Raw genomic sequence first — 144,179 nt, 5'->3', positions numbered from 1 at the left:
TTGAATAGTGTTCTTTGCAGCCCAGCCGCCTTATTTAAATCTTGGGCCTGATTTTTAGCACAGACTGCCCTATAGCTGCAAGAGATAAGACTCTTTTCATCTGCTGCCAAGCAAGCCTTCTGGCTCTTACACCTTCCTTTGAGTTAATAGTTGGCTGACCAGGATGTGTTCTTTTCCTTCAAAGATTCCGAGGCAGACATCCAGCCAACTCCATCATCTTTATAATAGCCACTGCCCATACCACTCAAGTGCTGAGCTTCTGAACAACTCAGTGCTTCCCCTTTCACTTGTACCCTCACGCAACCCACCACACTGAGAGCCTTAGCAACTGTGATGCTACCGCAGGCAAAGGATAACATCACCCACTTACCACTGGCCAACCACCAGTAAGACATTTCCAGAGACCATTTTAATAGCTTGTTTTCTAGAGCTAGTTCTGCTCCAAATATCTTAGTTCAGATTCACCCTAAAGCAGAACTTGAGACTAGGACTTGAGTGCAGGTTGTTTATTCGTAAGATGAGCCCAGGAAACAAGAGTGAAGAAGAGGGGAAAGTGAATCAAGGAAGAAAGAAAAGTCAGTATTAGTGTGCATTGTCAAGGTTGGTCCTATCTTGATTCTTCTGGTACCTTCTGAAAAGTAGAATTTTCCATCTGAAGGATGGAAAGCTGTAGCATTTATTCACTGGCTCCCATCCCCCACTGGCTGAGGACTGCTCCTGGGACCATTAACTCCCCTCACTTCCAGGCTGCTCTTGGTGGGGGGCCCTCATCTTTGAATATTAATTAAAGTAATAATCTACAGAAAAGTACACCCTCATAAATTCTGAGCCTTGTAGACATAAATTCTTTCTTTAACCCAAAAGACCCTCATAATCATAGGCTTATAGATAATATTCATAAAGTTTGGGGGTTTTGATTCAATTTACTCATGGCAACATTACCTGTTGACTATATAGATTCAATGAAACTGACCATTTTAAAGCTCCATATCAGTTCTTTACATAAGACTAGAAAGCCATAGAAAAGTAGGCAGTAGAAACTTTAAGTGAATTTTTAGCAAGATTAAATATAGATACCAATTTAACTAAGATTTCAATAGGTCTATTATATCTTAACCTTATTGTCTAAAATGTTAATTATCCTGGCACTAAACTTTAGATTTCATAAAGTTGTTCCTGTACAAATTTCATGGTTATTAAATGATGTGGTAAAAATCCAACATGAGCACACAACAGTCATTATAAATAGTCCCTTCAACATCAAACATATACATACACAATTACATTTAATATTTGTTAAGACCTGACTGTTAGAAAACAATCATAAGAAATATTTAAGACTAATGAGGAATATGAAAAAATATCCAGAGAAATAAGAGCTCAAGAATTTATATACATACATGACTATGGAACTCTCTTGGCCAAAAAACAAAGTCGCCATATGTCTGCCTCTTGGGAGACATGAAAGGTAATAAGTATTGAATGGGTCAGACGGTCATTGAGAAAACATGAAAAAAATGACTGGCTAGTGGGTCTGTTGCAATGGGGTATATAGGCTGGGGTTCTTTCACACACCATCCTAGTTCCCTAGTGGCTGTCACTTTATCCAGCTCTTCCTTGTGGGAGAAGTTGTGGCTTTAGGCTTTAAGCCACATTCTTGGTCATGACTTCTGGGAGGGTCCTGCCTCTTAAATCCTATACCTTCCTCTCAGCAAGACTCCAGAGCTACTTTTTTTCAATCCAAGCATCTCAGTGGACTAATAACAAGAACACCTGAAATGCTGTTGACCCCAGGTTTGAGTATCGTGCTTCTGATTGGTGGAGGCCTGCTATTCGGTCCAGTTTAAGACAGTGGTCCTCCTTGGGGAGCCTAAGAGGCAGCAGAATGTAAAGCGAAGGGTATGAATTTAGGCATTGGGCACACCTGGATTTGAATCCAAGCTCACTGGATGACTTGGAGAAATTATTTATACTCTCTGAATTTCTATTATCTACTACACGAGGAAACTAATGGTGGCCATATTTCAGGGCTGGGTCAAGAATAGTTTGTATAGAGCTCCTGTCCTATTTTCCACTCAGTAAAGAGCAGTGTGTATGGGGTTGAAAAGTGTGGGCTCTAGGGCTCTTGCCACGTAGTCACTGTTTGATCTTGGGCAAATTATTAGCCTCTCCATGCCTCAGTTCCCATGTCTGCAACACTGGAATAATGACAATACCTTCCTCACTGGCTTGATGTGAAGAGAAAAAGTATCCCTGCTCTTTGTACACTGACCTCTTTCTATTCATCCAACATAAGCTTATTAGTATCTCAAAAACTTTGTGCCTTTTTCCCTGACTGTAATGTTCATTCAAAGACTGGTTTGTTTGTTTGTGTGTGTGTGGTGTGTGTGTGTGTGTGTTTATAAAACATTTAGAACAGTGCCTGGCACACAGTTAGTGTTCCATATGAATGAACTATTGATAATAAGGAGGAAAAAAAAAAAGATTGAGCTATTACAATATCACTATTATCCCGTAACCCTATAGAACTGAAAATCCTGAGGTCAGGCTCTTCCAGAACCAGTTCCTCTGTCTTCTAGAAATTTTCCAAAGCTAGCTGAACTGCTGCATGTAAGTCCACTAAGAAATGTATCTCTCCAGGACACCTCCATTCCCCAGTCCCTTTATCATGTACTTAGTATATGTGCAAATAAAATACCACATCCACACTCTTGTCCTTGCCATTAATCTTACTTGGCACTCAGCTGGTGCCCAGAGGACAACACTGGACTTGCAGTTTGAAGAGCCAGGTTTCAGACTCTGCTCAGCCTTTGCTGGGTGACCTCTGGATCCATCACATAACTTTTCAGTATCTTTCTTTCTTTGTCTTAAGCACTAATTTCCTCACTATCTGTTGAAAGGATTAAATAAGTAATATAATTTGTATATATGTAAATAATATTGGGTCACTCACCTGCTCAATGGCTCTCCTTTGTCCTTAGAACAAAATTTAAACTCCTCACCATGGCCTTTGCCTGTCAGACCCACCCCACTACTTCCCTTCCCCTCTCTCCACTATAAATACATCAAACACACCAAGTTTACTCATAGCTCAGCAGCTTTGCCCTCGTGTTTTCCCCTGTCTGTAATGTCCTTCTCCAGATCTGTTCACAACTGTTTGGGGTGTCTGTCTGTTTGTTTGGGGCCTTCTTCAGATTTCTCGCCAAGTGTCCTCCTGTGGGAGGCTTTCCCCACCTGCCGAGTCTACGTGGTACTGTCCCAGTTGCTCCCTATCCCATCATCCTCTTTTATTTTCCTCACTGCACTTATCAACATCTGAAATTATTTTGTTCACTTATTTAACAATTTTCTCTGAAGGCAAGGGCCATGTCTGTTTGATTGACAGCTCTCCCCACAGTGTCTAGACAGCACCTGGCCTATGGCAGATGCTCCTTAAATATTTGTGTATAAATGGATGTGGACATGTTCCACAAAGGGGTACGAATGCTGGTGTCCTAGAGGATGTATTGCACTGGCTGTGGCCACTCACTGCTAGAGCCACAGCCAAGAGAGCAGCTGTTCTCAGGGATCCGGCCCCAGAACCCCCTGGAAGGCTTAAGACACACATCACATCAGGAACCCCCAGCGTTCCCGATCCAATAGGTCTGGGTGGGACCCATGAATGTGCATTACTAATAAGTTCCCAGATAGATGCTGATGCTACTGGCCCACAGACCACACTTTGAAAACCACTGCTCCCAAGGATCTAAGATCCTCCTTTGTGTCTTCAGAAGCAAAGGGGAAACAAGGCCAGACATTTGAAAAGAGACCATACTAAAAGGCTCAGGAGGAAAACAACCCAACACCAAACCAAAAAACCACAAACACCCAGAGCTAGACCCAACCAGATAATATGGTTTATATTTTATGGCTTTGAGTTCCGAGAGCCCTCTGAGTCCCAGCTTCCTGACAGATCCAGCCTCTCTTCCCCAGCCCCTTTCTTCAGGGCATATGCACATGCCACACAGAGATAGTAAGATGTTTCACCCCACAGCCTTAGCAGGAACAAAACCAATGAGAACATAATACAACACAAGAATTGCATAATCTGAGCAAATGTGATACATATAATGCAGCAGGAAGTCTTTATTTCCTTAACAGTGTCTTATGTATTTTGCAGCCCCCTCCAGTTTCTAGGGCAGGGCTTTGTCCCTGGAGTGTGCCTAATAAATATCAGAAGTGAACTGAGTTATGGCTTATAACATCTCTTCACCCACAGAAGCACAATATACTTTACTGATGTTACCCATTTGTTCTTATCCAACTGTATTTATCCATAGTACCTGGGATCGTTTATTATTTTTAAAGTTGCTATAGCTTTCTAGATAGCACACAGGCTCAATAAACTACACCTTTATCCTTCCTTCTCTCTGTACTCTGTCTTTCTGGATCATTATCTTGGAAACCTGTGCTTAATTACTAGTCTTGCATTTCTTTCAGTTGTCATGGTTTGTCATGACTGTGGGCTGTTTTTGAAGAAAAATATGCATAAAAATTTCTCCCTTAAAGCTCAACAATAATTAATTACCCTTTAATGCCATCTATGATCCTCTTGAGAATGAAAATTAAACTTCCCACTATGTTTCCCTTCTTATCCTTTTTTTTTTTGTGGTTGTGTGCCCCTTACATATAGAGGAACAGTAAAACTCCCTGTTTTCTTGCACACAAGTATTTCCAAAAGCCTATTGGTCTTCAAAACATAGACTAAAGCAGGAGTAGGAGGACATGAGGACTGACAAGAGATGACCATAGCATCTAGATCCACAGTAACGTTTCTCTGTGGACATCACTGAGTTCCAAATAAAGAACAAGATAAAGTAATGGACAGATGAGTACTAGAAGGGGTGCAGATCAAGCTCCACCAGTGGTAGTATACCAGTATACTGGGGTATACTGGGGTATACCAATCCTCTTCACTCCCCAGCCCTGACAAGTCTCAGGCAAAACCTTTGCTCTAGACCTTAAAAGGACATGCTAGGAAGAAACTGGAGTCAAAGCAGGTCTAAGACAAGGAGCAAAAGAGAATCTTAGAGTGTGAGAGTAGAGAAAAGGAGTGAGAAGATGGAGAGAGCACAAAAGAGAAAGAGATAGAGATGCAGAGACTCTTCTAGAAGGATGAATCACTCTTCCGACCTAGCTACACACACACACTCCCCAAAAACACCTTGCAAGTCCCTCAACCTGGAAGTCCAAGCTTCCACAGACTGATTCACCACCCAAGCCCTAAATAAACTGCTTGACTTAGTTCTGAAGGGATTACTCTTAGCCTTAGTCACTCTTAGATTAGTATTTCCTTTATACCTGCAGTGGCCGCCTGTTTTGTCCACCCAAGGTGATTAATGGACTAAAGTCATTTTTCTCACATCAACTTCATGCAGCCAGGTTTTTTTTTTTTTTCTTTTAAGACCATTCAAAGCCTAAATAAAATAGAATGTGGCCTCAGGATTCTCATCCAGATTCAAACAATTGAAACCATTCCTAGACCAGGTTAGAGAAACATAAACAAAGAAATCACAAGAAATTAAAATGTGGCAGCTGTTTGCCAACCCTCAGCCAAAAGGTAACCTTTTATGAAAGGATGTCTTGAAGAGCAAGTGTCATGCTTGCAGATCTTTGTGGAATGGAGGGATTTAAGACATTTCTGACTGATGATTTATGGGTGAAGACAACTGGTATATCACATTTGATCCCCATAATGGGCCAGTGAGAAAAATGAATTTCATTTTATACATAAGGCAACTGAAGTTCAGAGAAGGTAAGTGATACACCTATGATCACACAGCAAGGACCAAGAACTAAAACCCAGGCCTCCTAACTCATAGTCTAGTGCTTGTGAAAGTATGTACAGGCAAAACGTTGGCCTTCCCCAAACTTAAGACAAAGAAATGTTTCTCCTTACAGTCAGTACTATTAAAAATCTCCCACAAAAGTACGCTTATACTTACATTCGCCCATAGAAAGCATAATCGTCTTATTAAAAAGTCAGGATTGGGGCTTCCCTGGTGGCGCAGTGGTTGAGAGTCCGCCTGCCGATGCAGGGGACACGGGCTCGTGCCCCAGTCCGGGAGGATCTCACATGCCGCGGAGCGGCTGGGCCCGTGAGCCATGGCCGCTGAGCCTGTGCGTCCGGAGCCTGTGCTCCGCAACGGGAGAGGCCACAACAGTGAGATGCCCGTGTACCGCAAAAAAAAAAAAAAAAAAAAAAAAAAAGTCAAGATTGCTTGCATTTTTTCCTCCCAAGACAATAATGTATGAAGTTGAAAGGACAATAATCAAGGACTAGATGTCTAGTTCAAAAACAATGGCAGCCAAAGCAAATCCTCTTTATCCTTTAATTTCCTCTCAGTCTCTCAAAGAATATATTGTTTGCTATAAATCAAGGATAGTCAGACATTTCCTATTGAAAACTTCAATAGGAAAAATAGAGGCCCAAAGCAAACACAAAAAAGGGAACCCAGAGGAAACAGGTATAGTGTAGGAAGTAGCATAAAATATTTTTTAAAAACCATCATTATTTTCATTGAGACAAGAGGAGGTATTTCATCCATAGAAACTAAACAGTGTGCTATGGAAAAAGAATCAAGAATAAAAAAAGTTCTTTGAAAACTCAGAGTATGACCAAACAACTTACAAATTCAATAGAGGAGTTAGATGATAAAAATTAAGTAAATCTCCCAATATGTCTTACATAAAAGACAAAGAAATGGAAATAAGACAAAAAAAACAAGAAACTTAAAGAGGAAATCAAAGATATCTATCAAGTGACAAATAGCAGTATCAGAAAAAGGAAGTAGATAAAATGGAAGGAATATTATCAAAGAACTAATACCCAAAACAAAAGCACCCAGAATAGAGGAACATAAGCCTCCAGCTGGAAAGAGCTCACCAACTGCCTGTTTTAAACGAACAAAAAAAGACTCACATCTCAGCATATGACAAAAAAATTTTGGAGGAACAAACTAAAGATTCATACCACTTTCAAACAGGAAAAACAAGTCACAAAGGATGGGGAATCAAAAGGATATTTGATTAAATATTAAAGGACTAAAAAAAAATACATATTGCCAAGAGAAAAAAGAAAAAATAACTTCATTAAGTGAAGTGCACCCTTAATTCACAACAAATATGTTTTTGAAAACTAGATATGGCTTGGCTGTCTTAGAAACCTTTCTTGTTATTCATTTGCATCAAACTCAGTCATTATTAAAGGAACTTTTGCAAAAAAAAAAGAAAAGGATATTTGATTCTGAAGAGCAACACCAACATCAAAAGGTGTTAAGACAATTACTTCAAAATGTTTAAGAAACAGTGCCTGCCAAATTCTGTATCAAATTACAAATCAAGTGTGAAGATAAAGACACTTACATACATGCAAGGGCTCCAAAAATTTAGCTCATGTGTCCTTTCTTAAGAAGCCACTGTAGAATGTGCTTCAGCAAGGTAAAGGAGTTTTTTTTTTTTTTTTTTTTTTTTCTTTTTGCGGCGTGCGGGCCTCTCACTGTTGTGGCCTCTCCCGTTGCGGAGCACAGGCTCCGGACGCGCAGGCCCAGCGGCCATGGCTCACGGGCCCAGCCGCTCCGCGGCATATGGGATCCTCCCAGACCGGGGCACGAACCCGTGTCCCCTGCATCGGCAGGCGGACTCTCAACCACTGCGCCACCAGGGAGGCCCCGGTAAAGGAGTTTTAACAACAAAGGAGACAGCATGGAATACAAAAAACAGGGACCCTACAAAAGGAAGTCACAGAATTGAGAGGCAGAGCGGTGACCAGCAATTCAGAATGGACCAAGGGGATCAAGGACAACAATGCTCAACCTAGAATCACATTCTCAGTAAAACTCTTTTCCTTTTTAGAAAAACAAAGACTAAAACTGCTTACCACCAAAAGACTCTCACTAGAGAAATGTTAAAAAACATACCTGAAGATGGAAAATGATCACAGGTGATTGAAGGAAATAGGAAGGAGGGGATAAAGAAATAGGCTAAGATCCTGGTAAATATAAACACATAGAGATTGACTATATAAGTCAGTAATAATGAAGTCTAATTAGGGGGGAAAACAAAAGAAGATAGAATTAAAACCCTGACAAAAATAATGTGTAAGACAAATGCCAAGGTTCTTGAATTCGGGGGGAAACGGATTAACTTAGATTTTGTTAAGAATGCACATTAAGATTGTAAGGGTTAACAGGAAATAATTAAACCTTTATACCATCTTTGAAGTAAGAACTGCAATTAAGAGTAACCCAACAGCCCTAGCCAAAAAGAAAGCTCTTCCTTACCATAGAATTTCAGCTAATACACGTAAAAGAAATAAAAAATTAGGAAGTCACCATTTTGTAGCCCCTAACAAAAAAAACAAAACAAATTTTAAAAATGGGTCTAGCAAGGATTACAAGTGAACAGTAAAACCAACAGGTAAAAATTTGATGGAGAATGAAATATTTGCAAAGCAAATATTTCACAGGTTACTTGTGAGTCACAAGAGGAAAAACCAAACATTATGTTGAAGGCATTAGGCTTACCCCATCTGAACCCAGTAATGGATACTCATCACTATTAAATGGAATGAGACATTATGTGCAACTTGATGTGATGCAATGGGAAGTAAACAACATTGCCTATGATGTATTCTTGCCAAAAATGCTTAGCCTGAATCTAATGAAGCCTTTAGCTCTCATTTGTAGTTTACAGGAAATACAGGGACTAGAAGAACAAGTTAAACAGGACTACAAGGAAGCAGTCAAACAAAACCAGAAGTGAGGACCTTCTACAGTTAACTAGACAATGTCATAAAAAGAAAAGGCGTGTGTGGGAGGGAGGAGAGGCGTATTCTAGATTCAAGGAAGCTTAAGAGACGTAAAACATTATGACCAAAAGATACATACAGACCAAGATTGGATCCTAGTACAGACTAAGTAACTGCAAAAGCTATTTTGGAAATAGTTGGAGAAATCTGAATACTAACTGAGTACTCAGTGATATTAGGGAATTATAGTTGATGTTGTTAAGTTTGATGACGATATTGCAAATATGTAGAAATGTTCTTATTTTTAAGAGACCGTATTAAACTACTTAAAATACAAGTTTTTTCCTTTCTGCAATTTACTTTTAAATATGTAAAGAAAAAATAAATATATGAAGTAATTATGGCAAAATGCTAATATTTGTTAAATATAGGAGATGTTTTTTCATTAAACTAGTGCTTCTCACACTTTAAAGTGCACATGAATCAACTGGGACCTTGTTCAAACGCAGATTCAGACTTAACAGTTCTGTGGGGGCCTCGGATTCTGCATTTCTAGGAGGCATTCAAGTGGTACCGATGTTACTGCTTCATGAACCACATTTTCAGTAGCAAGATATTATAATATTTTCTATGCATTTCGGATTGTTAATTAAGGCTATTCACTAAAGAAAAAGAAATGAGTGCATAAAATCCAAAACAGAAGAAACCAAAGTCAACTTGAAAATAAATAAATTCATAAGAAAGTGTCACCAGCAAAGCCCATTCTGGGTAATAAAATAAAGTCTAACCTTTTTTTTTCCTTTCTCTTTGGGCTTAGTCTTTCACTTGCTCGTAGGACGCCGCACTCCGAAGCACCGCACCCACCACTTCAGTCGGAGCTCCTAGTGAGAAACGGCTGTGCGGACACTTGCACTCGGAGGGTGCGTGCGCAGAAGCGCCGCGCAGGACGCCTCCGTTCAAGATGGCGGCGGCGGGCTGTGTGCGGAGACGCTGGGCCTGGCGCTGGGATCTGGAGCCTAAGCAGCACAGCTGCGTCCAATATGCAAGAACTCTGCTCCCTCCCTCCCCACTGACAAGATCCTTATGAAACAGCCCCGCCCACTGCCGGTCGGGAGAACAAGTACTCTAGAGTGCTAGCTCGCACCTCTCCATTCTTGGATCGAAGAATAGAACTTTCCTTTGCTTCTGAACCAAACTTGGTCTCATTCTCTTGGCTACAACGACACCGGGCAGGAAGACCCTTTTTGGGTACCAACCCGAAAGGGTCAGTAACAAAAGCAGTGGTAGAAAAAAAGAGGGAATATAGGAAACAGCAGGATGAGAAAGCAAAAGATAACTTAAAAATAAATTTGGGCACATCAGGAATCACAAAAAAAAATGAACTCTATTTACCTGTTAAACAACTGAGATTGTCAGACTGGAAAATAAAAACTCTAGTCATATCCTATATACAAGAGAAAGACCTAAAACATAAGAACATAGAAAAACTGATAATAAAAGAACTGAAATATAGATAGTACTAACCAAAATAAAAGCTTTTGTAGCTATAGTACTAATACAAAATAGAATTTAAGGCAAAAAATATTATTAGGTTAAAGAAGTTCCCTAGGTTGATAAAAGTTTCAGGTACTAAATTGTGGTATTCTTATAAAATGGAATACTCTAAGAGCAGTGAAAAGGAATGAACCAGAGTAAAAACAGTAAGTTATAGAAAGATGTGTGCATTATACCATTTCTATACAGTATAAAACCAGGCAGAAAATATATGCACACACATGTGTGTGCTATATATATATATAAAATATGCAAATACATGTGTGTGCACGTGTGTATAGTTTAGGGATACATAGACATATGGGAAAATTATAAAGAAGTACATGGGAATGATAGAACATGAATTCAGAATAGTGGATCCTTCTCAGGGGAGAGAAACACGGGAATAACAAGTGTCCTGGAAACATTTTATGTATTAAATGGCTCTGGTGTTTATTACATTAGTCTTCTATATTTCATAATATTTTTTCAAAGATGATGTAATGAGAACATGTACTTACTCACCATTTGTTCAAATCCCATTGTAATGGCAGAAAAAAATATTTTTAAAAGAATGAATTCCTAATAGCTTCAGAAGCAACAGCAAAAAGGGGACACAAACCATCAGACTAAAACAGTGCAGGTTCTTACATAGAGTAGTAAGAGTAGGGAAATCATATCCCCAAACCCACAGCAGGACAAAGAAAAGAGCAGTCCTCTGGGAGAGACTGGAAGCTCACAGTCATGACTTGAAAGCACATCTCAATTGCTAACACCTCGAAAACTCTCCAAAAGCAATTGTTGACAGGCTGACTTAATTAAGTCCACCTGCAGCAATCATCACGGAATAACTGGGCCCGACTGACCCTTCTCTTTCTCCCCCTCCTCTTTACAGCTGAGGCAAGTGGAGCTCCATGAGATTAAATGATCTGCCGAAGGTCATACAGGCTCTTAAGTGTCAGTCTACACACCAAGCATCTCTTTCCACTTTACCATTTAGTCTTCCAGGAAAATAGCGTTAAACCAAATGATATCTAAGAATGCATCCAATTCAAAAACTCTTTATTAATTTAAAAAAATATTTTTAGTTTTTTCAAACACTTTAAGATTCTTGAAAGTGTTTCACTAGTACCTCTGCCTAGTGCCTGCAAGCTCCAGAACCTTCTACTTCTAACCATAAATAAGTGAATAAATTGGATTATCTCTTTTTGCTTTTTTAAGGCAGGAAATATTAGCAATTCAGTTAAATCTATTTCAAGGTAATGAAAAGTAAAGCAACAGTAGCACATATAAAAACGGAGCCCTGGTGAGAGGAGACACTGATAGGTAAAAGTTCATGATGAAGTATTCTTGTCCACAGTTTAATGACACTCAGTGGTTTAGGTATCCATTTCCCCTAGTGGCCTGAGGGAAATTGTTTCCTGCCACAGACCCTGGGATTACCACAGTAATCTCTCTAAAGATGTTTTAGGTTAAAACATGAATTGTGTGCCGTATTTTCCTCATAATTCTGGCCATTTAATTTCCAAAAGGATTGCAGTATGTCTTTGAGCTTATCCATTCTTTTCCGTTTATATCTATTGAGGGTCCACCATATACAGACTTGGGGCCCACCATATACAGACTTAGGCTCCCACATGAAGCCTAGGGTCTAGTGGGAGAGGTTGGTCAATGAGAACGTCAGTAACTAAAAAAATTACAGATTTTGAAAAATGCTAGGAAAAGAAAAAAACCAGGATGATGAAATGTACAGTTTCTGGGAAGGATACTTTGGATAAGGAGGTCAGGGAAAACCTCTCTGAAGAAGGGATATTTGACCTGAAACCTGAAGAATAAGAGGGGGCTGGGTAGAAGAGAGCTGGGGAACAGCACTCTGACACAGGAGCAGTTAATACAAAGTTCCTAAAGTGGGAATGAGCTTAGTGTTCTTGGGAGACAGCAAAAGCTGGTGTGACTGAAACACGAGAAAAGAGAAGAACCCTATCAGATGAGGTTCAGGGTGGGCAGGCCACAGATCACGCAGGTCTGAATGCCTTGGAAATGAATCTGGATCCTATTCTAAGAATAATGAAAGCCCAAGTAAGTGGGTTAAGCAGACAGGTCTTCCTTGTCAGGTGTCCCCTGTCAAACAGACAGGTGTCCCTTGTCAAACATCAATCCCCATTTTTTCAAGTACCCACCTACCAGGAGGGCCAGGCTAGGACCTATAAAAACGAGGCGTCAGGGCCTTTAACGAGCATCACAGGTGATCCTGATGCATCCCCAGTTACAACCCATCACTCTAGATCACACGCTCAGGGAGACATTCCAGTAATTGGTTCACCTAGGGCCAGTGTTTCTTAACTCAAAATATAAACAATCCAATAAATTGTTACATTACTTACAATATGGATAAGCAGTGAGTGTTATTAGCACACCAAATTCTAGAAAAGTCAAACAAAAAAATGGATACAACTTTCAGGGTTTGGTTCCGAAAGCTGCTTTTCAGTCCTTCCTGGTTAAGAGGGCAGCTATAGAACACTTGGCTGAATCATCCCCCTGGCTTAATGGGATTTACGGAAAAAAAAAAGAGAGAGAGAGAGAGACACTGTACAAAAGAATAGAAAGTCCCAACAGGACTTCAAAATAAAAATATCCATCATCAGGAAGGCAGATCCTAATGTTCAGTAAATATAATGTGATTGAGAAACCATCACCGACTGGTTCAAATTATGACCCCTGAAACTAAACTTTGTAAACTTCGTAGCCAAAAGAAAGAAAGGAGAACAAAGCCTCCACTGGGGATGGAGGGTGGAGGGTGGAGGGTGGATAGTGAAAATACTTAACAACAGGTAGCACATGGTCATGGATCAGTCAGAGGCCACAGCTGTGAGCCCCTGAAGCTACATGTACAGTGTTTGAGCAGGAAGGAGGTGAACGTCAGACCCACTTCCTCTATTCTCACTCTCCTATCCACCACGGACAAATCAAGAGGTCACCCCAAAACTGCAGGACCTCTTCTGAGGCAGTTAGAGCCACTGCCACACCCCTAAACTGATTATTACTTTCTCTCTATCCATTCTGAGTCTTCAAACCCTAGAAATGCAGCATGAGCAGTGATGCCGATGCTGGCCGTGAGCTCAGGAGGGCTCTGAAAGCAAGTGTTGCTCTCTAGGCATTGTGGTTTTTCAGGTACCACTTCTGATCAAAACAAAACAAGAAATTGCAAGCTAGTTTAAATTACCCAGGAATAAATTCTCTGTAAGGTTAAGTGATGAAGTAGCAGGTCCAGAAGAAGAGCCAGCCTTAAGGAGTCTGAACTCTATGACCACCTGAGAACTACTTCTGGCTACAACTGAAAGCAGCCCCCACTGATGATCAGAGAGGAGTCCAAGAGCTCCCAAGTGTGGAGGAGGCAGGGCAGGCCTCCTTTCTGCTGGCAAATTTCAGGGCTGGGAAGATCTCTCTCTCTTTTTTTTTTTTTTTTTTGCGGTACGCGGGCCTCTCACTGTGGTGGCGTCTCCCGTTGCGGAGCACGGGCTCTGGAGGCGCAGGCTTAGCGGCCATGGCTCACGGGCCCAGCCGCTCCGCGGCATGTGGTATCTTCCTGGACCCGTGTCCCCTGCATCGGCAGGCAGACTCTCACCCACTGCGCCACCAGGGAAGCCCTAATTTTTTTTTTTTTTTTTGACTGCGTTGGGTCTTCATTGCTGCGTGCGGGCTTTATCTAGTTGCGGTGAGTGGGGGAGCTACTCTTCATGGCGGTGTGCAGGCTTCTCATTGTGGTGGCTTCTCTTGTTATGGAGCATGGGCTCTAGAGCACCGGGGCTTCAGTAGATGTGGCACGTGGGTTCAGTAGTTGTGGCTCACGGGCTTTGTTGCTCTGTGGCATGTGGGATCTTCCCGGCCCAGGGCTCGAACCCGTATCCCCTGAATTGGCAGGCGGATTCTTAACCACTGCTCCACCAGGGAAGTCCAGAAAGACCTCATTTTTCAAGGAACAGTACACAGAAGACAACACCGCAATACCTATGGAATATTCTGCAACAAAAGAGAAAGGACATTGTGTCAAGCTGCAAGAGAATGACTTACTTATTGAGAAAAATATACTTCATAATACTAAAAACATAAAATAAAAATAAAAAGCATTTGCGTTATGTTCAAAGGCAATAACATATAAGAAAACGGTGACTTTGAAGTTAGATTCATAGTGGAAAATCTTTACAAATAATATCACAGAAAAAGAGCCACTCTCCCTAATTCTTAAAGAGCTCCTAGAAATCAAGAAGAGAAAAACCAAAAAACCAGTAGAAAAATGGGCAAAGACCATTCACAGAAAAGGAAGTACAAATGATTATAGATTTATGAAGAGTTGCTTAACCTCACTCATAATGAAAGAATGCAAATTAAAACTATCCTGAGATACCATTTTCCTCCTCTGCTAGATTGGCTAAAATTCAAAAAAGTAAAAGCACATTCTTTTAGCAAGGAAGACCGACACTTCACTCTGATTGCTAGTAGGAATTTAAATGGACAACCCCAGTCACTTGTTAAAGTTATTAAAGATACTACTGCAGATTCTTTTAATCCAGCAATTCCATTTCTGGGAATTTATCCTGTATCCATAAGTTCATACCTTTAAAATGACATATATATATATATATATATATATATATATATATATATATATATATATATATATATATATAAAGTTATTCATTGTACAATATTATTATGACAGCAAAAGATTGGACCATCAATGATAGGGAACTGGTTAGATAAATGATGATTGGGGGAGGAGAGAATCATGTTGCAGAACAGTGTATATTATAACCTTGTGTATATAAAAGAGAAAAGTTTGTTTAATCATTCCTCTATAAAGGGGCATTTTGATTGTTTTCAGTTTGAGGCTATTACAAGTAAAATTTCTATGAACATTCATGTACAGATTTTTGTGTGGACATGAATTTTCATTTCTATGGGATAAATGCCCAGGAGTGTGATTATAAGTCATGTGCTAAGTGTGTGTTTAGTACTTTAAGAAACTGGCAGGGCCTCCCTGGTGGCGCAGTGGTTGAGAGTCCGCCTGCCGATGCAGGGGATACGGGTTCGTGCCCCGGTCTGGGAGGATCCCATATGCCGCGGAGCGGCTGGGCCCGTGAGCCATGGCCGCTGGGCCTGCGCATCCGGAGCCTGTGCTCCGCAACGGGGGAGGCCACAACAGTGAGAGGCCCGCATACCACAAAAAAAAAAAAAAAAAAAAAAGAAACTGGCAAAGTATTTTCCAGAGTGGCTGTATCATTTGACCTTCCCACCAGCAATGTATGAGAGATCCTTATCCTTGCCAGCATTTGGTATTGCCACTATTTTTAATTTTAGCTGTTATAATAGGTGTGTAGTGATAGCTCATTGTGGTTTTCATTTGCATCCCCCTAATGGCTAATGATGTTGAATGTCTTTTCATGTCTTTATTTGCCATCCATATATCCTCTTCAGTGAAATGTCTCTTCATGCCCTTTGCTCATTTTCTAATTATATTGTTTGAACACACACTTGTAAAAAGTTTATGGATTTACTTTATAAATGCAAGTTTATTTTGTAAGCACGAAGGAAATATAACAAGGCTATATGATGATATGGATAATTAAATTAGTTTCAGGAGACAGAATGATGATGACACTAAGACAAATATTGGGGAGATAGATATGAACATAAAAAGGAAAAATAAAGAGAAAAAAGGAGGGGAAGGGCTTCCCTGGTGGCACAGTGGTTGAGAGTCCACCTGCCGGTGCAGGGGATACAGGTTCGTGCCCCGGTCCGGGAGGGTCCCACATGCCACGGAGCAGCTGGGCCCGTGAGCCATGGCCGCTGGGCCTGCGCGTCCGGACCCCGTGCTCCGCAACGGGAGAGGCCGCAGCAGTGAGAGGTCCGCGTACGCAAAAAAAAAAAAAGGAGGGGGAGTGAGGGAAAGTGGATAGAGACAGAAGAGAGGGAATAGAGAGTACAGGGGCAAAGACAGCGAGGGTTAGAACAGAAAGAATAAAGAAGGGAGAATAGCAAGAGAATAACGGCTCCAAGGAGAAAGATGAAATAAATCAAGGCTAAGTACACCCTAGGACCAAGGGCTTTTACTGGGGGCTAGAAGGCACCTCCAAGACAGGGGAGACTGAGGTTTTCCATAAAGAAGTTTTTGGTATTTTAAAATCGAATTGAAACCTGCAAAGTGGTGAGACTTTGACTTTTTTCAACTAAATCTAAGCTGATTTTTCATGGTGAAGTTGAAAGAGAATTAGAGTCAAAGGATATGATTTTTAATCCCAGCTCTGTCAAAGACTGAGACCCTGGACAAGCTTTTATTTGTAGACTAGGAAATCTGCCCTTTCTCTCTCTTGGGGGTGTCGTATGCTATAAGGCACTTCCTAGAAAACACTTTTGCACCTGTAAGGTATTCTACCAATAAAAATTGTGATTGCTGATATTACAATGATGTTGTGCTCTTCACATTATAGTTAATTTCAAATGTAAATTATACAATAATCTACATAAGTATATAGGACCACAGAGAACAAGGTCGGGTGCAGGAGACGTGAAAGAGGTTAGAGTTAATGGGATGGGAGGCTGTAACCCTGTACAGCCTTTGGTGAGAGGAACCTCTCAACCTCTGTCTTCCTGTCATGGCAGTAAGAGGAAAGCCTGGGGTCATCTAGCAGATAGAGAGGTGGGAAATTCCAGGGGTGGTTTCCCATACTGAACCCTCTCTTCCCAATCCAATTAGACACCAATTCAAAGACACTGTCCTCTTCTCAAAGCCACCACCGGATCAAAATCCTTATCACTTCATACCAGAATTTCAGCATCAGCCTCCAACTCAGCAGAGCATCAGTATTTCCCATAAACCAGCTTGCTTTCCCTGATTTTCCCATCTCAGGCCATGACACATTTAGCCTTTCTGTTTAACATTTTCAGTTTCTAAACTTTAAAGTCATTCCTTGTAAATTAGTGCAGCCACTATGGAAAACAGTATGGAGGTTCCTCAAAAAAACAAAAATAGAGTTGCCATATGATCCAGCAATCTCACTCCTGGGCATATACCCAGAAAAAACTATAATTCAAAAAGATACATGCATCCCTATGTCCATTGCAGCACTATTTACAATAGCCAAGACACGGAAACAACCTAAATGTCCATCAATAGACGAATGGATAAAGAAGATGTGGTATATATATGTACACATACAGTGGAATATTAGAGCCATTAAAAAGAATGAAAAAATGCCATTTGTAGCAGTATGGATGGACCTAGAGATTATCATACTAAGTGAAGTAAGTCACAAAGAAAAAGACAAATACCATATGAAATCACTTATATGTGGAATCTAAAATACTACACAAATGGGGCTTCCCTGGTGGCGCAGTGATTGAGAGTCCGCCTGCCGATGCAGGGGACGCGGGTTCGTGCCCCGGTCCGGGAGGATCCCACATGCCGCGGAGCGGCTGGGCCCGTGAGCCATGGCCGCTGAGCCTGCGCGTCCGGAGCCTGTGCTCCGCAACGGGAGAGGCCACAACGGTGAGAGGCCCACGTACCGCAAAAAAAAAAAATACTACACAAATGAACATATCTATAAGCCAGAAACAGACTCACAGACATAGAGAACAGACTTGTGGTTGCCAAGGGAGTGGAGAGGGGAGTATTGGGAGTTTGGGGTTAGCAGATGCAAACTATTATATATAGGATGGATAAACAACAAGGTCCTACTCTATAGCACAGGGAAATATATTCAATATCCTGTGATAAATCATAATGGAAAAGAATATGAAAAAGAATATATATACAATGTATAGCTGAATCACTTTGCTGTACAGCAGAAATTAACACAACATTGTAAATCAACTATACTTCAATAAAATTTTTTTAAAAAGACATTCCTGAATCATCATCCTACATATATATGTATATATATAATAAAATTTTATAACTGTATGGTTATAAAGATGGATACAATCCAGACTGGATTCATTTTATATATTCTTTTTTTTCTCACTTTGAGATAAATTAAAATTCAAACACTGTTGTGGGTTCCGGAAAATATCATGAGTCCTAGGCACTGTGCCTACTGCTTAAGGGGTAAGTGAATCCTGTTGTTCACTAAGATCCACAGGCTGTGGGACAAAGTCCCAACTTTCTATACAGAAGTTCAGAGCCTTCAAAAATATGACTATTGCTCACCATTATAAGTGTTCCTGCCTTTGCTCTCCCCAAAGGATACTTTTCCTCTGTCAAACTAGCCTGCCCACTGTTTCAAACACAGTTGTTCCTGCTGCCATTGCTAGAGCTGCTTCTAACCTTTTGGAATCTATTTCCCCAAATCTTTACTTTCACTTATATCTGTTATAGGAGGCCCATTTCAATTTCTGGCATGAGAAAGAAAGACAGTATGGTATAGGCAGAAGAATATGAAGTAGATTTAGATGGATTTAGGTTACTTTTCCTCTCTGAGGTAGTTTCCTTATTTCTACAATCAATATATTACCCTCTCTGTGGATTGTCCTGAAGATTACATGAGATGAAGTACAAACCAAAACCCAAAAACCCTAGTAAGGTACTGAGCACACAAGCATCCTTTCTTCCTTTCCCTTCTCTCATCTTCCTAACTGTGTGGGATTTCCGTGATCTATTTCTCTGTTGAAACTCCTATACTACATATTTAATTAAACCCAGGCAATTTCTTCCTGGATTGGGTTATAAAGAAATATAAAGAAACAGCTTTACTGAGGTATAATAGACATACTATAACTTGCATTTTAAAAAATGTACAGTTTCTTGGGTTTAAATATACATCTCTAAACCCATGAAGCCATCACCACAATTGAGATAATAGACATACTTGTCATCACCAAAAGGTGGTCCCTCCTGTCAACCCTCCCAATTCCCCTCCTGCCCCAGGCAATCACTGATCTACTTTCTGTCACTATAGATTAGGTGGCCTCTTCTAAAACTGTATATAAATGAAATCATACAGCAACTATGCTTTTTTTATATCACTTCTTCCATTTAGCATAATTATTTGAGATTCATCTTTATCGTTGCACATATCAATAATTTGTTCCTTTTTTGGCTGAGTAGTATTCTATTGAAATATCGCAATTTATTTATCCATTCACCAATTGATGAACATTTAGATTTTTTCCCCCAGCTTTGGGCTCTAAAGTTGCCACGAACAATCTCCTACTGGGGATTGCCAGAGGTTTCATAAGACATTCTGTCGGTCACAGATATTTGGGGTATGATTGGGTCTACTGGGTCATAAGGTTCAAGTGGCAGGGCAACTTGCACCTCAGCCTGCACCTGTTTCAGAATGCTTTCTTGCTCTGGACCCCACTCAAAACTGTCAGCTTCACAGCTTACTAGGTAAGTGGGTTGGAACATTATGCTCAAATGTGGCATATGCTGCCTCCAAAATCCAAAGAAACCCAACATACCTTGTGCTTCTTTGTGGTAGTCAATGCAAGGTGCAGCAACTTGCCTCCCACTTTAGAGGGACATGCCTCAGCCTGTGGCACACATCAAAACATCACACATGTGGAAGACCCTTGAACTTTCATAGACTTTTGTCCCACCTTCTAGGATGAATGTGACTAACTAAGGCATCGAGGATACATGCTACTTCCTGTTCCCCAGTTCCTATTAGCATTGTGTCATTACTGTAGTGGATTACACTGATGCTATGTAGACTATCAAGATGATCAAATTCCCTTTGGACTGTTTTATAACAGAGCAAGAGGGTTCACACGGCCTAGAGACAAATCAGGAAAGGTATACATTGCCCTGCCTTGAAAAGGCAAACTACTTCAAGATGCTTCTGATTTTTATTAATGATGAGAATGGAGAAAAGCATTTGTCAGGTCAACAGTTATATAGGTAAATTGTCAGGTAAACAGATATGTAGGACTATATTGATTTGTTCTAGTAATAGTACTCCAGTCAGGCCATGGTTATGATTGTCATTACCATCTGTTTAACTTTTCAGTAACATCTCCATAAACCATCTGACTTTTATACTAGCCAAACAAGCAACTCGAAAGGGGATAGGATAGAATCACCCCACTGCATCTTTCAAGTGTTTGATGGTGGCACCAACCTCTGCAATTTCTCTAGAAACAGAGCATCGCTTTTGGCTTACTATCTTGATGGGGAGAGTTGTGTAGTTCCAGCGTTTTCACTTTACCTGTTCTATAATAGTAACCACAATGACATCTGCTCCATAACTACAGGAGATGCTCTCATCTTTCAAAATCTGACAACCTTCAGAAGCTTCAAAAGGCTTTCGGATTATCCACTTACTGTTGGAAACTCACTGTTTCATTTCTCCTTTATCTTTCATACACTCTCTAAGGCTGTCAAAAGAAGCCAGGTGGCTCCATGATCTATATATTCATTTATTATCAGCATAATGACTGAATGCCACAGCTACTTGATTTCCCAATGCCTTGTCCTCTTCCTGTACTTCATCTCATGCCCACACAGTGATAATCTGAATAATCACAATGCTGCCTTATACCAGGGATCATATTTCCTCTGCCAATAGTTAGTTTCTCTCACATCTCTCGCATAGCACAAGATTTAATCTGTCCTGCTATATTTCCCTATGGCTCCTAAATCTCACCCACATTTTCCCCTTACAATAGAATTTTTCCAAATATGGCCAGCTTGTCCCCATCAGTTATGGCCCACACCTGAGGTTTAGACAGCCCTGTGCCTGAGGGTCTGTAGTACCAGGCTGTCCAGCAGGGTGAGTCCAGCCTTCTAGCTGTGCTAAACATACTGTAATGACACAGTGCACTGACAACTTGGACCTTGGCCTGCTGAGCCATTTCAGCCTTCTCTACTGGCTCCCCAAACTAGCTGGTATCAACTTTGCAGAAGAGCTTTGCCTAAGGGGCTGGAGGATCAGTAGTTTAAATGCACATCACAGGTGATTCTGATGTACACCCAGGTCTGGGGACCACTGCCCAATATGATATCTCAGTTGCTGGGGGTTTTTTGAGGGGGTTAATGGCACTATACAGTGATCTTAGTGTCCACACTTTTGGGCAGTGGAGAAAATATTTTCAGTTTCAAACAGGAACAAATTCGTTCCACCAAATGGAAAGAGAGAAAAGAAACTGCATCAGGCAGAGACTGCAAGTGAGGGGCTTTTGTTTTTTTTAATTTGGCCATGCCGCGCAGCATGCAGGATCTTAGTTCCCTGACCAGGGATCAAAGCCAAGCCACATGCAGTGGAAGCTCGGAGTCTTAACCACCGACTACCAGGGAAGTCCCACAGGGCATTTTTATATAAGATATTTTAAAATGTTTTCTATAGAAAACTGATGCAGACTCATTTTTTTTAAATTTATTTATTTTTGGCTGCATTGAGTCTTTGTTGCTGTGCACGGACTTTCTCTAGTTGCGGCAAGTGGGGGCTACTCTTCCTTGCAGTGCACGGGCTTCTCACGGAGGTGGCTTCTCTTGTTGCAGAGCGCGGGCTCTAGGTACACGGGCTTCAGTAGTTGTGGCTCACGGGCTCTAGAGCGCAGGCTCAGCAGTTGTGGCCCACGGGCATAGTTGCTCCGCAGCATGTGGGATCTTCCCGGACCAGGGCTCAAACCCGTGTCCCCTGCATTGGCAGGTGGATTCTTAACCACTGCGCCACCAGGGAAGCCCCAGATTCATATTTGAATGAGAACATAAGCAAAGACTTAATGACTCTCTGATGTGGAGCAAAAAGCTGCCAGTCCAGTGGTGGACAAGAGCAACCTTGAAAATAAAACTACAAAATAAGAAAGAGGCTCTAGATGGACCAAAATGATTCCTGATACTACAATGGTTATACACCATTTTCTTAGGAAGAACCAGAGGCTAATATGAGAATCTACATTTGGCTTTTATGGTTTGCTGTATACACAGTTTTCATTATTGAAGGTAGATCCAGTTATTCTTTTGTGCCCTTCCTGCAGTACCTGGTTGAACCACCTCCTCCAACCATGTTTGTTTATTTACACACACAGACATACACACACACACATACCTTTATACACATACTGAAATACAGAAATACTATTTTGACTTAAAGATAACGAAGCCATTTCTTCACATTCTCAAGAGATGCCACTCCCCCCCGCCCCCACTCCCTAGTCATACTGGACATGCCCACAGCATACCCACCACAGAAGAGAACAAAAATTCCTAACAGGAAATTTCATACTAACTTACTGGGGCAATGTGCTGAACTACATGTTCTCTACCTGTCTTCCAGTTCTAGAAGTCTACCCAAACAAACAAGACTGCATGCGCAATGGTTACTCTAAAATTTTCATAAATGATGTAGCATGTAGCTGGGAGGGGCAACGGACAGTTAGTCAGGCTTTAGGACTGCAAACATCCATAGCTACCAGAGGGGTTATTATGTCTCTACACTGGTAATTTCTTAATGTGAAGGGTACTATTTTTAAATTGAGTTACATTTATATATCTGCCACAGACTGGCAGAAAAATATTTCCAAGTTATATCAGATAAAGGATTTGTATATAGAATGTATATAAAGAAATCTTACAATTCAATAGTAAGAAAACAACCCAATTTCAAAAATAGGCAAAATAGGGCTTCCCTGGTGGCGCAGTGGTTGAGAGTCCGCCTGCCGATGCAGGGGACACAGGTTCGTGCTCCGGACCAGGAGGATCCCACATGCCGCGGAATGGCTGGGCCCGTGAGCCATGGCCGCTGAGCCTGTGTGTCCAGAGCCTGTGCTCCGCAATGGGAGAGGCCACAACAGTGAGAGGTCCGCGTACCACAAAATAAATAAATTAATTAATTAATAAATAAAAGGCAAAATATCTGAATAGACATATTACCTAAGAAGATATACCATTGGCTGATAAGCACATGAAAAGATGCTAAGTCAACATCATTATTCATTAGGAATATACAAATTAAAACCATAATAAACTTCACACCCACTAGAATGGTGATAATCAAAATGGATCAACAATTACAAGTATTGGTGAGGATGTGGAACCTCCTCAATGAGAACCCCTCAACACCGATGGCAGGATTATAAATGGTGCAGCCACCCTGAAAAACAGAAAAAATTTGGTAGCTTCTTAAAAATTAAATGTAAATTTACCATAGGATCCATCAATCTCACTCCTAGGTATACATACACTCAAGAAAAATGAAAACATATGTCCACACAAACACAATGCAGATGTTCACAACAGCATTACTCATAATAGCCATAAAGTGGAACCAATAAAGATTGGAATGGGTAAACAGAATTAGTATGGCCATACAATGGGATGTTATTTAGTAAAAAAGAAAAAGAGAATGATGAACTACTGATACATGTTACATGAATCTATCTCAAAAATGTTATGTTCGATGAAAAAACCCAGACTTACCGACTACATATTTTGTGATTTCATTTATCTGAAAGGTTCATAAAAAGTAATTTTATAGACACAGAAAGGAGATTAGTTGCCTGGGGCTGGGAATAGGAATGGGGAGTGACTAAACACTGGGCATGACGGATCCTTCTGAGAAGATGGGAATGGACTAAAACTAGATTGTGGTGATAATTGTACAACACTGTAAACTTACCAAATCATAAAATTAAACACTTAAGTAAATTTTATGGCATATAAATTATACCTCAATAAAGCATTTAAATAGTATAGAGATGGAATTATCACTATGTTGTATGAAAAGCTTTTATAGAATTTTACAGAATTTATAGCACAGTGAAGACTGATACTTTTAGCAGTGATTCTCAACCATTTCCAGGACTAGAATCCTTTTTTAACAGCAAAAATAGTGACAGTCCTGCATATTTATATATATGAATTGAACATTTGGTATAAACTGAGGAAACATAATTTCAAGAATACTGTGAACTCAGTAATAATTTTAATTGAATTTGCATTTAACTAATCACATCTACACATAAAAATAGTAGATACATATGTAAGACGTATTATTTATTCAGTCTACTGTCAATGCTGAGAGCACATGTGGATTCATAGGCTCCTTGAATACTGGTGGGGTCAGTAGCCCCTGAGTTGAAACTTATTCGAAATTTTTTCATCTCCTAATGCAGCACTGAACGCCCCCCACCCCCCCAAAAAAACAGCAAATTTACTACTTTAAGTTCAGTTCCATGGTGTTTTAGTCATCTCTGTAGTCAGTTTACAGCTGGGAAGAACATGACTGACTTTTGGACTATAGGTATGTCCTACATGGGGGCAAAATGTACTTAAGTGGATCATGGAAAAAGAGAAGTCGTATGACTGGAAAAATACAGAAAGCTTGTCTGGTTGGATGCTTGTTCAAACATACAATGGAACTGTTTTGTGGATTCCTGTTTTGTCTCCAATCCATCCTCAGGGCCCATTTCAGTTGTAACTGGTCGTGTCACCACAGTTCTCCAGCACAAACCTCGTATTAGGTGATCGTGACCATGCAGAGACAGCATACTCCCACATGTCTTCCTTCCTCTGGGATTTTCATTTTCTGTAGGATATCCTCTCAACTTTACAGACAGTGGCATAGCGTCATTAAATATTTCCAGAACTACCAGTTGAGGGCTTCCCACATATAAATCAATCACTTAATAGGATCTGAAATGTACTATTTTCATTGCCAAGAAATGGATTCCAAAATTGTTTCCAAATTATTTATAAGAAACACTTGTTTGTTTCAGTAAGTCTTGTTTTTGTCACTGTCCACTAGCAGCCGCTCTCGCTGCACCTGCCTTGTTCAGCTGGTAGTAACAAATGTTGCAAAGGTGAGAAACATCGGAGAAACTTATTTTTTAAAACAGTGTGTAACTATTCAGTTGTACTTCCAAATAGTATGTTCAGTATGCTCTTGGATGAAGTATAATAAATACACTATTCTCCTTGTGTTTCCAGATGTTCTGGACACTCTAGTGTATCGATTACATATTTTTCTAGAATAACAATTGGACCTATTGCTTTAAATTTAGAGCACTTCATCAGGAAACCTACTGAGTATACTATTTGAAAGTGTAAATAACATAATTTAAGTCAGTTTATGTTTCCGAACTTCGTGGACATGCTGTAATATCCTCTTCTAAGGGACGTCAGTTTTGTCCCGTAGATCATCTTTCCTAACCTCAGCTGGTCCTGGCAATTTCCCCAGGGCCAATTCATTTCCTTTATCAGCCATTTAGGTCATTGTTCTCCATGTTACTGTGATTTTTCTTCATAACACTCAGAGAAAAAAATAACTTTTACAGATTAAAGAAAATATACCCCACAAATAAATTGTGACTAGATTAAATAAGTGAAAATAAAAAGTAGAATAAATAATTACAAACAACTACACAAATAATGTTGTTTGTAATTTAAATATGCACGCTTATAATTTAAATAAAAGTTCAGTGTAACGGAATATGCTTTTCTAATTTATTTTGTATTTTTAATTCATTAGGTAATTTTAAAAATATAAATTTTTTGATCATTTGATTTACTAAAGTTTCTCAGTTCCTGTGTCTGTGTGATATTAATTACGGTTGGCAATATGGTATTACTTAGTTTTAACAAAGAAATGAAGGGAAGTTTATAAAGTTGTTACTGTCAGAAATATTTTTTCTAAAGCTCACTATTGTACTCACAAATTTGTGGATGTTGTATGTATGTATGTATGTATGTATTTACTTACTTACTTACTTACTTATTTATTTATTTATTTATTTATTTATTTATTTATTTATTTATTTATGGCTGCGTTGGGCCTTTGTAGCTGCGCATGGGCTTTGTCTAGTTGCAGCGAGCAGGGGCTACGTTTCGTTGCAGTGCACGGGCTTCTCATTGCGGTGGCTTCTCTAGTTGCGGAGCTCAGGCTCCAGGCACGCGGGCTCAGTAGTTGTGGTTCGCAGGCTTAGGTGCTCCAAGGCATGTGGGATCTTCCTGGCAGGGCTCGAACCTGTGTCCTCTGCATTGGCAGGTGGCCTCTTAACCACTGTGCCACCAGAGAAGTCCCTGGATGTTGTTATTGAAGGGCCTATCCCTCACAAATACCAAAAATAGCCGATAGCAAGCCTGACATGTCTTATTACAAATGGAAGGGTTTGCCTCTTACTTGCAGTGTATATGAATTCTGTATCAAGGTTTCTTTTCTCTCCCCCACCCAAGAATTTTCAGTTTACCTATGTCTCACCCACACAAAGCATCTTGGGATAATTTGAAAGAAAATGTCTAAGCCAAAATTTATAAAGTAATATTTATAAGCTCTATGAATAGAGCACCTATGGGCCAGGAGCTTTATAGATAGTGTATTTAAACTAATAGCAATCTTTTTCTTTTTTTTTTTAATTTTTTTTTTTTTTGCGGTACGTGGGCCTCTCACTGTTGTGGCCTCTCCCGTTGCGGAGCACAGGCTCTGGACGCGCAGGCTCAGGGGCCATGGCTCACGGGCCCAGCCACTCCGCAGCATGTGGGATCTTCCCGGACCGGGGCACGAACCCGTGTCCCCTGCATCAGCAGGCAGACTCTCAACCACTGCGCCACCAGGGAAGCCCAATAGCAATCTTATACTGTAGAAATCAGTCTTCATTTTACAACTAGGTAAAGCGCACAGAAGGTAACTTCACAAGGAAATTGGCCCAGGGTCACAAAGCCAGTGAAGGAGCAGGGTTAGGGTTCAAACAGATCTTTCTGCCTCCAAGTCTCTCTGCCTGCTACTCTTCCTGACGCCGAAATCCACATTGCTTTATTTCAAGGAATGGATTTGCTAATGGTATCTATTAATTTTTTAAAATTAAGTACTCTAATTACTTTTGAATTCAGGTAAAATTTAGATACAATAAAGTGAACAAATCCTGTTAAATTTTATATTTTTAGATACTTCTGTAACTACCCTTAGATCAGGATAAGGGCAATTCCAGCACCCCAGAAGTTTCCATTGCGTCCCTTCCTAGTCAATACCACACTCTCAAGGGTAACCACTATTCTGGTGTCTATCATCATTAGTTTTGACTATTTTTGTTCTGTTTGGTTTTGTTTGTTTGTTATTTTGGGGGTTTTTTTTGGCCACGCTGGACGGCTTGTGTGATCTTAATTCACCAACCAGGGATTGAATCCGCACACTGGCAGTGAAAGCTCTGAGTCCTAACCGCTGGACCACCAGGGAATTCCCAGTTTTGATTATTTCTGAATTTCATACAAATGGAATCATAAAATGTATAATCTCGTGTTTGGATTCTTTTGTTCATCATTATCTGTGAGGTCCATCCATGGACAATGTATAATTTTAAAATGTTAATTACAAATTAATGTTTATGTTCAATTCAAAGACATTTGATTTGCCTTAGAAAATAGAAAAGTTATTTTTAAATATTATTTAAATAATATACATTTAAATATTGAATATTTTTATTTAATTTATATACTACAAATTAATATTTCTGGAGGTTACAGAAACTTCTAAACCAAATTTTGATGGAATATTGTATCACTTAGTCAACTTTTGAACACTTAGGTACTGTTTGTAATTTTATATCCAATATATTTTTTAAAACCCTCCATATTAGCATCAAGTACCAACTATACATTTTATAATGCAAACTATTTGATTTGAAAGGAAACATTTTTAAGATTATAAAAATTTTTTTACTTTTAAGATTATATAGAAGTAACTGATGTAACCTTATATGTAGTTTTATGTAATGCTATCTTTTGAAAGCCTGGTACTTTAATTCCTTAAAAATTAGTCTTATTTAAGAGATTTGGGGATGCATAATTTTTTCCATAGTTGTTGATGAAATTGTGCAGCTCATTAGCATAGAGCTAAGTAATCCCAGCGTACTCCCGACTCTGTAAGTTTGCCAGTAAAAATTGTGCAAAACAATCTTGCAACATTTAACATTACTGACAAATTTGAACATAATGAGTGACAAAAATTCTATGCCACAAGTTATATGGAGGATATCTATAATCTTTTTATTTTTTAAAAAATGTAGCTTTTAAACAGGGCAATCATTCAGTACAGGACTAATGTTACGAGAGAGGGAAAAGACCTAGAAAGAGGGACATAAGGAAAGGATAGAGGTGTGTTCAGGTTAATGTTGTTACATATTTCACTTAAGAAAAAAAGCATTTAGGAACATGGAATATTTGTAATTTTGCACAAATGTGGTTGAAATAATATAGGCTTTGGAGCCACATAGACTTGGTTTGAACCTCAGGTTTATTACTTATTATCTTTTTGACTTTGGCAAGTTACTTAACCTCAAGCCTTAGGTAAGTCACCTGAAAAATGGAGAACACTAAGAACATTGCTGTTTATCTTTTATGATGAAAAAATATATATAAGCACCAAGTACATATAACAACGTTTTACCCTCCTAATAATTATTACCATATTAGGAGATAATCACTACAACTTACCTTCCCAATACAGCTACTAGATATATCCAGAATTGCTTGCAAACACCTATATTCCTTCCATTATGCAGTAGGTCTCACAATAACATGACATCACTAATTAGGAAGACCACAGGTATTATGATTCATATATGGAAATCAACAATCATGGAGGAGAGTACAAAAAAAGTGACTTGAACTCAGGTATATCAGCAGTGGCTAAAAACTTAAGCTCTCTCCAGTGATGCCTGGGATAGTACTTCAGAAAAAAAGAGAAAAAAGCTCTAAATTCTCTCAAATAACGGAATATGAAAGTGTGGCAGTGGAAATGACTGTCAACAGAGCCCTGGAATAGTAGTATGAAAAATAGTGGAGTTATCCAGTCAGCAACTCACATATTTTTCTTAAGCATACTAACCCTAATAGGCAGAATAGGGTTTGGGATCAGATGATTGTGTAGGTTCAAAACCTGGACCTAAACACTCTGTGGCTGTATGTCAATTTACTTAATCTCAGTTTCCCATCTGTAAATGTGGATAACGATAGTTATCACTACGCAGGGCCTTGATATATATTCAAGGAGTTTATCACTTAGTTTAAACTAAGCCCTAAGAAAGGGCTTAGTTTAGAGCACTGTCAGAATACAGTAAGCACTCAATATGTGTGCCTGTTGCCTTTCAGGACACCCTTTCTTGGTTCTCCTTCTACTTCTCTGGTCACTCCTTAGTCTCCTAAACTGCACACATGCAGGGCACAACTCCAGGAGTCCTAGCAGAGAATAGCTGCTGTGAGGCTGAGAGGTAGGCAGAGACTTCAGAGGTCACCCAGTGTTGCAGTTTGGGCTCACCCAGAGGGGAGGTTCCTTGGTGAACACCAGTGGCATTGAGACCTCAGAAAATACATGCTTAGGAATAAAAACAATACTCAAGGAGTAAGAGCCAGGAATAAGTGTGAAACTGAAATAGACCACCCCAAGCCTAAACCCAAGTTTTGACAGGGTCAAGGTGATCTGCGGTAATTTATTTTTCAGAGGAAGTCTCTATAATGTATCATTCACAATTTCTAGCATACAATAAAAGTTATTAGATATGCAAAGCTGGGGGTAGTGACCAACAGTCAAGAGATAAAATAATTAGTAAAAGCAAACAAAAGTGAACAAGAACTTCAAAATAACTGTAATTAATACATTAAAAAAGAGAAAAAATGTACAAGATAGGTAGCACAGAATATTTCAACAGAGATAAATCTATTTTTTTAAAAAAAGAATCAAATGAACATTTTAGAACTGCAAAATTCAGTTACTGAAATTAAGAATGTATTAGATGGGTTTAAAAGCATACTAGTAGGAATTGCCTGGCTGGCGGTCCAGTGGTTGAGACTCCGTGCTTCCACAGCAGGGGGCATGGGTTTGATCACTGGTTGGGGAACTGGGATCCCGCGAGCCTCATGGCTAAAATAAACAAATAAATATAAATACATAAATAAATACATGCCCTTTTCACAGGGAATTATACTCAATATCCTGTAGTAAACTATAATGGAAAAGAATATGAAAAAGAATATATATATGTATAACTGAGTCACTTTGCTGTATAGCATAAATTAACAGGGTAAATCAACTACACTTCAATAAAATTTAAAAAATAAAAGCATACTGAACACATTACTCCTGTTTATATAGAAGACAGAATTATGAATGCAAAGAAAGGCCAATAGAAAACATACAAACAAACAAACACAAAAAGGAAAAAACAAATAGAAAAAAGAAAGCAGAGCATGAGAAAGACGTGGGACACACTCCTATGTATATAGAATGGGAGTGCTAGAAGGAGAGGAAAGAATAGGAAAAAGCATATTTGAAGAAATAATAGCTAACGACTTTCCAAGTCTGTTCAAGGACATTGACCAACAGATATGAGAGACTCAGAAAACCTTAAGTAGCATAAATAAGAAATTCACACCTTAGAAATCAGTCAAATGGCTGAAAACCAAAGATAAACAAAAAACATCTTAAAAGCAGGTTTCACATCATCTGGCCTTCCATTACCTTCCTGATCTTATCTCTTTCAACTCTCCAACTTAATCACTCCCTTCCTTGCTGTCCCTTGAACACACCTGGCACAATCTTGCTTTAGAGGCCTTGTAGTGGCTGCTTCCTCTGCCTGGAACATTCTTCCCCAACATGTCTCCAAGCACCTTATTTAAAAAGACCACTTCCCATCCCCTTGTGCACCCTCATTCCCACCCCATCCATACCCTTAGACTCCCAATCACCCTACCATGCCTTATTTTTTTTCCCATAGAACTTTTCACCTTCTAACATTCTGCATTCCATATATAAACACATACATATGTTCTTCTGAAGAACATAGGCAAACAACCAAATTGACATCTTCATTACTAATAATTACTTCATTTCCAGTTAATAATTACTAACTCATTACTAATATATATATATATATATATATATACACACAAAATCACAGTAGCAATAATAATATCAGTTGTTTAGTGCACTCATAGTTGGCACAGAAAGATTAATTAATTTGTACCAAGTCACACAGCTAGTAACTGGCAGAGCCAGGACTTAGATCCATGCTGAGTTCCAATAAAAATAATTTTTAGATTAGAAAGGATAAGACCTAAAGACATGTAAATGAGCTAAATGTAACAATTAAATTTCAGTCTGTTGAAAAAACAAAACAAAATCTCTCTTAGCACTGAAGAATGAAATGCAGATATTAGTACATGTCACTAGGTGATGCTCTTCATTAAATTTCTCTCCTAGTAAGGTAATCTGAGGAATTATAACTCACTCAGATGGGGAAGAATTTATGCTAGGTCTAATAATAATTAAGTTGGCTCATTACCACAAAAGTTACATAGTTCAGAAAACAAATTTACAAACAAAAAGGTAAGCCACACGAATTTATGGCAGAAAAACTTTCTGTAGACTGTAAACTTAGAGGTTTCTATATCATAAACATGATATCTCTCTCCATTTATTTATTTATTTATTTATTTATTTATTTATATTTTATTTATTTATTTTTTTGCGGTACGCGGGCCTCTCACTGTTGTGGCCTCTCCCGTTGCGGAGCACAGGCTCTGGATGCGCAGGCTCAGCAGCCATGGCTCACGGTCCTAGCCGCTCCGTGGCATGTGGGATCTTCCCGGACCAGGGCATGAACCCGGGTCCCCTGCATCGGCAGGCAGACTCTCAACCACTGCGCCACCAGGGAAGCCCCTCTCCATTTATTTTTATCTTTTTCCATTTGTCTCCATTTAATTTTAATGTCTTGATAAGATTTTATATTTTTGTCAACAGAGTTCTTGAGTGTTTTTAAAATTTACTCCTAGGTAAATAACATATTTTTGATGCCACTGAAATGTTATCTGTATCTCTACTTTTTTATGCTTAAAATATTTTAAAGTAAATTGACTATACACCCTTTAATATTTCAATATGTATCTCTCAAATAACATTATTACACCTTAACAAAATGATTCCTTAATATCATCTATTACCCAAAAACCAGTGGTCAATAAACATTAAAGGGGGCTCAAGCTCATTAGTAATTAGAGAAATACAAATTAATAAGACAAAGACATATGTTGCACACATATCTAACTGACAGAAATTTAAAAGTATGATACCAAGTGTTGGAAAGGATGCAGAGCACAAGAACTCTAATACATTGCTATGGGGAAGGGAGATAACAATCCTTCTGGAAAGACAGCATTACATAGTACATAGTAATACTGAAGATGCATATATACCTGATGCCCTCTACCACTGCTAGACACACCTAACAGAAACTGTAGCAAGAAACAAGACAAGTACACCAGGAAACATTTCAATCTTCTTCTATTACATACCTAACAGAAAATGTACCGAGAAATAAGACACTTATACCAAGAAACACTTAGTATTGTTTGTTATAGGAAGATTCTGAAATAACTCAAATGTCCCTCAATATTAGAGAGGAAAAATAAATTGTGGTATGTAAATACAATAGAATAAAACAATAAAATATAGAATAAAAAATGTAATATTAACAAATTAGAGCTCTTGCAACAACACGGATCAACTTCACAAGTTTCATAATAATGAAATAAGAAGAGATACAAATTAACATGCATAGTATGTCTGTTCATATAAAGTTCGAAACCAATGCCTGCCACTTATTTTCAAATGGTTCAGCAAATAAAAAATATATCCATATATCTATTCAAATATAAAGAAAATGTGGCAAAATGTTAACAACTGTGAATCTAAGTGAAGAGCATACAAAGGTTCATTGTATTACACTGCTACTTTTCTTTAGGTTTGAGATTTTTCAAAACAAAAAGAAAAAATGTTCAAAAATCAGACAAAGCTAACTTATATTGTTTAGGAGTATTTTATTCACGCAGGTGATAAATGTATGATTTTTCTTTATAATTATGTGTTAAGCTATACATATAGATTTTATGCATTTTTTCTGTATGTAAGTTTCATAAGCAGAAAAAGTTAAAAATAATGTGATAAGATACACAAAAACACTTTCAAAGAAAAACTGCTACATACTTGTTAAACATTATTATTAAAAAACAATAAACTTTTTGCTTTACAACAAGCAAGCGTAAGCAAGAGGGCTTTTGTTATGTGGGACATTAACCTGAGATCAATCTATCAAAAGGACCTCCTGAGGCTAGCAACATAATAATGTCATCTGACTTTTCCGTGAGATAGTTTCTATACAACCATCAATTCTGAATCTTGCTTAATTTGATACTAGATAGTATATTCTTCTAAATAATTCCCATGAACTGCAATACGATACTCCAATACTCATTTTGGCAGATATACTAGCATATGCTACTTTAAAATGTATTATAAGAAAACTCTGGATGAAAGCTTTATCACTATTCAAATATCATATACAATTCACATTGTCCATGTATTTTCGATAGGTTTTTCCAATGTCCTTACTAGGATTCCACAGTATTTTTTTTTTAAACCCTCAAAATCAAAGTTGTTCAGAATTTCATGCTTTCAAACTGTCTTTTAATATAGTTATATCAATCCATCTGATTGTCTTCTTCTGTGTCATCTAAATCAATATCAAAATCTAAATCATCATCACTTTCTTCATTTCTTCTGCAGCTTCTTCTGTGGCTGGAATGTAGATTATTTTCAACATTTTCTGTCTTTTCTGGTTCTATATTAAACCTAAAGGTGGAAGAAAAAAACTTTATTTCTCAGGACTTCATTGTTTAACTGTGTAGATTGAAAAGACTTTTACACTACATTTCTTGATTAACAGGAGCCTAATGAAATAAATAAAGAGGAAAAGATCCTTGAAGATTAACTTAACTCAAGAGCCAACCAATTATAATACAGTTGTCAATAAAGTATGATCAAAGAAATTAACACATGATGTCCATTAAAGAAAAGAAGTTATATAATGAGTAATTCTTTTGTAATGTGTAATAAATGTGAACCTCATAAATATTTTAACTTTCTAAAAATGATGTTTCACTTTTATTATAATGATAGAAACATTTAACAATTAATTAAGATGTTCTTCCTGTTGGGTAGAACAACGTCTACATTAGTGTGATATTCTGCATCTTAAGATTCTCAGAGCAACTGAATGTTTCCTTAAAAGAAAATTCACATATTAATTAAAAGAGTAAATCCCAAACATAAAAAGAAATACTCACGGAATAACAACATCTTCTCTCTTTCCACATTTGGCACAAACTTCAAGATCACAGGCACATGGTCTACACATTATGTGATAAGAATCCTTCACTGTCTTTTGTAAACATTTAACACTAAATGTAGAAAAGAAAAGAAAACCTTAATTTTTTACACATTATCTAAGGTTTATTTAATGAAATAAGGGGGTGTGTGGCTAAGTGTATAGCTGATAAGACTCAATCTCAGATATTACTCTCACATGTTACTTTAGATTAATTACATAGCATTTCTAGAGAACAGTGTACAGCTCAGAATAATAGTAGACATTTATCTACTTTCTTAAAGCTTTTAAAAAATGTCATCTGCAAATATTAACAGTATTACTTCTTCCTTTTCAATTTGGATTCCTTTTATTTCTTTTCCTTATCTGATTGCTCTGGCTAGGACTTCCAACACTATGTTGAATAAAAGTGGCAACAGTGGGCATCCTTGTATTGTTCCTGATCTTAGAGGGAAAGCTTTCAGTTTTCACCACTGAGTATAATGTTAGCTGTGGATTTATCATATATGGCCTTGATTATGTTGAGACACTTTCTCTCTATACCCACTTTGTTGAGAGTTTTTATCATATCATTGTGTGAAATGCTTTTTCTGCATCTATTGAGATGGTCATATGATTTTTATCCTTCATTTTATTAATGTGCCGTATCATATTGATTGATTTGAGGAAACTGAACCATTCTTGCATGCCTGAGTAAACCCCACCTGATCATGGTGAATGGTCCTTTTGATGTATTATTGAATTCAGTTTACTAATATTTTGTTGAGGATTTTTGCATCTATGTTCATCAGGGATAATGGCCTGTAATTTTCTTTTCTTGTGGTATCCCTGTCTGGTTTGGTAGCAGAGTAATGCTGGCCTCATAAAATGAGTTTGGAAGCATTCCCTCCTCTTGAAGAGTCTGAGAAGGATTGGTATTAGTTTTTTTTTTTTTCTTTTGGAAGAGTTTGAGAGGGACTGGTATTAGTTCTTCTTTGAATGTTTGGTAGAATTTACCAGTGAAGCTGTCTGGTCCTGGACTTTTGTTTGTTGGGAGATTTTTGATTGCTAATTCAATCTTCTTACTAGAAATTGAACTTTCAGGTTTTTACTTCTTCATGATTCAGTCTTTGTAGGGTGTATGTTTCTAGGAATTTACCCATTTCTTATAGGTTGGCAAATGTGTTGGCATATAATTGTCCATCATAGTCTCTTAAAATCCTTTGTATTTCTGTGGTATCTGTTGCAATGTCTCCTCTTTCATTTCTGATTTGATTTATTTGAGTTCTTTTTTTTCTTGGTGATTCTAGCTAAAGGACTGACAATTTTGTTTATCTTTACAAATAACCAGTTCTGAGATTCATTGATCTTGCCTGTTGTCTTTTCAGTTCCTATTTCAATTATTTCCAATCTGATCTTTGTTATTTCCTTCCTTCTACTAACTTTGGAGTTCATCTATTTTTCTAGTTCCTTTAGGAGCAAAGTTAGGTTGTTTAAGATTTTTTTTGTTTCTTGACGTAAGTATTTACTGCTAGGAACTTCCCTCTCAGAACTGTTTTGTGGGTTAACATAAAATATATCCTGGAGAATGCTCCATGGACACTTGAGAAGAGTGGGTATTTTGTTGCTTTTGGTTGGAATATTCCATACGTACCCATATAATATTGTTTAAAAGGCCATACTACCAAAAGCAATCTATAGATTCAATTCAGTCCTTATCAAAATTTCAGTGGCATTTTTCACAGAAATAAAACAAACAATCCTAAATTTGTATGGAACCACAAAAGGCCCCAAATAGCAAAGCAGTCTTGAGAAAGAAGAACAAAGGTAGCGGCATCACACTTCCTGATTTCAAACTATATTACAAAGCCACAGTAATCAAAACAGTGTGGTACTGGCATAAAAATAGACACATAGATTGATGGAACAGAATAGAGAGCCCAGAAATAAACCCATTCATATATGGTCAATTAATTTATAAAAAGGAGCCAAGAATATACAATAAGGAAAGAACAGTCTCTTCTATAAATGGTATTGGAAAAACTGGACAGCCACATGCAAAAGAATAGAACTAGACCACTATCTTATACCATACAAAAAAACTAGACCACTATCTTCTATCATACAAAAAATTAACTCAAAATGGGTTACAGACTTGAATATAAGACTTAAAACCATAAAACTCCTAGAAGAAAACTGGCAGTAAGCTCTTGACATCAGTCTTGGCAATTTTTTTGGAAATCACTTTGGAAATAAAGTCAAAAAATAAAAAACAAGTGGGACTATAACATACTAAAAAGCTTCTTCACAGCAAAGGAAAATGCCAACAAAAGGAAAAGGCAACCTACAGAATGAGAGAAAATATTTGCAAATCATGTATCTGTTAAGGGGTTAATAACTCAAATATACAAAGGACTCATATACCCCAAAGGCAAAAAAAAAAAAAAAAAATCTGATTAAAAAATGGGCAAAGAATCTGAATAGACATTTTTCCAAAGAAGACATACAGATGGCCAACAGGTACATAAAAAGATGCTCAGGCTTCCCTGGTGGCGCAGTGGTTGAGAGTCCGCCTGCTGATGCAGGGGACATGGGTTCATGCCCCAGTCCGGGAAGATCCCACATGCCGCAGAGCGGCTAGGCCCGTGAGCCATGGCTGCTGAGCCTGCACGTCCGGAGCCTGTGCTCTGCAATGGGAGAGGCCACAACAGTGAGAGACCCGCGTACCACAAAAAAAAAAAAAAAAAGCTCAACGTCACTAATAATCAGGGAAATTCAAATCTAAACCACAATGAGGTATCACTTCACACCTGTCAGAATGGCTATTATCAAAAAGACAAGAAATAACAAGTGTTGGCAAGAATGTGGGAAAAAAGGAAAGTTTATGCACTGTTAATGGGAATGTAAATCAGTGCAGCCACTATGGGAAACATCATAGAGGTTAATCAAAAAATTAAAAACGGAACTACCATTTGATCCAGCAATTCTACTTCTGGGTATTATTCCAAAGAAAACAAAAACACTAACTTGAAAAGATATATGCATCCCCATGTTCACTGCAGCATTATTTGCAACGGAAAAGAAATGGAAACAACCCAAGAGTCCACTGATGGATGAATAAAGAAAATGTAATATATACATACACACACACACACACACACACACACAATGGAATATTATTCAGTCTTTAAAAAAGAAGGGAATCTTGCCATTTGTGACAACATGGATGGACCCTGAGGGCATTATGCCAAGGGAAATAAGTCAGACAGAAAAAGGCAAATTCCATATAATCTCACTTATATGTAAAATCTTGAATGAATGAATGAATAAATAAATAAATAAATAAAATACCTAGCTCATGGATACAGAGAACAGATTGGTGGTTGTCAAAGGCAAGGGGTAGGGGGTGGGCAAAATGGGTGAAGGGGGTCAAAAGGTACAAACTTTGAGTAATAAAATAAATAAGTCATCAGGATGTAATGTATATCATGGTAACTATGGTTAATAATTCTGTATTGCATATTTGAAAGTTGCTAAGAAAGTAAATCTTAAAAGCTCTCATCACAAGAAAAAAATTTTGTGACTATGTATGGTGACACATGTTAACTAGACTTATTGTGGTGATCATTTTGCAATGTATACAAATATCAAATTATTATGTTGTATACTTGAAACTAACATAACGTTATATGTCAATTATATCTCAATTTTCAAAAAATTAAAAATTTTTGTGCATCAAAGGACATTATCAAGAAAATGAAAACAAAACCCTGCTGAATGGGAGAAAATACTTGGAAATCATATCTGATAAGGAACTGGCATCTAGAATATACTAAAAACTCCTATAACTCAATAATAAAAAGACAAATAACACAATTACAAATAAAAAAAGAATCTGAATCGACATTTTCCCAAAAAAGATATACAAATGGCCAATAAGCACATGAAAAGATTCTCAACATCTTTAGTCATCAGGGAAATGCAAATCAAAACCACAATAAGGAACCACCGTATACTGACTAGAATGACTAGTATCAAAAAGAAGGGCAATAACAAGTGTTGGTAAGGATGTGGAGAAACTGGAATCCTCATATTGCTGGTGGGAAGTAAAAAGGTACGGTCACTTTTGAAAACAATTTGGCAGTTCCTCAAAAGGTTATAAATATAGAAGTATCACCTAACCCAGAAACTCTACTTCTAGATACATACCCAACAGAATTGAAAACACAAATACACACAAAAACTTGTACATCAATGTTCACAGCAGCATTATTTGAAACAGCCAAAAAAGTAGGAATAATCCAAATGTCCATCAATTGATGAATGGGTAAATAAGAATATATATCCATACAATGGAGTATTACTTATTAATAAAAAAGAATTAAGCACTGATAAATGTTACAACGTGCATGAAAAAAATATGTTAAGTGAAAGAAGGCAGTCATAGAAGACTATATATTATATGATTCTGTTTATATGAAATGTCCAAAATAGGTAAATCTATAGAAACAGAAAGCAAGGGATGGGGAATGTTTGGGGGAGAAATGGAGATTGACTCCTAATGGGTATGAGGTTTCTTTCTGAGATGATGAAAATGTTCAAAATTTGATATGTTTGCAAAACTCTGTGATATATAACACAAAAAGCTGCTAAACTGTACACTTCAAATGGATGAACAGTATAGTATGTGAATCTTAATAAAGATATTTTTAAAAAGCCAAACAGAAATATATTAGAAATAAGAAAAACATGGAGTGAAAGATACAAGAAATCCACTTTAAACATAAACAGGCATACCTCATTTTATTGTACTTTACAGATATTGCTTTTTTTTTTCTTTTTTAAACAAGTTGAAGGTTTGTGGCAACCCTGTGTTGAGCAAGTCTATTGTTGTCATTTTTTCCAACAACATTTGCTCATTTTGTGCCTCTGTGTCACATTTTGGATATTCTTGCAATATTTCAATTTTTTAAATTATTATTATATTTGTTGCAGTTATATGTGATGAGTAATCTTTGATGTTACTAGAGCAAAAAGATTACGACTTGCTGAAGGCTCAGATGATGGTTCACATTTTCTAGCAATATTTTTAAAATAAGGTATATACATTGATTTTTTAAAAACATAATGCTATTGCATACTTAGACTACAATATAGTGTAAGCATAGGTTCTACATGCACTGGGAAACCAAAAAATTCATGTGACTCACTTTACTGCAGTGTTTGCTTTACTGAGGTGCCCTGAAATCAAACCCACAGTATCTCTGAGATATGCCTGTAGAGAGTTAAAAGGAGAAGGGCAGGAAAAAAAAAACAAATGCAAACACTAATCAGAAGAAAGCTACATTATTATTGAAATAGACTTCAAAGCAAAGAAAACTGTCAGGTTTAAGAAAGGATATTATATGACAATGAAGGAATCAATTTTCCAAAAGCATGAAGTAATCCTAAATATTTATGCACCAAAAAACAGTGTGTTGAAATAAATGATGCAAAAGCATTGAACTAAAAAGAGAAATAGACCAATCCACAATTACAACTGGGGACTTCAACACTTCTCTCTCTGTAAGTGAAGCAACAAGCAGACAAAAATCAGTAAAGATATAGAAGACCTGATTGACAGAAACCTATCAATCAAACTGACATTTACAGAACACTCCACCCAACAAGAGCAATATATTCTCTTCAAGCACACATGGAACAGAATCTAATATAAACCATATTCTGAGCTATAAAACCAACCTTAACAAATTAAAAACAAAAGCCTAAAATTTATATAAAGTATGTTCTCTTGGGCCTCCCTGGTGGCGCAGTGGTTGAGAGTCCGCTTGCCGATGCAGGGGATACAGGTTCGTGCCCCGGTCTGGGAGGATCCCATATGCCGCGGAGCGGCTGGGCCCGTGAAACATGGCCGCTGGGCCTGTGCGTCCGGAGCCTGTGCTCCGCAACGGGAGAGGCCACGACAGTGAGAGGCCCGCGTACAGCAAAAAAAAAAAAAAAAAAAAAAAAAAAAAAAAAAGTATGTTCTCTTACCACAATGAAATTAACCAAAAATCAGAAACAGAAAAACATCTGGAGAATGCCCAAATATACAAAAATTAAACAAAACAATTCTAAATAAACTACAGGTTAAAGAGGAAGTCACAAAGGCCATTAGAATACTTCGATTGAATGATAATGAAAACACAGCACCAAAATTTATGGAATGGAGCTAAAGATGTTCTTGGGAAATTTATATAATTAAATGCTTATATTAAGCAAAAAGAACTATCTAAACATCCATCTTAAGAAAGAAGAAAAAGAAGAGTAAATTAAACTCAAAGTAAACAAAAGGGAGGAAGCAATATCAATGTGAACAGAAATCGATGAAATTGAAAAACAGAAAAAGAGAAAACCAATAAAATCCAAAGCAGGCTCTTTGCAAAGATTAATATAATTCATAAACATACAGCCAGACTGATCAAGATAAAAAAAGAGAGACCACAAATTATCAATTTCAGGAAGGAAAGAGGGAACAATACTAGAGATGCAACAGATATTAAAGAATAATAAGAAAAATACACTAAAAACTCTATGCCTATAAATCCAACCACTTCATTGAAATGGACAAATTTCTGGAAAGACACAGTATAAAAACATGCTTAAGATGAAATAGATAATTTAAAAACTCCTCTACCCATTAAAGAAAAATTTAGTTATGGTTAAAAACTCTCCAAACAAGTAAAACTCCAGGCCCAAATGGCTTTAGAATTGGTGAATTCTACCAAACATTTAAGAGATAATACTAATTTTACACAAATCTTTCCAGAAAATAAAATAGAAAGAAACAGTTCCCAACTCATTTGATGAGGCCCTAACATCAAGATAAAAAAAAAGACAAAATTACAAACGAGTATTGGTAATGAACACATGCAAGAAAATGTAACAAAATGTTAGCAAATCAAATCTAGCAATATGTAAAAGGTTACACATCATGATCAAGTGGGGTTTATCTAGGGACATGAAAGGCTGATTCAATATTAAAATCAATAAATGTAACTATCAAATCAATGTTCTAAGGAAGAAAAACCATATGATCATCTAGATGCAGAAATAGTTATTTGACAAAATTTAACATCTATTCATGAAATAAGCTCTCAGCAAACTATGAATTGAAAGAAACTTCCTCAACCCAGTAAAATGTATCTAAAAAGAATCTACAGCTAACACCATACTTAATGATAAAAGACTGTGTATGTCCCCCATAAGATCAGGAACAGGGTAAGAATATCTGACCCCATCACTCCTTTTCAAAAACATACTGGAGGCCCTAGGCATTACAATAAAGGCAAACTAGAAATAAAAGTCATACAGACTGGAAAGCAAGAAATAAAACTGTCTTCATTTTTTATCTTTTTATTTTTTCCCCCCACCCCACGGCTTGCAGGATCTTAGTTCTGTGACCATGGCAATGAAAGCGCCAAGTCCTAACCACTGGACCGCCAGGGAATTCCCATGTCTTCATTTTTTAAAAAATTCATTGTTGGGCTTCCCTGGTGGCGCACTGGTTGAGAGTCCGCCTGCCGATGCAGGGAACACGGGTTCATGCCCCGGTCCAGGAGGATCCCACATACCGTGGAGCGGCTGGGCCCGTGAGCCATGGCCACTGAGCCTGCGTGTCCGGAGCCTGTGCTCCACAACGGGAGAGGCCACAACAGTAAGACGCCAGCATACCGCCAAAAAAAAAAAAAAGAAATTCATTGTCTATGTAGAAAATATCACAGAATATACAAAAAAACTGGTAGAAATAAAACTGGGGCTCGGATGCATGTTCGTGCACTGTGCACCCTCCAGCCACTACACGCTGCTCTTCTCCATGGCAACGCTGTGGACCTGGGCCAGATGTGCAGCTTCTACATCGGCCTCGGCTCGCGCATCAACTGCAACATCTTCTCCTACGACTACTCGGGCTATCGCAACAGCTCGGGCAAGCCCTCCGAGAAGAACCTCTACACCGACATCGACACCATGTGGCACACACTGTGCACCGGAAGTGAGAAGAACTACAATCCTGCAGCCTGTGGAACAAAAACCACGTTCACAGAAAGATAGACAAGATGAAAAGGCAGAGGGCTATGTACCAGATGAAGAAACAAGATAAAACCCCAGAAAAACAACTAAATGAAGTGGAGATAGGCAACCTTCCAGAAAAGGAATTCAGAATAATGAGAGCGAAGATGATCAAGGACCTAGGAAAAAGAATGGAGGCAAAGATCGAGAAGATGTAAGAAATGTTTAACAAACACCTAGAAGGATTAAAGAACAAACAGAGATGAACAATACAATAACTGAAATGAAAAATACACTAGAAGGAATCAATAGGCAGAACAGATAAGTGACCTGGAAGACAGAATGGTGGAATTCACTGTTGCAGAACAGAATAAAGAAAAAAGAATGAAAAGAAATGAAGACAGACTAAGAGACCTCTGGGACAACATTAAACGCAAAAACATTCGCATAATAGGGGTCCCAGAAGGAGAAGAGAGAGAAAGGACCCGAGAAAATATTTGAAGAGATTATACTCGAAAACTTCCCTAACATGGGAAATGAAATAGCCACCCAAGTCCAGGAAGCACAGAGAGTCCCAGGCAGGATAAACCCAAGAAGAAACACACCAAGACACATAGTAATCAAATTGGCAAAAATTAAAGACAAAGAAAAATTATTGAAAGCAGCAAGGGAAAAATGACAAATAACATATAAGGGAACTCCCATAAGGTTAATAGCTGATTTTTCAGCAGAAATGCTACAAGCCAGAAGGGAGTGGTATGACATATTTAAAGTGATGAAAGGGAAGAAACTAAAACCAAGATTACTCTACCCAGCAAGGATCTCATTCAGATTCCACAGAGAAATCAAAAGCTTTACAGACAAGCAAATGCTAAAAGAATTCAGCACCACCAAACCAGCTCTACAACAAATGTTAAAGGAACTTCTCTAAGTGGGAAACACAAGAGAAGAAAAGGACCTACAAAAACAAACCTAAAACAATTAAGAAAATGGTAATAGGAACATACATATCAGTAATTACCTTAAACGTGAATGGATTAAATGCTCCAACCAAAAGACACAGGCTCACTGAATGGATACAAAAACTAGACCCATATATATGCTGTCTACAAGAAACCCACTTCTGAACTAGGGACACATACAGACTGAAAGTGAGGGGATGGAAAAAGATATTCATGCAAATGGAAATCAAAAGAAAGCTGGAGCAGCAATACTCATATCAGATGAAATAGACTTTAAAATAAAGAATGTTACAAGAGACAAGGAAGGACACTGCATAATGACCAAGGGATCAATCTAAGAAGAAACATAACAAGTATAAATATACATGCACCCAATATAGGAGCTCCTCAATACATAAGGCAACTGCTAACCGCTATAAAAGAGGAAATTGACAGTGACACAATAATGGTGGGGGACTTTAACACCTCACTTACACCAATGGACAGATCATCCAAACAGAAAATTAATAAGGAAACACAAGCTTTAAATGACACAGTAGACAAGATAGATTTAATTGATATTTATAGGACATTCCATACAAAAACAGCAGATTACACTTTCTTCTCAAGTGCGCACAGAACATTCTCCAGGATAGATCACATCTTGGGTCACAAATCAAGCCTCTGTAAATTTAAGAAAATTGAAATCATATCAAGCATCTTTTCTGACCACAATGCTATGAGATAAGAAATCAGTTACAGGGGAAAAACGTAAAAAGAACAAACACATAGAGGCTAAACAATACGTTACTAAATAACCAAGAGATCACTGAAGAAATCAAAGAAGGCATCAAAAAATACTTAGAGACAAATGACAATGAAAACACAACGATCCAAAACCTATGGGATGCAACAAAAGCAGTACTAAGAGGGAAGTTTAGAGCAATTCAATCCTTCCTCAAGAAACAACAAACATCTCAAATAAACAATCTAACCTTACACCTAAAGGAACTAGAGAAAGAAGAACAAACAAAACCCAAAGTTAGTAGAGGAAGGAAATCATAAAGATCAGAGCAGAAATACATGAAACAGAAACAAAGAAAACAATAGCAAAGATCAATAAAACTAAAAGCTGGTTCTTTGAGAAGATAAACAAAACTGATAAACCATTAGCCAGACTCATCAAGAAAAAGAGGGAGAGGACTCAAATCAATAAAATTAGAAATGAAAAAGGAGAAGTTACAACAGACACTGCAGAAATACAAAGCACCCTAAGAGACTACTAAAAGCAACTCTATGCCAATAAAATGGACAACCTGGAAGAAATGGACAAATTCTTAGAAAGGTATAACATTCCAAGACTGAACCAGGAAGAAACAGAAAATATGAACAGTCCAATCACAAGTAATGAAATTGAAACTGTGATTAAAAATCTTCCAACAAACAAAAGCCCAGGACCAGATGGCTTCACAGGTGAATTCTATCAACCATTTAGAGAAGAGCTAACGCCCACCCTTCTCAAACTCTTCCAAAATATTGCAGAGGAAGGAACACTCCAAAACTCATTGTATGAGGCCAACATCACCCTCATACCAAAACCAGAAAAAGATACTACAAAAAAAGAAAATTACAGACCAATATCACTCACGAATATAGATGCAAAGATCCTCAACAAAATACTAGTAAACAGAATTCAACCACACATTAAAAAGATCATACACCATGATCAAGTGGGATTTATCCCAGGGATGCAAGGATTCTTCAGTATACGCAAGTCAATCAATGTGATACACCATATTAACAAATTGCAGAAGAAAAACCATAGGATCATCTGAATAGATGCAGACAAAGCTTTTGACAAAATTTAACACCAATTTATGATAACAACTCTTCAGAAAGTAGGCATAGAGGGAACTTACCTCAACATAATATAGGCCATATATGACAAACCCACAGCCAACATCGTCCTCAATGGTGAAAAACTGAAACCATTTCCTTTAACATCAGGAACAAGACAAGGTTACCCACTCTCACCACTGTTATTCAACATAGTTTTGGAACTTTTAGCCACAGCAATCAGGGAAGAAAAAGAAATAAAAGGAATCCAAACTGGAAAAGAAGAAGTAAATCTGTCACTGTTTGCAGGTGACATGATACTGTACATAGAGAATCCTAAAGATGCTACCAGAAAACTACTAGAGCTAATCAATGAATTTGGTAAAGTCACAGGACACAAAATTAATGCACAGAAATCTCTCGCAGTCCTATACACTACTGATGAAAAATCTGAAAGAGAAATTAAGGAAACACTCCCATTTACCACTGCAACAAAAACAATAAAATACCTAGGAATAAGTCTACCTAACGAGACAAAAGACCTGTATGCAGAAAACTATAAGACACTGGTGAAAGAAATTAAAGATGATACAAACAGATGGAGAGATATACCATGTTGTTGGATTGCAAGAATCAATATTGTGAAAATGACTATACTACCCAAAGCCATCTACAGATTCAGTGCAATCCCTATCAAATCACCAATGGCATTTTTTACAGAACTAGAACAAAAAATCTTAAAATTTGTATGGAGACACAAAAGACCCCAAACAGCCAAAGCAGTCTTGAGGGAAAAAAATGGAGCAGGAGGAATCAGACTCCCTGACTTCAGACTATACTAGAAAGCTACAGTAATCAAGACAATATGGTACTGGCACAAAAACAGAAATAGATCAATGGAACAGGATAGAAAGCCCAGAGATAAACCCATGCACCTATGGTCAACTAATCTATGACAAAGGAGGCAAGGATATACAATGGAGAAAAGACAGTCTCTTCAATAAGTGGTGCTGGGAAAACTGGACAGCTATATGTAAAAGAATGAAATTAGAACACTCCCTAACACCATACACAAAAATAGACTCAAAATGAATTAGAGACCTAAATGTAAGACCAGACACTATAAAACTCTTACAGGAAAACATAGAAAGAACACTCTTTGACATAAATCACAGCAAGATCTTTTTTCATCCACCTCCTAGAGTAATGGAAATAAAGAACAAAAAATAAACAAATGGGGCCTAATGAAACTTAAAAGTTTTTGCAAAGCAAAGGAAACTACAAACAAGACGAAAAGACAACCCTCAGAATGGGAGACAATATTTGCAAATGAATCAATGGACAAAGGATTAATCTCCAAAATATATAAACAGCTCATACAGATCAATATTAAAAAAACAAACAACTTGGGCCTCCCTGGTGGCGCAGTGGTTGAGAGTCCGCCTGCCGATGCAGGGGATACGGGTTCGTGCCCCGGTCTGGGAGGATCCCATATGCCGCGGAGCGGCTGGGCCCGTGAGCCATGGCCGATGGGCCTGCGCATCCGGAGCCTGTGCTCCGCAACGGGAGAGGCCACAACAGTGAGAGGCCCGCATACCGCAAAAAGAAAAAAAAACAAACAAACAAACAACCCAATCCAAAAATGGGTAGAAGACTTAAATAGACATTTCTCCAAAGAAGATATACAGAATGCCAACAAACACATGAAAGAATGCTCAACATCATTAATCATTAGAGAAATGCAAATCAAAAGTACAATGAGGTATCACCTCACACCAGTCAGAATGGGCATCATCAGAAAATCTACAAACAACAAATGCTGGAGACGGTGTGGAGAAAAGGGAACCCTCTTGCACTGTTGGTGGGAATGTAAGTTAATATAGCCACTATGGAGAACAGTATGGAGGTTCCTTAAAAAAATAAAAATAGAATTACCATATGACCCAGCAATCCCACTACTGGGCATATACCCAGAGAAAACCGTAATTTAAAAAGACACATGCACCCCAATGTTCATCGAAGCACTCTTTACAATAGCCAGGACATGGAAGCAACCTAAATGCCCATCAACAGATGAATGGATAAAGAAGATGTGTTACATATATACAATGGAATATTACTCAGCCATAAAAAGAAACGAAATTGGGTCATTTGTAGAGACGTGGATGGATCTAGAGACTGTCATACAGAGTGAAGTAAGTCAGAAAGAGAAAAACAAATATCATATATTAACGCATATATGTGGAACCTAGAAACATGCTACAGATGAACTGGTTTGCAGGGCAGAAATTGAGACACAGATGTAGAGAACAAACGTATGGACACCAAGCGGGGATAGTGGCAGGGGGGTGGTGGTGGGATGAATTGGGAGATTGGGATTGACATATATACACTAATATGTATAAAATGGATAACGAATAAGAACCTGCTGTATAAAAAAATTAATTAATTTAAAAAAATAAAAATAAAATTGACAAGCTGATTCTAAAAGTTATAAGAAAAAGCAAAGTAAATATATTAGCCAAAACAATTTTGAAAAAGAAAAACAAGGTTGGAAGACTTTCTTAAGACTGGATTTCAAGACTTATCTTAAAGCTGTAGTAATCAAGGAAGGCAGTGTGGTATTGGTGAAAGATACATACATACATCAACGGGACAGAATAGACTCTTACACATAAATCAACTGATTTTCAACACAGTACACAAAGGGAATTCAATGGAGAAAGTACAGACTTTTCAACAAATAACCATGGAACAGTTGGATATCCATAAAATTAACAGGAAATGGATCATAAACCCAATATAAAACCAAGAATTACATAACTTCTAGAGGAAAACAAAGGAAAAAATATTTGTAACCCTAGGCAAAGATTTCTTAACTACAACAAAACCATCATCAATAAATCCTGATAAATTAAACAGATCTTCACCATACATTCACACAAAACTCTGTACATGAAATGTTTATGGCAGCATAGTTCACAATCACCAAAAACTAGCAAACCTAAATGTGTATCAACCGGTGAATGGATGAACAGTCAGTGATACATCCTGATTGAATACTACTCAGCAATAAAACAGCCTAACCACTGATGCACACAACAGTGCAGATGAATCTCAAATCCACTATGTTAAGTTAAAGAAGTCAGCCTCAAAAGACCATATACTGTGTGACTCCATAAATATGACATTCTGCAATAAGGTAAAAGTATAGGGAAAGAAAACAGATCAGTGTTTGCCTGGGACTGGGAGTGAGGTAGGAGGAAGTACCAAGTGGCATAAAGGAATGTCTGTGGGTAATAGAACTGTCCTATATCTTAATTGTGGTGTTTGTCTCACAACTGTATTCATTTGTCAAAACTTATAAAACTGTTGTTAAAAACAAAACAACAGGGCTTCCCTGGTGGCGCAGTGGTTGAAAGTCCGCCTGCCCGATGCAGCGGATGTGGGTTCGTGCCCCGATCCGGGACGATCCCACATGCCGCAGAGTGGCTGGGCCCATGAGCCATGGCCGCTGAGCCTGCGCGTCCGGAGCCTGTGCTCTGCAACGGGAGAGGCCACAGCAGTGAGGGGTCCGAGTAACGCAAAAAAAAAAAAAAAAAAAAAAAAAAACAGCCCCCAAAACAGAGTCACTTAAGCTAAGCCCTAAATCACCAAATTGAGACAATTTCAGTTTTGGCTTTCCCAGAAATGGAATTTTAAACCAATCAGGACTCATCTAATCAGCACAAGCTAAGTACTCTGCCTGATAGGCCCTTGCCACCCCCTAAAGGAAAGTGACCTTGCAGTAACCAACCTGCTTTTTTGTATAGTGTGACTTTCTTGTTCCCACACCCTTCTGCCTACAAAAGTCTTTCATTTTCTACAGTTCCTCAGAGCTCCTTTCCATCTGCTAAGTTGGATAAAGTCAATAAGATCTCTAAAATTCACTCAGTTGAATTTTGTTTTTTTAACACTGTACACTACAAAGGGTACATTCTACTGCATGTAAGAGAATTGACTAGGAAAAATGAATCAGAATTTTTTTTAAAACTTCACAATCGAAATGAAAATACTTATGAAAATTTTTTGTTAAATAATTTGGTATGTTTTGTGTTTTGACTTTCCAAAAAGCTTTACTTAATTACTTTGCAATAAAAATTACATTAACATTTTATGCCATTAGAATACACACAAAATTCTAATAATACAAATGGACTAAGAAAAATTTCAGTGTTTTTTGGCCTCAATTTCTTTTTTTAAATAATTTTAAAGAAAGTCTGTTTTGGTTAGGTTCCTCTGAGGCTTCAAAGAAATTCATTGCTATGTATGTTGTTTTATAACAGGGACTCCTGGGGTAAACTAATCCTTAAGTATTCAAATTGCTAATTCGGGGATAAAACTGTATTTGTAGAACTGTTAATGTTAAAATTTACATGTAAAAATAGGCTCAAAAATGGGATATCCTGTTTTGGAACGTATAGTTAAAAGATACCAGATTCGACATTTTCTAGCACATCTATTCCTCAAAACAGTGACTTTTATCACTGGCTCAAACACCTGCATAGCTTATTAAAATGCAGATCTCTGGCCTCCACCCATTATTTACATAATCAGAATCTTGGGGATGGGTTCCAATAATCTGTCTGTTAACAAACTCTTCAAGAAATTCTTAAGCATATTACCACTTGAGAACTCTTGACCAGATAAAAGTACTACTGCCTAGATAGGGGGGTCTTCCAATATCCTTCAATGTGGTTGAGAAGAGAAGGAATTTTTTTGCTGAAAGCAATTATGCTCTTTTCCAATTTAAATCCACTCAGAAAAACAGGTTGCATTAGGCTAGTAGCTCTGAGTATAAATATACCTATCTTATAAGGAGATACACACACATACACATTTTTCAAATGACACGTTTCCTTTTTATAAACGTGAAATGTTTGTGAAAAGGTAAATTATATACATTTTTAGACGTTTACAACCTTCCAGTTTCTCTGTCACAGAAGTGAGATCTTTGTGCGCCTTCAATTTCAAATCTCTTAACCTAGGCTTTATGTCTTCATGGGGAGTACAGTGAGAGAAGACCTGAAAGTAATTGAGTTTCAGCCTCTTTTTTTCACCTAAATACATCACATTCGTCTAGCCAAAGAATCTTGATCTTAAGCATGAAATGGTTTAGACATTATTTTAATGATAAGAGATATACATTCCAAGTTGTAATAAAACTTGTGCAGTATCTTGAAACATCTTTAAAAACAGCTGTAAATTATTTAATCACCCCTGAGTATTTTTTTCTTGCAAAATGTGTAGTAAGGAAAAACTTGAAATTCACCTAAATATAAATTTTACCTAATTTCCCCTGAAAATAGCTACATTTTGAATATTTTGTGAGTTCATTACCAAGCGAACTCCAGAGATGTTACAATAATGGTGATTTTGCCTTCTTTTCATTGCTCCATGAAATACAATTCCCAGAAATAATCAATCTTGACCATGCATATACCACAACTAATCATTTTAGTGGAAACTGTGCTCAAAAAAAAGCACAGGTTACTCCTATGAACTATGTTTACTAACAAAGGAGACAGTAATACACTTTTTAAAAATGTTATTTACTTTTTTATAATGAAAAACACAAAAGGAAAAAAAAGTAATTAAAAGCTAAAAAATGTTCACTACCTATTTAAGGATAAAAATCAGAGACAAAATTTGATTTTGAGGACCACTGTAAATACTAGAAAATATTATGTATTTTGAAAATAGCACTGATTTGGGAAGCAAGAGACCTAGATCTAGCCCAACTTTGACATATCCTTGCCACATAATCATTGAAAGTCACTTTAACTTCTTTGAGTCTCATTCTTTACAATGGGTACTAAAAGTGCTGGCAACTTAGCATGAACAAAGACAGCAGCACCAAATTGTACTAGTAATCACTGTATTTGTCACCTCCACAAATTCATAGCTAAATAACAAAAATGAAAAACCCACAGAGTTTCTAATGACATTCTTGTAGTAGTAACACATTTTCTATTGTATAATAAAACATAGCAACATTTGGAAGATCTGTATAATTCAATGAACTAATATTTTCCAAATGAGCAAAATGCATGATGTTACAAAGCATGCATGAGTGAAAGATCCATTCAATTGCAAGACAGACCAATGGATTTTAGTATAACAAAGTGTTCTCCGATGTGGTTTCAGATTCTATACCATAACAAACCTTTAGGAAATTACCCTTCTGAGATCTGGTATGGTACCAAAGATGAATTTCTGCAATTATCTGGAAAAGGTTATTAAGATTCACTCATGGGCTTCCCTGGTGGCGCAGTGGTTGAGAGTCCTCCTGCCAATGCAGGGGACACGGGTTCGTGCCCCAGTCCGGGAAGATCCCACATGCCGCGGAGCGGCTGGGCCCGTGAGCCATGGCCGCTGAGCCTGCACGTCCGGAGCCTGTGCTCCGCAACGGGAGAGGCCACAACAGTGAGAGGCCCGCGTACGATAAAAAAAAAAAAAAAAATTTTACTCATACTCTTTTTGAAATGTACTGTTTCCTTTTCCTTCTACTAGTCAGACACTAATGAAATTCATAGAAACATAAAACAATGCCACTTGTCTCACTAATATTTTTGTTTCAAAAGTTATTTTTTCATAAAAAGTTATTAACACTTAATGGGCATGTTGCTTACATTCATATTATTTATTAAATAATTATTTTTAAAATGTCTCAGTTTTCATATCTAATACAATAAATATCATTATATCTAATAAATATCATTAGATATAACCCATAAAAGCCAATATAAACCAAGCTATCGGGGCTTCCCTTGTGGCGTAGTGGTTAAGAATCCACCTGCCAATGCAGGGGAGACGGGTTCGATCCCTGGTCTGGGAAGATCCCACATGTTGCGGAGCAACTAAGCCCACGCACTACAACTACTGAGCCTGCACTCTACAGCCCGCGAGCCACAACTACTGAAGCCCGCCCACCTAGAGCCCGTGCTCTGCAACAAGAGAAGCCACCGCAATGAGAAGCCTGCGCACCGCAACGAAGACTAGCCTCTGCTCACCACAACTAGAGAAAGCCCGCGCGCAGCAACGAAGACCCTACACAGCCAAAAATAAACAAATAATTAATTTTTAAAAAACAACAAAAAAGCTATCTAAGGTCCTCAGTAATTTTTTTTTTTTTTTTTTTCGGTACGCGGGCCTCTCACTGTTGTGGCCTCTCCCGTTGCAAAGCACAGGCTCCGGACGTGCAGGCTCAGCGGCCATGGCTCACGGGCCTAGCCGCTCCGCGGCATGTGGGATCTTCCCAGACCGGGGCACGAACCCATGTCCCCTGCATCGGCAGGCGGACTCTCAACCACTGCGCCACCAGGCAAGCCTCTCAGTAATTTTTAACAGTATAAAGAGGTCCTGAGAACAAAAGCTCTGAGAAGTACTGATCTGGACAATAAATTCCAATGGGAAAAGAACTGATCTGATATTTTTAGTAACTTCTAGAAGTAAAAGACTCATTTTACTCTGCCACAACTTTTCTGGTACTGCCTTCATTTCCTGGTTATATTATTACACTTTAACCTTTATCATAGTTCAGCTCCACTTGTAATATTCTCACAGGTGACAGCTAGGTGCTTTTGTAAACAGTGAGCTGTGATACTCCACCCTTGGTGTACAAATAACAGAAACTCACATTGACAGAGTTCTATAAAGTGACATTTCCTACAGTGGCTCCAAGTAACCTGTGCTAACACAGAAAGATCCAGAAACCATACTAAGGGATTATATCATATGCTACTTAGGAAATGTTTTTAAGGAAACAATGTCCCCAAATTCCAAGAACTTTGAGTAGAAGTTCAATTCACTTCCCTGTGTCCCTAAATGATGTATCTGAAAATAAGTGGAGAGATTTTACCTCTTCTTATTGCAGTAGATTTGATTAGAATACTTCTTAAAAGATTACAAAATATTCACCTTTGACCAAGAGTAGTTTAGAAAAAAAAAGAGAAAATGGAAACTACTGCTTAAAACTATTACTTGGAGCAGGTAATTTAAAATCAAAGCTTGCTTTATCAATCAATATTAACGTCAAAAAGTAGGCTTTATGCACAGGTGCACAAGTGATGATAGTAATGAAAACTCTCCACTTTTACCTTTAAGTATTAAAGACCAAAGTTCTGGGCAAGAATAAAGTCAGGGTTTACAGTCACTGATACTATAATGTGATGCAGAGTGGCCTGTGACTAAAACTCCACTCTAGGACATTTTAATACTCCTGGAATGTGCTGACGTGACTCTCATATCACTGATTAACCATCAGAGCCTCAAACTATTCTAAGAAATGCTGGAGTTGAAGAGCTAAAACAAAGAGGCCAAACTGACACTCACTGTCTTTCTCTCATATATAGTTTATTGTCACACACTGGTATACATGGAAGGACTGATCATACTGTAGTATATAACAATGTTTACTTTTGTTTGATAAAAGATCAAAAAAAATTAGTGATCAATACACTTTTTTTAAGGCTAGAAATCTAACCGCTAAACCAAAATTCTGTCTTGTTTTCTCTTTGTTAAATGTATATTCAAAGCAGATCTTTTTGACAAGGAACATTGATTAATGTTTATGAATCACCAAGATTATGTAACAAGAGGAAAGAAAAAATAAGAGCAAATGAATGAACAAATGACAACTTACGTAGAACCCAAAGACAAGACATATAGAGACAGTTTGAGAGTACCTGCATTGTCCATCAAAGAGAACAGGGGATTCTTGTTCATTTTCCCTCCATTCCCTGGTGCCTTCCTCATAGGGTTTCCTGTAAACATTGTTTACAGCACTCTACTACGTTTTCTAGATCTGTCTTTCCTATTTTCATCTTATTATTCCTCTGCAGTCTTAACTTGTGCCCTTTGGGTCTCTGTCTCCTTTTACTTACAACTAGCACTTATTGCGACCTGTCAACAGAGTTACCTGTGGGCCCACCTCGCCTAACAGATTGTAAATTCCTTGGTGTCACAGAGTCACTTTGGTATCTTCTATAATACATAGCACAGTGTCTTATACATTGAAGATGCTATTTAAAATAATTGCAGGGCTTCCCTGGTGGCACAGTGGTTAAGAATCCACCTGCCAAGGCAGGGGACATGGGTTCAAACCCTGGTCCGGAAAGATCCCACGTGCCATGCAGCAACTAAGCCCGTGTGCCACAACTACTGAACCTGCACTCTAGAGAGCCCACAAACCACAACTAATGAGCCCACACGCTGCAACTACTGAAGCTTGCACGCCTGGAGCCCATGCTCCACAAGAGAAGCCACCGCAATGAGAAGCCCACGCACCCCAACGAAGAGTAGCTCCTGCTCCCGCAACTAGAGAAAGCCCACGTGCAGCAACAAAGACCCCAACACAGCCAAAAATAAAAATAAATAAATAAATTTATTAAAAAAAATAATTGCAAACTGAACCAAATTTTTTTTATCTGTTATCCCTAGCAATCCCATTTCTTTGTCAGAAAATAGCTATGTTTGGGATAATATCCTCCATCACTACCCCGGACTCTTCCTAGAGACAATTTTGTTCCTAACAAAACATGTAGATTACACTAAATTATCTTTCAAATACAGGGCAGGTTTATTGGTTCTTGTAGGTCAAGTAAGGAAAATCTGGTTATACAAAATAAAGTTTTTTAACAGATACGTTTTCATTCTACAAGGGAAAATTTCATGTTCGTTAATTTAAGGTATAGAAATGGTTCAAGTCATAGTGGATAACTTTGAGTCAAACCTTAGGGATCTGACATTAAAATGAAAGGCAGGAATCAGAGATTACGAAAAAACAAACAAAAAAACCTCCGCATTCTAATTTTGAATCTGCTGTTTACTAGCTGTGCCTAGGGTAAGTCGCCTAATTTTTCTAAGGCCACTTTTTCATCTGCTGCTCCTACCTCCATAGGGTTCTTACTAGAAGCCAATATATATGACAAAGCTTTGAAGACATGCAAAGTTCAGTACAAATATCTTAATTATCTACTTGCTTAAGACGCTATCAGAAAAATGGAAAAACGTATAGTACTAAGGTTAAAGTGAAATCTAGCTTTATGTGATCTTAGGCCAGCTCTAAGTATTTGAGATCTTTTCCTTTCCTTTTACCATGATTCCTCAAACAGTATCAAGTTCCTGATAATTCTCTGAAGAATTCCAGCAATAAATTCTCCCAAGTCTCACCAAAAGAATATAATTTCTACTTTTAAGGGACTTCTTAGCTTTCTGGCTTCTACCTTTTACAATTAAGATCCAAATCAGAAGGAATACAACATTTCAGTGCCCAAACGGTAAAAGTAAAATTGGATTTCTAAAATACCAGTAAAGGAGAAGGTTCTATAATAACAAAGCTATTTCTGCATCCCAGAGTACTAAAAGTACTTTACTGATCTAAGACATAGCCTCTGCAATGCCACTCCCAGTTCCTATTCAAAGAAGTCATGCTGTCTGAAAGGAAAAAGGCACTCAACTGCAGGGGTTTCCCCAGCTATTTACAGTACCCATTTCCCAGGTTGATGGGGGATGAAGGCAGGAAGGGGAAGGAAAAGAAAGAGTCAAACTATAGTTGAGTCTTTACTATCTTTTAATTCTGCTTGGATTCTGGCAGATAGCATACACTGTTAAACTATCTTCATCCCAATCACCTCTGCCATCACAAACTTACTTGAATTTCCAAATAAACTGCATATAGGTACACACACATCTAGAGAGAGGACCTGACTGACAATGAAGGTTTAATCATTAAATATCCTTTTCTCCTATTTTATTTTAGAACAATTTTTCTTCCTAATTTATTACATTCTTTGCAACAGTAAGTAATCAATTTTTCACTGGTCTGGAAACGTGATATTTAATAATGTATTTATTTCAATGAAATTGATTGAGATGTTGCCTAGACCTGGTGTAAAATATAATTCACCACTTAAAAATTCTAACCCTTTTTGCCAAGCCAATAAAATTTGTAAAATGTAATGAACACAACTGGTATAAACTTCACCTGCTATTTCCACCCAGTCTAATACCCTAAGTTAATAATAAAAATGATGGGGTTTGGGGGGTAAGATTAGAAACAGCCTAATAATCTATAAACCAGGTAAACAACCCAACTGCTATGATTATTTTAAATGGTAAAAATAAAAGAATGTATAGAAAGCCAGTCTTTATTTACCACAATAATATATATATGCTATATATAGGTATATACTAAATATAATACATGGTGCCAGCGAAAGAAAGAAAAAAAGAAAAAAAGAAAAACAGGAAGGAAGGGAATAAAAGCCAGTTGTCAGGCAATAAACCCATAAATTAAGCAACCAATTTTTACCAGTTTTTAAAATTTATTTATTTATTTATTTATTTATTTATTTTGCGTTATGCGGGCCTCTCACTGTTGTGGCCTCTCCCATTGCGGAGCACAGGCTCCGGACGCGCAGGCTCAGCGGCCATGGCTCACTGGCCCAGCCGCTCCGCAGCATGTGGGATCTTCCCAGACCGGGGCATGAACCCGTGTCCCCTGCATCGGCAGGCGGACTCTCAACCACTGCGCCACCAGGGAAGCCCTACCAGTTTTTTTTAAAGATTTTTTTTTGATGTGGACCATTTTTTTTAACACCAAAGAGGCTATTAATTGTGTAGTATTATCTATAAATACAAAGACTTTCCCAATCACGTCACTTAGAGATCATTTTATCCACTGCTCTGTTTGGCTGCCAGTCTCTTGTCTCTCTCCTCAGCAATGGTAAGGCAGATACCCTTTCCATGAGGAAGAGAGATCCATGGTTTGTTGCCTTTGCCAATAACGAAAATGTTGGAGAGCCGGGTGGCAAAGCTATTGCCGTTGGCGTCTTTCACATGAACTACATCAAAAGAACCAGGATGTCTCTCCCAGTTAGTGATCACACCAATTCTTCCCAGGTTAGCACCTCCAGCCACAATGCACAGGTTACCAGTGTCAAATTTGAAGAAATCAGTAATTTTGTCAGTCTCCAAATCAATTTGAATGGTGTCATTCACCTTGATGAGGGGATCAGGGTAGCGGATGGTGCGAGCATCATGGGTTGATGTGGACCATTTTTAAAGTCTTTATTGAATTTGTTACAATATTGCTTTTGTTTTATGTTTTGGTTTTTTGGCCGAGAGGCATGTGAGATCTTAGCTCCCGGACCAGGGATCCAACCCGCACCCCCTGCATTGGAAGGCCAAGTCTTAACCACTGGATGGCCAGGGAAGTCCCCAATTTTTACCAGTTTTTCAGGAATTCAACTTTGTTTGTTAATCTGTAGCCATTTCACTATATAAAATATCACCAAGTTAAGAGCTTTCTCTGGCTATGAAATATAATATTTATAAAATATAAAGCTTTTGCATTTCCATCCCAATTAATTTTGTTAAGCACCAATGTTTATTAGCACTGAGACAATTTTTCTATTAGAAGATTCTACAATAAACAAAGCACTTAATTTTCAGATGTCCTGACATAAATATTTTCTTCAAATTTAAAGAAGGAAAAATTCTTTCTCTAATAATTTATTTAAAAATCCATTTATTTTTCCTTTTAATTTGAATCTGTTTATCTTTCCCATGCATGCAATATAGCTTTAGGCCCATAATGGCTCAGGGACTCGTCAAAGGTGTATTTTAATAACAGAAGCTGTGCTTCTAGAATGCAAAGTGCTGATAAATGTGCTCAGTTTTACAATACATCAAAAGGGAGGCAAGTCAAAATGTTCAAAACATGTGGATTGTAGAATTAGCCACCTAAACAATAGATCTTCACTCAGATACTATAAACTCAGATTATATGGAGGAATAAGGGCTCAATTTGGACTGGTCACGGCATATTGCAAACATTATTTTTCAGGTATCTCATAGTGAAGTAAGTAGTATGTTCAGTTCCTAAGCACTGAAAGCAAGTACACCTTGGATACTTACGAATAGAATCTATCTATCTAAAATGTGATTATAACCCGTTCAAGGAGATTCATGTTACAGTGTTTGAGCAATGAACAAATACAAGTAATGAATGCCAACTCTTGGATAAATACAATAATTCAGCACCAAGGAATGAGTGCAAGGTACTATCATGATTTAACCATTAGCTGGTGGATATACCTGGTGCTTTCTGTGCATTAATTTGTTTTCTTTGAAAAGTGAGGGCAGTGGTACTCTTTATTAGGCAGAATTTTAAGAGTACAATACTTCTTCCCTTTAAAAAAAAGGGAGTTAACATATTTTGGCAAGTATGTAGAGAAATTTGAACCCTTGTGCACCACTGATAGGATTATAAAATAGTGTGATCACTATAGAAAAAAGTATGGAGAAGCCTCATGAAAACAGGACTACCATATGATCCACCAATCCCTCTTCTGGGTACACATGCAAAGAACTGAAAACAGAGTCTCGAGGAGATATCTGCCCAACAATGTTCATAGCAGTATTCAAAATAGCCAAGAGGTGGGAGCCACCTAAAGGTCCATCAATGGATGAGTGGATAAACAAAATGTGATACATACATACACACACACACACACACACACACAATTATTATTCAGGTTTAAAATGGAAGGAAATTCTGTCACATGCTGCAACACAAATGATCCTTGAAGACATCATGCTAAGTGAAATGAAAATCAAAAAGAAGACATACGATTGCATTTATATGCATATGATTGCATTTATATGAGGTATTTAAAGTAGTCAAATTCAAAACAACAGAAAGTAGAATGGTGTTTACCAAGAACTGAGGAAAGGAGAAAAGGGGAGTTGTTGTTAAATGGGTTATAGAGCTTCAAACTTGCAAGATGAAAAAGCTCTGGAGATCTACTGCACATGTGATTATACATAACACTACCGAACTGTACACTTTTAAATGGCTGAGATGGCAAATTTTATGTTATGTGTTTTTCACCACCACTACAAAAATAGATAGATAGATAGATAGACAACTTAAAAAAAGAACACAGTTGGTCTATAAAAGATTATCTTTAAGGATTTAGTTTGGTTAATTAAAAAAAAAAAAGCTTTTAGTAAAGATGGAGCAAACATCTGGTTAGAGGCAAGCAATAGGGTGGCGTGACCTGTTGAGCAACACCTCACTTTGTCCCCAATAGTACTACGTTTTGTTTTCTCCAAACAGTTTAGAGGACCACCCCCATCCGTTCCCCCAGCACACTACAGTAAACATACAAAAGCAAAACTTCTGGGGGGACAAAGTTCCACTTAGCTTCCTGCTGCTGGAGACCCAACTCTTCCCCACAAGAGCACTTGAAACATTTATGTGAAATAAGCCTTTTTAAAAACACTGTTTTATTCATCTGAGCCAAGGGAGTAGAGATGAGATAGAGGAGAATTTATTTATTTAATGCAATGACGTGTGAAGAGATAAGGGTTGCACCAGGGCAGTCAGTGGAGATAAAAATTAAGAGGCAATACGTTTTAAAATTGTCAAGTAAGAAGTGCAATACCTGGGGACTTCCCTGGTGGCGCAGTGGTTAAGAATCCACCTGTCAATGCAGGAGACATGGGTTCGATCCCTGGTCCAGGAAGATCCCATGTGCTGCAGAGCAACTAAGCCCGTGCTCCACAACTACTGAGCCTGCGCTCTAGAGCCCACAGGCCACAACTACTGAGCACGCAGGCCACAACTACTGAAGACCACGTGCCTAGAGTCCATGCTCTGCAACAAGAAAAGTCACTGCAATGAGAAGCCCACGCGCTGCAACTAGATAAAGCCTGTGCGCAGCAACGAAGACCCAACGCAGCCAAAAATAAATAAATAAATTTAAAAAGAAGTGAATAACTGGATGTGAGGACCAGGGGAAGTGACTTTGTTTAATGAAAAGCAAACATTGTTTTAGGCATAAAGCACCCACAAGTCATGAAACTGGCCAGACATCCCTAGAGCAATGTGGTTCCAAGGCATGGTACACCAGTTCTTCTCCTCTTCACTTGAAATATGTTTCGGATGAAATCTACTTTCAATCAGCATTCTTCCTTTGGCATTTAAGGTCTTCTCTCCATTCAGGGCAGCTCCATTTTGGTCTGTAGCATTCAGTGGCCTCCTGGGTAACCTTTTGTTTTATTCAAAAATTCTACAGTTGCAAAGTTTGAAAACCACTGAACGAAATACGTATGACATTTCAGTGGCTTGACCCTGTGGGTATCCATCTATTTTGTATGCAACAGGGTTCCTCAACCAGGACACTACTGCCAGGTCAGGCAGCTATAGCTTTGTTGTAAGGGCTATCCTGGGCACTGTGGGATGTTTAGCCTACACCTGGGCCTCTACCTCCTAGGTGCCAGTAGCATCCCTCCCAAATTCTCTAGTCATGACAGTCAAAAAGTCTCCAGACACTGCCAAATATCCCCTGGGAGGCAAAATCCTCCCCTCCCAGACTCTAATCTGTTTGTGGCCTGTTGCTATTTTATACTAGCTTCTCCTTTCTCTTCTAATGGTAATGTTAAACTTGAGCTAACACTATATTATTGGTGATTTCTTTTAATTTATTTTATTATTTATTTTTGCTGTGTTGGGTCTTCGTTTCTGTGCAAGGGCTTTCTCTAGTTGTGGCAAGCAGGGGCCACTCTTCATCATGGTGCGCGGGCCTCTCACTATCGCGGCCTCTCCCGTTGCGGAGCACAGGCTCCCAACGCAGGCTCAGCGGCCATGGCTCACGGGCCTAGTTGCTCCGCAGCATGTGGGATCCTCCCAGACCAGGGTTCGAACCCGTGTCCCCTGCATTAGCAGGCAGATTCTCAACCACTGCGCCACCAGGGAAGCCCCTGGTGATTTCTTTTTAATGGGTAGGAAGAGAAAACAAACAGGCTAGAGACTCTAACAGATATGTGGGTATTTGCCTACCACATTTCAAAACTGACAGGAGAAAAAGGTTGCTTGGTTACCTGAAACACAAGGCTTATGAAGTTTCTATGCCTTAGGCATTTCAGGACCTAAAAGTAAAATCTATTTGTCTAGATACATGCATTTCAAAAAAAAAAAAAAAAAAAAAAAAGCAGGACTATATATACTACTCAGCAGTAGGAAACTTAGAAATAAACAAGATAAGTGACTTATAAAAATTAATATAGTATTAGGCTCAGGAGAAGAGGGGAAAAAGGACTTTTTGAATGAATAATAAAACACAGAAATCACTGTGGGAAAGTGGAAAAACAGAGCTTTGCAATAAGACAATTTGCATCTGAATCTTAACTCCATCTGCTTTACTTTCTTATCTTGGTAAGACATTTAATCCCTCTGAGCCCAGAATAAAAAAAAAGAAAGAAAGAAAAGAGCCCATTTCATTTCCTTACATTGCTTGAGGAAGGGGACAGTCTTTTAACCATCTGTATTTCTAGTACCCAGAAAATAATATAAATGTCTATAAATGAGTTTTAAGTGAAAAATATCAAGATTCCTTTCTTCTTTTAAGAGTTATTTATCACTTTATATTTTTAAGATTTCTTGCTTTTCCAATAATTTTCAGCTCCACACCTAAAATTATTTAGTGTTCATGAATGGCTTGTGACTGGTAACGAATGGTAACGAATGCTTTTAATTTATCTTTGGGTTTTTTTTTTCCCCAAAAGTCAAAAACAAGACACTTGACAGAAACTAACACACCATTGTAAAGCAATTATACTCCAATAAAGATGTTAAAAACAAAAAACAAAAAACAAGGCACTTGAAAAATGAGGGGTTTTGTGTTTTTTTTTTTTTTTTTTTTTGGCCTCGCTGTGTGACTTGCAGGGATCTTAGTTCCCCAACAAGGGACCGAACCCCACCCTCCACAGTGAAAGGGCTGAAAGTGCAGAGTCCTAACCACTGGACCACCAGGTAATTTCCCTTGAAAAATGAGGTTTTTTTTTTGTTTGTTTGTTTGTTTGTTTTTTTCTTTTTGCGGTATGCGGGCCTCTCACTGTTGTGGCCTCTCCCGTTGCGGAGCACAGGCTCCGGACGCGCAGGCCCATCGGCCATGGCTCACGGGCCCAGCCGCTCCGCGGCATGTGGGATCTTCCCAGACCGGGGCACGAACCCGTATCCCCTGCATCGGCAGGCGGACTCTCAACCACTGCGCCACCAGGGAGGCCCCGAAAAATGAGGTTTTATACAAAAAAGATTTAGACTCGTCCTGAACCACAATTCTTACATCTAGCAGTAATCTTAATAATGATTATACTATTCAGGGGTCAAGGGAGATGTCTGTCATAGCACCACAACAGCCCTCCACCAGGGAGTAGCGATTTCTCACCTTCAAATAAAAAAACATGAGCCAAAATGATGGGGAAATCCTGGTACAACTACACTAACCTCTGATTAAGTGACAGTGGGAAATAAGGATGGCAGCTCATCTTAGCACTTTTACAGAGATGAGAAGCTGTAAAAAACTAAGCATTATGTTTATGAGCCTTTCACTTTATTTCTATAAAGACCTAAAGCTTTGCGTACTCAATGACATTTAAAATTATCTTATCATATCAAAGGGTAGTATCATATCAGTATCGCATTGTTCACACATCACTAATATATGACATGTATTTTATCCCCTTCCCCTCACAGCCATCATCCCATCTCTCTCTAGCAAAAACAGTTTTCAACTCTTCCCTCTTTCAGCTCAAGTTAGGACATCTATTCTTTTCTTAAAAGTCTTTGGGAATGGTCCAGGGTTGTTTTCAGTTATTGGGAGAAATTGTCATAAAGAACATGCTTATTAAAATCCTGTAGCATGTCACCTTACTGAAGGAAAAAGAGAAACATGAAAATATTTTCTGCCACTTACAAACACCGTACAATTTTTGCTTCCCATGGTTGAAATGAAGAAGTTTGAAGAGTTTAGATGTCAAACTCTGTTTCTTGGATCTAACTGTTTGGTATCAGATCCCATGGACAATGGAAATTTGCTAGATGTGCGTGGTTTTTGGTGATTCACACACCAAACAAATGGGAGAAAAGGCATTAATTTGCCCAATATTCAGAATATTATCTCATTCCAAAAGAAATGTCACTTATAAACAGTACCTCCTCCTCCATTTTATGTTCTGCTGAACTTTTCTTTACGTACATCATTTGGTTACATAATTTGTGGCATGAGACAGACAAATGAAACAATGCTCAGCATTTTAACCAAAAGTAATATTCAGGGTGCTGGAAAATGAATCTTTACACAAAAGACACATCTAGTGTCAAAGTAAACTTCTTATACAAATCCTAGCAAAGGACAAATTTAACTTATAAGTGATTAGCTTGAACAAAACATTTAAAATTTCAAAACAAGTTAACGCTACCTTAAGCACTGTTCATCAATGGATTTAAAAACCTTATAGTATTGGTCAAGTTTTGATATGCAGAGACAGCAAAGTGTACATAGGTGATTTATGCTTTCTATAACACTCAATCTTGGTTTGGAGTCTGAAAGCTAGGCTTTCTAAAATGCCTAATGTAATCTAAAATTCTAATGTAACCTGAAATTCATGAGATTCTAGGCCAGGCAAGTTGACCTCCTAAATAACGTGTTCAGACTTGTTTTAACTAGTAGTTTCTTAGTCTCTCATAAGCTACCATTTTTATATTAGCTTGGGCTTCTTTATTACTAGAGATCTTCCTTTAGGCTTTAACGTCTTGTTACCTGTACTTCGGTATTTGTATAATATATTTCCTTCATTTTGCATTCAGTGGGAGCTATTCTATGGCTAACCTCATCTGCTTCAGGGTGATATAGAACAGCAGCTCCTGAGGTCCTCTTCTAGCTCTCATTTCGAAGACCTCTGAGTCACATACTACCGGCTATTGGCAACATCACCATGAGCTTCCCTGACTCCAAGGACTTCAATGACTCCAAGACAGGACAGAGTTGCTGACCTTTGGGTCCATGTGTCCACATTCAACCATTCTTAGGTTGTTGTGTTATAAGTTTTATGGAACTAAACATAAGATTTGTTACTGTTTCCTTTTGTTTTTAATGGAGTCTTTCTATCTGAATAAAATATCTGTTCTTCTAGGAATTATAGTATACAAGTTCTTCTGGAGCCATAAAAATATTAAGGCCATAAGTAATACACAAAAAGAATAAAAATTCAAGAGCTGTCTAAAATAACTTAAGTTCAGAAATTCTATAGCATGGGACTTCCCTGGCGGTCCAGTGGTTAAGAGTTTGCCTTCCAATGTGGGGGGTGTGGGTTTGATCCCTGGTTGGGGAGCTAAGATCCCGCATGCTTTGGGGCCAAAAAACTAAAACATAAAGCAGAAGCAATATTGTAACAAATTCAATAAAACTTAAAAAAAAAAGAAATTCTATAGCAAATCACAGCATCTGGAAAATGTATAATAATTGATATGATCTTTTATATACTGGCACATTCAATGAAGATAAACATAAAGGATGCAGCACAAATTAAAGATAAGAGATTAAAATGCAGATAATGGATAAGGCACAAATGTTTTTAAATTATTTCCTTTGTTATATCATGAATCTACTAAAACTCTACAGCTACATAAATACTTACTACCTATAAAAATTCTTTTAGGAACTAGCACTACCAAGAGAAAAATGGAGATTGGTGATGAAATCTCAAAATACCTTTATAGAAAGAAAGACCTGTTGAAAATATTCAAAAAACTACAAATCTTATATTAGGCCTATTAACTAAAACTACACAGCTTATAGTGAATCAGCATCTAATTTCTGTGGTAGGGAACAGAGTTAATCCACTCATGGAAATCCAGCATTGAACAGTACAAACAGTTGCCAAATTTCCCTACTGCTAATTTGGGCCAATGAGCATAAAACTTTTAAATTTTCTTTAAAAGTGCTTTCTTTGGGGGCTTCCCTGGTGGCGCAGTGGTTGAGAGTCTGCCTGCCGATGCAGGGGACACGGGTTCGTGCCCCGGTCCAGGAAGATCCCACATGCCACGGAGCGGCTGGGCCTGTGAGCCATAGGCCGCTGGGCCTGTGCGTCCGGAGCCTGTGCTCCGCAACGGGAGAGGCCACGGCAGTGAGAGGCCCACCAAAAAAAAAAAAAAAAAAAAAAAGTGCTTTCTTTGGGGAGGAAATGCTAGAGAATACAAAGAAAAGACTGGAAGACAGGAGACAGAAACTTGTATAGCTATTTAAAAGGGGGTCAGCTATACCTATAATAAATACTAAAAATTTGCTCTGAAAGAGCAATACAGAAATAAAAATTCTAAAAAGTTGAAGTTAGTCTATCTTTACTTGAAGTTTTTTTTTTTTTTTTTTTTTTTTTTCTGTACGCGGGCCTCTCACTGTTGTGGCCTCTCCCGTTGCGGAGCACAGGCTCCGGACACACAGGCTTAGCGGCCATGGCTCACGGGCCCAGCCGCTCCGCGGCATATGGGATCCTACCAGACCGGGGCACGAACCCGCATCCCCTGCATCGGCAGGCGGACTCTCAACCACTGCGCCACCAGGGAGGCCCTACTTGAAGTTTTTAACCTTTCAGTATTAAAAAGAAGAATCTTTTTTTTTTTTTTTTTTTTTTTTTGCGGTATGCGGGCCTCTCACTGTTGTGGCCTCCCCCGCTGCGGAGCACAGGCTCCGGACGCGCAGGCCCAGCGGCCATGGCTCACGGGCCCAGCCGCTCCGCGGCACATGGGATCCTCCCAGACCGGGGCACGAACCCGCATCCCCTGCATCGGCAGGCGGACTCCCAACCACTGCGCCACCAGGGAGGCCCAAAAAGAAGAATCTTAAGCAAACTAAAATGCCCAAACATTCAAAGCTGTTAAAATTCTCAAATAAACAAATTACCCCATAGCTTGAGTTAAAGATCCACAGAAAAGCTGACATAATTTTTCAATAGAAATAAACAGCAAAGGTTATATCATATTTATTATTTAGACTGACTTCCAAACTTTAATTAAAATTTCCTCCCAAAAAGGAAGAGGGAATACATTTAAGGAAGTTGCTACTACTGAATAGCTGAAAGTAAAATAAAGCAACAATGAACAAATGTATTCTAAATAGCTACTATATAGACTACCAAATTAAAACTCATAATTGTAAAAATAATATTGTATATATTAATGCTAATTTTTATATGTAAAATAATCAGTTTTCTCTTTTAGGCAGCAATTACCCTCCAATATGGCCCTTACTCAGCTGAGCCAAAGGATGTAAGGGAGCAGCACCAGGATGTACATAAAGCTGATAAAACAGAATGCCAACATTACAGAGGAAGGGTAAAGGACAGAGAGGTGAGAAACAAAGTCCAGTGTCTTTTCATGTAGACCCAAAACTTCAAAGGAGTGAAATTATAAATTATCAATCTAGTGATTTATTTATGATACTCAATCTAAGCCATTTCAGTAATCTTCATGGGTCAAATTAAAAGGTCAGACCCTTTTTAAGACCCCCTTTAAGACCCCCTTTGGTAAAAAATATTATTTAATTTAGTGAATTAAATAGTAAATATTATTATCTCATCACTGGGAGATAGAATTTTGCAAAACAAACTTTCCCTTCTCTGCCTTAAGCCTAGTCTCATTTTATGAACGAGATGCTATAAAAATGGTGCGTTATTTATTTAGGGGAGAATGGGGAGGGGAATGGTGAATCCACCCTTTTAATCTATTTGCCTTCACCAGCTAGGATTCAGCATGTAAGATGAAATTCTATTCTACAGGGAATGGAAATTTTTTCTCTATTCACCTTAATATTTATCTGGACACGATTTTGAAAATCAGGGAATGAAGTCATATACTATGATACTGATAGTACTGGTGAGGTAATTAAGAAACTTAACTTACCATTTTTTAGGCTTTGATAAGGGTTTGTACTTGCTGTATTTTACACGCCATTCAAGAACTTCTTTACAACGCTGACATACTCCATCATGAAGTTTTGCATTAATTTTCTTAAAAAGAAACAGAAAAACAAATTGAGAAGTTCACCTGTGAACCAGCATTACAAACCCCAAAAGGTACATGAGAAATTTAAGGGTTTTTTAAATTTTAATTTTATTTATTTAATTTTATAAATTTATTTACTTTTGGTTGCGTTGGATCATTGTTGCTATGCGGGCTTTCTCTAGTTGCAGTGAGTGGGGGCTACTCCTTGTTGTGGTGCGCAGGCTTCTCATTGTGATGGCTACTCTTGTTGCAGAGCATGGGCTCTAGGTGTGTGGGCTTCAGCAGTTGTGGCACGCGGGCTCAGTAGTTGCAGCTCACGGGCTCTAGAGCACAGCCTCAGTAGTTGTGGTGCACGGGCTTTGTTGCTTCATGGCATGTGGGATCTTCCCGGACTAAGGCTCAAACCCATGTCCCCTGCATTGGCAGGCGGATTCTTAACCACTGCGCCACTAGGGAAGGCCTAAGTTCTTTTTTTAAATAGCAACCTAACTTCAACCTGGGTTAACATTTTATGGTATACTATGTATTTTTATGTACATTATCAGTTTGGCTCTTTACAAAGGCAAAGATCCTTAACTGGCTGTAACTCAGAATCATCTAGGGAGCTTTTTAATTTCCTGGAAGGAGTATTTTAAGCACATCCCCATTGATTCTGATGCATATTTATTTTACAACTCAAACTGTATAGTTAAGATATATGCATTTTTACCGTATGTACGTTATATCTCAAAAAAAGGTAGTAATAAAAAAGAAAATCTAATTCATATTTTAAGACTACTGTTTTGACAGCAGAGACTAAGAAACTTGAGAAAGGAGAGCCAGGGAGAAGCAGCTGGAAGCAAGAAGGTATTTAATTATTCAATTTAAACCTTTTGTATTCTTATGTAAAGATGTCTTACAAAAGTTACCTTGCTAACCTGGTTTCTTCAAAACAGCATGTGACTGTGGTAGAAAAGGGGCTTTATGAAGAAAATGAACATTTTTATTATAATATTCGTCTCAAAATGTGTTGGGAAATGAAGAAGGGAAATTTTTTTTTTTTTTTTTTTTTTCTTTTTGCGGTATGCGGGCCTCTCACTGTTGTGGCCTCTCCCGTTGCGGAGCACAGGCTCTGGACGCGCAGGCCCAGCGGCCATGGCTCACGGGCCCAGCCGCTCCGCGGCATGTGGGATCCTCCCAGACCGGGGCACGAACCCGTATCCCCTGCATCGGCAGGCGGACTCTCAACCACTGCGCCACCAGGGAGGCCCAAGAAGGGAAATTTTTAAATGTGTCACATGTTGTCACAACAGCTTTATATTTTATAACACATTTATTTGACTCAGGACCTAGACTATATATTTTCACTAAGTACTCTGGGAATTCTCTAACTTACTTTGGTTGTGGAAGCCTGGTCTTTGCCTATTGTTGGAATAATGAAGAAAAGACATTTTAAGTTCGTTTCCTTTTTTAATTTCTCAAAAGGAGAAAAAAAAAGCATCCCCAAAGATGCAGATTCTTTGGAAGGTTATTTGATACTGAGTTAAAAGCACAATATTTAGAAACCATCTGAAAGAAAACAAAACTTCTGAACAGCACTTGATATTCTTTAAAGTTCTAAACAAGAAGGTAAAATAATGACAAAATGTTTATTCAAAGAGATATTTCAAGGGTATTTTCAAAAAACATAAATTAAGCTGTGAATACACTATGTGTGAATTTAACACTGTGGTGAAAAACATATTCTATTACTTATGAATTGTGTGTGGGGATTCTTTTCTTCCTGACCTAGAAGGAGAGTCCCTGGGAAGATAAATTCTGCATGCCACTATATTCCCTCTTTTCTGTGGTCCACTGACTGTTGCCAGAAAGAAGGAAATCTGTGCCTAACACCAAACTCCTCTTCTTATCAACCTTGGCACTTAGTTATTGCATACAGGGCTTGCTAAGAAATATCCAGAACTAAGGTTCACATTTCATCTTTGATTCTCACTGCCCTCTGTTGCGTAGAATATCTTACCGAAAGCATTGCTTATATCTTCCTAACTCTAACAATAATAGAAACAAACTAATGACTTGATCTATGATTATAATATGAATGTGATATAAACTTTCTAATTAGAATGTTCTTAGAATGCACACCATTTCATTACCTGCAATTTTATTATATACAACACACTCTACTTGTTAACTAGGAAGGATTATTTGGTTTCTTGCTTGTTTCTGTTCCAATTTCCGACCATTTCATCTTGATTTACAAAGCTGTGCATAGTTTGGAAACTGGTTTCTTTAGGGTGGATAGAGAGTAGAACAAAACAGGTCTTTGTGGGAACTTGTCCTGTATGCGATGTGTGAAGCAGTATAAATGGAGACGTTGTACAGCATCCACATGACCAGCAGGCACTACTACAAAATTAAACTTGATTTTCATGTGTTAAGAAATGAATGAGAAAAGAAATGAATGAATAAGAATGAACAGTACTTTCACTTAAAAATAATTGCAGGGCTTCCCTGGTGGTGCAGTGGTTGAGAGTCTGTCTGCCGATGCAGGGGACACGGGTTCGAGCCCTGGTCTGGGAAGGTCCCGCATGCCAGGGAGCGGCTAGGCCCGTGAGCCACAACTGCTGAGCCTGCGCGGCTGGAGCCTGTGCTCTGCAACGGGAGAGGCCACGATAGTGAGAGGCCCGCGCACCGCGATGAAGAGTGGCCCCCACTTGCCGCAACTAGAGAAAGCCCTTGCACAGAAACGAAGACCCAACACAACCAAAAATAAATAAATAAATAAATAATTTTAAAAATAATAATAATAATTGCAGAAAGAAAACTGTGTACCTTGCTTTTACCATTTTTTGGCAAACTAGAGAAAGTGAATTCCAGACACGTGAGCAAAGAAAGCCAAATCCTAGTTCTAGGAATCACTCCGACTGGAGCAAAGGAGATGGCAATCTTACCTTACACCTATGTTTACAATTAACCCTGTTTTGGCAGTTAATTTTAGCATGTCCCTCATGGTAGAAGATAATAGATTATTTAAGGTTAAGATTTAAGCATGTTCAAATATAAAATCAAAACTTAGTTTTATAAGTACAAAAGCCTTTAAAGATCATTTACTTTAACAAGCTACTATCCAGATCTCTAACGGAAAAAAATCATCAGTGGAAGATTCCACTGGACTTAAGAATCTTAGCTAAAAAAAGAAAACCTTCTTCATCAATGAATATTTCTTTTAAAAATTAGAACAGGGATTCCCTGGTGGCGCAGTGGTTGAGAGTCCGCCTGCCGATGCAGGGGACACGGGTTCGTGCCCTGGTCCGGGAAGATCCCACATGCTGCGGAGCGGCTGGGCCAGTGGGCCGTGGCCGCTGAGCCTGCGCGTCCGGAGCCTGCGCTCCGCAACGGCAGAGGCCACGACAGTGAGAGGCCCGCGTACCGCAAAAAAAAAAAAAAAATAGTATAGACTTAAGATGTATCAGAAGACACTCCTACTTCACATACACATAGTCTTAAAAACTGTCTAAGCCATTATTAATTCATACAACACATTTTGTAGTAAGTGCTGTTATCCCTGTTAAACGTTGTTATCCCACAATGCATCAGCGGTAAAATAATACAGCAATCCCCAAAAGAAAACTGGGTGAGGACTACAACCCCAAGAAGGTAGCAAGAGCAAATTGTAAATATAACATCTGTATCAATATGCTGATGCTGAAAAATATTTTATAAAATATAAAGTATCATTTAACAGAAGGAAGGCACTACTGTGTTGGGGGGCAAGAATCTGAATAACATTCAAGAGCAACTAATATAATCTTTCATTAGGATTTTCTGTCATCATAATTCTTTCAGAAATGCTAAAGGTAAAACAATGGCATATTTTACTTCCCTTCATTAATTGAAAAAAAAAAGAAAGAAAAAAATCAAATTCTCAAGAAAAATGCCAATTCTAACTTCAGCTTAATTTCCATGGAATGGAATGGAATGGCCTTGTTCTCTCCCCTGCCTTACACCAAAATAAGGTATTTGCTGCCAATATAGCTACAACAGTGTTATTCCAGAAAATAAGAATTTTATATTTTAACTATATTTAAAAGTATATATTTTAAAATTTTCTAGTAACACTCCTTTATTCTAAATTTGGTTAGAGGATAAAGGATCTCTGAATTTAGGAGTAAGATATTGTATGATTAATAATAATAATGTGAAAATCTGTATTTTAGGTTGTGACTTTCAAATCATAAACTGTATTATTTTAAATCCTTTTAATATGGCTAGAACATTGTTGGGCATAAAGTATCTTATAAAATAAATACAACCAAAAATAGATGAGGGAGTCAGATTGAGGGAAAAATGAGAGTTGGTAGCGAAAATTAGAAAGCAGTCAGGAGTACAGCTGGGAAGTGCACTTGCTAGAGATCGGCCACAAGTGAGATGTGAGTTTTCTAGCAGTCAAAAAAACATGAGCTCTGCTCACCTACCTGATTCAATGTCTGTAACATGCCAAAAATCCAGTTTCTCAGAAGCAGCACAACTATTCTTGTCATTGACACCCAAAGTTTCATTTTCCCAAAAAGGACACCATATAATACAGTAAGCAATGCTCTCAAAAACATCCTTACAATTCCAAGTATTTCACAGAGCTGTTTTCTACCCTAGTTCTCAAAGTAGGCCGGTGTTACAGCATGCCAAACACAGTGTAGTAAAAAAGTTATTTTCAGGCGTGCAAAGTAGATACAGAGGCCTGATATTCATAGGATCTATAGAAATGCACTGCAAATCATAAGGCCATCTTCAATAAATACTTTCTCCCAAATGAGTTCTAAAAACATTCACCTCCATTACGAAAAATTCAAACATGCAGAAAAAAGTTAAAACAATAATACTAATGCATAGCCATATACACTATCTAGAGACAACTGTTAATATTTTATGTGTGTGTACACTTAAAATAAGTTGCAAACATCGAGACACTTCACCTGTCAATCATACATATCCTGGAAATAGACTTTCTCCTACTTAACCACAATACCATTACCACACCTCAGAAAAATGAAAAATAATTCTCTAATATCATTGAATGTAGCCCGTCTACACTGAAATGTCCTCAACTGCTCCCTTGCCCCCCAAATTAGTATTCAAGTTCAGTTTGTTATCTCTCTTTTGATCTAGAAGGGCTTTCCTCTTTTACCCTCTATTACACTGATTTTTTTTCAATTATTATTATTATTATTATTATTTTTTGCGGTATGCCGGCCTCTCACTGTTGTGGCCTCTCCCATTGCGGAGCACAGGCTCCGGACGCGCAGGCTCAGCGGCCATGGCTCACGGGCCCAGCCGCTCCGCAGCATGTGGGATCTTCCCGGACCGGGGCACAAACCCATGTCCCCTGCATCGGCAGGCGGACTCTCAACCACTGCGCCACCAGGGAAGCCCCTCAATTATTTTTTTAAACATTTTTATTGGAGTATTGTTTTTTTGGGTTTTTTTGCGGTACTCGGGCCTCTCACTGTTGTGGCCTCTCCCGTTGCAGAGCACAGGCTCCGGACACACAGGCTCAGCGGCCATGGCTCACGGGCCCAGCCACTCCGCGGCACGTGGGATCCTCCCGGACCGGGGCACGAACCCGCGTCCCCCACATCGGCAAGCAGACTCTCAACCACTGCACCACCAGGGAAGCCCCTGGAGTATTGTTGATTTACAATGTTGTGTTAATTTCAGGTATACAGCAAAGTGAATCAGTTATACATATACACTGATGTTTTTGAAAATACCAGGCAAGTTGTCTTTGAGAATATTCCACATTCTGTATTTGTAAGATTGTTTTCTCTTGGTATAATTTAACTCATTGCTTTATGTCCTATAGTTCTGCAAGGTGGAAGTTAGGTTTAAAGGCTTGATTAGATCCAGGTTTAAGATTTTTTTTGACAAGAATAGTTCATTTGTGCTGCTGCTATGTATTCCATATTACTCCAAGTCAGGAGGAACAAGATGTCCAGTTCTCACCTAGTCAGTGATGAGAAATTTGACTGGTCACTTGGTTAAGGTAGTGACTGTCCAGATCTCTTCAAATTACAAAGATTAGCAATAATGTATAGGGGCCATGTCAATATGCTGTTCCACAATAACATTTCGCTTCATGGTTTTAGCATCCATTCAAGGTTCTTTGTCTGAATCAATCATTTTAAATGCTAACTCTATCATTCTTTCTACATTAATTATTTTTTTTTAAAAAAAGGTTGACAGCTTAAGTCAGTTTTGAGGTATAATACATATAGAGTAAAATTCACCCAATTTAGGTGTATACTTCCGTCAATCTGACAATCAAAATATAGAACATTTCCATCCTTCTAAAGTTCCCTCATGCCCCTTTGTTGTCAACCCCCAGGCAACACTAATTTTCAATCTGCTCCTATGGTGTTGCCTTTTCCACAATGTCATATAAATGAAATGATCAAGTATATAACTATTTGAGGAGCTCATTCCTTTTTATGGGTGAATGGTATTCCATTGCATAGATATGCTATAATGTTTATTCATTCACCATTTGAAGGACATTCTGAGTTGCTTCTAGTTTGGGGTGCTAATAAATACTTACATACAAATTTCTGTGTGGAAACGTTTTTATTTCTCTTGATTTACTATCTAAGAATGGTATTGTTGGGTTGTATGATAATTTTATGCTTAACTTTGTAAGAAACTAACAATTTTTCAAAGTGGCTATACCATTTTGCATTTCCACTAGCCATGTATGAAGATCCAGTTTTTCCACATCCTTTCCAGTGCTTGAAATTGTAAATATTTTTTTTTATTTTAGCCATTTGAATAGGTGGATAGAGTTATCTATTTATGCTTTTAATTTGCATCTCCTTAATAACTGATAATGTTGAATGTCTTTTCATGCACTTACACGCTGTGTATTTTCTTTAGTGAAGTGTCTGTTCAAATCTTTTGCCGGTTTTTTTTTTCTTTTAATTGTATTGTTTTGTTTGTTTTCTCATTATTTTGATGTGAGGTTCTGTATATATTCTAGATACCTGGCCTTTACTGATACATATTTTGCAAATATATTCTCCCAAACTGTGGTTTTTTTTTTTTTTTTTTGCGGTATGCGGGCCTTTCACTGTTGTGGCCTCTCCCGTTGCGGAGCACAGGCTCCGGACGCACAGGCCCAGCGGCCACGGCTCACGGGCCCAGCCGCTCCGCGGCATGTGGGATCCTCCTGGACCGAGCCACGAACGCGTGTCCCCTGCATCGGCAGGTGGACTCTCAACCACTGCGCCACCAGGGAAGCCCCCAATCTGTGTTTTATTTTCATTATCTTAACAGCGTTTTTCTAAGATAAAATCTTTTAAATTTCAAAGAACAATGTTTCGATTTTTTCTTTTATGGACCATGCTTTTAGTGTCAAATCTAAGAAGTCTTTGAAGAATCATGATTTTTACCTACGTTTTCTTCTGGAAGTTCAGTAATTTTAGGCCTTACATTTAGTCTATGATCTATTTTGAGTTCATTTTTGTACATGGTGCAAAATACTGGTAGGAGGTTCTTTTAAAATTATCTATAGGCGGGACTTCCTGGTGGCGCAGTGGTTAAGAATACGCCTGCCAATGCAGGGACCACAGGCTCGATCCTTGGTCCAGGAAAATCCCACATGCCGCAGAGCAACTAAGCCCACAACTACTAAGCCTGTGCTCTAGAGCCCGCGAGCCACAACTACTGAAGCCCGTGCACCTAAATGCCGCGCTCCGCAACAAGAGAAGCCACCGCAATGAGAAGCCCGCGCACCGCAAAGAAGAGTAGCCCCCGCTCACCGCAACTAGAGAAAGCCCGTGCACAGCAACGAAGACCCAACGCAGCCAAAAATAAGTAAATAAATAAATAAATTTATAAATTATCTATGGGCATCCAAGTTCTAGCATCGCTGAATTGTGTTTGTATCTTTGTCAAAAGTTAAGTATGTGTGAGTCTATTTTGGACTCAATATTCCATCACATTAATCTGTGTCTACTCTTTCTTCAGTACCACCCTGTCTTGATTACTGGAGCTTTAAGGTCTTGAAATCAGTACTGTGTCTCCTCCAAATCTGTTCTTTTTCAAAATTGTTTTGGCTATTCTAGTTCCTCTGCTTTTCTGTATATATTTTGTATACAGAAATGTATACAATGTATAAATGTATACATCTGTATACATTTAGGATCAATTTCTTATTGTAACAAAAAAAGCCTGTTATGGACCTACTAGAGAATGGATTTGAAGATACGGGGAGGGCGAAGGGTAAAGCTGGGACAAAGTGAGAGAGTGGCATGGACATATATACACTATGAAACGTAAAATAGATAGCTAGTGGGAAGCAGCCACATAGCACAGGGAGATCAGCTCGGTGCTTTGTGACCACTTAGAAGGGTGGGATAGGGAGGGTGGGAGGGAAGGAGATGCAAGAGGGAAGAGATATGGGGACATATGTTATATGTATAACTGATTCACTTTGTTATAAAGCAGAAACTGACACACCATTGTAAAGCAATTATACTATAATAAAGATGTGATAAAATTCTTAAAAAAAGCCTGCTATGATTGCAATTAGGATTATATTGAAACTATAAATAAATTTGAGGGAGAATTGACATCTTAACAATACTGACTATTCCAATCCATCACCATTGCATTTCTGGGATAATCCTCATTTGTCTGAGGTATATTATCCTTCTTATTGGTGAATAAATATGCTAATATTTCACTGAAGATTTTTGTGTATATGTTCAATGAGGGATATCGGTCCATAGTTGTTTGTTCATTTGTTTTAATAACATCTCTGGTTTTGGTATTTAGTTCAGCTGCTAGAGGATTCATATAAAAGGGTTAAAAGGACTTAAAATAGAAGTAAAGATTTTATATATCTTAGAAGAACACTAGAATATTAAAAGTCATGTAGAATAAGCTCGTCCTTATTTTTAAATGTTTAAAAGTACATTTATATGTTTAAAAGTGTTTTTTTGGTTACAAACCAAGAAAAAGTTTATCCTAACTAGATGGAGTTCAATTCCTTATAGCTAGCCTTTGGTTTATCATATTATATAACACTTTAGGAAATCAAATTTATCACTCAATAAATATGTACGGGGCAGGGGAAAAAACAGAGTTCAAGCTTCACATAGAAATCTCTTTTGTATTCTGTCCAGTAGTCTGTAAATTTTGTTCATCTCCTACCACCTCATTTGGTTTTGCAACTAATTCTTTCCTTTTAATGCTTTTCTTTTCCACTGTGTATTAACAATGGTATACTATATTGTATAATTTTCTTATGACAAGAATTTATTACTTTTGTAAATGAAAAATAACTTTACCGATCAATTTTATAGATTTAAAACAATATGAGCACTTATATATAAATATTCACATTATAGAAATTTTTATAAAAATACAGATAAAGAGAAAAAGACAAGTCTTATCACTCAGAGATTCTATACTTTCCAGCATTTCAAGCATATATATTTATAGAAATTTGCACTTTTTAATGTACGCATTGTTTTATAACTTATCAATTTTTTTCATAAGAGTATATATACTTTTAAAACATGTTTTCATTGGCTGTATTATATTCTCTCAGAGTCATACTTTCATTTACTTAACCTATTCTCTGAGAGTTTGCTTGTTTCCAACTTCTGACTGAATACATATATTTTTAAATGTACTATGTTATAAATATCAGAAAACTTCTAATGAACATGCAAATTCTCATTTACACATAACAAGTTCTTATCTCATTTCAACAAAAGAGTAAAAATAACAGGAATTTTATCAGAGGTAAAAACTCATAGTAAAGAATAACTGTCCCTTTCTTAAATCAAGTACATAATTATTTGGACATTAAAGGAAATGTTTCCTAATATTGTCTATAAAAATTTGCTTTGTTTTTTTATCCTGGCAGTTAAAAAGTTAAAAAGAATAGAAGATATTGCCACTTTCCTTTTCAAAAAGGGAATTAAAAGTCATTCTTGCTGGGAATTCCCTGGCAGTCCAGTGGTTAGGACTCGGCTCTTTCACTGCCAAGGTCCTAGGTTCAATCCCTGGTCAAGGAACTAAGATCCCGCAAGCCTCTCAGGACAGCACCCCGCCCCCCCCAAAAGCATTCTTGCTATAATCAACAATACCACAATTACTATAGATAGAACACCACTATTACAAGATCCAGGATATTAATACTGAGTTCTAGTCTCTTAAAACTTTCAAACGTACAAACTCTTTTTTAATGTAATAAGAAGTAATAGTCTGAATGTCTATTACTCTCAGAAATACCTTATTTGGATAAGTTACTGAGTCTTACTATTTTTATGTATTTTATTATTTCACAAAATGAGCTAGTTATATAAATAGACCAGAAATACTTTTGAAGTGAGTTCTCGTAATAAAATTGGTTTTATTGTCATTTAAGGATAAATAGAAGACCAAAGTTACTATACGCTTACTTCTTTTTAGGAAACTACATTGGTTTAATGTAGCTAATTAGAGATTAGTTCTCAACATTTATAAGCAAAATATTACCTTAGTGTTCTAAAATACTTGATATATATATATATATATATATATATACATCAAATACATAAACATTTCAGTTACCAATATTTGATTTTTCACTATATAAAATTCTAATTAAAAGATACCTAAAGCATAAAATGAGGTATATTTCTACTGTAGGTTAAAATAATTAATTTTCCTCCCTGAAGTCTAGTCCATCTTCCTCTCATTCGCTCTGTATTCATCTTAAGTCCTTAAAACACCAATACCAAAAGCAGAGCAAAGTGAAAATATATACTAAAATACTCAAAATTCTCCTGTTATTCAACATATTTACAATACTAGCTTTTCTAGTCATGAAATAATATTGGATTCCCTCTCCCACTTTTTTTTTTTTACTGCTGAAATGTTTAACAAACGACATCTGCAAAAATAAACAATTGCATTTTCATCCAAAGACTGAATATAAAATGAGTTCTGATCATCCTAAACAGAGGACTATTCTCTCAAAAAGCGGGTAGAGCTATTGTCAGTTGCAATTATACAGAGAGGGTCTATGTACAAACTACCTACTGATTTATTTCAGCAGCCATGCAAGCTACTCAGATTTTCACTGACAAGCTGAATGCAGACAGACACTTAAAAGAAGCCACACCTGCTTACAGGAAGAAACATGCTGTTGCAATATCTTCTGGCAGTAGCAAAACCTATTAAGAAAGCAATTTTTTTCCAAAGTATATTTCACTCATTTACTTTTAAGGAAAAATTAAAATAAATTGGCGCTGTAAATTTTAACAAGCAAATACTTCTGAAGGATTCTAACAACCAAATCACTGCACTGATAAACCAATCACATCTTTAAAAGGTGTGGTCAGTTGGAACAAAGAGCACTCTGGTATGAAGATTTTTAATTCTCTCCATCTTGTGCTAAAAGGAACAGTTCAGGAGGACATGTTATGAATGTTAAAATATATTTTTATAGAAGGACCCAAAATGCAACGCTAAGAACAAATTATAAGCAGAACATAGGATAATCTCCTGAGGACAAGAGAAATTTTGCCTTACAACAATTAAAACATTGGGAACTTAGTATTTTAAGATAATGTGCTTTCAATTATCTTTGAGCCATCTTCATTATTAACTATGGGGCGTTTTTAGTAAATAAATAACCCAAGAATAACTTCTCTAAGAGGAAAGAGCATTATTGTCAGAGCAGTTTTACGGGAAGTAAGTTTTTTCTCCCTCAAAATTTTGCTGTAAATGGTCAAAATGTCAATGATTTTATCTAGGGATAATCTGTGTCGTTCCTGAAAAAAGACCCGCCTTACAAAGTAGGATTGTACCCCAAACTCCATTTGCTCCTTCTCAAGATCCTTTGCTAATACTTCTTCCTCTGATTACCCCTTAAAATTATCCATTCCTCAATATTTAGTCATCAACTCACTCACTCACCTGCCCACTCTCTCTCTGTCTTTGTCTCTCCTTCAACTTAGATGTCTACCAAGGAGGTGATATACTTTTCCTTAGAAAGAAAGTTTATTACTATAGTTGAAACACCACTGGTTAGTGTGAAAAGAAATAATAACAATAATGGTAATAATAATAATAATGACATTTATATAGTATCATCTTAAAAATCAATATTCACAGTTAATCATATAATTTCCTCATGACTATCTTAGGGATAAATAGTATTATTCCTATTTTACAGATGAAGGAACAAATCCAGACAGGTTTAACAATCTGCCTACAATCACACAACTACAAAGTCATACAACCAGGGCTCAAGACCATGCTGACTCCAAATTCCATATTTTGCCCCACCATTCCATACTGTCTCTCTTTTAGAAACTAAATCTCAGGGCTTCCCTGGTGGCACAGTGGTTAAGAATCCGCCTGCCAATGCAGGGGACACGGGTTCAAGCCCTGGTCCGGGAAGATCCCACATGCCGCGGAGCAAATAAGCCCGTGTGCCACAACTACTGAGCCTGTGCTCTAGGGCCCACGAGCCACAACTACTGAGCCCACATGCCACATCTACTGAAGCCCCCGCACTCTAGAGCCCATGCTCCACAACAAGAGAAGCCACCATAATGAGAGGCCCACGCACCGCAATGAAGAGTAGCCCCTGCTCGCCGCAACTAGAGAAAGCCCGCGTGCAGCAACGAAGACCCAACACAGCCAAAAATAATAAGTAAATAAAAATAAATAAATTTAAAAGAAAAAGAAACTAAATCTCAGTCTGATTTCTAGTTTCCCCATTGAAAGCATCATTACTTGGGAAGATGCACTTTGATTTCCAATCGAGAAACTTAGAGAAATCTTTGAAACATACAGTGTTTGTTGAAATGTACAGTGTTGTCCAGAATAACCTCAGAACTGACAGGAAAACCTATGTTAGAGACATAGGTCAAGAGTCCAGAAGAGCTGTTACTTAAGAAGCTTTTCCGAAGTTTAATATCAAAATATATCACCCCTAAATGTAATTAATCCTAGATTCTCAGTCTGTATGTCTAAAGTCCTTTAATTCAGACACGGTTCACAGTGGTATTGTACTGTATAGAAACCATCTGTTTTCCATGCTGACTTTCTCATGGTCAGGAAAAATAGAATTTATAGAAATAGTTTATGGCCTTTATTCCTATTCCTGGAATTTAGGCCAAATCTAAACACTCTGAAAGCTGGGAAATTACTTCTTCTTCACTCTTCCCTATGTTTTAACCCTGCCTTAGTTAAAAGGTCAAACGTCAGACCAAATCTCAATCAGCTATGGAATCTAAGATTAGGAACATGCTAGGAAATCTGGGTAATTTCCAGATCAGTGATTCTCAACCTTTGTTTCTCCCTCTACTGTTCACAACCCCATGTTACTCTCATCATCAAATACAGAAAATAGTACAACTTAATTAACAGGAGAGTTAATGAGTATTTGGGGGAAGCACAGGGAAGAGAGGTCCTGATACATTCTTTTCCAACAGAGGATGTCTATCAAAACTAGAGGAGATAGAGCTAAATACATGTATTTCTAGCTTCTCGAGAAATCTTCTACTATACTTATCAGTTAACTCCCTGCTTGGTTGTTTACAGTTCTGGTCAATGTTCTTTTGCTTATGCAAGTCCTTGAGTGATTTCATATCTATGGGACATGTCTGTACTTTGATCGGGTGTCTAGACAAAAGCATGCTTAGGGAAAGGTTATTTATTTACCTGGTTTATTATAAAACAGGTCTTTTTGGTTTTCACTATAAAAATAATAGCAAACTAAATAATTTTTACATAAAAGACTGCTATCATAAATCTATAAACCACATGCCTAATCCTTTATAAAAATTCTGCTGCTATTCTTAGCCACATTCCTGTGGCTAGGGGCAGGCATAATTATCTTCATTTTGCAGATGAGAAACCTGAGGCTCAGAGAATTAAGAGATTTGCCTGAGGTCACACAATTAATCAGGACAGCAGAGGCAGAACCCATAAAAAGATGCCTTTTAGTTTAGGGCATTCTATTAAAGTTACAAGTAGAAAGTGTTCCCCTACAGCTTTCAAGGTTTTCTAAATAGTAAAGGAAAAAAGAAAAAAAGAAAAGCACAAAATTTTGCAGAGTAAAATTCTGTCTATGTTTTTGTCCTATGTTTTGGCTCAAATTCTAACACTGGTATATTAATTGTTTGGCAAATAGGGCCAAACCTGCTGGCTTGTTCCTAAGGTAACCTTGCAGTATTATATGTTATTTGCTTAAAAGGCACAAAACAAAATTCGAAAGTTAGAAAAATTCATTTAAGAAAGAAAATATTACCTTTGCTAAGCAATGTTCTAAAAGAGGAGGATTTACTTTTCTACCATGTTCTTCACAGATTTTCAACACACTGAGACCTAAAAAATAAAGTGTAAACTAAAGTAGTGAGCTACATAGGCCAACAATCCAATTGGAATGCAAAAAGCCCTACTCAAGCAGCAATTGTGTAGTGTCATGAGGCAACACATGCGTTTTTATAAGCACTCATTAAAAGTTAGTCACAATTTGAGATCTTGTCCAACCGGTATGGTATGCACTAAGTTAGTGATCTTAAGAGACAAACTACTGACCAACCATTGTTTAGCATGTATTAAAAAAAAAAAGAACAATGATATTCATTTCCTTCTAATAGCATATTTTAGGAATTTATGGATTTAACTCTTCCAAGCATAATTGGTAATGTCCACAAACCAAATGATTTTATCTTTTAAAATAAATCAGCATTGTATGTCATTTACTTGGGTACAGGTATACAAGGACAACTGCCATACTGAAGCTAGTTAATTTCTTCAAAGATAGTTGCCTTGTTCTGGTCACATTAATATATCATAAGAATAGCCTGTATATGCTGACAATTGATTGAGGAGTCAAGTCACAAAAAATTAGGTTTGTGCCATGATTTGTTTAGTCTAGAGCGCAGTATTCACGTGTGACTTACCTAACTTCAGTTGAGAGCATTTTCTCATTCTTAAAAAGGAAAGATGTTTTTGATGACAAGAATATAAAAAAACTAAGGGATGAAATTAAGGTGTGTTCTGAAGTGAAGGATGCAAATCACCTATAACAAAACTACTACATTTTATTTCCATAGTTTTTTTAAAATCTGAAGTTGTCCTATAGTTCTTATTTTATTCTCACATCAGCCCTGTGTGGAAGGAAGAAAGTAGTATTGTTATTCTAATTTGTAGAGAGTTGATATAACTTACCCATGGTTACAGAGAGTGACTCAGTAGCCATACAGGAAGGAATCTGAAGAGTCTACTCCTGCTTCGCCCTGACTCCAAGTTTAGGACTCCTTCCAACAGTCAAATTATAAAATGTATCACAGGTTAGAAGTAAGTACAGCATGTACCATGACCATCTCTCTGCTGTCTACAGGAACAATTCGAAAAAAGTACAAGCTAGTGTGTACTCAGTACTATGCTAGGCCTCGCAAGGATTCAGAAGATTTACAATACACAGTTCTTTCCTCACACTGCTGCACATCTAGTTGAGACAAAAGTAATGGGCATGAGGGAAATCTGAATAGTAAGCAATAGTATTGTTAAGAGTTAAAATAGTGTTCAAAACAATAGATTAACTGTTAGCTTCTTCAAACTGGGCTTTTGGAAGGATTTGGATTGCGGGGTGGGGGAGTCACTGGAGATTCAAGGCTGACTGGTAGCCTTGCAGATTTAAAAACTCTATTGTTTCATTCAGTCCCAACCCAATGGGACAAAGAGAGGGAGTTATCTATCTCTACTACTCAATGACAAATTTGCAAAGGTGTCACAGAATGGGGAAGACATCTTATGTTTTCAAAGACCATTGTTAATCTTGTAAAATAAGTCCTCAAAAGGTTGCAGATCAAAGCCTAACGTGACACACGGGTTTAATTTGAAACAGCAGCAATTCATCTTCTTTCATACCTTCTTTGTACTTCTACCAGTCAAGTGTTAAAACCAGAAGTGGGATTTATCCACAAGTAGAGCAGCAGAGACTGTACAGATGGTCACACAGGCCATATTTTTCAGCCTTTCCTGAAGGTGTCAATAAAATTTCTAGTTTGCTCACTATTTCTTCTTGTACACTGGTCTTAACTCCTCAGCTATACTACAGCACCATGAAGGCCAGAACAAGGTCTTATTTTCATCTCCTTATTGCTTAGCACAGACACCAAATAATGGGCACTCAGACTTTAAAACTTTAATGATGGGGACTTCCTGGTGGCGCAGTGGTTAAGAATCCACCTGCCAATGCAGGAGACGTGGGTTCGAGTCCTGGTCTGGGAAGATCCCGCATGCCGTGGAGCAACTAAGCCTGTGCGCCACAACTACTGAGCCTGCGCTCTAGGGACCACCAGCCACAGCTACTGAGCTGGCATGCCGCAACTACTGAAGCCTGCACGCCTAGAGCCTGTGCTCCGCAACAATAGAAGCCAACGCAATGAGATGCCCACGCACTGCAACGAAGATTAGCCCCTGGTTGCTGCAACCAGAGAAAGCTTGAGCGCAGCAATGAAGACCCAACACAGCCATAAATAAATAAATTTATATTAAATAATAACAATAATTGTAGGAAATGATTTTTAAAAAAGAAGAAGACTTAGTAAAATTTGACTGATTTTTTCTTACTGGGTAGCAAAAAGTAGGCATTAATAAAGGTGTCTCTAGAGAATCCCTAAGAAGAGAGTTAACTACCAAGATAAACCAGGTTTTTTATTTAAATATACTAGGGAACAGCCGACGAAATCATCATATGAGGGTCAAAGAACCATCCACAGTTCAATAATAAGGAGTTTAAATTGGAACAACAGCATCACATATGTAAAAGTAACCATAATATTCTTTCATATGGATGATAAATGACAACTTATCCCATATGACTATTCTAACTTTATTAAAAATTAGATCTAGCATTATGCCCTACAAGCATTCACGTTTACAGGAAACATGATATCATATTACTATAATGTCTTGTGATAAAGGCTAATGATGGTATACAGAACATTCACAAATACAAGTATATACTATGATGTCAAGTATATTACTCAATTTGATGACTTCAGAGACATGAGTAATTTCAAAACAAACAAGTCAGCCACCTGGTAAGACAGGGCTGAGCATTTAATAATATATAAATCTTTACAGAACAATAAAGCATTTAAAATAATCCCTAGTTTAGCTTGGTATTTCATATTCGTGTTGTAAATGGCCTTCAAAACCAGGTGCAATTAATATAAAGCTACAACAGAATTCTAATGCTGATGGGCCATCACTGAAAATTATTATACATGTATAGTTCTATCACCTACAAGAAGAAATACTTCTTTGTTAATAACATATAACTCTGCCAAAGCAAAAACAAAGAGAAAAGAAAATGTGTCATACAACTGCGTTCCGTAAGGACAATTTGAATAATTACATTAACTTTAGAATATAAATCTAACTATTCCAATTAGAAATGAACTTGATAAAATATCTAAGAAAATATGCACCATAAAGTTCTAAAAATGTAATTCAACCTCATAAGTAGATAAATTGGAAGACATTTAGGACTGAGGTTGAAATAATCAACTCCAAAGCTAAAGGAAAGTTCAAATTTACTCTTGATAGTTTTAGAAGTCAAAAATCCACTAAGATGATCCATCAGGATGCTTGCCTACATCCACTAATACTATTTCTGTAAAGAAAGGCTGGTCATCCAGGCACCTATAACTCTCTCTCCTTTGACTCCAAAAGCCGTGACTTTAAGGTTATTTAAAAATACTTCATGTACTTCCCTGGTGGCGCAGTGGTTGAGAGTCTGCCTGCCGATGCAGGAGACACGGGTTCGTGCCCGGGTCCGAGAAGATCCCACATGCTGTGGAACGGCTGAGCCCGTGAGCCATGGCCGCTGAGCCTGCGCGTCCAGAGCCTGTGCTCCGCAACGGGGGAGGCCACAACAGTGAGGGGCCCACGTACCGCAAAAAAAAAAATACTTCATATTCATCAAGATAATGGTTATTAGAGGAGAGAGTGGTGGTGAATAGGAGAGGTCAGTGACATTCTCTCGATCTGAGTTGACTGGGTTCAGTTTGTGAAACTTCATTGAACTCTATTATGATTTTTGCACTTTCTATATGTCGTTATGTTATACTTCAACAAAAGTTTAATAAATGAAAATGCTCCATATTTACCTTTTTTCACTTTTTAGAGTAGTTACTAGTCTGAGATTCCTGAATGAAGGATTCATACTACACTCATCTTTTGCAAATGCTTGCTACATAACAATAAGACAGATGTTATGTCAATAAAGACAGATGAATTAACAAAGACCAACAATCAATTGTACAGTGTCAATAAGAACTACTTGATTTGCATTCCTTCATTCCAAAGCACTGAACTGCTGCTACATATTACGTAGTACACCATGAGTAGTTAAGAAAAAAATGCTTGAGCCCCTCTCGCCAGAGGTAGATGGCATTTGTGTATGTATGTGTAAGAGAAAGAAGCCAAGACATATATACTAATAACTAATAAGACATGCACTATATGTGTGGTGAGGGCAATAAATGCCACAGGGAAGGAGTGAGACATTCCAGTGGGATTAACCAGGAAGGGCATTACTGAGGGCGTAGCATGAGCATGATGAACACCTTAGTAAGATGAAGGAATGGACTAGCATTTACAGAATACTTAACACTGCATGCCAGGTACCATGTGAGCATTTTCATAGACCTTACTTAACTTTCACTAAGCTAAATATAGCTAATATAATATAGCTAAACCCACTAAGATCTTGACTAGTTAAGAAATTTATCCAAGATTACAGAGCCAGTACATACTAGACAATTTGACCTAAATCTTTTGACTCCAAGATCAATGTCTTTCTACCACACCATGCTGCCACTGTCTTGAATAAGAGCTTAATATCTGTGGCCAAAAATCCAAATCTGAAATCTGACAAAAACTGACAAAAAAAATTTTTCCTACCCAATGCATGCACTTCAAAATATTTTTATTCTTCAAAGTAACCGGATCAAAACCAAAACAAAACAGACCACATCTATGTATAGGAATGACGGCCTAAATTGACAGTGTTGGAATTCTAATTCACAGCTTGAGATCAATCTATTTGACTATGCTTTTTGGTAAAAAGGTCTCAGTCAACCATAGTCTTCTAACAAAAAGCCGATTACCAAAATAATGAGAAGGTTATTAAAATTAAGATAATTTAACAGTTGACAGTCTTGCTGACAAACTGAAACACAGAATGTGAGAAAAGGCCAAGAATCATGGGTAATTCTTACATTTTGGTTTGAGGAACTGGGTAAATAGTGGAGTTGTTTACAGAGTTGGGAAGCACAGGAGGAGGAAAAGGTTTGAAAGAGAAAACTTAAGAGTTCTTTCTTTGCCATGTTAAGCTTAAGAAACCTTTTTGATATTTAAGAATAGAGGTCAAGTAGGTAGTTAAATATACAACTTTGCAGCTTAGGAGAGAGGTTGGCCTGGAGTTCCAGATTTGGAAGGTATCAGCATAAAGATGGTATTTAAAGTCATGGACTGAACTGAATGAAAAAAATTATTTCAAGACAGTGCTGGAGAGGCAAATGCCGCTGATCAATTGAGTGAGATGAGTACTGAGCATTAACAGAGATTTGGCAACACAGAGATCGATGACCTTGACAAGGGTGGTTTTAGTGGAATGGTATGTACAAAAATTATTTAAATAGGGATAGAACAAAATGGGAGGTAAAGAAATGGAGATCCAGGAGCTTTTCTATAAAGAAGAAGAAAGAAATAGGGTGGGGCCAGAAAAGAACATGGGTTCTATCTAAGGAGGATTTTTTTTTTAATTGAAATAACCCATTACAGATGGAAAGATTGATAACGCAACAGAACATGGACAATTGAGAAGTCTTAAGCCTTTAAGTCCTAAGGTAGGCAAGAAGAAATGAGCTCTAGGGTGCAAGGAAAGGGACCAGTCTTAGGCAGAGACAGGTACTTCATCCATTTTAACAGGAAGGAGAGTGTATGGGTACAGATGCAGGTAGTTTGGTAGATATGATGGTGGATAGAAAGCTGGATCTAAGCAAGGTTAGGCTTCTGTCAGGTAAGTACCACAGAAGGAAAGAAGGATAAGGGATTTGAAGTACATGCATGCAAAAGAGCAGTTGTACTGACAGAACATGGTCTCCAAGCTAGATGAGGGAAAAAAGGACATGAATGAGGTGCCGTGAAAAGTGGAAAAGTTAATGCACATGAGCACCCAGTGGAGTTAAAAAAAAATTGAGGAATAAGGAAACCAGGTAAGTAGACAGTGGGTTTTTTTGTTGTTCTTTTTGTTTGTTCGCTTGTTTTAAGTTTATAAGAGGAGCAGTTACCAGCAATGAGGTTTAACATTTGACCATGGGCGTAGATTTCTGAGGTGGGGGGATCTAAAAGCTGTGAGATCAGATGTTTGATTATCCATGTGCCTGTAGCAATCACTAAGTCTAATGACAGGAAAACTGTGGAAAAGCAGTGAGCCAGGTACTAACAAGGAGGTAAGGATGGATGTGGAGGAGAAAATAGTCTGATGGCATGCATTTCAGAAGAGCTGGGGTTCTCAGCAAGGAAAAAAATTGACTGAAACAACACATGGGAGAAAGGGTTCTAAATGAGGGGTTGAGGATGTGGGGTGAAAAAACATCATTACTTAAAGACTATAGGGAAACAGAGTTCCCAGGAATAGTCAGTTAGGGCAAGAAAGTGAACGAAATTTTATTTTCAACACTATGTCTCTGTTTGATGATAGTAAACTATCAGTTCTAGGAGGCAAACTGGAAGGGTTAGAGGAGGGGACATTGAAAAGTTCAAGGACTGTATCAAGTTAGGATCTACACAAAGCCAAATGAGTATAAAATTTCCCAGCAAAAATGGCCAACTTGGGAATCTTGGACACTAAAAAAGCAACCAAAACAAATTAACAAACACCTTTTCTAAGCTTCATGAGAGCAGTTCAGTATCTTTCCAATAAATTCCCTTTTTGCTTAAGTTAGCAACTAAAGAATGCTAATGATAATTACCTTCACATAGAGGGCCTTGCATACATAGACAAGTTCAGAAGAGGAATGTTTATTTAATTCATTCAGTATATTTAAGTGCTATTTGGCCTGGAGTGATAAGGAAAATCTCAGAAAGGAATCTTAGGCATGTTAGCTTCCGTTTATCCCCTTTCTCATTTCATTTCTTCCTTTCACAAAAGTCAATGGTGAGAAAAAGATCAATAACAATTAGGCTGGAGTGAGCTGGCAGCAGGGTTGCTCTGAGGACAAACACGATTCTCTGTACACCTGCCTGTGACCTCACAATAACACTTGTGCAGGTGTGGAGAGTCCTATAGCTTAAAATAACAAATGCCGCAGCAGCCTGTAACTGTCATCCCTGAGGTTCTTTGACCAACTGCGCCACTCCGTACTACACAGTGTTTCTCCAAACGGAAAATGACCCATTTGGGGAAGAGTTAATATACATTACGACTTTCTCTCTCTCAGGTGAACTAATTTACCTAGATGAAGAATTCTGAGAATACTTTATTTCTAACAGGGTAGTATTTAACTTTATGTAGAAACAAGTGTTGACAATGTAATTATAAAATTTTATAATCCAACAGTGAGTATGGTAGTATTCCTTAACACATAGACCAAATCAAGACAAATTAATTTCAGTTGTCATTCATTGTACATAAAATGAAATGTCTACAACATATGGTTGATGTAGAAAAAAACAATTGTAGCAGGCATCAAAAATAAGAAACATGCAAAATCAATTTATTGGCTTCAAGTGGAAGCACCTTGGGAATGTAGGTATATGAAATATCCCAAAACATGGATGAGATTATTTTGTGTAAAAGATAGGGAATACTACACTTCAAAACATTCAAAATAGTGAATATTCACTAGCACTATGACTTTTATTTAGTACAATACTCTTATGTATCATAATGCCCAGCACACCATAGATTAAATCACCTTGTCAATTGAAAAAGTATGTTGAATTTAATAAGAAGTCAATTGGGGGGAGGATACATTTAATTTCAATCCATGTAATAGACAGCCTTGATGAAATATATCAAAGAGCACTTCCCGGGCTTCCCTGGTGGCGCAGTGGTTGAGAGTCCGCCTGCCGATACAGGGGACACGGGTTCGTGCCCCGGTTCGGGAAGATCCCACATGCCGCGGAGCGGCTGGGCCCGTGAGCCATGGCCGCTGAGCCTGCGCGTCCGGAGCCTGTGCTCCGCAACGGGAGAGGACACAACAGTGAGAGGCCCGTGTACCGCAAAAAAAAAAAAAAAGCACCTCCCAATCTGGAAAAAAAGATCAAAGGGAGTCCCAGGTGATCTCCAGAGTGCCAAAGATGGTTACCTTGAAACTACAGTGGAATCTGTTTCTGCCCAGCTGCAGATTTGTTTAATGGCTACTCACTCATTTAAACCTTAATTGTTGAAACTCATTGATTAAGAAATAACACTGGGGCTTCCCTGGTGGCACAGTGGTTGAGAGTCCGCCTGCCGATGCAGGGGACACGGGTTCGTGTCCCGGTCCGGGAAGATCCCACATGCCGCGGAGCGGCTGGGCCTGTGGGCCATGGCCTCTGAGCCTGTGCGTCCGGAGCCTGTGCTCCGTAACGGGAGAGGGGCCACAGCAGTGAGAGGCCCGCGTACTGCAAAAAAAAAAAAAAAGAAATAACACTTATTCCCATGACTGGCACTTCATAACTCATACCAAAATTACTCACATCAGAGATAACCTAAACCAATCTGAGACCATTTCCTAAATTACAACATTTTTGGACTAGAGGAGATAGGACAAAGATCCCATATGACTTGATTCCAAGCTACCTGAAAAAATGAGCCTTACCAATAGTATCTTTTCCATAGCAAGGTTTTATTCATTCATCTTACAGTGTCAGGCATCATGGCCAACTAAATTATTGTGACTCTATCCTGGAGTCAGTCTAGGAAGCATAAGATCCAGGCTCAGTAATCTTATGAACAAGATCCACTTTGTTTTTGTTTTTTGTTTGTTTTTTATTTTTTGCCACACCACATGGCTTGTGGGATCTTAGTTCCCTAACCACGGATCGAACCCACGCCTTCAGCAGTGAAAGCGCAGAGTCCTAACCACTGGACCACCAAGGAGTTCCCAGGATCCACTTTGTAACGATCATCTGTATTCTTCTTACAGAGAGACAATATTTAACTTAAGGGTCATGACTGGAGTTTGCAGATAAAAGCTTAAAAAATGGGAAAATATTAGAAGACAACTATTAGAATTAATTTGACTTATGGTTAGCTAACATATTCAATATGACAGAATGTCAACCTGTCATTTGTTTTCTTTCTGGAGAAGTTAAAAAAATAGTTTTCTTTTTAAAACATACTGATAATAGGTAGTATTTCTACAATTTCCCCAAACAAAAAGCAAACAACAAAAACAGAACTTCATGACATCTGAGTAATTAATCAGTCATTCTGCTGTCATATGTGTTTATAATTGAGGTAAAATTTATATCAGTGTCATGCACAGACCTTAAATTGCTCAATTCAATGAGTTTCAATAAATGCTTGTAATCTTCATGTTTCCGTCACTCCAGAAAGTTGTCCTGAACCCCTTCCAGTCAATTCCCCCACCACCCAAGGCAACTACTGTTCAGATTTCTATAGATATGAGAAACACCTGACTTCTTTCCTTCCACACAATATTTTTGAGATTTACCTACATGCTTGCATGTATCAGTAGCTTTTTTTTTTTAAATAGCAGAGTAGTATTTCATTATATGATTGACACAATCTGTTTATCTATTCTCTTGTTGAAGGATATTTGTGGGGTTCTTTGTTTGTTTTTTGTTTTGGCTATTGTGAATAAAGGTGCCTGTAAACACAGAATCCTGTTCTGCTGTATAAATGTAATCATATCACCTTAACATTAAGACAGCTTTCTGCCTAAACCAGGAGCTGAGGGTCTTGAAGGAATTAGCATCTGCTTTCACACAAAATGAGTGAGGAGCCCCACCCCTGCTCCAGAGCCCTGGCTGATCAGATGGGACCTGCTCCAACCAGCCCATATCTGTGATGTGTGACACTCGAGGGGGCCACACTTTATGAGAAGAGACTCTTTCCCCGGAACATTTCAAACAGGTAGTGTTTAGGGGTAGTGTCAATAAAGCTCATCTCTGTTCCAACCCTAATCTGGTGTCACATTGCTTCTATTATAGACAAAAACACAATATTCAAAAACAACAACCAACACACAGACACAAAAAGGGACTTTTGATTTACCCATTCTTTAAGGTCTCCCAGCACAGACTACACCTAATCAATGGATAGCCAGCCACATGCTATTAATGTAACTTTGGGCACATCATTCACCTCTGGTCCTAATTTCCCAAGATGCAAAATGGGATAACTGTAGCACCTGTCTTAGGGTTATTTTTGAAGATCAAATTAGATAATACATATCAAGTATTCACACATGCTAACACACTTAAGTACATAGCATTAGCTATTATTAACAAAACTTTATTTCCAAAACTATTTAAAGAGTATAACCTCAGACTTTGCTTTTCCTTTTTCATTTCAAGGTAGTAACAAGAGTTTCCCAAAAACAGTGTGTTCCCCCCAAAATTAATTCACATTCAACTGGTATTATGTAAACCAAAGTCCACAGCCAGGGAAGTTTTGGCTAAATAATTTTTCTTTAAACTGCAAAACATCTAAGTGTTTTATGCTAATGTACACTATGACCCCCTAAAAGTGAGATCTAGTATTGACCATGAAATTGACTTCTGCCCTAACAAAATCATGCGATCCTGGGTCTCTAACACTTTCAGACATGCTAGTAAAAACAATGCTGACTACACATATGAAACAAACAGCATCCTTAAGAAGATAATATACGCTCTTCCCATTTCATTTAGTTAAATGCTATCCATCCTTCAGACCTCAGGGAAGCCTTCTTAAACCCTCCAAACTTTTTTTTTTTTTTTTTTTTTCTTTTTGCGGTATGCGGGCCTCTCACTGTTGTGGCCTCTCCCGTTGTGGAGCACAGGCTCCGGATGCGCAGGCTCAGCGGCCATGGCTCACGGGCCCAGCCGCTCCGCGGCATATGGGATCCTCCCAGACCGGGGCACGAACCCGTATCCCCTGCATCGGCAGGCGGACTCTCAACCACTGCGCCACCAGGGAGGCCCAACCCTCCAAACTTAATCAAGACTTCCTGCTAGATACTCTCAAGGTTCCCTTAGACTTTTCCTTCCTAGCTCGTACTGCCATTTGTATTAACATACTCAAAAAGATTATTTGATTAATGCCTGTCACCTTGCCCACCAAACTATAAGCTTCAATTAAAGGCATGGCTGTATATTATGCTCAACCTTATACCCCTAGTATCTACCACAATGTTTGGTACCAAATAACTGACATGGAACAAATATGTGAATACAAGAATTCACTGCAACTTTATTTGTCATAGTGAAAAACTGAAAACGACTCAAATGTTTATTAATAGGAAAGTAATTAGATAAGCTACTCTACATATATATTATAGAATATTATACACCCATTAAAAAGAATGAGCTTAAGGCTTCCCTGGTGGCGCAGTGGTTGAGAGTCCGCCTGCCGATGCGGGGGACGCGGGTTCGTGCCCCGGTCCGGGAAGATCCCACATGCCTCGGAGCGGCTGGGCCTGCCATGGCCGCTGAGCCTGCGCATCCGGAGCCTGTGCTCCGCAACAGGAGAGGCCACAACAGTGGGAGGCCCGTGTACAACCAAAAAAAAAGAATGAGCTTAATCTCTATGTTCTGACATACTCACTTTTCTAAATGAGAAAGGAGAAATGCATTTTATTTCATATGTACTATATTGTGCTTAGATGTCTAAAAACATACACATCTAACTGTTAACAGTGACTACATCTGAAGAGGAACAGGCCTGGAAAAAGGTACTTTCACTTTTACACTTTATACATTTCTCTGTTGTTTCAATATTCTTCAACAAACATGTATTTCTTTTCTAATTAATTTTTTTAAGCTTTGAGCAACTGCAAGTCCACATAAATTATCATATGCTTTATGCTTAGTTCTATTTCTATCACTATTTCTTAAAAATATTTTTGTAATGATCTCCATAGCAATTGTGAGAGGAAGGTAAGACAAGATAGTATTAACCCTGTAGTATAGATTAAAAGCTATATGTAAACTAACATCACAAAGCAAAATAAACAACAGAACTGGGGCTAAAATGTGGCTCTTTTTTCTTGGTCCAGTATTCCTTCCACTACACATTATTGCCTTTCCAATAAGGGACACAAGCTTGATATTGATACAATCAGTATTTTAGTACCAAATGACTAGAAGAGATTTAAACCTACTCCCATCTCCACCTCACCTCTGCCAAGTCATGAGAGGGCACTGCAGGCCAATGGCCATAGAGGCTTCTTTTAATAACCCCAGTGACGGGGAGGTTACAAAATTCTAGTGCATGTTCCTCACTATTAAGACAATTCCCTTATATTGAGCTGAAACCTATCTCTTTTACTTTGACCCGCTGGGTTCAAGTTTGGCCATTTGGAATGCGAAGCTTCTCTCCTCTTCTGGAATATACTCAAGTATATGAAGACAGTTATCACCTGTGTCTTTTTGGGAGCGGGTGCTTTACTTAGATAAACTTTCCAAAAAAACAGCTGTCATTATCCAACTTCTAATTTCAGTCCTGACAAATTGCTTGGCAGATGAGGAGACGGAGAACCATCATGCGAGACTATGACAAAATAATGAGGTACAAGTAGTCAATTGTTACTACAATCCTTCAAGGAGAGTTACAGAGAATCATGCACATCTTACCACTCCTTTATTAGATGTTGCTGAATCAAACATCTTTCTGGTATAAAGCACAGGAATGAAGACAGGGTCAGATGCTTCTGACAAAATCTTGGCTTTAGACAGCTACACATAGCTGGTTCAAGAATTTGCCATGAATGCAGCCAATTATTAGTCCTCCATTAGATAGATGAACAATCAACCTAATGATCTTCCTCAGTAAAATAATTCTTGCTGTTTTTGTTAGAACCTCCAATAACAAAGCACCTGGTGGTTCCACCAATGGATGAATGAGACTTCCTCGCTATTTAAAAGAGACAAAGGAATTAATGATAAAAGTGATAAACAAAATGAAACTTAGGGACTGAACTGGAGACTCATGAAAACATTTCAGACCATAATGACATGGTTGTTAGATAACACCAGAAAATACACGATGAAAAGTACAAGAAGTCTAGGAGGAAGTACTAGAACAAGAAGTACAAGTTCAAGAAGTCCTGTACTTAAAAGGACAACAAGCACAGGAAGCGACACTGTAGCTAAATACTTATTAAAACTGCTTTTTATCACCTGATGAAAAACAATCAGCAGTAAATGCTTGTGAAAAAACTTAGAGTAAGAATACAGGGCAAGATAGACATCTATTTGGAATAGCACAGCTCTTTTACTCTGGTTTACCTATTGATGACAGGCACAAACTTGGGAAAGTCTTCCCAAATGTTGCTCCAGGTTTTCCTTCTGAATCTGAACCTAATTACGGGAAAGGAGAGGTCCCCTGAGCATCCAATTGAAAATATCCCTCCTTATTCTTCTTTACTCAACTGTGCTTCCCTTCATCATAATTTATAGTTATATATCTCTGTGCTTATTGTCCCATGACCCAGAAAACCATAAGTTCCTTGAAGGCAGAGTCAACTCTTTTGAACACTGTATACACATGCACATAGGACCTTGTACATGAAAGATGCTCATTATATATCTGTATAGTGAAGACAGAAAGAGGAAAGAAAAAGATCACTGGTTACCATGAACTGTCACTTTGGGACTTCCCTGGTGATGCAGTGGTTAAGAATCCGCCTGCCAATGCAGGGGACACGGGTTTGATCTTCAGTCCTGGAAGATCCCACATGCCGCGGAGCAACTAAGCCCCTGCGCCACAACTACTGAGCCTGCGCTCTAGAGCCCGCAAGCCACAACTACTGAGCCCACGCGCCTACAGCCAGTGCTCCGCAATGAGAAGCCCACGCACCGCAACGAAGCCTAGCCCCGCTCTGCAACTAGAGAAAGCCCGCACTTAGCAACAAAGACCCAACGCAGCCAAAAAAAGTTACTTTTCTTGCGTAGCCAATGTTGGGAAATTTATCACTTGTTGGACACTAATGATCCAGATCATTTTTATATATATATCATTTAACCTCTCAACAATACAGGCGGGTTTCTCATTTGAGACCAAAGTAAGACTCAGAGAAATTAAATATTTAATAACTTGCTTAAGCCACACAACTAGCAAATTTGAGCTCCAGTTTATGTTAACGTCAGGTTTATCTGATGGGATGGCGGCTGCCCCCAAGCTGCTCTTGTCTTCAATTATCTCCCCTCCATACAGCTAAGTGAGGAGGGGGAAATACCTAACAGCAAATTAGTAGCTGTATACAACCCAAGACCTCTGGCTATCTATACAGTCTGAATTTCCTTCCAGCTTAAAGAAATCTGCTAAAGAAATATAAACAGCAAAACAAGCTGTTTTACATTCATCAAATAATTTGATTCTCAAAACAATCTTACAAACGAGAGAGAAATTCCCATTATGTTGGTGTGGACGCTGGGGATAAGAGGGCTTAAGAGCTTTCACATTCTCCCTACAAACCTATGGGCCTGGGATTTTCCAAAAAGAAACAGTGACTGCATAAACCTGGTGCAACATTTGAAAAAGACACTAGCGTTATAATCCTCGTTTTCCTACTGCAAATATGTAATCCAGATGGGAGCGTTCAACGACTCAATTTTCCCTTTGCATTTTAGGTTTGATGAGGGTTCCGTTCATTCAGTACAATTAGTCAAATGTTGACCGCCAAATATATTTACGAGGAGACAACACATCCAGGTCAAAGAAAGGGCTACACTGCAGCCAAAACTAACTCTGGGCTGCGGTCCACATTTGCCCTGGCCAACTCGTCTCACTTCCTTCTTTCCCCTCCACTGAACCATTCCTCCCTGGAGTTAGATTTAGGGCAATAGGCAGGTTCCTACCTTGGTCTGAACACTCTTATCAAACTTGTCATTTTTGAAGCTAAACGTATTCTGGTGCCTCTGAGGCCTGGAACGAGCCACGTTCCCTTTCTGGGAGCTCATCGCCGAAACCACAACCACCTCGCGCTGGGACAAGGAAGATGCACACAAGACTAGGATACCAGGAACTATCTCCACGGAGCTCACGCTTCTCTCTGACCCGGAAGGAACTTCACAAGCATTTCTGCCTCCGCCCCCGGCATCCCACGTGACTCCTCGCGGAGGTCAAAGGACACCTTTCGGCCCTTCAGCTCCAACAAGGGTCTTTTACTCAGCCCAGTCTCTACCCTTCCCCATCCGCGAAGCCTCTTTCTCAAACTCGGCGAAAAATCCCACTTTCTTCGAAGCGAGAATTCCCCCATTGGTCCGAACGTGGCAGTCCGCCCCAGTGAAGGGGAGGGAAAGCTTTGCTCCTATTGGCTCTTCTTTTCCGCAATCCCCGCCTCCTGCCGACGCAGCTCGGCCTCTCCTGGCGCCCTCCTCCTCTGGACGGCTTGTGATTGGTGGAAGTCGGGCTAAACTGGACTGCGTCCAACCCCCGGCCCGCTCGCAGGCTGGAGTCCGGGTCAGCCTTGGCACTTTCCTTCAGTCAGTGACCAACTCTTATCTTAGTGAGCTCTCTGCTAGTCCCTGGGTTCCTTTCCAGCCTCCTTCCCGCCACGAGAGCGAACCCTGCTGCCGGCAGGCCGAAAGGGAGCAAATAAAGGAGGATTAAAAAGAAGAAAGACCTGGCTGGGTCTGGGTGGTGTTTGCAGTGCCAGAAAGGGAGGTGGCGGCGGCTGCGGCAGCTGCGACCACGGCCGCGCGGGACGTGAGGCCCAACAGCAGCCGACGGCGGCGGCGGAGGCGGCCGCTCCAGCGCCTCGCGCCGGGGCAGTTAGTCAGCAGAACGCGAACCCGTGTGGAGGAGCAGGGCCGGCGCGAGGCGAGACTCGGGAGCGCGAGCCGGCCCCCTCGGGCGCCGCCGTCCTTCCTCGTCCCGGCGCCGGGGGCTGCCGCCCTCGTCCCCCCTCTTTGGCCGGGCCCGCCCGCAGGCCGGGAGAGTCGGGCGGCGGCAGCAGCGTGGATCGCGCCTTGTAGAGGACAGCGCGGCGGCAGAGGTTCTCTCCCGGCCCTTTCTGCCTGACGCCTTGGCTGCGGCCCTCAAGTGCAGGTGCGTGGGGCCGCGGGGGGCCGGGGCGCTGCGGCTGGGCTCGGGGAGGGGGTGCTAGGCCCGGGGCAGCAGCGCGGGAGGGACGAGCCCGGGCCGGGCGGGGGGAGGGGAGCGGGAGGCGTCTTTGTTGTTGGCGACTGGGATGCCTCTCGGCGCCGGCAAAGGCGGAGAAGCCACTCCCGATCGCGTCTGGGTTTTTGAGAAGATTCTCTGTTGGTTCGGTGAAGGGGAGAGGTAGGAAAGTCTTCGCAGTCGGTGAGGCTGCGGGAATCTGGGGGCGGGAGAGGGACGGACAGACGGACTGGGAAAGGTCTTGGGTCCTCCTTGCAGAGAAGGGCCTCATTTCATTCCTTTGCTATTCTCCCTGTGGACGGAGAGATGGGTCCAGGTTCACATTTCGCTCCCTGGCTCATTGTGAGAGTCGCGACGCCTGAAGGCTGTCTCCTGGATGTCCTCGAGTGTGCCGGACTAGACTTTAGCTGGAATCTGCACCGTGCTTGGTGATTTGTGTATTCTGGTCCGCCGCCGTAGGGTGGTTTTCTCTCGATGGTTGAACTCTTTACTTGTTTTCGAACTCTGGGGTAGGCTCATCAGGAATTGTTTTTGAATTGAAAAATTAGAGTTTTTCTTTGGATTTTTTTTTAACCCTGAAACGAAAAGTTAGATTGTCAAGTTAGATTGTACTGTCAAGTTAGATTGTACTGTTGTGAAGGACTTTTGTAAAGAAGCGAGTTTAACCCTGGCTTCTTGTTTAAAAAAAAAAAAAGAAAGATATGTTCAGAGCTTTGATCCATGGAGATTTCTGCCAACGCCAGGATATAACTTTTTAAGATGACGCATAGATTTAAGTCAGCGTGAAATGGATTTGTTAAGCAGAAGGATGAGTAACGGAATACAGGGAGGGTGACCTTTAAATTTTGGCTGTTAGCTTACAAAAAGGTATTCATGTTTAAAACTTTTTTGTAATATGCAGTACTTGATCCGTAAGATAATTCATTGATTTTTTTTAAGCCTCCAATAAATAAAAAGTTTGGAAATCTTGCGTCATTTAAAACTACTAGTCATTAGGTAATGAGTCTGAGTAAAAAGTTAGGTACATGTTGTAAGAGCATTCATCTGTTTACATTAAGAAGAAGACTTAGAATAAAATGAACTTTTCTCTATAAAGAGTTTGTCTCATATGTTTATAGCATAAACTCATTTGGGTGATTTATCTAATCTAATCAGAGCCAATATTCTGATAACTATCATAATTGCCAGTGTTCTGATTTGGGTGCCCAACTCTTTGGTTGGGAGTAGGGGTGGAGGCTTACTTAAAGAAGAGCAGTGGAGATAGACATGTTTCACCTTATAGAAGAAATAAGGTCCCTGTTGTGCAATAATTGCTATATTACTTGAGATCCAGGAGGAAATGAATAGCACCCTCACCTATATTTTGACCTCTCTTTCTCCTGCTGTAGAATTAATAAGGTTAATTGTCAAGGATAGGATTAGATGTTTAGCAGGCCTAGGCAGTTTTAATCTTGTCACTTGCTGTGCAGTACTGTAGTTGATAAGTGGCTTGTTTCCTTGAGTATCTTTGCCCATTTTGAAATGTGCATGACATCTGACAAAGAATTTTCTATTTCCTGTGACATACAGAATTGCCATAAAGCATTATGGCAAAGTAATGTTTTTGGTAGTTTAATGAACACAGAAGAACTAGGCAGTTAGTGTCTGTTCGAAGTTTTGTCACTGAATTGGTCTACACCTCCAGGCAAGCTATCCCACATCTGAGTCAGTTTCTCCATCTGTAATATAGGACTAATAAAATGTGCATCTGCTCACTATGTAGAAAGGGCAGTGAGAACCAACAGTTCCTCTGGTTATGTGACATTGATTGTTTTAGTTAATAAGAGTACTTTTTAATGCAATTTTGTTTTGGTATCATGAATTTCAGTTCCTTGGTGAAGAATTACGATAAAGAAACAGTTATAATAGGGAGACTGTCTCTCCATATGCCATCACTTAGGAAGTGATAAACTCAAAATTTCTCCAGTGTTAAGAAGAAAATATAATTTGGTGTCATATCTTTAGAATCAATGGTGACAAGAAAATAGAGTGAGAGATTGACTTGGTTGGTTTGTTTACTGATAGATTTTATTTCTAATATATCCAAGGTTTTGCTCTTAATTCTCAAAAATTACTCCTACCTTTCCTACCCTATTAAAGATTTCTCACATAGCAATATGGCTCTCAAACCCAGCCTTGAGAGTTGGAGAGGAAAAGTGATGCTTTATGACTTTATTACAGATGAAATAAAGCCTAGAGAAGTTAGTTATTTGAATTGCCTGAAGCTACACAACTTGTAAGAACCAGAAGTGAGACTTGGATCTGGGTCTTCTGACTTCTAGTTCTGAATCTTTGCTTTGGAGCAGTATTTTCCAAACATCTGTCTAGGCCCAACAGTTTTCGCCAACTGAGGTGAAATGAGAAATAATATAGCAATATAAGTATTGGTAATATACAATATAATGAATATTCATGCACTCATTACCCAGTTGGAAAGTTAAAACTACAAAACAAAGCTTCCTCTGTACTTGGTACCCCTCTTAAATCCTATTCCCTCTTTTCCCCACTCCCAACCGCTAACATGCATCCTTCCGTTTATACTTTACTGCATTCCTTTATATCCATGAACACTATATGGTTTTTCTTTGATTGGTTTAAGACTATTTAAATATGAATTTTGTATCTGTAGCTTGCTTTCTTCACTGATCATACCAAGATTTATCTATGTTTATTCAGGTAGCTCTAGTTTATTTTTACTGTCATACGGTGTGTGTTTCATATTGTGACTGTATCAGGTTTCTGTTGGTCATTTTAGTTGTTTCCAATTGTTTGCTTATTAAACAGTGCGTAGGGAATATTCCGGTATATATTTACTTAGGTGCATGTGCAAGGCTTCCTCTAGGGTAGTGGTTCTTGAACCTATATCCCATTTTTAAAGAAATATTTTACAACTTCCCCAATACTGTCCTAAAATGAAATTCATAATAATAAACTTACATTCATATTTTAAATAAAGTAATGCGCTGACTAAAATAAAGAAGTAATTTATAACAAAGTAATGTATTGCACTGTGTCAATGCTCAGGCTCAACCACACTGTAATCTTGCTACCAAGTGTGATAGTAGACCAGTAACATTAGAATTCTGGGAGCTTGTTAGAAATCAGAACCTCAGGCCCTACCCTAGTGATTCAGGTGCTGAATATTAACAAGATTCCCAGGTGAGTTGAGTGCACCTTAAAGTCTAAGAAGCACTGCTAGAAGAAATAGTAGTAGTCAGATACTTTGCACGGATAGGATCACCATGAATAGGACAGCTGCTAAAGCAGATTAAACAGGTGTGTTGAATTGGCCATTCAAATACCAACAGAGGCACTGATATTGATAAGGGAGTTTCTGAAATAACTAATTTCAGTAAAGTTGGAACAAAAATAAAAGTGCAGTCTTCTCTCTTTACACAAGGGTTGCATTCTTTAAAATCTTCACCTATATTAAAACAATACAAATATACTTTGTGTTAAATCCTATTTATTAATATCTGACTTTATTTTTTCCTTCTGTTCCCTTAAATGAGTGTCCAGCAGAATGTTCAAAAGTCATGGGACGTGGCACAGCATTATCTTTACACACCAAGTGTGCCTCGTGTCCCTGGCATCTATACAGTAGTACCCCCCATTCGTTACAACAACTAAAAAGCCATTATTGAGAAAGATTGCCCTGGGATATAAATCTAGTAGTAAATTGCTAGAACACAGGGTAGGAGCTGCTTCTTCAACTTCATTTGATAACTACCAGTTTTCTCTCCAGAGTGTTTGTATCATTAATGGATTAAAGGGTCTGTTTTCTCACCTTCCAGATACTTTAGACTTGTTAAGATTTGACATTATGAGGAGTATGAAATGTTACTTCATTGTAAGTTTCTTTTGTATCTTCCCCAGTTAGTCATGCTGTTGAGAACACTTTCATTTATTTTTTGGCTATTCATGTTCCTTCTTCTATGAATTGCCTATTCTGTTTTTCTATGGGTTTAGTTTATTGATTTGTAAATGCTTTTTATGTATTCTGGATAGCAATGCTTGGTAGGCTTTACAGATATTTTCTAGTCATTTGCATGCCTTTTCACTTTAAGTATGGTATCTTGTGGTGACTAGACGTTCTTAATTTTAATGTCAAATTCTTTTATGATTATGCTTTTTCTCTTTAAAGGAAATCTTCTCTATCTTGAGATTATAAAGATTCTGTTATAGTTTGTTTTAAAAGTTTTACTTTTTCACATGTAAATCTTAAATACACATGGGGCTATTTTTATAAATGACGTGTTTGTGAATCTAAATTTACTCAGTAAAAATGACTACCCTTTATACTGAAATTATTTTATGTTAATATGTGCTTATGAAATTATAGTGATAGTATATTATATTTAGTTTGTAATATCCCTTTGTGGCAAAATTAAAACTTGGTAACTCTTGTCATTCCAATTTTTTTTTTTTTTAATTTGGATTGAGCACACACGCCCTGCATTGAAAGGTGAAGTCTTAATCACTGGCCCGCCAGGGAAGTCCCCAATTTGACTTTTTTAATAAAAGGTTTGGGAACCACTGCTTTTAGAGTACTCTGATTCCTTTTTTCATCTGTGTCTTACATTCAGCCTCTAAAACATCACAGAAAGTGAGCAGGTACTCTCAGGTACTAATCTTTCATCATTTGCATCTCCGCATTTTACAGTTTGTTTTATACGTCTTGTCATCATTTTTTATTCTGGCTAGAATTTTTTAAATGATACTTATCCTAATTTTTTAACAGAATTTCAGACTAAATTCAAATATTTTAATGTTAGTTTGGCTCAGATATAGGTCCTGTTTTGTTTTCCCAGGAATTAAAGGTGAAAATGGTTAAACAAGTCCTTGTACAGTTAAAGATGAAAAGTGGGAAAGGAAGAATGGGCCGGTGTCTACTATCAGTCACTCTTCTAGGTTTGAGGGGTGCATCTGTAAACAAAACAAGCAAAGATCCCTACCTTTCTAGAGCTTACCACCTAGCAGAGGACCATACACAATATGCACAATAAATATCTAATATGTTAGAAAGCGATAAATAACTTCTAAAGAAAAGGTAGAGAATGGTGAGGAGGAAATCAAACGAGGAAGTTTTGACCTATTAAATAGGTCTCCCCTTTGAGAAGGGGAGAATGAGCACAGTGTGCAGTGAGGGCATTAACCATGTGGACAATCTTGGAAGAGTGGACAGAATATAGTCAAGTTAAAACTGTGTTCCTGGCTCTCCCACTTAATAAGTTGTGTGAACTTGGACAAGTTGATTGACTTAACCTGAAGCCTTGATTTCTTCATATGTAAAGGGATGATAACCTGAGAAAAGTATTATTAAGATTAAAGGAGGGCCTCCCTGGTGGCGCAGTGGTTGAGAGTCCGCCTGCCGATGCAGGGGATACGGGTTCGTGCCCCGGTCTGGGAGGATCCCATATGCCGCGGAGCGGCTGGGCCCGTGAGCCATGGCCGCTGAGCCTGCGCGTCCGGAGCCTGTGCTCCGCAACGGGAGAGGCCACAGCAGTGAGAGGCCCACATACCGCAAAAAGAAAAAAAAAAAAAAAAAAAAAAGGATTAAAGGAGATAACAAGTAAAAGCACCTACCTCCTTCCCTCCCTGCCCCAGCCCTCTGCCATGTAGCTTCATGTAGCACTCTGTACTTTATTTTTATAGCAATAGAGATAGGGGTCTTTACCCTTAAAAATACATACTGCTAGAGAAATTCTTTTCATTATGTCTGTCTTGGCATATTTAACTAAGATTTATTTTTAGAATGTAGCCACAGTGAAAGAATAGGATTAAGAGAATAAGTATATGCTTGATGTAGGTCAGGATGAGGAAGAAAGAGGCGTTGAACTCATTAACTTGGTGTAGGCCAGTCTCCATTCCAATCCCAACAACCTAGAATAAAAGAAAATGCCTCCAGGAACAAAAGTAGAAGACATAATCAGTTTATCTAGTGCAACAAATTTGTTTGGCTTCTGAATTTACATTATTCTTAAATGTGTTTTGAAAATTAGAAGCAGTTGAAATAATTCCTGTAATAAACTTCCCCCCAAAATTCCATCAGCAAACTGTAGCCTAGATTTTTTGTTTCTGATTAGTATCCTGCTTGGTGTACTGATAATTTTTCACTCTTTAGCTTTGCCATCTCCACCCCTAAAAAGTAAAAATTATTCTCCACACATCAGCTATTAGCGAGAAAATAATGCCATTCGGTAACTTGGTTTGGCAAGCTTACATTCCATTCACAGCTTTTTAACAGACCTCACTGTCACTTTTATTAATGAAGATTTCGGGCGGTTAAGTTAATGGGAGTGAGGAAGATCTTTAAAAATTATGCATGGAAGACATTCTGATAGAATTCCCTAGGATAGTTGCTTTCAATTTTTCATTTGTTAAAATCCATAAGAAGTTTTGCTTTCATGACCTAATACATGCATATGCACACACACAGAAATGTTGCACCTAAGATTATCTAAATGCTCAGTAGAATGAATGCAAAGGGAAGTACTCAGAAATAAGGATACCAGGAAGGGAAGAGGGTGGGGGAATCATGTATGACATGTTAAAGAGTTTAGATTTATCCAAGAGGGATATAAGACTTATTGAAAGATTTTAAACAAAAAAAATGAAATCACTTGGCAACAGTGTAGAATGTGCATTAGAGGGGTATGAGACAGATACTACTGAGTGACTTTTTAATATTAAGTTGAAAAGTGGTTGAGCTAAGATGTGCCTGAGGGGATGGAGAGGTACCTAGGAGTTAGGGCTTGATTGAATGAGAGGACTGAAGAGAGAGAGAGGGAGGAGGAGGGAAGGAAATACAGATTTAGATATTCAGGGTCTATAGCTTAAGCGAGAGGTCTGTGCTAGAGATTTAGGTTTAGTTTTTTAGGTTTAGACACCATCAGTGTATAAATGGTAGTTAAAGCCAGGGGTATGGCTGAGAACAAAAGACAGGAAGAAAAAGACCAAAGTTGTAGTTAGAGCATAGGTTTGGGCGAATTAAACAAAAGATAAGAGGACGATAAAAGGCAATTTGTAAATAATAGTAATAATAATAATAGTATAACCTTTGAAAAGATCACCAGAAAAACCTAGATTGGAAGTTAGTTTCAAGAAGGAGAGGAGAGGACAATGGTGTTTAATTCCACAAGTGATTGTGTAAAAGGAAGACCAAGAAATACCCAATGCACTTGAAATTATGAGGTTACCGGTCATCCTAAATGGATCAACAACTTCATGATAGATGTTAGATCACAATTCATTTTGGCCCTCATGGTGAACAGTGGAAAATGAGAAGTAAAGAAGTTTGATTTTGAAAGATACTCAGAGAAGGTAGTAGAATCTAGATATATACACTTTTTTTTTTAAGAGGAGACTCTTGAATATGTTTATAAACAGCAGAGATGAATCAGAAGAGCAGGAGAGGCTGAAGATACAGGAAACATCAGAGAGGATAACTGATTAGGCAGGGTCTCTGAAGATGCTAGAGGCATATGTGTGGAGGAGTCGGTCCTGAGGGAGTGACACTTCGCACAGTCAGGATTTGATTGATTTCGAGGGTCCAGAAAGGGATTATAAAATACATGCCTGCATTTTCCAAGTAAAAAGAAGAACATCTTTTCTGCATCTAGTATGGCAGGAATTTAGATGTCTCATTTTATGTTCCCAGTAACTGCACAGTTTACAAATAAGATTGAGGCTCAGAGAAGTACTGTGATTTGTCTAAAGCTCACACAACTTAGAAGGTAACTGAGCTGTGATTTGATTGCATTTATATCTAGTTTCAAAGCCCAGTAGTTCTAAAATTTTTTATTTTTGAGGGGAACAATCAAATTTCCAAAAAAGGGGAAGGATAATGAGAGACTACCAGTTGAAGTTTTGCTCAGTACAGTCACTTCAAAAATAAAAACTTAGTACCTATTACCATTTCTTAGTTTCTTACGTTTCATTTTTACACAAAAAGATATATTTTAATGTTAGAAAACTGTTGAAAGGATATAACCTCCAAATAGAGGGCAAACCTTTAAATTTATTAACTCACTACTTTTGTCCTTAACTTTTCTCATTTTGCTGAAGAATGGTAAAAACTTGATTATAGGCTAGTACCAGCCCTCAAACCACCCATGCCAACAAGGATTCATGAAATGAAACTTACATATACAAAAATATAGTACATTGTTACCATTGTATAACAAACTTCAGTTGTTAGAGCTGAATATTTTATTGTGTTCAAAAAAACTAAATATTGTATTTCCCCCATATTAGAAACTTCTTTCATATTTTGTTTGGCTGCAAATTGATTTCTAAGGGTTCTCATTACCAAACTTGTAAGAAATTAATAAAATGATAAACAAAAGCAACTCCTAGAAATTCAAAGCATTAATTCACAAACTGTTTCCTTTTGTAAATTTGTTAGATACTTCTGGGTTTTGTGTATTATGGCTTATTTTTTAAATTGCTGAAAGCCACTGTAAATCTAAATACTTTCAGAAATAGAAAATCAAATTGCTTTAACAGATATTTTGTACCATTGCTTACTACCCTACCTTGTCCCACTTTGGGAATATTATCCTGGATGCATAAACTTATTTGCTTATAGAAGTGTAAGTATTGCCTAACCAACTATAACAGTACATCTTTAATCAACACATGTGTATCTTATTTTTTTAGTGTTCCTATCAAAGTGAAGAACTGACTTAGTTCCATCTTCCTCTCTTTAAGTTTGAAGTTCTGCTTCTGCCTGTGATGGCACTGGAAAGTAGTACTAGTAATACAGGGGGGAAAAAATCACTGTTCAGGGGCTTACAGTGGGGCACCGACTGATACCTTATCACTTAGGGACAATATGCTCCACCTGAGGGCTGCAGGAGCGAATCACTCAGTTATTTTAAGTGCCCAAATCATTTAAAAGTGAATGCTTTAAGAATATAAATTCTTCCCACTAGCACACATTTCATCCCAAAAGAAACTGTCAGTAGCCGAGAATGTTCAGTTTTTGCCAATACAAAATTTAAATTAACTCTTCAAAGTAACTAATGAATTCTAGGCTCGCTAAAATGGCTCCCAAATTAATCAACTTGGAAGCATTTCAACTTTTTTTTTTTGTCACCATTCAAATAACTTTTAAAAAAGGATTTTCTAGCCTTGTCAGAAGATACTCATGATATAACTTAATATAGAAAAATATAGTATTATAGCTTTATAATCAGGAAAATGGATTTGCTATTGCAGTTAATGGGTATTAGCCAGATAAAACATCCCCAATTAGCACATTAATAAAATGTACATGTGGTAATTATCCTTAACTTACTGGTCTGCTTATTTAACTACCTTTCTTAAGGATTTTAAGTATATCAGAAGGTGTTTTTTTTAATGCATAGAGTGCAATGTAAATAGAAGCATAATTTGTTAATTATTATGGTTTCCAGGAAGATTCAAGCCATAAATTACATACATTAGTGTTGTGAATCCTGGTTCAAAATAACAAAACAAAACCTATTTTAATTATATTTAGCATTATCTATCTCAGTTTATGTTCTGTCAGGTCTTTAGGTATAACTGCAAGTTCTTATTTTCTTTACTCTTTATCTCTTTCATTTCATTAGTAAATTATTGATCAGGTGCTGCCTGTATACTGCTGAAGAAAACACATGGTCACTAACCTCATAGTAAAGACAGTAGGCATTAATCAGTTAAGCACACATGGCAGAGATCACAATATTCAACTGTAAAGGAAAAGAACTGGGTGCTATGAGGAAGAATAACAATTTAGATTTGAGGCTTATAAGATGTCTGGAAAAAGTGGCATTTGAGACTGGAATATTGAGAGGTCAGAGGGAGCAAATCAGGCAAGTGTGCAAATCCTGACTTGGAAACAGCTTTCAAGGAACTGAAAGAGGGTGAGTGAGGGAGTCTGCAATCATAGAGGTGAAAGTATCAAGATAAGTTTGGAGAGGTAAGTAAAGGCCAGATCACACAAGGCCTTTAATGACCTGTGGAGAAGTTAGATTTTTTTTTTTTTTTTTTTTTTTTTTGCGGTACGCGGGCTTCTCACTGTTGTGGCCTCTCCCGTTGCGGCGCACAGGCTCCGGACTTGCAGGCTCAGCGGCCATGGCTCACGGGCGCAGCCGCTCCGCGGCATGTGGGATCCTCCCAGACTGGGGCACGAACCCGTGTCCCCTGCATCGGCAGGCGGACTCTCAACCACTTGCGCCACCAGGGAAGCCCGAAGTTAGATTTTATTACAGGTACATCGGGAAGCTATCAAGGAGTTCTTGAGCAGATTACCTTGTAGGCTATGTAGAAAAGAAATTGTAGGTTAGGAGAACATATGAATGGAAGAAATTCACATTTACTCTCAAATATTTTCCATTTGTTTGTTTACTCACACATTCTAAGTTGTTCCTTCTGCTGTGTTATTCTACATAACCCTGGTCAGTCCTTTCATTTGTAAAAGCCAGGAATTACTATAAAAGAGTAGAAAAGGTAACCTCAGTAAATCAAAGGAATTGCATGTGTTCTCATCTGCAATAAAGGATGAAAGAAATTGTTTTTCCAGATTGAACTCTCTGTTTAGTATTTATTTAGACTTTACAATATTGAGGTCGAGGTCATTGAAAACTACCTGTTGTTTGATACTGTTTTGACTTAATTTCAATAATGTTCCCACAGGTTTCACAATTTTTGTTCTCTTTAAAAATGTTATATTTTAGAGGCTATTTTTATATTCTTGGTATTTTTAATAGAATAAACAATCAAATTTCTCTTTCCATAGGGTCAAGGAGAGGAAGGGAATTATATCCAGTTGTATAAAGAGCAACATTGTGAACATAGGATACAATGCCCCCCAAATCCAGGCAGATTACAGAGGAGAATTAGGATTTAGCATAATAAAATATTCTTGCTGGAAAAGCTCTAGATGTTATTGTTGAATCTTCTCACATTAAAACTGAGGTAGTTGGGGGCATAAGAGCTCATTTAAATAGAGTTGTAACTAGAGCCTGAGTTCCCTAACTCCTCAGCTGGTGCTGTTTCTACCATTCCTTTGATTTATAAAAATGAGGTACATATAATGTGAAACAAGACTTCTTCAAAAGGTAAAAATTGTATGCAATACCAAAAATCATTAGATGAGTTTAATATTCCATGCCTAAGATGATATTTAGTAACCCAGTTGATGACATTTGAAAGGATGAGTGGACTACCCATCTTTAATGCTTGCTTTCTTCCTCCTTCCAAACAAGTATTTACACCAGAGATACACAAGACATGTATCTAAAACTAGCTCTCAGATTCTTCTCAAATCAAGTATCAAGGATTTGCCTCAACTGTTTTTGCAATCTTCTGTTCCCTTTCCCACCATCCCACTTTTCTCCAGTTGCATTACTGGGCATACAGCATCAAAAACATCATTGTTCTGTATCAGCTTTTACTAAAATACTTTTCAGACCTATTCTAGAAATTGTCTCTAAAAGAAAACAAACAAACAAAGAAATGTCTGCAGTATTTACTTTGTTTGCTACTTGCCTCATTGAAAGGAAAATTTAAGACAAAATTTTTATTAACTAAAATATCCAGTAAATCAAGATTACCTTTAGTTTATTTTGTGTGGGAGAAAGTTTTATGTGTTACTAATTTGAAGAAACAGTTACCTTTAAATGTAGTCATGTATTGATATTTAATTAAAGGATGTGGTTTATACATTTTGCACCATATAGCCATTTGTTAAATCTTCTGCTTTCTAAATCATGTGTGTTTGATGTACCTCCATGTAGCAGGTTGAAGAGTATGCCTGTTTGAGGTTTGTTTTTGAAAGCTTAAGATTTAAATAAATAAAATTCTTCAGTAGTACACAAGTTACCAAGTTACTGTGCTCTAAAATCATCAGTACTATCAGATTCTAATGTAATTCCAAGTCAGTGCAGGCTTATATGCAGTTGCCTAAATTACTGCATCATTCTTTATTCCATGTGTAAAGAACTACAATGGTTTTCTATACATTGTTAAACAGATTTATTTTTAAATTTCTAATTTATCTAATCCTCCCCTTTCCCTGTTTTTTTTTCTTCCTTTCTACCATGTACCTTTGCCTTAGTTCTTTCTCAACTGTCATACTTTTACATGTATTATTCTCCTAGCCTGGAGGGTTTTCCCTCTGCTTTTGGAAGTTGTATTTACTCTCTTTAGTTCTAACTCCTTCATAAGGTCTTTCCTAAATGTTATCTACTTTCGTCTGATTTCTGAAACTTAAAGTCTACCCTATATTACATAGCATTTAATTTTTTATAAGATGAAAAGAGCCTGTAGAGCATTAATTTATTAATAATATATATATTCATTCATTATAATACATGTAAAATACTGACAGCCAATTTACAAAAGAACACATGAATTTAAGAATTAAAAGAGACTTGAATGAATGTTAGGCCAATTACCTTATTTTTTCAAATGAAGAAACATAAGAGTTAAATTACTTGCCTGAGGTTTTAAAGAATTAAAACTGACTTTTAGTCTGTTAAATATGTTGTTCTTATTTTCTTTAATTGGGCATTTAAACCTTTCTTCTTTGAAATAGTTATTCTAGTTCTTATCAGGCATTCCTGAAGAAAATTTGCACAAAACTTCCATGTTTGAAGAAATGATGGCAAAATGTTGATTTGTTGAGGCCAGGAAAGGTATTAAGCACAAGTTACAGTCATGAGTATTTATTACACACTTTCTAGGAGTGGTAGTATTTCTTCAGACCTTTACTTAACAGGTGAGTATAGCTAAGGAAAAGCAGCTGGCAACCAAGAGAAAAAGGAAGTGGTGGAGATGGCAGTTTATGTTGTGTTGATAGACAAACTGAAGGCCATATTAGTAAGAATTGACTGGCTTGTTACACAATCTGTATAAAAGAGGTAATGATACTTGTTAAGGAATGTTGTACTTATATTAAGGCCTCATAAGTGCCAGCATTCCTCCCATATCCCTACTAAAAATATGGAGAAGGGATTGATATGAGGAATATACTTCTATGCTGCTTATGCAGTTCTGTGGTTCTTTTGTCCCAATGCTTAATGAAAATACCTCTGTCAAAATCATATCTATAGGAACACTTGAAATTGTACTCTGATCCACCCTGAAGCCATGTGGTTTTGTGTTTTTTTTGTTGCCTGCTTAAACAGATCTATATGTTTCACTTCTCTCTACTGCTTTATTAAATAATGGTAGGATAAAACTGACTTAATTTAAATAACCTAAATTTCACTCCTTCACCAAATAAACTTTTTTTTTTTTTTTTTCTGTGGTACGCGGGCCTCTCACTGTTGTGGCTTCTCCCGTTGCGGAGCACAGGCTCTGGATGCGCAGGCTCAGCAGCCATGGCTCACGGGCCCAGCCACTCCGCAGCATGTGGGATCTTCCCGGACCGGGGCACAAACCCATGTCCCCTGCATCGGCAGGTGGACTCTCAACCACTGCGCCACCAGGGAAGCCCAAATAAACATTTTTAAAAGGTTAAATCTCAGAGCTGGTCTAGTGGAAGAGCCTGTTATTTTGAGAATTCATGTTTAATTACATATATGCAAGTTTGGACTACTTCCATTTTCAATGGGAAGAATGTGCCAAGCTCTCGGCTTCTGTAATGCCACCTTGTCAGTGTTCTAATGCTTAGAATTGTTTCTTATTAACATCTTCTACCCCAAAATGGCAGTGTATCAGGATAACATAATAATGTATTTTTCTCAAGAATTGACATTGGACAAACACTTAGCAGGATGGTTCAGAGCTAGGTACTATTTAATCAATTCCATGCAAAAGCAGTTACTGTGCTATCTGCTTGGGTCAAACCTGAAAATTACCTTAGATACCAACAGCACTATTAAGGATATGTGTGGTTCTTTGAACCCTGAAACTGTGTGCAAAATTTTTAGTAAAAAGGATCCAAAACATTTAATAACAGAGTGACCTGAAAACTCTCTTCTAAAAAATCTGTTGGTTCTTGAGTTAGAATTTGTTACATAGTCATTTTATGCTTCTTAAGTCTTATTAACTAACCTACCTATACTTTGATTCTGTAAATGCTCATTTTGTCCCAAACTTCACTTCTGTATGGTTAATATTCTCAGCTCTATATTCTCCTGACTTCAATTTCCTTTTTCCCTTTTGGCAGTGCACACAATCCAGATTACAATTTTGGTAGCGACTTCCTGACCTCGGGATATGCCTTCAACCTGGGCATTAAGGAATATTCCTAGCTTGTTGTTGTATACTGTCAGTACAGAAAAACATATTGCATTTCTATACATTAACAAAGAATTAGAACATGGTATTTTTAAAAAGGTTAAATAGAGAATACAGGAATACAAACACTCAGAGATTGCAGTTCTTCCCAAATTGATTTCTAGATTCAGTGCCACTCATCAACATCCCAGAGAATATCAAGTATCAAAGTTAATCCAAATGACAAATCCCCATCGGGTAGTTATATAGTTGTTACTGGAAACTGATGCCACCTTTGAGAGCAGTTTGGCAGTCCATTTTGGATACATTTTAAGAAATAGAAATTTGACAATATTAAAGCATATATCCAAAGACTTCCTAAAATCCTTGCATACTTGAAGGCCACTGAAATATATCACTTTCTTCCATGTAATAAGTAAAATTTGCCTGTTTTAAACAGTGACTTCATAATCTTCAGAAAAGAACATCAAAGCTGTGAATTTATAAATGCCAGTCCAGGTTTTACTTACTTTTTTGCCACCTGGTGGCCAAGACCACTTCCTTCCTGTTGCCCCAGGTACATAGTCTCACATTCTGAACCCCCAAACAAACTTTTTTTTTTCATGTAGTCTTAGATTTTAAATTTTATTTGGTTTGGCTTTGGTTTGTTCTTGTGTATGAAATGGGAAAGTCTTTCATCCTTGTTCTTCTTTCTCCACTGGACTCGTTATACTCTCTCCACATCCACACCATAGCGAAACATTTCATTCCCAATACTAATCTTAACTCAGTGATTAAAAGCATGGACTCTGGGTCAAACTGCTAAGTATCAATCCTGGCTTCACTACAGCGATCTGGGGGAAACTAAACTTCTCGGTTTTCTCATCTGTAAATTGGGCTGGTGGGGAGGATAATGGCATCTCTTCCATAGGGTTGTTAAAAGTTTAATTTATGAAGTTTTTTTTTTTTTACAAGATCTAGCTATATAAGTATTTTGATAAATAAACACTAGCTTGGCTTTTGTAACCTAGCAAAATATCATACCTGCAGGTTTAGATTTCTGAATGTCACAAGTGATACTAATGTTTGATTTATTTTGTTTTACAAACTAGCTCAGCTATCATTGGCTTTTGAGTGACTTCTGTGTGGCAGCCATTGCTAGAAGTAGGTATACTTGAATATTGAGTATATGCAATGAAGGGTATGTGTGAGATACGGTTCAAAACAATAAGGACAGAAATGTCCTTGTGGTTAGTAAATAGTTGGTAATTTACAAAGTGGTTCAGCTGATTAATTGTACAATAAAGAAAAAACATTTTTAAGCCCAAAAAGTCTGGCTCCTTTTGGAACAGGACTCCATGGGCCCCTCATATACATTTCCATGCTTTTAGAAGATACCTTTTAATAATCTATACAGACTGGAATTTAACTTTTTAGTGATAATTCACTGAGTAGTGCAGATATAAAACGTCTAAAAATTTTGAAGTTTAGGAGTTTGCAGAGTATATACTTAAATTTAAATTTCTTGAAAAATTGAAATGTTTTATTTTAAGAATATAAAATATTTTAAATACTTGACAGTATAATTTTCATATTCAACATATTAAAATTTAAAGTGTATTTAACCCATATTTTAAAAATTAACTTTGAATTGTTAACCTAGTTTTGTTTTATTTTATTTAAATATACAGCTTGCTAGATACAGCATTTCTTTATTTTGTTTCTGATAGATGGGAAGTGAGAAATAATTCAAAATAAATCTACATTAGAATGAAACTAAAAATATTTTTATACTTTTTGAAACATTGTTTCTCCCCCAAAAGAAATGAAAGCAAGGATTTGAACAGATGTTTGTTCACCCATGTTCATAGCAGCATTATTCACAGTAGCCAGAAGTGTCCAGCAGATTGATTAATGGATAAACTAAATGTGATATGTACATAAAATGGACTATTATTCAGCCTTTAAAAGGAAGGAAAGTCTGACACATACTGCAACATGATGAACCTTGAAGATGTGCTAAGTGAAATAAGCCAGTCACAAAAGGACAAATACTATATGATTCCACTAGAGTAGTCAAATTCATAGTGACAAAAAGTAGGATGGTGATTGGGAGGGGCTGGGGGAAGGAGGGAATAAGGGAATCATTGCTTAGTAGTACAAAGTTCCAGTTGGGGAAGATGAAAAAGTTCTGAAGAAGATTGGTAGTGGTGATTGCCTAACAGTATAAATGTACCTAATGCCACAGAATTGTACACTTAAAAATGCTTAAAATGGGCTTCCCTGGTGGCGCAGTGGTTGAGAGTCTGCCTGCCGATGCAGGGGACACGGGTTCGTGCCCTGGTCTGGGAGGATCCCACGTGCCGCAGAGCGGCTGGGCCTGTGAGCCATGGCCGCTGAGCCTGCGCGTCCGGAGCATGTGCTCCGCAATGGGAGAGGTCACAACAGTGAGAGGCCTGCGTACTGCAAACAAACAAACAAACAAACAAACAAACAAAAAAATGCTTAAAATGATCAATTTTATGTTATGTATATTTTACCACAATTTTAAAAAACACATTGTTTCCCCCAGAGTGGCCAGGAGACACAGAAATCACTCATTTTGAAAAGCAACTGTGTGAAATAGGAATCTCTCACCCCCCTCAGGAATACCTGCACTCCCCCTCCCCACATTGTCACTAGCCTATCCCCCCCCCAAAATTACAGCTCATTAACTATAATTTGCAAAATATAAATTAACATGCTTGTTTAGGTACTTTTTTAGTGGTGGGGGAAACTTTGAAAATCTCTGAAGTTTTTCAAATTAAATGTTTCTTCACTCTTTTACATGCTGTGGGGCTTCCCTGGTGGCGCAGTGGTTGAGAGTCCGCCTGCCGATACAGGGGACACGGGTTCGTGCCCCGGTCCGGGAAGATCCCACATGCCGCGGAGCGGCTGGGCCCGTGAGCCATGGCCGCTGAGCCTGCGTGTCCGGAGCCTGTGCTCCGCAACGGGAGAGGCCACAACAGTGAGAGGCCAGTGTACCAAAAATAATAATAATAATACATGCTGTGGAAGATTGAGTGAATTGAAGCTTTTGACTGTAAATGAAGCTTAATTGTAAAGTTTTAGAACTAGAAGAAATCTTAATATCTAGTTCAAACTTCTCATTTTATTTAAAAGGAGAATTATATTTAAAGGGATTGACTTCCCTAAAGTCACCAACTTTATAGTTTCTGTACTATACTGTACTCATTTGAATAATTTACTGGGTAGAATCCCTAATTGCATTACTGGACCAGATAGTTAAAGCTGTACCATGTTCTTGAATATTTGTAAGGTATCTTCTGTTCCCATTGAAAACGGTAAATAGAACACACTTTTTTCTTCCGTAGGCAGAGGTGGATGGATGTATATGGGAGAGATTGATAGACTTGAGACTGACTCAAGTAAAGTACCCTATCCCCAGAAATCCTCTTAATTTTCATAGTTATAGGAGTTCTATATAAGACTGCAGCTAGTCAGTCCTATTCAGACTAGAAGTCTGCTGGGTCAGCATGCTTACACAAATATAAAGGATACTCAATTTAATTCTTTGCTCATAAATATGAATAGTCAGTGAAGAAGCAATCTAACAGCATGAAAATCAAAGATGAGCAAACAGAAGGAACAAACATCTGAAAAACACAGATGGACAGAACAACAAAAATTTGGCTCACTTAGTATTCTAAGAGAGATTTCAGAGGATATTGCACCCATAAACCAAAAAGTTGGGGGTTTTTGGTTTTTTTGTTTTTGTTTTTTTGGCTGTGTTGGGTCTTCGTTGCTGTGCGCGGGCTTTCTCTAGTTGCAGCGAGCAGCAGCTACTCTTCGCTGTGGTGCGCGGGCTTCCCATTGCGGTGGCTTCTCTTGTTGCGGAGCACAGGCTCTAGGCAGGTGGGCTTCAGTAGATGTGGCTTGTGGGCTCAGTAGTTGTGGCTCTTGGGCTCTAGAGCGCAGGCTTGGTAGTTGTGGCGCACGGGCTTAGTTGCTCCACGGCGTGTGGGATCCTCCTGGGCCAGAGCTTGAACCTGTGTCCCCTGCATTGACAGGCAGATTCTAACCACTGCGCCACCAGGGAAGCCCAACCAAAAAGTTTTAATGTTAAAACTGATTTTATACTCTAGAGTACCAAGGTAGCGATATTGAGATAAACTAGAAGAAATTACCTAGGAAATAGAGCTGAAAGAGAAGGGAAAAGGAAAGAAAAGTTTTTAAGTATAATAGTCCTAGGTTTCCTAAATAGGAATTCCTGGTAGAAAGAGAAAGAGGTGAAGAGGGAATTAAAAAACAGAAGAAAAATTCTTTGAGCTAAAGAAAGTCCTGAGGCTTTAGATCAAAATGACTTGTTAAATACACAACAGAATGAATGAAAACACACATTTAGATATAGTCTCATAAAATTTCAGAGCTCAGGATAAAGGAAAATCTCATAGTTTTTTTTGTGGCGGGGGGAGAGATGGGAATTGCTTTAAAAAACAAAAATCAGATTGGTATTAGGAATCAACATTGGATTCTAGAAGATGTGGGCCAATGATTTAAACTGGGGTGGAAATTTCTTTAAAAACTTGTAATTCTAAAGCATGCCTAGTTTGCCATTTGTGAAATCTAAGTAAGAACTTTGTTTTTAAATAAATATTTTTGGCTGCGTTGGGTCTTGGTTGCTGCGCGCGGGCTTTCTCTAGCTGAGGCGAGCGGGGGCTACTCTTTGTGGAGGTGCGCAGGCTTCTCATTGCAGTGGCTTCTCTCGTTGCGGAACATGGGCTCTAGGTGCACGGGCCTCAGTAGTTGTGTCTCACGGGCTCCAGAGCATAGGCTCAGTAGTTGTGCTGAGGCATGTGGGATCTTAACCACTGCGCCACTAGGGAAGTCCCAAAGTAGGAACTTTTTTAAATGGTACATTAAAATGTGCTTTATTTCCCCCAGGCCCTTGTGAGAGAGGGAGGGCAAATGCTTGGAGATGTATTCTAGCAAAACCAAACAAAAAATAATCCCACAGAAGAATTAAAACATGAGATTATGAAACAACAGAAGGATGATGAAAAGAAATCCTAGCTAGAGAGACCCCTGGGCTGTGAACTGTCCCAGAACTTAATTGTTTCAGTTTAAAACAACTCACTGGGGACTAAGAACATCTTCAGAAACAACACAGATTCTGTTGCACAAATTCGAAGATTAAGAAGTTGGGATATGTTAAATGTGATAAAAGCTTATGAACTTTCTGAAAATTAAAAAAAGGCAGCAGCTCTAGGAAAACTAAAGGCTCTTCAGAAAGTCCAAATATGAAACAAACTGAAATGTGCCTTAATTTTGAGCAGTTATCAGAGTTATAAACACCTTCACACTTGGAATTTAGTGGCATAAAATATCCCACTACTTGGATGGCAGTGGATAACATTGTAAATACTTCTTATTGTTACCCAATTTTAAGAAATCAACCTATAGATAAAACAGAAAATTTTTATAATTATAAAACAAACTGCAAATGATATAAAACTTAATGTGAAGGTAATTGTATAGCCAATTATAATGGTATTTGATTACATAGGAAGCCAGTGGAAACTTCCTGAAGTTGATGGAACAAGAAATGGAGATTCAAGTATAATGTTGAAAGTTATAAAAATAACCTATAAAAACTTTAAAATAACATCAGAATGAGCAAAGAAGGGAAAAAGGGTAAATGCTCTAATCTTTCATAATAATGAAACATTATGATAGTGGAGGATAAATACATGAGTGTGGTATTAAACATCAGATCTAAAAGCAAATGACCCAACGTCATAATTTCTGGGATTGAACCTGGTTTGGTTTGAGTTTGGGGTGGGATTAGGGAAGAGACTTTTGTTTTAAATCTTTATTTTTATTAAATTCATACAAGCATATGGTTAAGGAGCCAAATGATTCTACAAAGTTTGTTGTGAAAATTAGCAAGCCAGGGCCCTGTCTGTCTCCTTGATATATCCTTTCCCAGGGAGTATTAACTTTCTTTTGAAGGATTCTTTTTATATTTACCTCCATATCTCTAGATAACAGTATTTTTTATACATCTTTATTGGAGTATAATTGCTTCCCAATGTTGTGTTAGTTTCTGCTGTACAACAGAGTTAATCAGCTATATGCACACACATATCCCCATATCTCCTCCCTCTTGCGTCTCCCTCCCACACTCCCTATCCCACCCCTCTAGGTGGTCACAGAGCACCAAGCTGATCTCCCGTGCTATGCAGCAGCTTCCCACCAGCCATCCATTTTACATTTGGTAGTGTATGTATATCAGTGCTACTCTCTCACTAGTCCTAGCCTCCCCTTCCCCACTGTGTCCTCAAGTCCATTCTCAACGTCTGCTAGATAACAGTATTATATTGCTACTTCTTACGTGTTGACATCCCACTTACAGAAGGCCCCCTAGTGTAACACACATCCTTCTTATTCCCACAACTTCCCCATGTAACCTCTGCCATATAAGTATCGTTCGATCTTTCTTTCACATTAGTCTGATTCCTCAGAGAAGATTCCTCCGATGTAAACCTCTGGTCTTCTGAGTTGGGAACAGTATCTAGGGAACTGAATTCTTAAATTGACTTTTAACCAGTACTTATTTTAGCCTGGCAGGAAGACTTACTTTTTATTTTTTAACCTCTTGTGTTTTGACTTTTTTAAAACCATGTCTTGTAATACTTTTATAATTACAATGTTACTTTTTAGTATTTTAGTAATTTTAATTATGCAGCCTGTTTAATAATTATTTGAATATAGTAGTAGTGTTATCACCATTTACATTTCTGTCTTTTGACTCTGGGTCCAGGATATTTTACAGCAATTCAATTGCCTGAGAACAGAAACTTTGCCGTTGCTAAGTAGTTTCTTGCTTTATTGGAACAGCTTATTTTATTTACTACTTGGTAAGGAATGGCTGATTGGGTACTTGTTCATTGTTGATGGTAAATGGTTTTATAATCTCTTTTATAACTCTTAGGAATTCGAATTGGGATACCAGTAATATAAACCCTCTTTTTAAAGAAGATTGTGTTCATAATTTATAATCATCAATAGTCCTTAAATTTTCTATAACTTATGACTACTTTAATTATATTGTGTTATAGATGGGTATTTTAAGGTGTGTAGTGTGTTTTCACCTGGAAAGTGTCCCAGAAACAGATTTTACTTATTATAAATGTGGAGAAAATAATGTATATTTGTGGAATATCTTCACCAACGTACGTTGACAGCTTTTCTGTGAACTTTGACGATAAGCATGTTTTGGAAAGTTTTTCAATAGAAGTGCCCAAAACTGATGATTATGGGTAGGGAAATGTGTGCCTGTTTTAGCTTATGCTTAGCAATGTGTATAGATGTGACTTTGAAATTGCACTGTCCAGTCACCAAGAGTTTTATGGGAATCTGTGACATTAGCATATGCAAAAGTCGACAACCTGTCCTACTTAATCAGGAAAACTTGATTCACTTTGTTCAGGCATTGCTTAAGTAGATCATCAGGATTTTAAGTGTTTAGAATACTGTATGGGCTGTGTTCAGAAATTAGTTAACTAATAATCACATACGTTCTTATATTTTCTTACGGTTTACTTGCAACTCCAGCATACAAGGAACCTTTCAAGAATATTGAATTCCTTTGACACCTTAAAACCATGCATTAAAATGTATGGATAGGGCTTCCCTGGTGCTGCAGTGGTTGTGAGTCCGCCTGTCGATGCAGGGGACACGGGTTCGTGCCCCGGTCCGGGAAGATCCCACAAGCTGCGGAGCGGCTGGGCCCGTGAGCCATGGCCGCTGAGCCTGCGCGTCCGGAGCCTGTGCTCCGCAACGGGAGAGGCCACAACAGTGAGAGGCCCGCGCACCACAAAAAAAAAAAAAAAAAAAATTTAAGCAGTTTATCATCTACTGACTACACTCTAAATTGGGTAAGACTTTAAATCAGCTCAGATGCTGTTTAGAGTGAAATTGTCAAAATACCACACAAAATGAAGAAAAGTTATAAGTATTGATACTTTTAAAATGTTTTCTCTAAAACCTGTTTTAAAAGACTATTGAGTACTAGTACTGTTCATTATGACAAAATCTTGAACCCTAAAAGAGTCAGTTGTCCTTTGTAGATGGTAGTAATATGAGTCAATCTGCATTACCAAGAAACTATTACAAAAGAGATGAAAGGGAGTTTTTTTTCAGTAAATGTTATTACATCAGGAATTGACAGAAGTCGTTTCAGTAATTTCTTCTGTCAGAAGAGAGGAAGGAGGGGCTTCCCTGGTGGTGCAGTGGTTGAGAATCCACCTGCCAATACAGGGGACGCAGGTACGATCCCTGGTCCGGGCAGATCCCGCATGCTGCAGAGCAACTAAACCCGTGTGCCACAACTACTGAGCCTGCACTCTAGAGCCCGTGAGCCACAGCTACTGAGCCTGCGTGCCGCAACTACTGAAGCCCATGCGCCTAGGGCCTGTGCTCCGCAACAAGAGAAGCCATTGCAATGAGAAGCCTGTGCACCGCAACAAAGAGTAGCCCCCCGCTCACCTCAACTAGAGAAAGCCCACGCGCAGCAACGAAGACCGAACTCAGCCAAAAATAAATTTATTTTTTTTAAAAAAAGAGAGGAAGGAGATTATAGTGTGTCATTTTATTTAAGGACATTCTTTAACAGTAGTCTTCCTGTTTTGCTGAGAAAGGACTCAGGTGTTCATCTTTTTTCCTTTGTCATTGAGCAGGAAAAAGTTACCAGGAGAAGCAAGTTCTTAAATTATTATTTCATGCAATTTTAGGAACTTCCTCCTGCTATATAAGTGAAGTAACTCTGAGTCCCCTGCCAAAAGGAAAACCTTAATTTTCACAATGGGCCATCTGTTTAACATTGAGCTGACCTTTAATTTTGTGAATTGATTTTCAAAGGGGCAAGATTTCCTTCTCCCTGGAAGACTGTTCTGTTCTGTGCTTTATAACACACTGAATGATTTCAGTAACTAGCAATGCTTTTCCTGCCTGAACCCTCCTTCATTCAGGTTCATACATTTTTATTTGATTGCTTCTACTCTGCCCCCATACAAGAAACCTAAGTGTCACAAAATATGTTGGATTTCTTTCTTAACATGTGATTTGTAAACTTTTTTCCTTCTTTTGTGGGGGCTTCTGAGGTGCAGAGGGTTGAGTTAATCTTAATAATTTACTAACTCATTCATCTAAAAAATAATTAGAAACCTCATTATGTGTCAAATACTCTGCATGGCACTAGAGGTCCAGAATGACCTCTTTTTCTGTTGCATTTTGTTCTCTATTTTGTTGATATCTACCATTAATTTCTTATTTCTTTGTGTTTACACTCCTTGAATTTTAACATCTTGATAAATACTCAAGGCTAGACATTTGTAATGAAAACTATAACTACTCTTCAGGTGTATCAAAGTATCATTTTTATGGTGGTTATGTCTGACTTATTAAGAGTCATAATGGAAATTCCCTGGCGAACCAGTGATTAGGACTCCATGCTTCCACTGCAGGGGGCATGGGTGCATTCCCTGGTCAGGGAACTAAGATCTCCTGTGCCGCTTGGTGCAGCCAAAATAAATAAGAGTCATATTCATGCTTTTCTTCTGTGTCTTAAGCTTATCAGTATTAATATTCCGAACAATTCAAGTGACCAGTGCCCCGGCACATTTTTACTTCTTAAATACTCCCTAACTCTTATTCCAATCCCCTCCACATTGGTATTCTCCAAAGGTTTGATTCTGGGTTATTAGGGATATACTTGGCTGCTTTTTTTTTTCCTCCATTGCTTACTTACCATAAAAGACATTATATTAACTATTCTTTATTTGTCATATCTCAGATATCTCAGACTTCTCTTGCATTTCTTTTCCTCCTTGCTGGAGTTTTTCATAGAGGGTCTTGACTTAGAACCTTCTGAGTTTTTGTGTGCCTGCAGATATCCTTATTTTATCGTCATATTAAATTGGTATTTTATCTGTGTGAAATTCTAGCTTCAAAGCTTTTTCCTTACTTTAAACTTATCCCTTCAGTGTCTTCTGGTTTCTAGTGTTGCTATTCAAAAGTTAGATGTTCATCTGATTCTTGTTCCTTTGTAAGTAATCTGTTCTTCCCTTTTGGAAACGTTAAGATTTTTGTTTCTGGCAGTTTTAATATTTACTGTAATTTGTCTAGCTGTGAAAGTTTTCTTAAATACCTATTTGGCATACTGAGCTATTTCAATCTGAATTTTCTCTCTTTAATTCTGAAAAATTATTAGATTGTCTTTATTTTCTCCTCTCTTTCTTTGGAGGGGACTCTTACAGTATTGATATTGGTATTTCTACTGAAATCCTCCTTAAATTTTCTTTTATATTTTCCATCTCTTCATCCCCCTGAAAAATTCCATACCTGGGAATTCTTCAACCTGATTTTCCAGCTCACTAATGTGTTCTTCAACGGTTATCAATATTTGTACCCAACCCATCAGTTCAATTCTTTATTTCAGATACTGATTTTTTATACCAGGGATTCCAGTTGAATTTTTCTTTCTGACACTATTTTCTGCTTCATCTTTAAGTTTTCTTTCTCTCTCACTTCCTCCTCTCTCTCTCTCTCTCTCTCTAAATAGGTTTATTATAACTTATTTTAAATCCTTGTTTTGTCTGGTCCAAAAATTCAGCTACAAATTATTCAATTTGTTGTATGACTTTTGTGTACTCTCATAACTCTGTTCTTTTCCATCTGTGATTACTCACTGCCTTGTCGCCTCAAGATTTTGTTGTCAAGAAATAACTAGTAGGGCTTCCCTGGTGGCGCAGTGGTTGAGAGTCCGCCCTCTGATGCAGGAGACACGGGTCGTGCCCCGGTCCGGGAGGATCCCACATGCCGCAGAGCGGCTGGGCCCGTGAGCCATGGCCGCTGAGCCTGCGCGTCCGGAGCCTGTGCTCTGCAACAGGAGAGGCCACAACAGTGAGAGGCCCGCGTAACGCAAAAAAAAAAAACAAAAAAGAAATAGCTAATAAATAATATGTTTATATTCAGATGAATATATGAAACAAATTGGATTTATATATAAAACAAATATATATGAAACAAATTGGATTTAAATTATCTAAATTTAATAAGATATTTCAATGATTTATCAAGAATAAGATATTCTCCCTCAGTAATTTGCCCAGCTCTGCTCTGATCATACTAAAACTTAGGTTTATTTGTTTTATTTATATTTTCTATTGTGAAAAATTTCACATTTATAGAAAGGGAGAGAATAACTTTTTTAAGCAAGTCTATGTTGCTGCCCTATATCAGACCTATCATTAGGAAAGCGATCATTTCCACGTTTATGTTATTAAGTGGATACCAGTTGTCTGGTTTGAGGCAGTGGAGGTGGGAATAATTTCTTCTGCCACCATTAAGAAGGTCAGATTGTCTTTCATTTGACTTGACCCTGGCATTGCAGCTTTTTCTCGTCTAATTTTTTCCTTTGGTGTTCATCTTCAGAATCGTCTCTGCAGCATTATATATGTTCGGTCAGCCAGTTTATTTCAAAATTACTTTATTATAGTACATAAAAGTCTTCACGTTCAAGTGGTAAATTACAGGAACATAGTATAGCTATATACAGTTTACTTAATCAAGCTTTTAATATGCTCTTGAGGGTCAGCAGTTGATGGCGTGTAAGGTAATTGGGGGTAAGAAATGACCATAGGCAGATTATTAAACGGATAGCACTGATATATTGTACCTTCTACCTCATCTTCTTTTTCCAGGTTATCTCCTTCTTTGTTTTTAGGGTTTTTTGTTTGTTTGTTTTTGTTTTGGGGATCATCTCCTTCTTTGGAACTGACCCTTTGAACTCCCTTCTCCGCCATCTTCACCAGATCCTTTATCCTCCTGACCAGGATAATAGATTTGTAGCCAAATTCTGTAGTAGACTTTGCTAATTTATCACACATTCTTTGCCTGCTAAGCCCTGGGCATGCTCTCAGAATCCTCCTCAGTACAATATGTCATGGAGCCAATTAGAGTTAGCATAAGGATGACACCTAGTTGTCATTTTTGTTCTATCTGACTCTTGTTTCAACCAGAGTAAGACATTAACTTATTCAGGCTATATTCATTTTGAAGGCTGAAAGGGAATAAAAATAGAATAACAAGTAAAGGTGCTTCCCATTAGCCAAGAGACATTTTTCTGCCCTTCCCTTACTCATCTTTTAAAGCCTTTCATGTCACTCCTACTCTTCTTCTCTCTCTGTGCTGTTTCTGCTTCTTCTTTCTCCTAATTAGTTTACACTGGGAAATTAACATGTTTGTATTAAGCAATATAAACTAGATTTTGAATCAGTAATTAATGAAAAAGGCATTCATTTCTTTCCATATGTGCTCAACACTTTAGTCACTCTTCTGAGGTGATAGTTTCTCATTTTTTGGTATGATGAAGTACTTTTTTTCCCCTATCCTTTTATTTAGATTTTTTGGGGAGAAAATTAGGTGCTACCAAACCTCTGGAAGGTGTTTGTTTTGAATGCCTTCTTCCTGGAACTAAGCAATGGTCTACTGCTAAAAAGAGATAGGAATTTGAGAAAGGATAATTAGAAGGAAATGCTGGTAGGGCAAACAAGTAGTACTTTATTTGGTTTCTGAGTTAATATGAGCTGTGGATTCTTTTAAAATACTGATGAAAAAGGCATAGGAGAAAGTGGACCATTTCTGAATGTGTCAGCTCTACAGCCATTACTATGTTAAATGCCTTAACGATATCATTATATTTGTTCTTCACAACCACTCTGTTCATTGTAGGCATTGGCCTCATTTACTTATGAAGACAGTGAGGGTCAAAAAAGTAAATAATTTGCCCAAGGGTACACGGCTAGTAAGTGCGACCACAACTCTCTCTGACTTCAAACCTTATGCTCATTTCCATCTGACCATTTAGGAAATTTTCTTTGAGCAGATCTTTTTTCCATAATAATGCCTTCTTAATTTGGGCAATAATTTCATACATACATATATTCATATATACACTTTAATGTTTTACAGGTTATTTAGGCCATTGGCACTATGGCTAACATAATAGGCTTCTGAGACAAATATGGCTAAAATAATAAGCTTCTGAGACAAATAGTGTTTTGAGCCCTTGAAGCAGTGTAGCGCAGTGATGTGGGACAATGACTGAGCCTGGTGTCAATTCCTGGCTCCCTCACTTCCTCACCTTGTACAAGTTTCTTTTCTCAGACTACCATACAGGGGTTGCTTAGAGGATTAAACATGCTAATACGCATAGAACCCTTAGCACAATGCCTGACAAATAGTAAGTGCTATTATTATATATTTACTATATTATGTTAAATCCCTAGCTTCTCACGAGATTCTGAGAATTTTCACTGAGTTACACAGAAATTACAAGCTAACTAAAGATATTTCATACCTACTATGTTGTTATTTGTGGAGAAATAACAAATTTATACCTCTACTCTCTGGTAAGAGTATCATTTTTCATATTTTGGTTAAGTATTATAAAATATCAACTACTATTTGCAACATGTCACATAGTATTTGAGTCTGTTTCCTGGTCAGGAATATTTGCCTCACCTCATGATTTAAAGTGTTTCTAGAAAGATGCCAAAAATCTATTTGGGAAAGCATACTTCATATAATAGTAGTAGACACTGTCCAGTAGTAGAATTTACTGGTGTCTTTGTTTTAACTTTTGTTGTATGCAAATACCGAATGGACATTCAGTGATTAAAACATTGACTATTCTTTTCTTTTTCAGAAGATGAATAATCTTTCATTTAGTGAGCTATGTTGCCTCTTCTGCTGTCCACCTTGTCCAGGGAAAATTGCTTCAAAATTAGCATTTTTGCCACCTGATCCAACTTACACGCTGATGTGTGATGAAAGTGGAAGCCGCTGGACATTACACCTATCAGAACGAGCAGACTGGCAATATTCTTCTAGAGAAAAAGATGCTATTGAGTGTTTCATGACTAGAACCAGTAAAGGCAACAGAATTGCCTGCATGTTTGTGCGTTGCTCACCCAATGCCAAATACACTTTACTCTTTTCACACGGAAATGCTGTTGATCTTGGTCAGATGAGCAGTTTTTACATAGGACTGGGATCACGGATTAATTGTAATATATTCTCATATGATTATTCTGGATATGGTGCAAGTTCTGGGAAACCAACAGAGAAGAACCTCTATGCAGACATAGAAGCTGCTTGGCTTGCTCTTAGGACAAGGTAAATGGTGATTGGGAATTGTTTTCCACATTTGTGATGGCTGATAAAATTGTCTTGTATAAGGATAGAATAAAATCTGTTTTTGTAACACATCTTGAAGTACTAAATAAAGATTATATTTACCAGTATAAACCTATGCAGAGTTACACTTTTAGACTGTAATTTTAAATTTTGTATAATAGCATAAAAGAGTTTGACAGCTTGTGTGTGTGTGTGATTTCCCTAAAAATTTAAGCCAGTGAAAAATGTTTCATTTTAGAAACTTATTGGATTGTGGTATAAAAATGTTTATTCAAAGTTGCAACATTTCAAGGGAATGAGAGAAAACAGTGATTTAGCTAATCATTCACTTGATCTGTCATTAACAGAGTAAGAGGCTAGATTGTTAAAATCCTAAGGCAGGGTTTGCATCATTTTATATAATTAATAATTAAAAATTAATAAATAGAAATAACATTAATCTTTTCTAATCATGAAGATACTTATAAATTTTTCTTGAAAAAGATTGCAGTTTTGTATACTTCAGTGTATTTTCTCATCAGACAGTTAATGTACACTAAACAGAAAGATACCTTAGTACAAATTATTCTTCATTGTACATTAATAAGCTGCCTGACTTCCAGAGGTGTTTGTTTTTTGGTTTTTTTTTGGCTGCGTTGGGTCTTCGTTGCAGTGCGCGGGCTTCTCACTGCGGTGGCTTCTCTTGTTGTGGAGCATGGGCTCTAGGCACGCGGGCTTCAGTAGTTGTGGCACGTGGGCTCAGCAGTTGTGGCTCTCCGGCTCAGCAATTGTGGCTCTCCGGCTCTAGAGAGCAGGCTCGGTAGTTGTGGCGCATGGGCTTAGTTGCTCCGCAGCATGTGGGATCTTCCTGGACCAGGGCCCCAACCCGTGTCCCCTGCCTTGGCAGGCGGATTCTTAACCACTGCACCACCAGGGAAATCCCTCCAGAGTATTTTAGACTGAAGGTAGAGTACATAAAGAAAATTTACCATTCCTAATTTAATGTTTAAATATTAATGGTTTCAGTTAGTTGGGAAGAACTTTCTCAATTTCATTAGTAGATATAACCTTTTTTAGAACATATCTTTAGAAACATTTACCCCTCCAAGATGTATAGTAAAACTATGGTCTCATAGCAGCATTCTGTATAAAAGGGATTCTTAAGTCAATTGATATGAAAACATATTTCTGACAAGTAAGAAAAAAATAGATGGTAAGTAGTAATGATGGAGTTTAGGGGTGGGAGGGAGGCAGGCACAGAGTGGTAAAAATTTATAAACTTAAAAACTACCTTAAATGACCACAGTCAAAATATGCTTCGGTTATACTCATGTCAATCCCCTCAGGCCCGCAAACAAAACTGAGTTCTGCCCTTCAGATTCAGCCAGTTGAATATAGTATATATAATACCTGTCAGGAAAATATGATAATTTTTTAATAACAGATTTATTGCAATGTAATTCACATACATATAATTCAACTTCAGTGAATTAGTATAGCTTTTAAAGGTGCTAAAAGCAGATAGCCTTCATTATTAGTGCTTCCAAGTAACACAAAAGTATAAATTTATTCAAGGAAAACATGTTAGTATCCAGCTAAGTGTTCTTTCTATGTTTATGTAAAAGAATCCCCTCTTGTAAGTGGTCAGCTTTATTATTTTTTTTTTTAATCTTATCAGATATCAATTTACAGGAAACTTTCTAAAGTGATTTCTAGTCTGGGTTAATTAATCTTTTTATACACTTGACCAGTATGATTAAAGAATAGGAGTAGAACAGATAGATTGCTACCTAGTCCCACATACTAGTTTAGCATAGAATTTCAGACTTAAAATTTCTCTTATGTTGAACTCTAAATATTGTTGGAAGAGTTAGTAAAGTTAGGAAGTCTTGGGAAATTTATTTAATTTTTCTGAGCCTCTGTTTCTTAGTCTGCTTAATGAAGAGGTTGAGTTAAATGGTCTCCAAGATTCTTTCCAGTTCTTGAATTCTATCATCTAATAAAATGTGTGTAATTAGAATTCATGCCTTTCATTTCCTTTACTTGATTAAAGTAAAAAAGGGCTTAAGTAACCAGGAAGGGAAAAAATAATTAACTTAAATAATTATTATTTGAATAACCTCCCTTTAAGGATAATTGAATATTTATAGTAACCATGTTTCTGAACTTCTGATGGATCAACAGAAAATAAAGTATGAATATTCACTATGCAGCCTTTCCCCCACAGTATTTGAGCCTCATTATCTGTGTGCTGTAATAGAAAAGGCACTGGATCTGGAGTCAGGATGCCTGGGTTCTAATTACAGGTCTGTCATTAACTTACTCTGACTTTGAACATCTGCTCAGTAAGCAGCCAACCTAGATTAGATGGTCTCTGAAGTCCTTTCTAACGTGTACTATTCTGAAATTCTGTTACTGCTTTGAGTCCTCTGATAGTAAATTGGCAGCTGCTTCAGCTACTCTGGAGCCTTGCCATTGCTAGCTTTAGCCTAAAACCCATCGTTGCCACCAACAGTTCTGCTGTTCAGCTAAACAGCATCCATGCAGCCCCAAGCGTTATGCTGATGGATGCTGCAAATGTTCATTTTCCTAATTTCTTCATTCCTATGAAGCTAGGTCTGTTGCAAAGAAAAAAGCTTTTCTTTAAAAAGAATTTTTTTTTTTAAGATTCTGTGTAGGGTATTTATTTATTTATTTATTTATTTATTTAGGCTGTGTTGGGTCTTCATTGCTGCGCACGGGCCTTCTCTAGTTGTGGCGAGCGAGGGCTACTCTTAGTTGTGGTGCGTGGGCTTCTCATTGTGGTGGCTTCTCATTGCAGAGTGTGGGTTCTAGGCGCACGGGCTTCAGTAGTTGTGGCTCACAGGCTCTAGAGTGCAGGCTCAGTAGTTGTGGCACATGGGCCTAGTTGCTCCGTGGAATGTGGGATCTTCCCAGACCAAGGATCAAACCTGTGTCCCCTGTGTTGGCAGGCATATTCTTAAACAGTGCATCACCAGGGAAGTGCAAAAAAAGCTTTTCTGAGTTTAGTTACATTTAGAGTCAGTCTGTAGTAGATGGAACCCAATCTTTGGGACATGGTCCAAATTCTTCTGTAGGACTGATTTGAAGAAACTATGGAGAGGTATGTCACCACCTGGATAGTCCAAATACTCCTGTGCCCCTGGGAAGAGCCGTAGGGAGCACGTAGAGTTTGTCTTGCTCTTTCCTGGTGAATGTTCAGATACTTGGAAAGCTTTATTACATTTTCAGAAGACTAAAAGCTGTTGTGCAAATGGCCCTTAGCATCCAGAAATGACTGCTGTCAGACTGCTGAAGTGGAAAGGCATATTTGATGTCACTCTAGCCCTTAATCCCACATTCATTAGCTCCTATAGCACCTCACTTACACTTGCAGTAGTTTATAGTTAGGACAGTTATACTGTAGACAAGTAACAATGCCTGGAACATAGTATATACCCAATATAACTGAGTTAGTGAGTTCATATATTTAAATCTGAATCATTTTTAAAGGAAGTATTCATAAATCACTGACCCATGTGGCTTTTGGAATTCTCATTCATCTATTGAACTTTCCAATCATTAGTCCATTTCTATGGGTAAATAAATGTAAATCTCAAGAAAAATAAGTAATTTGCTCTTGGCTAAAGCAATACATATATTTTATTCATCATTCCATACTGTAACTATATGTTGCATTTTCATCACTATGACCAACTTCAGAAAATAAAATGAACCACTTTTAATGCCTAGAGAAATAAAGAACCTTTGTTACATTGAATGGAAAATAAACACTAAATCTCCATTAAACATCAATACATTAAAATATTAGTGACATAGTATGTTCCAAATATAGTCAATAATATGCTACATTGAATTGCATAAATGATTTAATAAATTCATTCCTTAAGATTAAAATTTTAAGAGACCTCAGCCATTATTTTTCCAAAACATAGACTTGAAACATGAAATAATATAGATTTTATTGTGACATTAAATATGTTAGTGACGACTAAGAAACTTAAATTTTAAATATAAATTTATTGACATTGTCTCATTCTGTCATTCTTTTTTATGATTAAGTCCTTCGTAGTGATTGAACACTTCATACCAGTCTGATTCTCCAACTCTTTTTTTTTTTTTAACTTCTGAACTTTGTAGATATGGCATTCGCCCTGAAAATGTGATTATATATGGCCAAAGTATAGGGACAGTACCATCTGTGGACCTTGCTGCTCGGTATGAGAGTGCTGCTGTTATTCTTCATTCTCCTTTGACCTCAGGAATGCGAGTCGCTTTTCCTGATACCAAGAAGACCTACTGTTTTGATGCATTCCCAAAGTAAGTATTAATATTCAAATAGTTTAATTCGAAGAAACTTTTTTTTTTTTTTTTTTTTTTGCGGTACATGGGCCTCTCACTTTTGTGGCCTCTCCCGTTGTGGAGCACAGGCTCCGGATGCGCAGGCTCAGCAGCCATGGCTCACGGGCTCAGCCGCTCTGCGGCATGTGGGATCCTCCCGGACAGGGGCACGAACCCACGTCCTTTGCATCGGCAGGCAAACTCTCAACCACTGCGCCACCAGGGAAGCCCTCGAAGAAACTTTTGAGGGAATTTTTTTCCATCACTTAAGGTATTTATGATACAGGTCACTCAGCCATGAGCTCCTATTTTACATATATTATAGAAATTGTGGGAAAATTAATTTGTGAAGGAGGTGGTGGCAGGACATCTGTCAGAAGGCTGAAGTGTTTGAGCAATAGTAACCCAAGTGAAAAGTGCTGAGAGCCTTATACCCCAGATGGTGGCACTAGTATTGGAGATAAGAGAGTGAATTTGAGAAAAAATTGATAGAACTAAATGTCAGACTGTATATAGGATGCTAAACAAAAGAATTTGAATATAATTCCCAGGTTTCTGACTTGAGCTGCTAATGGACGATAGTACCATCCAGTGAGGTGCATAATACTGGAGGAGAGGAACAAGTAGAGGGAAAATGAGATACATGTGCATAAAATATGAATGAACGGGGCTTCCCTGGTGGCGCAGTGGTTACGAATCCACCTGCCAATGCAGGGGACATGGGTTCGAGCCCTGGTCTGGGAAGATCCCACATGCCGTGCAGCAACTAAGCCTGTGTGCCACAACTACTGACCCTGTGCTCTAGAGCCTGCGAGCCACAACTGCTGAGCCCACGTGCCACAGCTACTGAAGCCCGTGTGCCTAGAGACTGTGCTCCACAACAAGAAAAGCCACCGCAGTGAGAAGCCTGCACACCGCAACAGAGAGTAGTCCCCGCTCGTGGCAACCAGAGAAAAGCCCGCGCTCAACAACGAAGACCCAACACAGCCAAAAATAAAATAAATTAAAAAAATTTTTTTAATCTTCTGTAAAAAATGAATGAACGATGTCTACTTAGTGATATCTGATTTACAAAAAAGTGAATTGCGAAAATGTTGAGTCTTAAATGAGCCAGAATAATTATTGCCCCCACAAAGTCTGCAAACATAAGTGTTAGACAAATTTAAAAGAAGGGCTACTTTTCTTCATGCTTCTCAACACAGGATGGTAGTTCCCACTAGCTCTTCTTCATTGTTACAAAAAAATTGACAGCCTATTTTTCTCAAAGAAAGGAAGAAGGCAAGAAGTGACAGGCTGGCAAATTTCAGTCTTATTTCCTTTCCCAAATTGGCAGCAATACAAAGATTCTTTGTGAATGATAGATAGGCCAAAGGCCAAGTCACCACTTGATTCTTTATAAGAACAGCAAGGGTCATTTCAAAAGCAAATTTTTTCTTCATTAGTCAGTAAGGGGTTACTTTGGTAGGGAAGCATATGGGAGCATATGATATTATCACCAGAGCAGGCTGTGGGAGGTTTTTGGTTTTTACATTTATTAGGGGTTTGTTTTTGTTTTAGAAAATGGTAGATTGGAAGGTATGTGCATTATACTTTGTAGCTGAATGGTAGGAATGATAGGGAGACATTTGGGGTAAACTATTGCCAAGTTACATCTCTGTTTAGCTCCCTCTCTCATTTCAGCTGCACCAACAGAGAGTGCAGCACTAACAGTAGACTGTTTGAAAAAGATCATACGTTTCCTTTTTTATTTAATTACTCTACTGTTGAAGAGTTGACAGCAAATAATATACCCAAACATTTTTTCCTTACCAAATGCTGCCTTGAATTACTTCGTTGATGATTTTCTTCTTTTTTAAGATTCTGTCCTCATTTTATAGTTATGCCTTGCGCCTCTTTCTCTCAGAAAAATTTTAAAGAATTGTTCTTTGTAAGGTTTCTTCTTTGTATTGTTTGTCTCTTCCAAATTGCCCTTTTTTACTGTTTATTTTGATCCTTGTCTTATATGTAAAGTGACATCTCCTCTTATGTCCGATAATTCTTACTTGTGTGCTCATATGGAAGAGTAAGGAACTAAAGAGCTGACCTGAAGTATGGGGAATTAAGACTTGTTGACTGTGAGTTTCACTATCCAGTGATCTGGCCAAGCCAATTAGTTGGGGATCCCACCCCGATGTCAGTATTTATCTTTCCTCTTAAGGCAGATATATAGTCTCCAAAGAAGACTCTTACTACAACTACCTCTTAAAAGGTGGAGACTTGGCTGCCAGCATTCTGGGAGCCCAGTAGGGAAAATGGGTTCATAGCAGCCAACATGTATATGTTTACTTGCTATTTGGTACCTCTGCCTTAAACTGTGTCCGGCAACCCCCTAGTCCACAAACCCTCCAGTTTTAGGTAGAGGGCAGTTACCCAGCTGCAAAAGGAAGGGGAAAGAAAAGAACTGGGGTGGCGGGGGGGGCGGGTGCAGGACACTATTTCTTAAACAGACTGAACAAATTCTGTAGATTTGAATCACCCGCCTTTATCTGCATGTCAGTTCCTAGCCTTCTGGGGGTATTCCATGATATAAATTGGATTGGTTCTTCACTTTACCCTTCTGTCCTCTTAAAAATTGTGTTTCTCCTATACTTTTAATCTGTTATCTCACATATTCATCTGCTTTCCAGCTCCAAGATGTTATGTTTTATTATATTCTTCCTATTTTTGTAGTAAATACCCAAAACAAAAAAAGTATTTTGCTATCATTTTAGTAGGATATTGGGAGGGAGAAAAAAACGTGAATGCAGAGAGGTATGAAGTTAGCACATAGCTGAAATGGTCCTTGGTTTCTTCCTCTCCTTGCAACCTAAGTTTCTGTGCTAAAATGTCAACGTTGTAGAAGGACGAAGTAGGATGACTATAATTATTGAGTGATTCCCTCAAAACAGAAGTGCATGAAGTTAACGTCCTCAGATAATCTTAAGATAGGGAGTAATGTAAAGATGACTTTTAAATCTTATTTGAAATCCAAGAGGTATCTATCCCTTCTGAATTGATTCAAAGATGGTTCTGATGTTTAAATTATCTAATATAACACAAGAAAATTTGTTTTGTTTCCTTTTCATACTTAATTTGTTGACTTCTTTCCTCCTTCTCTTTCCCTACAGCATTGACAAAATCTCTAAGATTACCTCTCCAGTATTAATAATTCATGGGACTGAAGATGAAGTCATTGACTTTTCACATGGCCTCGCATTGTTTGAGCGTTGCCAAAGACCTGTGGAGCCTCTGTGGGTTGAAGGGGCAGGTCACAATGATGTGGAACTTTATGGACAGTATCTTGAAAGATTGAAACAGTTTGTGTCACAGGAACTGGTAAATTTGTAAAATATTCTGAAAATTTGCATACTGGGTTTTCTTTCTTGCTGAACTGCACTCTTTGGTAAATAACATAAAACCTGAAGGTTTTGTTTGCAAATCATGTCAGTTGCCTTCATAAATGTACAGGTAATGATTTGTTAACAGACTTAATGAAGGTTTTAATTACCAAACTAGAAACTGGAAATAACAGTACCATGCAGTCAGGCTATGTAATTTATATTTTTTCTGTGAATTTTTTTTTTAAACATCAAGATGAGTACTGTATGAAATTTTAATTCTATAAGATCAAATGCTATGAAAGTATTGCTTTTGCATATCAGAAACAAATTTATAAATATTTTTAAAACATCTCAATGTACTAAATCTTATCCTGGTATACAAATGTAATACTCTTTCAATAAAAAGCTGTATATCTTAAACAATTAAAGTACTCAGAATAAACCGTATGAAAACATGCAACTTCACTAAAAATGACCTAAACCCTGTTGTACAGGGATAGAGATTTAAAGGTTATTTTATTGTAAAATACATTGAATTTTCTGTATTCCCTGGTTATCATACATTTTCTCCTTTAAAAAAAATGATGTAAGTCTTAATTTTTATGCCATTTGTTAATTTACCCACTAGTTACCTTGTAAATGATAAGTCACAATAGCACTGAATTTTAACTAGTTTTGATTTATAAGTTTGGTACTGTGAGGCAACTACTTAAAATTTTCATTTTAGTAATTTAAAAGACATTTAGAGCTTCAAGAATAATTTTGTATGCAATGTTGTTTTAAATTTTGACTAATCTCGTAGAAATGCAATACTGTCACTATTAGAAAACCTGAAAGTCCATTAGATGTTCTTTAAGACCACAAACAGACTGGCTATTTGATCCCTTTTCACTTTGACTATTTTTAAGAATAGGACCTGTTGTTTTGGATTACTATCTGAGAATTTCATGGATTTACTCCTGGATGCAGGAGATAAGAAAACGTCATAACTTTTATATTAACGAATGTAGTGAAAAAAATAAAGCACTCACACAAAAACTAAGTTGCCTTTCCTTGAATGAATCCTGCTTGAATAAAACAATGAAAGAAAAATAAAAATAAAATTAATGGTATGTAGTCTAATTTGTAAATGAATGAATATTGAAATAATACACACTGTGGATATATTTTAAGGCCTTATGTAGTTTTAATTGTTCTGCTTGTTCTGTGGTTATGTCTAAGACTATAGTGTATGACTCTCTTCAAAGTATATCAAGTATTGTGAATGCTTTGGTTCAGATGTGTCAAATTAACAGTAAAACAAAAATATGCCACTCAGCTGTGCTTGTTTTCCTTCTTCCATGCTCCTCACTCCCTACTTACTACAAGGACTAAAAAAAAAATACCATTCATCTTTATAGTACATAGATCTATAGTTTCCTAAATTTTATTATTCCTTCTTTCTTTTAGAGAGGTTTTTCCTTCTCAAGATTGTCTTAAAGCCTATACGTTTCCTTCTTTGTACAACATATACCCCAGAGTTTAACTGTTTTCTTTGATCACCTGGGAAAATCAAAATATTGATCACACTAATTCAGTATTCACCCATTCATTCAACAGATACTTATTGAATGTTTAAATCATTCAAAACCCTATGCCAGATAAAGATAGACATCAACCTTGTCCTCACAGCCTTCACAGTATAACTGAGGAGACAGACACCTTATTGCACAAGTATTATTACTGTTTGTATAAGGCTGAAGGAGCTTTGTAGGGTATTATAATAGGTAAAAGGTACTCTTGAGGGAACATGGGAAGAAGGGCAAGGAGGAGTCCCACAAAGAAGTGGTATTTGAACTGAGTTTTGAAGGATGACTAAGAAAAGACTGGGCCTGGGTGGCCCAAAGGGAACAGTATGTGGAAGCCTAGAGGAAGGATGGTGCATTTGAAATTAAGAACACTGGTCAGAGGTCAAGGGGAAATGACGGCAGAGGGATGAGGGTGGCAGCTGATGAGCTAGTTAGGGGCACAATCACATATGGTATCATTATTATTCTAGAAATAGTAGAAAACCATTGAAAAAAATATGAAACTACACTTGTCAAGAGTTTATAGATGAAAAATATCTGGGGACTTCCCTGGTGGTGCAGGGGTTAAGAATCCGCCTGCAATGCAGGGGACACGGGTTCGATCCCTGGTCCAGGAAGATCCCACGTGCCGTGGAGCAACTAAGCCCATGAGCCACAACTACTGAAGCCTGTGCGCCTAGAGCCCGTTCTCCGCAACAGGAGAAGCCACCGCAATGAGAAGCCCACCCACCACAAGGAAGAGGAGCCTCTGCTTGCTGCAACTAGAGAAAATGCACGCAGCAATGAAGACTCAACACAGCCAAAAATAATCAATTTTTTAAAAAAAACTATGGAGCAAAAACATAATTTAAGAAAAAAAGAAAAATATCTACAGATTTTAACTTGCTGGAAATAATATTTGAGCCAATTGTTTACAACCTGAAGTAAGATGATGGTGATGAAAAATTGATCATGGGGAAATAAATCTCATATACAAAGTGCTGGTCAAACCACATCTGCAATACTAATTTCAGGATGCAGTGAAAGGATATTCACAAATTAGAGCAAATCCTGGGGTGTTTTACCAAGTTGGGAAGAATCCCATAAACTGAAACCCAAAGAATAACTGAAGGATTATTATCACTAAGGAATGATAGCTGTCTTCACATATTTGACAGGTATGTACAATTTACCCTTTTTGTCTTCACATATTTGACAGGTATGTACAATTTACCCTTTTTGTCTTCACATATTTGACAGGTATATACAAGTTACCCTTTTTGTCTTCATATATTTGACAGGTATGTACAAGTTACCCTTTTTGACTCGGTGGAACTAGGTGAAAGTTGCAAAATGGCAGATTAGAGCTCAGTGTAAGAGAGTTTATGGCTCTTTGTCCATCAAGGAAAGGGATCACCTCTGAAGGATAAATGAGTATGTTAACCACTGGAGCAGAAGCTGAATGACACTGACACAGTGCTACAGAAGAAATTTCAGATTTAAATGAGAAATTGAGCTACATGGACCGTCTTTAAAGTGCCTTTAAGATTTTATATTCCATTTAGAGTTCTACCTAATCAAAGGATTGCCTGCTCTGGCATCTAGGAGAAGGGCAGTATGATGTAGAATTGGCATTCAGATCTGGGCACTCTTCTCAACCGACAGTAATTAGATCTGTGACCTTGGCAAGTCACTTCTTTGGACCACAACTTCCTACTAGAAATGAAAAGATGGAACTGATTAATCCCTTACATTTTTAATGTAATGTGAAAATCTCTCAGCCCCACTCATATGTAATGACTCATATCAGTTTTTAACCTTCCTTGACTAGGGTAGCCCCAATAATAGATTTCAATATGTGACTTTTGTGCATACCATCATTGTGCAATTTGAATAGTAATGTTAATCCTGGGATAAGGGTCAGCAGTGTACATAACTCCTACAATATCTTACAAGTACAATAAGCAGAATAAGAACTTAAATAAATTGATTTATTATCTTCACACACACTTTCCCCAGACTTCTAACTTACTAAAAATCACCAGTTCTATATTCCAGCTAAGAATATATTCCACATTAGTTTTTTTCTTGGTGATTTCTATAAATATATAGGTTTTGCTCACTTTAAGAAAGCTTAATAAATGAAAATGAATTTTTAATTCAATTGTCATGTAAATAGGATGTTCTTGGTGCAAGCAGACATTCTGTATGGCAAAAACTTAACTTCAAGGACAGCTATTATGGGAAGCCAGATAAACTCTTAAATCTTAAAAACTTTAGACATAATAAAGCCTAATCCCTTCATTTTACAAGTGAGGAAGCCCAAACAAGAGAAGTTACTTTGCCAAGGTCTACAATCTAATTGTCAAGAGTTGTACTATCTCTCATTATCTTCTCTTAACCAAATTTATCTGGACTAATATGCCAATGATCCTTTTGAGCTATAATACAGCATAAACTTATTTGCTCTCCAAAATTAATCATAAGTATTTTTTAAACGGCTCCTAGATTTCTCCATATCAGCTAGTTATTCATTGAATAGTGAATTGGTAGGTTGTATCTTTAACATTTCTCAAATTAATTATTTCTATATTTAAAGTATTTAACACTAATCCATTTTACAAGACTCAGTAACAGCTATTTGGTGTGTTAAAACCTAGTGAAGATGGTAACTATAGTCACATGAATAAACAATCAAATGTTTACTTCAGCAGCACATTTACTACAAATTATAGCATGCCAAGAATAAGCAGTTATGTTGAAAAAAGCATCAAAGCGGTTGTTACTAATTGGTGATGGATGGACTTTAAGTGTGTGGTTTTGGTTTAAAACAGGCAGTATGTTCAAATACCATGACAGCATGTTGCATTCTAACAATAATGTATATCCCAAATGTCCAGTAACCAAAAAAGGAATTATGCATATGATAGCTGGAATTGAGTTATAATTTGCAGAATGGAGAGGTCTCTACTGCATCTATAAATGGTTATGCCTCTGACTGAATTGGTTGAGTAATGCTAAGGAAGGAAGCAAATACCTCTATCCTGGAAATGACCCTCTTGACAGAGTTTGGCCGGGGTGGGATGGGGGGAGAACAGGAAGTAAAGCATAGAGTCTCTATAAATATCAGTAAGCTAAAGTCTGTTAAACTGGTTATCACATTAGAAGCCAGATGGACCTGAAATTATTTTTCTCCCTCTTTATTTCCTCCTGTAGGCCACATGCTGAACTTGCATAATACAACTATAACAGTCCCAGAAAAAAATTTTAATAGTAAGCTTTAAGAAATGACATACTTATTATTAGAAAAATTGGGAGAAAAGCTGTTTTAAAATAATTTGTGATATTTTGTACGTGCTGATAAAAATGCAAATTTCAACTATTGTACTACTTGATTAATTCAGAGTTGAACTTTCTTTTTCCAAAATTACTGCTTAATGCAGTATATTAGTTGAGGTAATAAAGGTAGCAGGTAGGTTTGTGAATATAGGGGCATCTGAATCAAAAATGTTAAATGTACTGCTCTTTTTCAGATTACCTGCAGAGTATGGTGGATTCATAGACTATAAATCAAAAGTTTTAACTTCTAATAGCATTTTACATTATAAATATTAGATGGAAAAAAAACATCTTATTCAGATGAAACTTGTATTTATATTTAAACACTTAACTTCAAATTGTGTAAGTTCAGTTTTAACGCTTTGGTAAAGTAAGGGGCTATATTACTTCACCAAAGTTTGACATTTTGCTATTTTTTCCTAGCTGGTTTGAACCTGAAAATCTTGAGCCTTCTAAGTCCACCAGTAGAAAATAGAATGGGCAGATGGGAGCGAGACATGAGAAAATAGCTTATATATCCCCGAATATATGTGATGCTATCAAAAATGATAATTAAACTTGCTGAAGTATCCAGTGTAATATCAACTGAAAAAATAAAAATAAAAATGGTTATACCTCCATAAAATAAAATGTAAATTCCTCTGGAATAAAACCAGAAGAGAATAAATACAAAGAAAAATTATTGTGTTGAGGAAATAGTATTGTGGGTGAGTTTTTTCCTTTCCTTAGAAAGGTAACTTTTTATGTTGCTATGTTATCTTTTATGATTAAAAAAAAAAAGACAAAAACTGGTTTTTATTTTCACTGGGAGAAACTGGCTCGATTTAAGAAATCATAGGATCCCAGCATAGACCAACAAGAAGTAACTCTCAAATATGTTTTTAGCCTGGCTGTCAGAGCAGCAAATAAAAGAAGAGGATTCCTTATATTTGGGTGATGTGATGGGTGATGTTGAGGGGTTGTTGTTTTTTTTTTTTTTTTTTTGCGTGGGCGGGGCGGGGGGGTGGTCAAGGAGTGCAACAAATTGTATAATATCTGAAACTTACTCTGAGTACCAAGTCTAACTAAAGTATTTTCTAAGTAATGGCTACATATTACTTCTGTTAACATAGAGCCACTTATATGCAGATTTTTTTCCATAAATACATTGGAAATTTTTTTGGAGATTTGTGACAATTTGAAAAAACTCACAGACAAACCACATGCTTAGAAATAATGAAAAAATTAATAAGGATGTATGTCATAAATGCGTAAAATATATGTAGATACTAGTCTTTTTTATAAATTTATTTTATTTATTTATTGCTGAATTGGGTCTTCATTGCTGCACGTGGGCTTTCAGCGAGCGGGGACTACTCTTGCGGTGCGCAGGCTTCTTATTGCGGTGGCTTCTCTTGTTGCAGAACAAGGGCTGTAGGTGCGTGGGCTTCAGTAGTCGCAGCACGTGGGCTCAGTAGTTGTGGCTCATGGGCTCTAGAGTGCAGGCTCAGGGGTTTGTGGCACAGGGCTTAGTTCCTCCGCGGCATGTGGGATCTTCCCAGAACAGGGATTGAACCCATGCACCCAGCATTGGTGGATTCTTAACCACTGTGCCACCAGGGAAGTCCCAGATACTAGTCTTTTATCTTTTACTATCATAAAATACAAATGTATTAAAAAAGTTAAAATTTATCAAAACTTACACAAACACAGGTCATACGTGGTGCCATTCTCGTTGAGTGAAATGTAAATGTAAGTAAAGATACAGTAATCTCATAAAATTAACTGTAGTACACACTGTACTACTGTATTAATTTTGTAGCCACCTACCATTGCTATGGTAGTGAGCTCAAGTGTTTTGAGTATCTGCTTAAGATGCCATGTGAGCAGTTCATCTCTCCTCCAGTAAATTGCATAGAGCAGTAAAAAGTGATCTCTTGTGGTTCTCACATAGTTTTCATCATGTTTGGTGCAATACTGTAAACCTTGAATAACACTATGGGACATATATGAAGTGCCACTAGTGAAGCTGGAAGTGCTCCCAAGAAGCAGAGAAAAGTCATGACATTACAAGAAAAAGCTGAGTTCAAGATAAATGAATCCAGCTTAAGGACCATTGTAAAAGCAGAAAAGGAAATTAGTGAAACATGCTGCTGCTATACCAGCAGGCATGAAAACCTCCCACTTTTTGCAAAATAGCTTTTTGTCTCGTGTTGAAAAATGCAGCTTTTCTGTGGATGCAGGATTATTATAAGAAAGGCATACAAAAAAAAAAAAAGAAAAAAAAGAAAGGCATACCTATAGACTCTAATATGATTTGAGGAAAAAGTAAAGTTATTATATGACAAAGCAAAAGGAAGATGAAGAATCTAAAGCTGAAGAATTTAATGCTAGCAAAGGATAGTTTGATAATTTTTAGAAAGAAGTTTGGCTTTAAAAATGTCAAGATAACAGGAGAAGCAGCTCCTCCCAACCAAGAGGCAGCAAAAAAGTTCCCAGATGCCATTAAGAAAATCATTGAGGAGAAAGAAAAAATGCCACAAAGGACATTTATTAGTAAGGAAGAAAACTGAGCACCAGGATTTAAGACAAGAAGGGATAGGTTACTGTTTTGTGCAAATGCAGTTGGGTTTATGTTCCAGACTGCCCTTGTCTGTAAAGCTGCTAACCCCCAAGCATTGAAGGGAAAATATAGATACCAGCTGCCAGTCCTTTGATTGCACTACAAGAAGGCCTGAACAATGAGAACAGTTTTTCTGGACTGGTTTTATTGATGCTTTGTCCCTGCATTCAGGAAGTACCTTGCGAGTAAGGAACTGCCTTTTAAAATTCTTTTGATATTGGACAATGCCCCTGGCCATCCAGAACCCAATGAGTTCAATGCTTGAAGGTGTCAAAGTGGTCTGCTTGCCCCCAAATACAACGTCTTATTCAACCTTTAGATCAGATAGTCGTAAGGACTTTTAATGCTCATTACACATGGTACTCTATGGAAAAGGATTGTCAACACTATGGAAGAGAACCCTGATAGAGCATCATGAAAGTCTGGAAAGATTACACCATTAAAGATGCCATCATTATGGAAAAAGCTTTAAAAGTCATCAAGCCCAAAACAATAAGATTCTGCTGGAGAAAAATGTGTTCGGAGGTTGTGCACACAGAATTTACGACAGAACCAGTCAAGGAAATCATGAAAGAGACTGTGAATATGGCAAAAAAAGTGGGGGTGAAGAATTTCAAGATATGGATATTAGAAAAATTCAAGAGCTAATAGACACCACACCCAGGGAATTAACAGAAGACAATTTGATGGGGCAGGCAGAGTGCTTCCGAACCAGTGCCAGACAATGAAGAAGAAGATGTAGAAGAAGCAGTGCCAGAAAACAAGCTGACACTAGACAACTGGCAGAAGGGTTCTGATTATTCATGACTGCTTTTAACTTCTTTTATGACATGGACCTTCTATGATATGGGCACTGAAACTAAAGCAACTGGTGGAGGAAGGATTGGTACCATATGGAAACATTTTTAAAGAAATGAAAAAGCAAAAATCAGAAAGAAGTTACAGTGTATTTGCAGAAAGTTACACCAAGTGCGCCTCCCTTTCCTGCCTCCCCTCACACCTCCTCCACCTCTTGCCTCTGTCACCCCTGAAAAAACAAGACCAACCTCTCCTCTTCCTCCCTCCTCAGTCTACCGAAAATGAAGATGATGCAGATGACCTTTATGATGATTCACTTCCTCCTAGTGAATAGTAAATAATCATTATGCCATATAGTTAATAAACTTATCTGTTGTGTATGTGTATGAGTGTCTTCATGTGAAAGTCTAATAACTGTACGACAAGAACTGTATGAGACGTTTTTGTGTCATCATTATCATTGCCTAAGTATCCATCATATAGAACATCGTGTGCAAGACTTGTATTGAAGTGGATAGCCTATCCTTACATAGGCATAAGGTGAGTAATATTTAATATAAAATTAATAATGTGTTAGTTTTCTTACTGTTTTATGACTTTGCTTTCAAAGAATTACACTGCTGTACAGTATGCTTCTCTCTCATATTTGGAGAAAATACATATCAACTTATCATCACAGGTAAGTGGGTTTTTTTGTTTGTTTTGTTTTTGTTTTTTTTGCGGTACGCGGGCCTCTCACTGTTGTGGCCTCTCCCGTTGCGGAGCACAGGCTCCGGACGCGCAGGCTCAGCGGCCATGGCTCACGGGCTTAGTTGCTCCGCGGCATGTGGGATCCTCCCAGACCGGGGCACGAACCCGTGTCCCCTGCATCGGCAGGCGGACTGTCAACCACTTCGCCACCAGGGAAGCCCCTAAGTGGGTTTTTTTTAATGTAACTGTTTCCAATACTGTATTATGAATAGGACCATAATACTGTATACCATAACAATTTTTATAACAGTTCATTCATTTGTGTATAGGCTAGTCTACCTTGAAGCAATTGTAGCGATTACACTAGGCTACCATAAAGCAAACATATTGCTGCTTCTTTGTTATCAATGCATGAATCGTTATACCTGTAAATAAATACTAATTTCTTTTTCACATTATCTTTTCACTTTTGATATTTAGTGTTAGTAATACATAGAACATCTACAGTGTTTTGTGTCATATAAGACAATACTGATATAGGTATTGGCAGAGAGATGATTCATCTTGTAAACTGACAATATAAACCTGTGGTATCAATAAAGACAGTACAGTACTGTACATGTATTTTTTCTTCCTTATGATTTTCTTAATAAGCCAGAAGTGAGCTGTTTCCTTGTAAGTGATGCAATGTTTTTCTCTAGGTTTTTTCAAGATTTTCTCCTTGTCTTTGCCTTTTAGTGTTTTGTATTATGATGTGTCTATTTGTGATCTCTTTGCATTTATACTTGGAGCTTGTTGAGTTTCCTGGATGTGTAGGTTATTGTTCTTCAATAATTTTGGGAAGTTTTTGCCATTTTTCAAAAGTTTTTTTTTCTTTCTGTCCTCTCCTGGTACTCTCAGTTCAAGGGCTGCAAAGATTACAGAATTAGTCATCTGCTCTTATGTTAACGAGCCCCAGGCTGCTTTACTTTTTAGATTTTTATGTTTGCTTTCCAATTTCCTCTGTTGTACTTTCACAGTCTTAACTGTCACTGCATGCTACCGTGAGCTTGTTTTTTCTGCTCTAACTTGCTGATTCTGTGTTTCTATTCAGATGATCTAGGGTATCAGAAAACTGAACTTATTAAATTATGTCTAAATTAAGAGCAACATAAGGGTTGCTCCGCATAAGGCCCTGAAAGACTCTGCTATGAACTACAGCCAGAGAGCCAAGACCAAAGCTACCCCCACCCTGAGGTAAGAATTAGTTTCTGGCTGCCCAGCAGATCGGATTCTATCCAGAAGATCTAGATTTCTAGGGCTGGCTGCTAGGAGCTTGCTCTCTGGTGAATGTTACTTACTGCTGTTATCTTCTATGTTTCTTTTTTTTTTTTTTTAAGTCACATATTTTCAAGAAACAGAGCAACATACCATTTCCAACTTTTGCCAATGTTGAAACAGTAGCTTCTAAATGACTTACTACCAATCTGAGAAACTGAAGAGAACATATGAAGTGGTAGCATGC

At 37.9% G+C, this 144,179-nt stretch overlaps 2 protein-coding genes across 5 annotated transcripts; one reads left to right on the top strand and one right to left on the bottom strand.

Moving 5' to 3' along the window:
• Nucleotides 1–33,124: 33,124 nt before the first annotated feature.
• LOC309801158 (uncharacterized protein C9orf85 homolog) lies at nucleotides 33,125–97,308 on the bottom strand. 4 transcript variants are annotated; one of them, XM_082615624.1, is made up of 6 exons: nucleotides 96,242–96,303; nucleotides 94,670–94,741; nucleotides 94,016–94,295; nucleotides 67,064–67,170; nucleotides 34,431–34,544; nucleotides 33,125–33,936 (listed from the first exon to the last, which is right to left on the bottom strand). In XM_082615624.1, exons 3-6 carry the CDS (start codon nucleotides 94,046–94,048, stop codon nucleotides 33,786–33,788), a joined length of 405 nt encoding a protein of 134 aa, XP_082471750.1. In that variant the 5' UTR covers nucleotides 94,049–94,295; nucleotides 94,670–94,741; nucleotides 96,242–96,303; the 3' UTR covers nucleotides 33,125–33,785. The 4 variants fall into 4 exon arrangements, with proteins under 4 accessions (XP_082471750.1, XP_082471751.1, XP_082471748.1 ...); XM_082615625.1 differs by lacking the exon at nucleotides 94,670–94,741 and having other exon boundaries at nucleotides 96,242–96,258; XM_082615622.1 differs by lacking the exons at nucleotides 94,016–94,295; nucleotides 94,670–94,741; nucleotides 96,242–96,303 and adding exons at nucleotides 81,453–81,529; nucleotides 82,379–82,421.
• Nucleotides 97,309–97,310: 2 nt separating this feature from the next.
• Nucleotides 97,311–135,026, top strand: ABHD17B (abhydrolase domain containing 17B, depalmitoylase). The gene is made up of 4 exons (XM_082615609.1): nucleotides 97,311–97,433; nucleotides 125,509–125,978; nucleotides 130,140–130,319; nucleotides 133,487–135,026. The coding sequence occupies exons 2-4, from the start codon at nucleotides 125,512–125,514 to the stop codon at nucleotides 133,704–133,706; spliced, it is 867 nt and encodes a 288-aa protein (XP_082471735.1). The 5' UTR covers nucleotides 97,311–97,433; nucleotides 125,509–125,511; the 3' UTR covers nucleotides 133,707–135,026.
• Nucleotides 135,027–144,179: the final 9,153 nt, after the last annotated feature.

This window comes from Mesoplodon mirus (assembly GCF_964341445.2).
Source record: "Mesoplodon mirus genome assembly, chromosome: 1".
NCBI lineage: Eukaryota > Metazoa > Chordata > Mammalia > Artiodactyla > Ziphiidae > Mesoplodon > Mesoplodon mirus.
This window is presented reverse-complemented; position numbering and strand designations above follow the sequence as displayed.

Coding starts and splice junctions, on each gene's coding strand:
- LOC309801158 (XM_082615622.1), bottom strand. CDS start 82,409: ATGGCTACTGAGTCACTCTCTGTAACCATGG. Junction 67,171..81,452: donor TAGAACATTGCTTAGCAAAG/GTAATATTTTCT, acceptor TTTCTTTTTAAG/AAAATTAATGCAAAACTTCA. Junction 34,545..67,063: donor TTATCAAAGCCTAAAAAATG/GTAAGTTAAGTT, acceptor TTCTACATTTAG/TGTTAAATGTTTACAAAAGA.
- ABHD17B (XM_082615609.1), top strand. CDS start 125,512: ATGAATAATCTTTCATTTAGTGAGCTATGTTGCCTCTTCTGCTGTCCA. Junction 125,979..130,139: donor TGGCTTGCTCTTAGGACAAG/GTAAATGGTGAT, acceptor TGAACTTTGTAG/ATATGGCATTCGCCCTGAAA. Junction 130,320..133,486: donor TGTTTTGATGCATTCCCAAA/GTAAGTATTAAT, acceptor CTTTCCCTACAG/CATTGACAAAATCTCTAAGA.